This window comes from Diuraphis noxia, unplaced genomic scaffold, assembly GCF_037042655.1.
Source record: "Diuraphis noxia isolate RWA-SAM2 unplaced genomic scaffold, SU_Dnox_SAM2 contig0004, whole genome shotgun sequence".
NCBI classification, from domain to species: domain Eukaryota; kingdom Metazoa; phylum Arthropoda; class Insecta; order Hemiptera; family Aphididae; genus Diuraphis; species Diuraphis noxia.
Window position 1 is genome coordinate 52,166,649 of NW_028301714.1, and position 144,179 is coordinate 52,310,827.

At 29.6% G+C, this 144,179-nt stretch overlaps 4 protein-coding genes and 2 long non-coding RNA genes across 9 annotated transcripts; 3 read left to right on the forward strand and 3 right to left on the reverse strand.

The window, feature by feature from the left end:
- Positions 1–1,598: 1,598 nt before the first annotated feature.
- Positions 1,599–6,039, reverse strand: LOC107164960 (DALR anticodon-binding domain-containing protein 3). Of its 2 annotated transcripts, none has more exons than XM_015512998.2 (8): positions 5,585–6,039; positions 5,323–5,500; positions 5,065–5,241; positions 4,782–4,999; positions 4,527–4,693; positions 4,336–4,469; positions 3,788–3,955; positions 1,599–1,876 (listed from the first exon to the last, which is right to left on the reverse strand). In XM_015512998.2, the coding sequence occupies exons 2-8, from the start codon at positions 5,452–5,454 to the stop codon at positions 1,757–1,759; spliced, it is 1,116 nt and encodes a 371-aa protein (XP_015368484.2). In that variant the 5' UTR covers positions 5,455–5,500; positions 5,585–6,039; the 3' UTR covers positions 1,599–1,756. The 2 variants fall into 2 exon arrangements, with proteins under 2 accessions (XP_015368484.2, XP_015368483.2); XM_015512997.2 differs by having other exon boundaries at positions 5,589–6,019.
- A 1,936-nt stretch (positions 6,040–7,975) lies between these two features.
- On the forward strand, positions 7,976–13,699 carry LOC107164958 (vacuole membrane protein 1-like). The gene is made up of 9 exons (XM_015512995.2): positions 7,976–8,347; positions 8,684–8,779; positions 9,841–9,995; positions 10,830–10,920; positions 10,984–11,174; positions 11,246–11,477; positions 11,540–11,620; positions 11,682–11,954; positions 12,017–13,699. Exons 2-9 carry the CDS (start codon positions 8,684–8,686, stop codon positions 12,155–12,157), a joined length of 1,260 nt encoding a protein of 419 aa, XP_015368481.2. The 5' UTR covers positions 7,976–8,347; the 3' UTR covers positions 12,158–13,699.
- A 1,474-nt stretch (positions 13,700–15,173) lies between these two features.
- LOC149056182 (uncharacterized) lies at positions 15,174–16,507 on the reverse strand. Of its 2 annotated transcripts, none has more exons than XM_089225576.1 (3): positions 16,347–16,507; positions 16,053–16,155; positions 15,174–15,982 (listed from the first exon to the last, which is right to left on the reverse strand). In XM_089225576.1, exons 2-3 carry the CDS (start codon positions 16,141–16,143, stop codon positions 15,846–15,848), a joined length of 228 nt encoding a protein of 75 aa, XP_089081702.1. In that variant the 5' UTR covers positions 16,144–16,155; positions 16,347–16,507; the 3' UTR covers positions 15,174–15,845. The 2 variants fall into 2 exon arrangements, with proteins under 2 accessions (XP_089081702.1, XP_089081703.1); XM_089225577.1 differs by having other exon boundaries at positions 16,309–16,468.
- A 7,189-nt stretch (positions 16,508–23,696) lies between these two features.
- LOC107164964 (uncharacterized) lies at positions 23,697–33,287 on the forward strand. Its single transcript, XR_001506070.2, has 3 exons — positions 23,697–24,010; positions 24,547–24,746; positions 32,777–33,287. It is a non-coding gene; the product is annotated as an uncharacterized LOC107164964 (long non-coding RNA).
- Positions 30,055–97,095, reverse strand: msi (RNA-binding protein musashi). 2 transcript variants are annotated; one of them, XM_015513001.2, is made up of 5 exons: positions 96,394–97,095; positions 60,380–60,480; positions 59,981–60,216; positions 37,110–37,659; positions 30,055–37,032 (listed from the first exon to the last, which is right to left on the reverse strand). In XM_015513001.2, exons 3-5 carry the CDS (start codon positions 60,007–60,009, stop codon positions 36,208–36,210), a joined length of 1,404 nt encoding a protein of 467 aa, XP_015368487.1. In that variant the 5' UTR covers positions 60,010–60,216; positions 60,380–60,480; positions 96,394–97,095; the 3' UTR covers positions 30,055–36,207. The 2 variants fall into 2 exon arrangements, with proteins under 2 accessions (XP_015368487.1, XP_015368488.1); XM_015513002.2 differs by lacking the exon at positions 59,981–60,216 and having other exon boundaries at positions 96,394–97,094.
- LOC149056183 (uncharacterized) lies at positions 37,795–38,508 on the forward strand. Its single transcript, XR_016191296.1, has 2 exons — positions 37,795–37,917; positions 38,030–38,508. It is a non-coding gene; the product is annotated as an uncharacterized LOC149056183 (long non-coding RNA).
- Positions 97,096–144,179: the final 47,084 nt, after the last annotated feature.

The window sequence follows — 144,179 nt, forward strand, 5'->3', positions numbered from 1 at the left end:
TATCCTTGGTGCATTATAGAGGTCAAAAGTTAACATTTTCCAACAGTTTTCAAAAAAATCGAGTAAAACAAAAAAAAATTACAGAAAAACGGGAATTTTTACACGATACCAGTTTTCGACCAAATATATTTTTTTATATGGTTGTAATTCAAAAACTAATCACTGTAAATACTTGAAATTTTCACCAAATGTTTATGTTAGTGTTATCTATATACAGTTTAATTTTCAAAAGGGTTAATAGTACCTAACCTTTTTTTGAGATATTTATAGACCACTGAAATTTTCGATTTTTATAAGAATTTTTTTTTTTGAAGTGTCGGTAAAAAAATTTTAGATGACCAAAAAAACTTGAAAATTTAGTCAAGGTGCCTTATGAGTTGTTCTTATCGTAGCTAAAAAAAATTAAAAATTGTTACTCACAATTTTTTTTATAAGCGTTAATAGTTCAAATTTTTACGCGAAAATTTGCAAGTAATTTTGAAGTTGAAAAATCATAAATTTTTTTGTGTTTATAACTTAGGATTAAAAATACGACACTAAGTTTTCCGTAAGTTTTCCTTCAAGTAGCTATAGAGAAAACTCGAAGAATCATTATAGGAAAAATTTTAAGTGCGTTTGAATTTTAAATTTTTACGAAATAGCGAAACGATAACGATTTATCCTCAATCGATTTTAAACATTTGTTATTATTAAAAAAGTATAAGTCGTAGATACTTGAAAATTGTACCAGTTATTTAGATTGGCATTTTCTTTATATGATTTAATTTTCAAAATATTCTGACTTTTTTGAGGTACTAATAATAGACAACTGAAATTTTCAATTTTTCTGAAAATTGTTTTTTGAAGTGTCGATAAAATTTTTTTGGTCCTATCAAAATACTTTAAAATTTAATGCAAAGTTCTTCATAAGTTATTCGTATAGTGATTAAAAAATTATAAGAATACATAGGCACGACTTTTTTTTATTAGCATTTGAAGTTCTAATATTGACAAAAATTCGTCAAAACCATGAATATTTGCAAAAAATTATTTTGTAGTACAAAATTCATAAAATTGTTTGTATTTATATCTAAGGTTAAAATATTCAACATTAAGTTTTCCATAAGTTTTTCTTTAAATAGCTATAAAGGAAATTTGAAGCGTCATTATAGGAAAAATGTTTTGAGCGTTTGAGTTTTAAATTGTTATGAAATCGCGTAACGATAACGATTTATCCTCAAACCATGTAATTGTATATCTATGATAATATAGGGTACCTATTATGAATTATGATAACTACATGCAATGTTTTTAGAAAAATTGATTAACCATACTTTATGCAAAATGCGTCCTAATTGAAAAATAATATATTTGTTTCAAAATAGAATATATGACAATTTTAAATATAATATATCCTAGACTGACAAATCACTATTCAGAATCATTTTTCGTATGCAATGATACCTATCATTGCATTCAAATCTAACCTACCCTAGTCAGAGGTCCAGCCCACCACCTAATGTATAGCAGAGCGACATCCACTTACCCGCTTTTTTTTTTACCTTTCCAGAGTATTAATAAATTTGATAAGGTAAATAACTAAAAACAAACTAAACACATTTTGTAAAAGTGTCATATTAGTTTATAGGTATTTTTAACATAACAAGTCATCAATCCTCATAATATAATGTGACATAATTTAGTTTGGCAAAATAGAATTATTTCTTGACAATTAGTCAGCATTAGCTTCCATAACGCTGTTGTTGATAAGTACCATTCACATTTCGTGTACAGCTTCAATACCTAATAATTGGAAAACATTTTCATACACTTGTATTGATGATTTGACCAAATATAATCGAGCATGCATCAGCGGTAATAAACTTGAAATCGGGTCCTGAGAATATAATATATTCATAATATTAATATAATAATTTAGTTGTATAAAATAAAATTAATATGTGAGTATATAGCATTGATTTTTAACCAGTGTACCAAGGACTTGAACATATAATAAATATTTTACAATTGGCAGAAAAAATCCATAAAGTAATTAAAAATTTTAGTTTCACTGTCATACAATTTTGATTTTTAGTGGAATCAGAAGTTAATTTGTAGCAACTATTTAAATGACAAAATTCTAAAACAAAAACATAATTATGGAATTGATAATGCAAGTACAAGTACAAGCAATTTCAATAATGTGAATGAAATAAAAAAGGTCAGTAGAAAATAAAAATTGTGCAATGATCATTTAGATTTTGGGTTCACTTATGTTGACAAAAATTCTGTAGATTTCCCTTTGCATAATTTATGGGAAAAAACTTTCTAATAGGAATTAAAAAGTATATTCTTTTAATCATAGAAGTACTTTTATGTCATTACATTTATTTTATATTATGTTTTCAACTAGCTCTAGTTGTAATTTTTTATATAAGTATTTAATTATCAAATAATCATTCGTACATTTAATTGTGACTATAAAAAAAAAAGAAAAAATTATAAAAGATTAATACGAATAACACCTAGCACCTGATACATCATAATGAATCTCTCATCAGTATTTCTTACTTCATTATGAAATATGTATATTAAAGAGTTTTTATTCAATCAATGATTAGGATTAAAGAATTTTTTTTTTATCTAAATGAATAATACTAACATCGTTAATTTGCTTAATAATTATTAACTTAGTACTATTTAATTTACCGACTTATCTCTTTATGCAAGATACATTTACAGAATACAGACAATTATTGTTCTTAGTCTTTTTAAAATTTCAATTTACAATATTTTCATTGTTTCAATCAAATACTGATAATGTAATATTATATTTATAATAAACATAGAAATTATCATGCATAGTTTAAAGTAATTGGTTTATTCATTATTGATGCAATGCAAAGTAATGGATTAATAATAATTATAAAATAATCATGATAGTAACAATAAAAATTAATACTAGTACAGTAAAAATGTATTTAAAATTTAACATGAAAAAAAGTAAATGAAGATATTGGTAGGATAAACAAAAAATTATAAAATATTATTGATTGTTTAAATGTTAATACATTATATTTTCTAAATGTATGTTCGTTAAGAAAACAAGGTATCCTGTGCATATGTTGTCTCCATCTTACACATCTGACACATATAAAAAGCAAATCTAAATAATTCTAAATACAGTTTATTTATATAAAGCAATTTTATATGTTATCAAACTTGTATATCAGAATAAAAACTGTGTTCAGGCAGAGTATATTTTTCATATTTCATTTAACATTTTTTTAATAAGTATAAGTGCATAATAATTTCAAATTTATATAACTAATTTTTAAATAAAAATGTTTAAAAAAACTTTGCTCTAGCACAAATATGTAAATTTGTTCTAATATTAACTATAAATAAACTGTAGTAATAAACCGGTACATGGATTTGGTATGATACAAGTTTGTAAGACAGAGACAATACATGCATAGACAATATTTTCTTATTGCTTTAGCTTTATCATAAGTCCCCAGATTCTCATAGAATAAGTAGTGATTAAACATTAATGAATTCACTTTTAAGTCTTTTCTGTGCCAGTGCAAATATTGTTACATTTACATATAATTCAGTTTATTATTTTATTATTATTATCATCAATATCTAATATACTTATCTAAATAATTACTTTTGTGGTTTATGGCACAGTATATCATAATAAAGATTATAATATTGTTGTTCACTATACAACAATTATAGTTATGTTTAAAAAGCTAATATTAAAAAAAAAAACTTTTGCTGCATTTTAAAACAACACACTCACTGATAAAATATGATGCCTATGATAAAATAGGCTAACAGCAGATGACATTTCCATCAAAAACTTGCACAATCTATGGACATCCACACTTGCTGACAACAAATGTTTAACAGATTGTTGAATAACCAAAGGATACATTGATATATGGTTAAGGATTAAAATCCATTCTTCCTAAAGTATAAACAATATTATTCATTGTAATTTAATTTCCTAAAACTCCTGAATCAAAGGTAAAAACTAGAAAAAATGTAATGGGTATACCAAATGATAACAGGAGACCTTCATTTTGGTCTTCTACTACCCATAAAAATATGAATTAAAGATATTAAGAAATTAATTACATATTTTATCATTTTGTCCATTTTTATAGTTTAATAGGTTATGTTTATAGTTCATACATGACAAAATAAACATCTCATGGATGCATACATAGAAAAAACTAAAATAATATTTTTACAACTACAAAATTACAATCCAGATGAGCCAACTATGTGGCCAAAACAATCTAAGATATCCCCCCCCCCCAGGTGCCATCACTTAATATAACTTACTTTACTAGTCAACAATCCAAAGTTAACGGCACCAATGTCAGGTAAAGATTCATAGTAATTTTCAATAACCCCTTTTTCAAATGCTTTCCATACTTGACAAAGCCTTGAGTAATTGTACATTATAAAAATACCACCTAAAAAAATAATTTTAGTTGTACATTTCAAACACAAATAAATTTATTTAAACTGACTGTCTTTATTTGATGTATCATATTCTGTATTAATAACTTTACAATGGCGAACACTTAATAATTCATAGACAATTGATGCATGGCAAAGTTTAGATATGATATCAATTGGATATTCATCAGATTCAACACGATTAGCTGACATTTTAGTAATAGCATCTTTTTTTTGCCTGAAAACCAAAAATATAATACTTTATATTGAATAGATGTATTATGTATTATGTATTTAACTATTTAAATAATTAATTATAGGCTCACTGTTTATAATCTTCGACTGTCATATTACAAACAACATTACCACACAATACAAGATTACTGTTATATGGATTGTTTTTTTTTGACACCAATAAATTCAGTCCATTACTTCCTATCACATACCCATTTATTTTGGCTAAATTTTGAATTGTCTCTTTCAATAATGCAATGCGCAAGCATGTAACTGAATCATTCCACTCATCAGAACTGACCAAGACTATCTACATTCATACAAAATAAAAAAAACTAACTGATGTTTTTTAAATAATGTGATTATATACTTTACAGTGCCTTGGTGTTCATCATTACTACCATATTTACAACCAGATGTTAATGTCTCTTTCATCACTGTGGATGTCCATAAATCTTTTTTTAACCATATTGATGTATAATTTGAGGACCATGAGCAACGTTCAACAATTGTCAAATCTTCCACTAACTTTTCAATTAGGTTTTGTAAGTCCTAGAAAATATCAAACACATCAATTTTAAATACATCAAAATTTCAAACTCTTTGTGAATTAATATGTTTAATGACACTTACTTTAGTTGAATAGAAACGGATGTCTCCATTAATGTGGTGTTTTATCATAGGCAATTTAAAGTCGATTTCTAGCTCCATATGTGTACGAACAAACAATCTCAATGCTTTGTAGAAATTGTCCATAATGTACATGATTGTAATTAATACAATAGTTGGTTACCAGATGCAAATGATTCAACTACTCATATAACAAAAGTAATTTAAAATTCACGACATAAAAGTTATGTCCACCAAGTTAAAGTTGAGATAAAAATGTAACAACCTACTTTACTATTTTCCTAGCATAATATATGCCCACAATTGTAATAGCTGCTGAATGCTGGATCTGCATTAACAATTCTATATTCATAACAATTTTTTGCAAACGAGTAACAATATTTCAGATCACAAATTACATAAAATTATATTACACTGTTATGCGTATATATGCACAACGTAATTATATATTAATATACCAATTATTATATTTTATCATAAAGGGACATTTATTAAAACATTTAAAACTAATAAAATAAAAAAGTGATGAAAAAGTAGTTTTAGTTTTTACAATACTTTAAAAGTTTGAAATTGGCATATACATTACAGATGATAGCGATGAGAATGATAATGGTTACATACTTGACATTGATAATATATTATCTATTAGAATTTATGGCAAACGAAAAACTATCAGTACCAACACAACAAAAAAACAAATTGGCGCGAACACAATATCATAAAATGTTTAAAGAAGTGTATTATTATAAACAAAAATAATAAATGCAGTAAAATATTTAATACCTATATCTTGGGAATAAACTACTCTAAATAAAAATAGATGTAAATACTTATTAATATGAAGTGTACATAATCACTCGCAAAAATTTTTCCTGGGGGGGGGGGGGGGGGGGGGGCAATGTTAGGATTTGTGGATAAATATTATAATAATTTTACTAGGTGTTTTAAAATAATAACCTATTTTATTATACTCGTATACAATATATTATATTTTATTATATTACAACTTATTTTATACTTTAAATTTGTTGTATAGTATATAGTAATTTATCTTAAAACATTCAATTAAAAAAATATTTTGAATAAGCCAGGGGGGCAAATGCCCCAGCTTGCCCTCCCCTGCGGGCGCCTATGGAAGTGTATTATAACATAAATTTTTTTAATTATGTTACATAATTTATATAAAATATAAAGATAAATATTGTATTAAATTCTTCACTCAAACCAAATGTGTTACCCGGCGGATAGTATAGGCAAAATAGGTACGTGTATCAAATTTCTGGTGAAACAAAGACGGTGTTTTGATTGTTCGAGCTCCGCCGTATACTATTTTAAAATTGTGTTCACATTACGCTCGTTTCTCAATCTTTTTAGTGTCACGACCCCCGAAATAGGTATAAAAAAGGCGGGTAAGTCGTGGATGTCGCTCTGCTGTACAATAGGTTACTGTAATGGATGGAATTAAATTTGAATCCAATGATATTATATCATTGTATACGAAAAACGATTCTGAGCGAAGATGGTTTATCTGTCTAGGATATATTATAGATTATTAAAAATTTTCAAATCTTAGATTTAAAAAGAAAAATTTTTACGAATTTCTAGTTTGAAACAATTTGCGAATTTTCGTGATTTTCGTAATTTTTACATAATATGTTGTCAAAATTCAAACTTTGAATGCTTGTAAAAAAAATTGTGACCATGAATTAATTTTATTTTTCAACTGCTATTGTTAAAATGTGTTAGAAGCCTAGTATTAAATTTTCAAGCTTTTCTACCGAACAAATAAACTTTTATCGATATTTATAGAAAAAAAAAACTAAAAAAGTTGAAAAATTAAAATTTCAGTAAACAGCTCAAAACAAATCTAAATACTTTGAAAATTTTATCAAATATAGAAAATGCCTATATAAATATTCAGTCAAAATTTCAAGTATCTGTGGTCATTTGTTTTAGACTTTTAAAGTTACAACAAAATAAGGAAATCGCTAAAAGTGAAAATCCAATGTTGTAAAAATTTAAAGTTCAAACGCTACATTACGCTATTGGGAACAAATCAAAAAAAGTATATGTTTCTACGTCACCTAACTACTAGAGATTTCTGTGGCAATAAATATTTAATAAAATATATTTTTACGTCAACCGCGCCAATAGGGTAGAAGGAAAAACTTACGTAAATATTTATTCTTTCTGAGAAATACGTATACCCTACGAGTGTTTATCTAGTGCCTGCAGAGCAGTGCATCGCCGTCATAGGAAATGCATCGCGCGTCTTCATGTTGATTTTTTGTTTTTACTATGTAACAGTTAAGCTATCATAGTTTTATACTAGAAACTTTAAAAATTAAAATTAAAAAATTAAAAAATGTCAACGGTCAATAGACCGAACCGGTTAATTGGGCGGCTACGTTCATTAAAATCCCGCTCACCATATTAATATGACCGACCACCGACTTTAGCTGCTACTATAATCAGTTATAATATAAATATTTTATACACTTCAGTGCATTGGGAGTGTTGGGACACGCGGAGGTTCCACGGCGACGGCACTATCTATGTGGATCCACGTGGTTTATCACCGTTCAGCGTGTATCAACAGCGACTGATAAGTGATAACGGGCAGCCGACGGCGGCCCTACGTCACAGTGCGTCAATACCTATACTGCAGCTATAGCCTATCCCTATCTGCTCATAGGCTACAAAAGTTAGAAGTGACAATTTTTTTTTTTTTTAATTGTCAGCAACACTAGGGTGATTACTGATTAGTGATTAGCGTGTAGTGACTAAGTACGGTGACGCTGCTCGTTAGCTCTGTTCGCCGGTCCACAGTCGTTCCTCGAAAAAAAGGCGTTGGTCCTTCCGTTGTTCGATCGCCGGTTATTTGCGCGTTGCAACCGCAGCCCGTCAGTCGCCTACCGCCGCCCTGTCCACGATGTACGCCTAAAAAGACGAACGGTCGTGCCTTCTCTAGCGATCGATACACGTGATCCACCGTCGGGGACGCACAACGGATCCAGATCTGAGCAAGGTACGTCCACCTGAACGCCGTTTCCGGGAGGCACTGCCGAACACACAGTGGCCCCCCCTTCCCCCAATCAAGGCTTTCGATCCGGTCGCGAGTCTCCTACTTTTTCACCGTTTCCAACATACGTGTGTTTCCAACATACGTGTACCTACAGATATTCTCATAATATAATGTTTTTTATATTTTTTTATATGCATTTTTAATAATCATAATAATAATAAAAATAATGTATGTGTGGTGCACACTGATCAAAAACGACTAATTAGTACTAGTCAAGTTTTTTTTAAATTTTATTTTCGTTTTTTGTTTTATGTTTTGACACAATGTTCTTCACAATAGATGCCTTACAAAGACCGGAATGTTACGACAATGGTGTCTCGCAACCGTATATCGACTGATTCTAAGCCCAAATCTAGGCCGAAGAAAATCGACAAAGTAAGATGTTCCGATAACAACAATATTGTTGTGTATCTACACAATGTTTTTATTACTCTTCTACTATAGCTATTATAGTTTTATTACTTAACATATTACATAACAATTAACATATGTGAGTATCCTCAATCGCTATCTTGATTAAATATTTGCGCCAACACAATTGTTGCTTTAGTTTGTGCTACAAATAAATATTGTAAATCTATGTTGTTCGTGATAAGTTTCTGCATCCCTAGTGTTATCTCTATAACTATAACCCTATCTAAAAAAATTTTTGTTTTGTAAGACATAGGTAATCATGCTTTATAACTAGTTAGTAATTCGTTTTACCTTGACCAATTATGACACAAATGGTAGGTATGTATTCCAATTATGTGACAATAAACATTTTCCTTTGTATTTTATTATTACTCAATTAATTTCTATTATTACACTTATTCAATAATATTTCTATGTAGTCTATATTTTATTAAATGTCTAGATATTTATTTGTTTAGATAGTTTCATTATTTAGGGTTATTCCATTTATTACTAGTCAACTTCAATGTTGTACATTGATTATATATTATATTATATCAGCTGATAGTCAACTTTAAAATCAGTTTGTAGAATGCTAATCACATTGTTAAGAAATAACAATTTACAAAGTAAGACAAATCTATTTCACTTACATTTTTTAAAAATCTTGATTAAGTGTAAAAACAATAAAAAGTAACTAGAGCCTATCTCAAAAAATAATAAAAAATATCTACCTAGATACAAAAATGTAATTTAATTTAGTTTCAGATGTTTTATTTATCTATTTCTAGGTATGTCAAAAGATTTTGTGGTCTTGACTGGATTAAAAGAAATTATTAATTTAACTCGATTTTAAATCAATCATACTAAATAATACTTTTCTCGAGTCATAATAATTTTCAATATATTACTCTTTAATTGTTGTATTTAATTACAACAACATTGAATTGTTTATTTTTCTAATGCATGTAAAATCTATGTATTAATATGTTATTGACGTTGATCAGTTTTAATATACTGCTTACACCTAACATTTTTTTTAGGTATTACAAAACGGCCAGAATAATTCTAAATTCAAACAACTTAAAAAATCAGCAAAAATGGAAGTCCACTCACTTGTGGTATGGAAACATCCCATCTTAACCTTAGATTATTTCTGTAAAGAAGTAGTTTATTTATCCAAATCATTTATTAAAAAGTAAGTTACATTAAAAACTGTTTCATATTTATTTATTATAAAGAACTTTAAAAATATTTGTTTAAAATTCAACAAATTATCCATTGTGTTCACTTAAAGTAATTCAATTGCTATAAAACTACTTTTCAAGTTGCCACATAGAATGCAATAAATTGTTTTATTTTTTATTTGTTGTTTTTTATATACCTATTTGTCTTTGGTTTTACCAATTTATTATAAATATCCTACTATAATTTAGTATTTTCATAATTCTACATAATATAAGATCTTAAATTTATTTTCCAAACTTGGTAAATTAGTATTTATGTTTTCCATAAAATAAGTTTTTATTTTTTTATTTATTATTATTGTATTATTTGAACTGCTGTTAAAATAATTGATGGACCTTGGTACCATATTCAAACACATTCATCAATTAAATGTTCAAATTAAATATTATTTTGATCAAGAAAACAAATAAAATTAAAATATTAATAGACTATTAATAACATTTTTGTATGGTATTTTTTTTAAATTGTTACTGATTGTATTTATTCACGTATTTATTTTGTTATCCACAATATTTTATCTTAACAATGATTATTAACTATATTTTTATTGCTTTTCAAATTATATGCATTTAGTTGTACTTATAGTTTTTTAATTTAATTTTAATTTTTAATCAAATAACATTGTAATGTCAGATAATTTTTAAACACATTTTGTCATGCTATTTTATAATAACTTGTATGATTTTTAAATAGCATTTAATTATTTTAGTAACATATTACTGAAGGTCTTTTGTTTGAATAATATTTAATTGTAAAACTGATTATATTCATTTCTATTTTTCAGGTTAATTTGTTATAAGTTATATGTGCTTCTGGCATTTTTAGTAATTTCTACTCCAATTATTTTACTATATATAGAAGGTCCTCATTTACCAGTAAGTCATGCTGTTTTAGTTTAAATAAGTCAACATCAATTCATTTCATTATTGGATTTTTAGATATTAATATGGGCAAAATCAAAAGTTGTATGGTCTCTCTATTGGTTAGGTCTAGGAGTTTTATCATCTGTTGGTTTTGGTACTGGCCTTCATACATTCCTTCTCTATTTGGGCCCCCACATTACCTCTGTCACTTTGGCCGCCTATGAATGTGGAGGACTTAACTTCCCTGAGCCTCCATATCCAGAACAGTAAGTTCTACTTATTTAAATTTATTTTATATAGTTATACATAATTAGTTTTTAAATTAATACAATTTCAGAATTATTTGTCCTGATGAAGTTGACAGTGCTTGGATAGCCAGTTTATGGAACATCATGTTAAAAGTACGAGTGGAAGCCATGATGTGGGGAGCAGGAACTGCGCTTGGTGAATTGCCGCCATACTTTATGGCTCGTGCTGCTAGACTTTCTGGTAGACCACCAGATGAAGACAAGGAAGATTTAATAGAATTTGAAGAATTACTGAAAAAAGAAAAACATCCTGAAACAATGGTTACATTTGCATATCTTAGTTCATTATGTTAATTGTATGGTAATTCATATTTCTATTTCAGACTCTAGTGGACAAGTCAAAATTGTTTGTCGAGCGACTTGTAAAAAAAGTTGGCTTCTTTGGAATCTTAGCATGTGCATCTGTAAGTTAATAATTTGTTTTATACTATAAATACTAAAGTTTGATTAATGTAAACATTTTAGATTCCGAATCCATTATTCGATCTCGCTGGGATTACATGTGGACACTTTTTAATACCGTTCTGGACATTTTTCGGAGCTACTCTTTTGGGTAAAGCTGCCATTAAGATGAGCATACAAGTGTTATTTGTTGTTGTAGCTTTTAATGAAACACTTATTGCTAGTGTACTAGACATTGTTGGAAAAATCCCAGGAATTGGAAAAAAATTGCAGGCACCTATTACAACGTTTTTAGAAAATCAAAAACAAAGGTTACATGCCAAAAAAGACTCAAAGGTAATCAAATATTGATCTTTGTTATTATATTTTTAATTATTGACATTTATGTACTTATATAGGGTACAAATATTGCTGTGAAATTGTTTGATCTATTTGTGTTATCAATGGTTCTTTATTTCATTGTATCTATAATCAACTCTATGGCACAAAATTACTATAAGCGACACCATAAGACTTCAAAAAAGCGATTAAGCGACTGACATACGGTTGTCAACCGTTTGAAAAAATCTTATTGTAAGTCCAAACGGAATTAAATAATTACAACTCATTCATACATCCAATTTTTTTGGTATAAATTAAAAATTATTATTTCTTGGTACACAATAATAAGTCTTACATTATATATTTATTATAAATTAATAAATATGACAGGGTTTTGATTTATAACTATTATTATAAAAGTAAATAAAAAAAAAATATTTATAAAATTAATATTATTGTATTATTATGCTGCTCAATCAACTAAATGAAAATTGTTACTATTGTAAAACATACTATTTAAGATTTAAAAATGTATTGTCTCAAATGGCAATTTTGAGCAGCTTTTTATTTGTATTTTTTCATATTAAAAATAATAATTTGTGTTCCGTATGGTATATTTTATATTAAATATATTTTGCACAGCAAAATATAATGAATTGTAAAAATATTTTTAAAGTATATGTGTTATCCACAAGCGTTACCAATATTTAATTTTAGGTGTAATTATAAACCATGCGGGAAAAATTTTATTATACTGATTTTAAAATGTTAAATATTGTTTTTTCTCCAAATTAAATGTATGTTAAGCAATCTTAAACATTTTCCTAATAAAAATATCATTTAAAATAACCAGGCCTGTTATCAAAATACAACGTTGATTAGAATAATACACAGCCAATCAAAAATTCATTTTTAGTTTGATTTTGTAAAATATGTTAGTGGTAGTCGCTACACAACAGAGGATGCTTGTGTATATCCTTATAAAATGTTTGTGATAATAGTGAAAATTATAGTGTAAAGTTGCATTAAATTTAGTGGTAGAAGACTGTTCCCCTTCTGAAAATTTGTTCATTCCTGTTTTGAAAAAAAAATTATAATTACATGATGAATGATTTCAAGTATTATAATGATTTTTTTAATTTTTTAATTTGTCAATTGTTTTGTAGAAAGACAAATTACATATTTAAATATTAATTTGTGTTACGTGTATGCATGCCAGTGATTATGCATTTTTGACAACAAACCATTAAATATTCAAATTGTGTGTTTTAGTAATTTTATGTAGTTAAATACTATATTTGTTCTCATAATATACTTGTGTTTTCCAGATATTTTGTAAGACTTTATTACTTATTAGTTATTAGACTTTTCAAAGAATAATAGTGAAGTGTGTAGGGTAAGTCTTATGTAAACTGTGTTTAAATATTATATGGTTCAATGGATTTGTAGTACAATTGTCCTCAAATACATTATAGGAATGTATATGTATATCATGTAGAATTATTCAATTTTTTTTTTGTGACACAATACCTGTTTGTATGTTATGTCACAATGATTAATAACCAAATTTATGTTTACAAACATGGTAGTATGCATAAATTTGTATTGTGTACACCTTTATTTTGCACATGTGGATGTGTTGTGGACTTGTGGTTTTTAATACTAATTACATGTACACACATGTATATTTTATGTGTGCATTATTATTTGTTTATGTATTTTTTTTGTAATGAAACCCAATAAAATGTTATGTTGTTTTATTTCTTGTAGTTATCACTTTCTTTCCATACATTATTCATAAAAATAATATTTTATTAATGTTATAATAGAATAAATGTGTCTATATATTACAAAATATAAATGATAACAAATTATTGCTGTAATTGTTGTTATTGCTGATGCAATTATCATCCGCTCATTACACAATATATATATTATATATTTTTTTTACTGACATATGTATTAATTAATTAATATATCTTTTATATCCATAATTTGACTATTAGACTATTAATCGTCAACAGATTTTAATGATTTACAAATATAATGCTTACTTTATTCATGTTACCATTGCCTAAAAGTAAACTACATTTCTTATTCATACTTTTAGAATAGATGACCAACATATTTATGCTATTTACAGTTATTTGCATAACAGTGTTGTTTCTAAGTGCATTTAAATCATACAATGTATTTTCTATTGTTTTAGATGATTGTTTAATCAACGTTTGATTAATACATTGGTGTATATTTTTAATTTAATTTAATGTTTTATATAATAAAAGTGTACATGGGATTCTTTTCTTTTATTAAATACTTTTCATTAGACTACTAGCTTATACTTTATAGAATACATACTTGTTAAAAAAAATACTTGTACTACTATATGTCTATATCCCATAATAAAATATTAGCTAACTATTTATATTGAGGCACACTTTCACATTGTAATATTTAAGTTGAACTAAACTTAATATAATGTAGTATGTAATTTTAATTTCTTTATTTACATTATATTAATTTTAATTAAAAAATGATAAAATGTGTATTTTAAATATTGCAGATTATTTTTATTCTACCAATTTTTCATTGATAATATTATGGCTAATCGAAATTTTTTTGAAAATAGAATTCCAGGTGTTTAATATTTTTAAATATATTTTATCATGTACAGTATGTATCAGAATATGTTAAAATGGCATAATATGTTTCTGTTACACCATGTATATCTAACCTATTATAGACTATAGTAGATTAGAACAGTGATTTGGTGCTCAATTTTTTTTTCTGTGGTGTGCTTTTATGGATTAAATAATACAGCCACAGTTTTCTGTGAATACCCTGAAAAACAGGACAGAAAATACTCGTTAGTAACACATTTTTTAAACAATTTCTATGCATTTTTAATTAATTATTGTGAGCCGTTTACTGTAGTGCCTTTAAAAAGTGCTCGCAGTGTCTCTAGTGCACAGTTTAGGAACCACTGCTTTAGGGGAAAGAATAGCTGAAATTCACTATTTTGTTTTTACATTTTGTGTTTAAAAGCCTGACCTGAGGGATAAGTGCATTGCAATAAAGGTATGTAGTTATAAATACAGTTATATTTCTGATTTCATATAAGTGAATGTCTTGAATAGTAATAGGAATGATGTGTAATGATCTTATATAACTATTATATGTTTCCTAATGAATGGAAGTATTTTACTGAAGTATTATTGATTAAAAATAAAATAATACTGTATGGAATATATTTTTATTATACACACATTTCTATAACAAATAATAAACATAAATTTTATAAAATAAATTAGAAACATGGGGAATTCATAATTTTATCATAAATATATTAAAATATTTAACAAAGGTAAATAAAACTATTTCAATTATTTAAAACCAATATTATCATGGTAAATTGCTTACTTAAGTCTAAACAAAGACATTAAAAGTAAGGATGTATGATGATATATTTTACAGTTACGGCTTGTGTAATTCTATTATCTAATTATTAATTTTAAATGAGATGCTTATGCTGACTGTTGATTGTTGAACATTTATTACAGTTTTAACTAAAAACAAAATTTATAATATTTTATTTGTATTTAAGTTTTTATCAAATTATACTAAACCCAAACTTTAAATGCAATTATTCTATTATAGAAATTGTACTTACAAATACAATGACAAGGACAAGCGCATACTCATGACTCATGTACCTATGAAACAGATGAAATGTTATTTATGACAACTAAGGAATGAAAATTCACTATTCTCATAGTTTTTGGTAATGGATTATAAGATAGTATGGTATGTTTATAAGAATGACAAAAACCGTATGATTTACTAATAATATTATTTTATCCTAATATTAATAACGCAGCCATTGTCTTTGTCAATCATAATATTGATTTATTCTTCTTCGGTCTTATTATTTTGGAAAGACGCCAGTAACTGTTCAATTCGCGAATAAATGTCTCCGTTTTTGCGTTCCAAATGGTCAAGCACCAAGTTCAGATTGTCGATCTCTTCATGCAACTTGTAGACAACTAAGAGAACAAATAAACATATACTTAATTATTATTCTAATCAAATAATATTGCATAAGTTTTTACTGACCAGTATCACCTTCTTCATTTTCCCCTCGAGCCGAGTCCATGGATGGATCAGTGGTCTCTTCTTGGTCTATATCGTTAGCTTCGTCCGCCATATTTTCAGGAATCTTAAAAGACAAATTTACAGTATTAAACTATGACGAAATATTTTTATTGCATTAGGTGCCTATTATATTTGTTGTTAAACGAACGCAAATACACAACGCAATATCGAACATTACAAGGAAACTTAGCAAACAGAAAAATAATTAATTCCGTACCTACAACGTTTATTATAAAGTTTAATTATGCAGCTTACCAGGCGTTTGACAATGACACAAGAAAAATAAAATCCAATATTATTCTAAATTTCTAACTCTGACTACAATATTAAAGTCAAACTAGGCGTCTGCCGTCTTCAACTTACTGCGGCCTTGAGACTTGAAAACAATTATGTATTTGCTACTTGATAATAGTTTTACTGTTATCAGTATATTTCTGTTATCTCCGTGTACAGTGGATTTTTATGATAAAAATACGAAATAATCATGGCTAAATAGCTATTAGCGATTTTCTTTTAAAAATACTTTTTTTAAAACTTTTTTAATTTAATAAAAATAATTTGTGTACGTCGGTATTGATAGCATAACAAATTAGCTTTAAGCTAAATAAAAATTAAAAGTTGAAAGTTTCGAAGATACATCAGTAAATGAGTGGTAAGTTTTCAGTTCTGTTTACAAAAGTTGAAACTAAAAAGTTAAACCGTAGAGAGGTTTTTTTCATGACATGCCCGCGGCCGGTCTTCTTCAAGGGATACGATACGACTTATAGTTGGACATTTAATGTTTATAGTTCCTGGCACTTCATAGTCCATACCTTATAATTTATTATAAAAACTACTGCGACGTATAGATAATATCATAAAACAATAAATAATATAATATTCTAAAATTGACCCAACCTTCGTGATTGGCGCACATACGGGGGTGCCAGGGGGTGCTTAGCGCCCCTAAGTCTTATATTAGCACCCCCAAATTATTTTGAATTAAAAATTGTGTTTTAAGTGTAATATTGCATTTAGAATGAATTATTTCCAGTTTATATTTGTAATGCAATAATTTTTACTAAAAATGTTGTTTTCGTATACTGCAATGTCTATCGGAATTATGATTTATTGATATGAAAATAATGATATAAACTAAAATTATTTAGTTTGATAGTATAGAAATGTTCAGCTATCTATTCTTAGTTAGTAGTTTTTTAATATGGTGTTTTTGATTCAGTGACAACTTCACTGATATTAAATTATTTTATTTTATTATTATTTCCATTTTGCTGCATAAATACCAACAATTTATTAATTCAATGTCAAGGAATAAATGTAATATTTTATATTATTCACATTATATTACTTTTTTCAATATTTCCAGTACATTTAAATTGGGTAAAATAAAAAAAAAAGATGAAAGTAGTGAAAATGTAGACAACCCTAATTTCAACATTTGTTCATTTAATTATATTATAATAGTCGTTATAATAATCGGTTATAGGATATATTGAAAATCAGATTCATTAATTTGAGAATTTGATTGTAGTAATGTAGTAATTTTTTGAAATAGTAAGTGTAACCGTATAGCCGTAGAGGTGGTGTGTGGAGAGCAAAGTCTCCCACTAGTCACTTTGAGGTAAAAGATTTTAGCACTCCCAAGTTTAAGACTGAATGTGCGCCTATGTAATACACACGCACCAACCAATGTAATATTATTTTATATTTAAATCGTCATAGATAAAGATCATAAAAGTTTGTTGAATTACCTAATTAAATCAGGTGTAATTTAAGTTGATGAACACTTGTGATTGATAATACTTTTAATCTGACAATAATGATGTTAATCTATGTAATGATATATAGTAATACTTTTCACTCAAGTCTCCAAACCTTGTAAAAAAATCTCAAATTTACTTATTGTATTATTATGTTACAGATTGTAAATATATGTATATTATAAATAAAAAAAATACTTTAATATAATACCATATACCTATATATACGTCTATACCAGATAAATTGCGATAATAGTCAATAAACTTTATTTTCTATGGTTAAGTAAATAAGGAGTGTGCTGCGAGGTGTATAATATTAGATTCTATGGTGATAGATAATGAACATTTAGTTAATAATGCAATATAATTAATTGTGCGAACGTAAAGGCTTGAATGACTGAACATATATACATGTGTGAACGCACACGCTTGAATGGTAAAAATAATGTTGAAGTGCATATTATACTGGCGTGGACGATGTGTCTTGAGGCTTTTTACTGAGAGACTTCAGGACTCAGGTGTACGTGTCGATTTTGTCTGATATTTATATGGGTCGATTTTATGTAATCCCTTCCTCGTTGGTGTAAACGTAACGTTATAAGGTATCAAGATGCGTCAATGGCTTGTACGGCGCAACATAAGTACCTACGACTATTAACGCTAGAAGAGCATTTGTATCTTTTTATGAGCGTCCGATCGAACTTGGCGAGAATTAAGAGACGTTGGTATTTTTTATGTGTATAAGAAATTTAGAAATCCATGTACATTATGTATATGTATATTAAATCATCACATCTGCAGGCATCGTGTATGGTTCGCCATAGTTAATTACCATGTGTTTTATATTTAAGTTTATGGTCGAAATATTTTGCATTACAAATCTAGGAAAATAATTATAGGTTCGGAAGCATGTCGAATTTCGCAAGATGTGTAAATAATTGTTATAATAAATATTAATCATCGCGTTTATTTTCCGTTGATGATAGTATGATATAATCATGATATAGATATATTTAAAACATTAGTTACATAACGGTTAAATCCATTCTGATGTGAACTGAACATATTATATTACAAAAAAATACAAAAATATGTATTTTTTAAGTAAATATAATTTTAATGGGCAAATAATTATTATTGTAATACACGTCTTGTACCATAAATCATAAACATGGGATTTGTGGTGCTAGCCATAAAAATCAGATTGCTAAACGCCCATACAACCCCTTCGATTTTCATCAATGGGTAAAGAATGGATAAGGATTAACTTGCATGTAAAAAAACAGTTATTTGATCAATTTTGATTATTGAAGAAAATACATAAAAGTCAAAACTATACGATAATATAAAAAATAAATTCATTACTGTGGTGTAGCTAAATTGCCTGTTCAATACGCCGTGCGATCATAATTTTATTATTGTATGAATGTATGCTATTGTAAAGTGTTGTAAAAAATAAGTTGGTATGACATGTAGCATACTACTAACTAGTAACTATACTAACTCGAATTTTTATTTCAATCAAAACTATGTTTTTCTCAAGAAATTTCTTATCGACCATCGTCAAATACGAATGACGATAAAAAATATGCTGAAGATTAACGATAATTTGTTATTATTTTTCTTTTGTGTGAGGGGCTAACACAATTGGTAAAATTATCAAAAAATTACAAATAAATGGTGCACACGTTAGAGTGTAAAATTAAAGCCACGTTTAGGCGGAAAAATTTGTGTAAAATGTATAAAAACTATTAGGAAAATATAAAATTGAAAAAAATATATTGAATTATGTGTATGAAAAAAATTGAATAACGTTTTAGAGCAAAAAAAAAAATAATTAACGACGTAAAACTAAATAGAAAATAATACCTATTATCTCAACTACTAAGAACAAATAATAGTATGCTATACTAAAAAGTAAACTAATATTAAATGTATAATATAACAATATAATCAATTAATAAAAAAATATATTTAAATACATTTTATAAAAAATATTTAGCTTGAAATAAAACATTAATTAACTTATACAAACTAATATTACACATTGTAGCCAAAATGATATCCAAAATTATTATTCAATAACATAAAATATTACACCAGCCTAGAGTTATAACACGACAATCTTAATTTTTTAAAAAGCCAATTATTGAATTATCAACAATTAATGTTTAAAGTGTTTAGACACTTTACTATACTAATATATAAATTTAATATCATTTACAAGTACTTAACTCAGTTAACTCTACAGTTCTACTTATAATTTATCTAACAATATGTTTATTAGTTTACGTATATCTCAGATAAATTCCTTACCCGCCGGCTGACAACCCTTCGTTTGAAAAAAAAATATAAATATATAAAAATATGTTATATAAATATTTTTCAATTTTATAACGTAAACGTTCAGTTTCTCGTTTCTCATATTTTGTACAGTATTTTAATTATAATTATGTATTTCTATAGAAATACACATACTATAGTTTATTAATAGTATATCATTTGCATTTTTAATTTATCAAATTTATTGATAATAACACATTTCAGGAGTTTTAAATATTTGCTATTTGGTGGTTTTAGCTATTTTGCAGTGCTAGAATTTTTTGTTCTCTCTGACGTGTTATCATATTAATATTGTTGATTATTAAAGCGATAGGTAAGAACTATTTATAAAATTGTAATTGTTTATAATCAATTAGATCATAGAAACATATTTAAGAGACTTTAATAATATTAATTTAAAATAATTTACGATTCATGTTTAACTAATATAATGTCTATTAATATAACATAATTTTGGATTAATATTAATAGACATTATAATGATTAATCATTGCTATACAAAGTGAATATAAGTACAAAACGGTAATGTAATACCAATCGAACATAAGTTATAGTCTTACTGTTCATTTGAAGATATACTATTTATCATTGAAAGTTAACGTTTAGTATTTTTTTATTTTTTTTACTATTGTTTCTTAAAAGTAATTAGTTCAAAATTGTTTTTAACAAAGAAATATGTAATTTAAAAGAATAAAACATTTGAAAATTGAAAGACATTTACAGAGTAATGAACTAATGACTAATGAGTGATTATTAAGTGTACCCGGTTTATAAACACACAGTATACATGTGTGAATAGTTGCTAAAGTTTAATATAATTTCGTGGAAAATATCATTAGTCATTACTCATTACTTTATCAAAAAATAAAAAATAAATAAGTGGGTTAAAATTAATAAAAATGTAAATTTAATTTTCACATTAATCATTATTTAAAATAGTCTGACCAAGTAAGCAATAGTATTTTTAAATAAAAAATAAAACCTCTAAATTTATCATTCAACAAAATATACCACAATGAGTCGCAAAAATCAAATAAAAAAATAAATTATAACAAAAAGTTATGGCACACTTGTGCCACCGACCAAGCAATGTTGAACCTGCCAGTTTATTTAATTACCAAAAACTGTATATTCTACGCCTACTCACTAATTAATTACAATTTATTAAACTTTAAAACTTACTTAATGATTTGCTGATGATCATCTTTGTCAATAGACAATAGTATTTTAAAATGTTTTATATAATTGTTACACGTTATGACGTTATGTTCTCTTTACGCCACGCGCCGTCTCAGAAAAGTAAGCTATCATTGCAATTGTCTTGGGTCTTGGCGGATATTTTCCAGTTATCCCAATGGATCGTAAATTCGTAATATAGTTTAGTATGATCGTTAATTTTATTGATCGCATTTCAATGATTAATGATTCGAGTCACAGTCAAAGTTATTAATGGGCTCCTCTGAAGGATTGTTAAACAAAACAATTAGTTTTTACTTTTTTCCTCTTTATTGATTTTATAGTAAATATAATTACTATAACTATATTTATATATATTTATCACTATATATATATATATATATATTTATCACTATTGTTTTGACTAAATTTCATTAATCTGGGCCTGAATATGAATAAATGTGTTTGGTGCAATTATATTAGAATGATACCTAATAATATCATATACATATATAGTATATATAGCCACATAAATTGAATAACCCAGAAACGTCGGTCCATTGTCTATCGATCTAATTACACTTTAATGTGTACAGTATACATCGATATAACCAGGGGAATGGGGAGCTAAGCAGTAAGCCTTCCCTGTATAAAAATTCAGCTCCAGTATAAGGTTTTACCTTTTATCCTTTCCTTGGACTCGTAATTAGAATCCAAATACTTACGGAGAAAAAATATAACTAATAGTTAATAATTAATAATTAGATATATATACGATATATTATGTTGACATTGTCGACATACCATAAGTTTAAATTTAACGTTATTGGTTCTAATTTTCGGAGAAGAAATTTAATGTATCGATATATCACAATATAATTTATTAGGTAGATATTGGTTTACATTGGGCTAAAAATGGAATATTGGATACGAAATGACTTATTATTATTGTTTATCAATTCATAATTTTATATTTTACAAATATTTATTCAATTTTATTGTGTATTTGTGTCACGGACTAAAATTATCTTGGTCTATGATGATTTATGTTAATACTTGTTTTTCCGATAATTAATTATTATAAACAATGTATGTTTACGCGTGTATCCTTCAAGTTGATTCCCGAACATAATGGGTAATTAATATTTTATTTTTCATGTGTATGAGAAGAATTAAAAGTTAAAACATATATCGTCGTCATCAGCTTGACATCAGGTCGACGTTTTTGAAGACGAGGCACTAAACCCCAAAACTTCATTATCTCCATAGCTATTTTCGCAAAATTATTTCCATCGTTATATAATAGTTTTATTTTGGGTCACATAATATTGTATCTCACTATTTTTATAAATATACCGATATTGTGTCTTTGTATCTGCCTAATAATAGATAATAGGTAGATATTATTTCTTATCTCACGTATATTGTATATATTTATATAAAAACAATATTATACCTAATTGTTGAGCTGAAAGCTAATAAAAAAAAATAGTTATAATAGGTATAACTTATAACTACTTTATTAATATTATATTATTGCCTATAGATCATAATGTAGTGATTGTGCTTACAATTTTATTTATACTTCTATATTGGTAAAGTTAGGTTACCTAACCCGATCTAATAATATAATATTTGACGTTATATAGGTATATATAATATTATAAATGATATAATATTGCACACTCAGTATAATTTATATATAAAATATAATATATAAGTAGATGTAAGTTATTGAGTTTTATATACGCGTGCAGTACACAATACCCGTCGTGATGTATATACTGTAAGAGGGGTCTGAGCTTGCAGCAGTACTCCGCAGGGATTCCGTTGGCGAAATATCACCCGACGAAATCTCGCCCTCCCCTCACCACGTTGGAAAAATTAATTATGAATAATGGAAGGGACGGCCTCCGCCGCTGACGGAAAGTGCGCGCATACAGTCATAATATTTTCATTCACGCCGAGTGCCCGCGACGGAGGATAGAGACTCGGTAGTGGTGGCGACGGCCCTAGCGGAGGGGTGAGTACAGTCGGGATATAGTGGTGGTGACAGAGTTCGTGTGTACAAGGGTCGCGTGTGTCCGAAGGGTGTGGCCGCCCCATCTACCACGGCTAACCTCGCTCTCGCCGACGAATCGCTCGGTGGTGTGGTGCCGGGGAAATAAAATGGAAAAGTACCGCCGCCGCCACCGCCACCACTACCACCCACCGCTTTCCGCCGTCTTCCGCGCCACCGTTGCCATTTCCACCCCTTCAAGTTCGGCTATTGATTCCACCTGCAGCGGCGTTGCTGGGGCGGTGGCGGTGGAAAACGGTGTGCGAACAGTGCGTTGCAACGGTGCCGCTCGCACCCATCCGCCGTGCCCGTTCCGAAGGGCGCGAACGACGAATGACGGCGATGGCGACCGGGCACGACATCTCATCCGCGGTGAACCAACACACACAACGCGCGCACACGCACGGGCACACGAAAACGCAAGTCGGCCCCGCGAGTTTCGTTTTGCTGCAAACGTTTTCAGTGAGACTCGAACGACGGCCGCGGCTGCGGGGACGGCGAACTGCAGGGCGCAAACACGGAGCCGACGGCACACGACTCGGAAATTGTTGATGTCCACGCGAATATTCATCCGAGATCACGTACGTATATCTAAAAATAATGCATTAAAAATGTCTCGCATCATAGGTTAAAGTATATTTTCGGAGTTCTTATATTATATTATATACTGCGCCACTTATTGTACCGCACCCGAAACCGGCGTCGTGTATTTACCGACTATTATAATATACATATATAATATTATGTGTAGCAGTATAGTTGTGGATACGAATCAGAACTTTATACTATTTATACATCATAACGACAATTCCTTGGCCACGTATACTGTTGATGATGTCGAGCCGTCCTTTAAACGCGTCTCTATAAATACCTAATAGGTACCTAAAACTCGTGTATACTTATCTCGTAACTTTAAAATATCGGATAATCATATCTTGCAATTATCCCGATGATGTGTATAATAAATAATAATACTTTAATTAAGTATAATATGTACTCGTGTCTCGTAGATAGTTACAGCCATCGCCAGACAACAACGATGGCTATTAATTGCGGTTAAAAAAATAACTATACATTTGAGCGTATACATTATTCAGCGTGTGGAATTTAATTTCAGGTACTTCAAGCGCATCATTGGATATTTGGACAAACTTATTAGGACAATCTATAAGTACACGACGACACGGCGCCGACCGAACAAAAATTACAAGTGCAGGACACGGTATATATACTATATAGGTATATCAACTCGTCCGCGATTTCGACTGAAACAGAGTACACATACACCGTGTTCGCCGGATAAATCTGTGGTGGAAGGTAAAACGATTTATGAAAAAATAAGAAAACGATCTTTTACACTTTATAGCGTAAAAATTTTCTGATGGAAATAATATTCTGTTATACGATGTAAGGAGTATGTTCGGGAGGAGGGTTATTGTACCGGTGATCGCGAACTTTTCCAACGCACGTTCTTTTCCGGCCACCTGTTTTCTATAATAATATAATACAATTTCCCCGTTTTCCTTTTATATAATATTATATACATATATATGTAAGTATATATGATATATAGGTGTCTGTGTATATAAGTACGACGAATTAGCGTAATTGAAAAAACTGTGTTTTACCTATCTCTCTGCGGCCGATCGGGTCACACCCTTTTCGTCAAAATATATTTTATTATTTATTCTCTATTTCACACTCGTTAAACTCAAACGGGCGTCGGTCGAGTGGACGTGTTAAAAGCCATTTCACTGTTACACCGAAGTTCTTCGAAGGAGGTCATTGGAGATTAGGTTATACTTACCAATAGAGTGCTTTCCACTGGTGTCTGGTGGTTTTTTTTTAATTTCTAATTTATTTCGATGTCACAATTAAAGCATCAGAAAAATGTATAAACGTTTGTGTAGGAAATTGTTTTACAAGTAATTCACGCCTTTATTTTATATTTTTGTAATTAATTTACCGCACCCGACATACCCGATTATAGCTTATACTATTAACGCGGTGCATATAAAATAAGATAATATACAATAAGTTGGATGACGACTATTAATAATAAATGTCAGAGAGAACACAGCGGATAACTTTTATTTTCTCCATAAGGGTTTTGTTTTTGATCAATAAACCGGTGTTTCATTGCCTTCCCGAGCGTAGTTTTACACAAGAATAAACCTAAATTTTTTAAAATGTTGCACTTCTACTACTCACCCCATCTTGCAGGAATATCGTTGTCTCTTTGAAACTATTGATATGTGGTACCTAAACTATAACGAGTTTTGCCATGTTCAGGAATTTTAATGTTAACTTATTCTTCAGTAGTGTTGTTCTCTTAGGGTTTTTAACAATTAGTAGGTATACTGACTATAGGTACTACTCATATTTTTGGTAGAAATTTGTGTTGTTTTTAAAATTGAGTTATACCAATGCATATTATATACATTTATTTATATCAAAATAACCATAGACAAATCAAAAATATAAATTTAAGCGTTTTGAATAGTCGGTGGAAAGGCCATTTACATTTTACGAAATACTTAATGATGAATAACAAATAACAATGTGTACAATTACATTTAATTTTTTTTTCTGTTACCGCAAGAGTAGGTATATAGAGTTTCAAAACATATTTTTTGATACTTGATATATTTTTAGTTAGTTCACGATACCTATCGAAGACAACTAATTGATTTCTATTATATTTTTCGTTTGAGGTAAGATTATTTCTAACGATATGAGAATTTGCGTGATTTATTTTTATTTTTATTTAGAGCGACAGGTACAATGATAAAGTAGATAAATAATATTCAGCCCCACGGTTTAAAACTCGTAGGTAGATTACCGACTACCGATTGCTATTTTTATTGTTTTCTTAAATAAATTTTAACTTAGGATATAAGTTTATACCTTTACGAAACACGTTGTAACGTAAGGAACTGCTGACTTGACTTCTGCGGTTGCGTCGAGGAATTTCTTTAAATTTTTTTTTCCTGCGTACCTACGTACAAAGTGACAAGTCCAATAATGTGCGCCAAATTAACGATATAATATCAATAATAGTACCTCACTCCGCCTATTATATTCGAATGCTTCATTCGCGAACTATAAGGCTAACGACCCTGCAGCAGGATTTGAAGTGGAGTTTAACCGTTGTTCGCCGGACGATAAGTAAACCTATAGGGGTGCAATGTATAGCCGCAGTGACGGATGGAGAGGTAAAAGCGAGAATTTGACGACTTTAACGGTTGGTTCACTAGGCTGGCGTACGATTTTCACTGTCGGAACTGGCACACATACGCGTAATACACCGAAATACGTGTACATTTTTTTTTTGGAGGGGGGATGAAGTTGGTCTCTATCTTAGAAACATCTGGTCATATATTATATGTATGTATATTTACATTACATGTTCGTGTGGGTATTGGTGGCGTTACGCCGCCGGGAAATCCATTTGAACCGACGGAATAGGGACCGCGCGAAGAGAGTTACCGGCGAGGCGTTGTCGTGACGACCGTCGGAGACGCTTGCGCGCGCGCATTGTATGATAATACATATAACATATACTGTGCAGCCGAGTACAGCCCTAATCGCTGGCCACGCGCAGAGTGCACACCATCAACATATAACCTTATAAAATATAATGCACGACGTATCGGTGGTGTAGCCAAAGTTCGGTTTTCGTTGTGTGATCACACGTCCATCATACCTACTCAGGTAGGACGATTTGTATTTAAATATATTTACGTTTACAATATCACCTATTATATAGGTACTTGGTATTTTTAATGACACAGCATAACACTTTATTATTGATTTTATGACACTATATATTAATTATAATATAATATACAGTGCTTATGTAGTAGGAATTAATTTACATGAATTCACGAAAATATTATAACCTCATAAATAATATTACAATGTCTTAATAAATAATATATTATTAAAGGCAAGGCACCTGCTGGGTTTAGGACATTATTTTTATTTATGTTTCTTATACATATAGTAACGTACGTTTTAATTATTACGATTAGACTCCGCACTGTGTAATACGTAGCCTGTAGGTACCAGCTAAAAAGCCTGAAGTTACGTTCTATACTAAACTTCAATAAAATTAAATTTTTAGTAGTTCAATTTTATACAGTTGCCAAATTATTAAATTTAACCGGATTGGCAAATATAGGTATACTATTGAACACAATTTCCTAACCACGGCATTATAGTATATATACAGACAGACACACCGTTGTTATTATATGTTTTCGATATATGATATATCGTGGCTACGATAATATATATAACCTATTACCTACACAGTACATCCAAATTCGTTGGCTGATGTCCGTTTTTGTAGTTTAGGTCAATGCCACCGCTGTGGACGCAGCAGCAGGCACCAGTGGAGATCGCGTGCAACGGGGCTGTTCAAATTTGTATATTTATTTTTACCCTATTACTTTTCCCGTAGGCACTCAAAACCCGAGTCTTGGCTGTGTTTGTACGATGGATTCACGTATAGGACATAATATTATAATATATAGTGTAGTGCGGGCAGTAATTTTGGGAAAACCCGATTTACGGATATTAGCTGATATCAATAGCGATGCAACTTTTAACCTGATAGATTTGGCTAAACAGATGTATCCAATGTATATTATTATTACCTATATATTATAATGTGGAAGAATTTCAAAACGTCCAAATTCTGGTACAGGGGCCTTGCATAATATTTTAAGTCAGAGAAACTATATTAAAGACTGAATTGAAGGTAAATTAACTATATTTTTGCTCTACAACTATAAAAAGGTATAAGATTTTTTTATGCGATATTGATATCATTGGATACTTTAGGCACCTACGTTATTTCTTATATTACCTGCTTTTTATGTAGCCGTATAGACCGACAGACGCGTAGTTACCGACGTCAATTAAATTCCTGCATCATTTAAATATTATGTATCTACCTATAATTTATTTTCATTTACCAACTCATTCATCACACGACACACATAGTCATATAGACTATAGACATCTAAACAAACACGATTTAATTGAACTTTGCAACGTTGTACCTACACTGGCTACACTTGTGACTTGTACTATCTATATGTACATTTTAAAGTCTCGCTTTCAAGATACAGTCACTTATCTGTGAACAGAAATGGTAGGTACATTTGCGATTTGCCTTCGTTTAATATTTATAATTCAAATATAAATATATTATTCATTCTTTTTCTTGTACAATGACATTTTCAACGTTCAACGAATAGGTAACTCAATAGTCTCTAAAAATATATATTTAATTTTTCTGGATTCAATACATTTATTTCGTCGTTCCTTTATGAATTTTGTGATTTTGTAGGCATATTTCGAATCTCGGTCTGCAATTGATATAATTTTAAGCACCTTCAAAAATATGCTTATTTAGTTATTAATCGCCTTTAAAATGGAATTTTAAATGCTATACTCAAATTTTGTTTTATTTAATGTTGCTTACGAAGATAAACATTTTGTTTAAGACGATAAAGAAATCTACCCATAATAATTTTAACAATTTTACAGCAGAAAATAATTATTTCACGGAATTCCTGAAACGATACACGCGATACCACCCCCTACACTTGAGGTATCTAGTTTAAAGCAGTTCATGATGGTTGTATTTTATAGGTTAGCTATTTATAGGTTTATTATGAATTTTTTGGGAAAATCAATCATTATAGCTCAGCAGAGCAACTATGACTTAGATCGTTTAAGCTCAAATACAGTTTTGACATATTGCGTGTGACCATAATTTAAAGGTACCTAGTACCTACTATCTATATATACCACTGGGAAATGCCCATTGTTTCGCCTTTGAATTTAAATGATATTTTTAAAATTGGTTACAAACTTTTATTATAGATATAATGTAGTTTATTCGAAAAAAACAATAGTTTATAAATTTTAAACACCATCCAGCTTATGATTTAAATTTTAAACATTTATTATGTTCTTGATTCTACGAGTACCTACTACCTAGTATCTACTATAAAGAAAGTAGCTAATATTTTCATTTCATACATTTAAATTTGATCATGAATTCACCTACTAGTTTTATACCACGTGATCTACCCAACTGAACTCTTCATAATATTAGTAAAAAGTTACACTCGGTACAAACTATCAGAATAAGCGAAGCTGCCCGTGTTTATTCGCTATAATATTATATTTTATGATTTTTGACAAACGACGATTGCAGATTGATTAGGGTTGTGGTTTGTGTAAAATATAATTTGTATAGTTTGTCTGAACTCTATGCTGTTCTTACCAATCCTACCTACGACAGTAACATATTATTCACACCAAAGACGTCAAATGTTAGAAGTTAATCATTTAACTGACAGCATGATATTTTAGATCACTTGTTAAGTAGGCATACTAGGTAGAAGATTTTTCGTTAATGATATAATTGAGATTTCAGTTGACTCAAAATATTTCGTTTCATTTTTCCCTAAGTAGGTCTGAATAATAGTATAATAGACTTCGGGATTTTCAGCTTAATAAAATATACAACATAAAGCATTTCGTACTTTCACAGAGTCAATTATTAAAGTATAAAGTGAGTGAAACGCATTTAAATATCATAATATTTAGTATTTTAAAATGATCCGTTTATTTAAAAACATAACACATCGAAAGTAGTATAAGGACGGCTTTCTTCATATCTTTGGATTCAGTGGCGGCTATTATGCATACAAAATCCCTGAAAAATGTATAAAAAAAAAAATACACAAACAACAACATCAACGTACAATATAAAATATTTAGTTATCACAGTCAATAAAGTTAATAATGATGTAAATTAATGAACTGATCTCTCGTCGTTTGAAATCTTCTGGAATAATTAATATCATTCTATTAAACAATTTATTTTACATTATTTACACGAGTATGCCAACCCTTAATTCATTGATGTTGGTCTGCAGAGAAAAATAATTTCGGCGAATAATGTTTTCTTCAACTTACCATCCATATAGCTTACGCACTCATTGTTGAATATTATAAAAAATGTTTAGGTACACTGTATAGATCATCATAAAAACAAAATATATATTAGTTAAGCGATGATTATAATCATATTAAATAAAATATAATATTATGATATGAGTAAAAACGCTAACAGATGTTATAGTATTGTAGACAATGTATTATATAGGTACGTTGATTGAAGTGTTAACTAATAATCTAAAATAAGGTATGAAGTAGCACACAATATTATGATTGCAATAAAAAAACCACGTTTATGTATTTTTATGGGGTAAAAAATGTATTTTAAAGTAACTTTTTCGAACTAACAGAAAAAAAATAGTAATAATAATAATAATAATAATAATAAATACAAATTCTAATCACATCATCTACGCCTAAACTAACCACAAATACGAATATATATATATAAATATATATTTATTGATTCTAGGCGACTAACCAAACATGACTAGACCTAGCCTAAAAATTTGTTGTACAAAATTTACACAAGTTATATCGATTAAATACACGTCTAAATATATCTTGTTATATAAAAAATAACATATCGATTTACATTGTTAGACAGTCATGGTTTAGGTGCTACTCGTATACTCACTAATGATGTTTCGTATTAATTTTTATTACAAAGGAAGACTTACAAAGATGAATATTAAGTTTAAATAATATGTAACGACATCTGATATATTAATTAAATCCGTAAATAATTAGTAAAATATATATACTGATTAAAAATAAGACTAGATCAAAAAACGACTAGTACAAGGTTCAAATATCACAAATTTTACATATTTCAAAGATCGTATTAATAATAATAATAATAGTAGTAAAAAAATGTTATATATATATATATATGTATCATAATATGTATAATATATATATATATATAAGTACGTAAATATCTTACAATTCGTATTATTCCCGTGAACGATATATATATATATATATATATATATATATATATGCATATATTATATATATTATACGTATTATAAATATGCCTAATTATTAAAATCACTATAAAAAAATACACGATGAACGAGAAAAAAAAGTCTAAAATATTACTTCCGTCCATTACATTATATATAAATATATACATGTTATATATATTATATATATTAGGTACGTAAATATAATAAATTAATATGTTTAACTAAATGGGTTTTTGTACGCTATGCCACTAGTTTGGCGTTTAATACTAAGTGTTTATACATAAATATATATATATTTTTTTAGTATGAATATATAATATATAAAAAAAAAAATGTTACACCTAAATATTAATTAATTACACGCTAAACTATTTGAGCAATATATAATAATAATAATATAATATAACATCATTTCATCCATCATTTTTTTTCTCTGATAATATATAGGAGAAAGGACGTGAATTTTGATTTTTCCCCGTAATATATTACAATATACACGAGTGAAACTGAATAAAATTTATAATACTAAAGCGCACAGAGAATTATGTGAAAATAAAACTGGCGCAGAACTAAATGTACCTAATATACGAGTATAATGATAAATGTTAAAGTACAAGACCCGTTGTTAGACTATATGAACATAAATAGTTATTAATTTGGTGTTAGTATTATATATGTATAATAAATAATATGTCATGTCTACTTAGATACTACTTCCAACAACGGTGGAAACACATGCAATCGGCATCAACTACAATTTTTTAAGATCTACATACAGTAGTAGTATAAAATAGTATAATATTATATCAGGCCGGCTATGAAAAAAAAAATCTAAAATTTTTTAATCTTTTTTTTTTTTTTGATTAATAGTGCTCGTCACTTTTCACTTTTTTATATATATACAAGCGATGCACCGCTTCGCCAAAAGATTTGTTGGACAAATGTGAAGTTTCTCATCGGTTTCAAAGATGATCGTAATGCGTTATATTAATAACCTCTCGCCTTAAAGGTTACTACGGCGATACGCCGTCCGGTCCTGTCATCTGTAATAAAAAAAAAATGTATATACCATACTTACCTATATGGTTATAAGATGGTCGGCTGGTGTCGCGGTTGAAAGTTCTTGGTCGTAGTCGTCGTAGAACTAAACACAAAATCGTACACACACACACACACTCATAAACTGACCATTAATATAACAATCAGTCACTAATTTTTTCCGTTTGGGTTTTTGCCAAATTCGCAATAATACGCTTCTAATATAATGTTATGCGGAGCTGATATAAATATTATTATTGTCATACGAGTCTACACAAAGCGCCGGCTAATAATAATAATAAGTATTTTATGTATACTGCAAACACGTTGTTAATATTATTTTCTGTTCTACAGGTGAAACGGCCGCCGATGTCACGTCTTCGGACACCGCCAGTCGTGTGTTTCACTCGGAATAATAGTAATAATTGTACAAATAACAACGATTAGTAATGATAAAACATTACAAATCGTTATTATAATAATATTATTGCTAATGCTTCAAGTCGTGCGACAATAGGGCCGTATAAAATACAAGGCGACGAAACAACAGTACATAATTTTCTACGCCACACCTCAACCCGTTACCGCAAACTCAACAGTTAAAATATATAGTGAGTAAAAACAAAAACAAATTTTAAAAAAAATTCTATTATCGTACCAGCCGAAAACGTACTCGATATTATATATTGTATTATGAATGTATATTTTTTTTTTGTCGGTCACGTCGCGGCTTTATGACCGAGCGGTATACTGTCAAAATTAGCCAAAGGTATAAAAAAAGTGTATAAATTATTAAATGATTGATATTAATATGTATGAAAAAAAATTAAAATATTTCGTTCAACACGTTCTATCAAAACCAAAATGTCGTTTTCATTTTCATTTTTTTTTTTTTTTTTCATTTGCTAGTAGCATTTTACGTGATATAATACGGTGTAATAATATGCGATTGCACAGAATATTATACGTATTGTAGTATTATCGGTAATTAAAATAACAACAACAATAATAATACGGCTACGTATTAATAACGTATGGCAGTATGTACGTATAATGTATGGTCAGGGTTAATTTCAGCGGCACGTATAATAATTATACTATTTTAATTACGACGCAAGTATACATACTCAGCAGCCGTTTACGTATTATACGCATAAATATACATGTTAGGAATATATTATATTGTATTCTTCTAATGGGTTAGTAATATTTTTAACTACTTCAAACAACAACAACAACAATAATAACAACAGCAACAACAACGGTTAGGGTTAATAATGATAAATAATTTATCACTCTACAGTCTAAATAATAACATTATATAGTCAGTGTAAAGGCGACTTCTATAAATTATAATAATTGAATATATGTATATAATATATGGTGTAAAACACACATACTTGATTGATACCGGAATGAGGAGAGGGATGAGAGACAGGGAGAGAGATGAGTCTCACTCCTGTAGAACGCGGACGGACCATACGCGGCGATATCACCTACATATCACTCGCGCGGTCATACTCATGCAATATATTATTATTTTATTACTTATGTATAGTATAGTAAAACTGTATTAGTATATAGGTAATAGTATATATATAGATATTGGTATTATAACAACATTACGGTAGTGTGGTGTTAGGATGATAATAAGATTGTTTTCTTTTTTTCATACACGATTATTTCCTTTACTCGAATATGTATATATATATACATATAACAATGGATTAAATAATAATGATCTAAAAAAAAAAACAACTCAAAAATTAAATTTAAAACTTTTAAATTAAATAACCAAAAGCGGATCGGTCGGATTTTCTACTGACAAATACTACTTTTATTTATTTCCGTTTAATAATGTAAACAACACAGCATTTTTAAACATTTAACTACTAAAGTGCGTAAAGAACTAAATTGTTAATAAATAATAATAATAATAATAATAATAATAATGATAATAATTGTAAATAATAAAAGAAATGAAGGATCCACGTATATAGAGGTATCTAATACTACTGTTAATAATTATTTTTTACGATTTTTCATCTATACGTAGGACTACACACGAATATAAAGTAGAGAACATCTACACAGAAACTAAATAAATTGATAATAATAATAATTAAAAAAAAATGTCAAAAAGTGTACACTTAAATACTTCTTACAGCTAAATATTTATTTTTTTAATAATAAATAGTAGTTAATAATATTACTCTACAAAAAAAAGTACTAAACTAAAAATACTGTTAAAATACACACCAAGTCTAGATGACTTCGACATTAAAAAATATACACCTAGAATAGGTTTAAATGTACTAAAAAGTCTAGGTCTAGGATACGACACAAAACCGGAGTATGTAAAAGCATCGCTAACCCTCTTCGTATAATTGCTTTGTCTTCCTTTTTATTAACTCTCAAAATGTTACAAAAATAGAGGGCTTACAACTAGATTAAAACTATACTAAAAAAAGATTTAAAAAAAAAATATATATAAATAAACAAAGAGATCAATAACCTTTTAAGTATTATTGCTTTACATACATATAATAATGTTCTAATTAGTATTGTCCAGTCGAATCAGTGCTTTTCGTAACTTTTACTTGTTTAATTCTAACAAACTAAAAACTAAAACGCGCTGAAAAATTAAATTATTATATTCATAGTATTATACGTTATAACTTTTTAAATGTCTAACTAAATATTGAACTCGTGAGATTTTAGACAATAAAAATAAAATTAAAAAAAAAAAAACAATGTACGATTGATCACTAAGGCGGACAGCTAAAATTAAATTGTTGAACAACTCCAATGTCTTGTTTTCTACTGATTTAAGTATACAATAAGTAGTGAGAAAATAAACAAAAAAATATATACATATTATAAAAATTATTGTTTTTTTGTTATACATGTTCGTACTTTATGTTTTCTTTCTAAGTTAAACTACTGTACTATAGCGAGTTAGTAAATCTGATTTTAAAGAAGCGTTTGATATAAGAAGCGAAAGATTTATAATTATCATGTATATGCATGTATACACATATAAACAAAATTTAAATATACGTATACATGCATAAAGAGAGAGAAAGAGAGAGAGAGAGAGTGAGTGAGAGTGAATGAAATATATAGAGAAAAGAGAATATAATTTATGAAATGGTATTTAAAAAAAATTTTCATGATGTATGCTTGTGAGCTTTGGTCCTTAATGGAATGTATTTTCTCTACTGATCATTGGAATTTTTTTATTAAAGAGCAAAATAATACATTAACTAATTAATTAAATACACATTATTTAGACACTAACCACACTACTATGAGAAAGTTGAGAAATATTAAAAATTAATAATTATTATTGATAGTAATAATAATACATAAAAAAAAAAAATAATAAATTAATATTAATGATAACTGACTAGAAATCGTTAGTTTTAATCCTTTGAAAAATATAACTCACGACAATGAGGCAGTGGTATGGCACACGCGCGGATTGATCTCCGAAGATCTGGCTGTCAGCCTCGTCGAGTTCGAATAAAAAAAAAACAAAAAAGATAATGAAATGCGGTTGGGCATGGGAGGATATGAGGAGGGTTCAGATGGGGTATTATTGGGATTTTTTTGGTTAAATATTAAAAAAATAATTTCAATGATAGAATGTATCTGAGCAACAAGAGAATGTTTTTCGTTTTATTTTTTTGTTCGGTTTTCTCATTCACGCGAAAAAAAATTGACCTGACCAACACACAACATACAAACAGCACAGGACGCGCGCAATAAGGGTTAAAACGGGCCTAAACGTACATGCCGCCCATGCCATACATGGACGACCAGTCGATGCCTTGGAAGCCACTCATGTCGATGCCGGACAGGCTGTAGGCCGGATATGCGGCCTGCGTGGCCGCGGCAGCTGTGGGCACCGGTTGCGGGGCGGCGGCTGCTGGCTGCGGGGCCGCAGCTGCGGTCACCGGCACTGGATACGGGGCGTAACGGTAGCTGGCTAGTCCTGGGTACGTAGCGAACAACTTGTTGTAGTTGTGCGCGGCCACCGCGGCCGCGGCGGCTTGAGCCTGCGCTTGGGCCTGTGCCTGAGCTTGTTGCACGGCTGCCAGCTGGTGGCTAGCCTGCGACACCGGGGCAGCTGCCACACGGACGCCTAGCGGTCCACCGACCAACACGGGGCGCTTGCCCAATAACAGGCCTGCGGCGGCCGCGGCCGCTGGCTGCACCAGTTCCTTGGGTTGCGCCTTCTTGCATTCCACCTTCTTATTCTTGATCGTGTGGAAGTGGATCTCGCATATCGTGTCCACTATGTCATCATTCTCGAACGTGACGAACCCGAAGCCACGATGACGCTTGGTGTGCTGGTCCATCAGCATCACTGTCTCCTCCACCTTGCCAAATTGGCTGAAGTACGCTTTTACCTCGTCCGCGGTGGTGTCTTGGCTGACACCGCCAACGAATATTTTCTTGGTCTTACTGCCGGCCTTTGGGCGGTTCTTGGGTGTAGCGTGTTTCGGGTCGATCTTCTTGCCGTCCAACGTGTGTATGGGCACGGCTAACACCTTTTCCACGGTTTCTGCATCAGAAAACGTGATGAATCCAAAACCACGACTCCTCTGGGAAAATAAAAAACCAAAAAGACGTTACATTTTATTCGTTGGACATAAAAATAATCCGAAGCTAAAATTCTTACCTGCGTGATGGGATCTTTCATAATAAGCACGTTGGTCACATCACCAAACATACCGAAATACTGTTTGAGCTTGTCGGCTGATGTCTGCCAGCTGAGTCCACCGACGAAGAGTTTGGCCGACGTGCCCTCGGTACTGCTGTTTGGCGTTGACCGACCGCTGGGAGATGGTGCCGAAACCATTTGTTCGACTGCTACGGCGCCATTCTGTTTGCCACCGCCGATGATGGCCTGTTGTTGTAATTGCTGTTGTTGTTGCTGTTGTTGTTGCTGCTGTTGTGCGGCCACCACAGCCGCGACGTCTTGAGCCGATTGGTTGCCGTTTTGTAGAGGCGAACCCGACTTGTTGGCCGCCGACACCGCCGTCGGTTGAGGCTGAGCGATTTTCACCAGGCCCGGTAGCGGGCCGCGTACTGTCTGGTGGTGCGGGTGCAAAGCGAGTGGCACCGGTGTGGCGGTCATCGGCTGCGGCATGCCCATACCACTAGCGGCCAGCATGCCGCTAAAGTCAGCCGCGTGTTCGGCCAACGTAGCCATTTGATCCACTCCCAAACTGTATAGAAAAAAAAAAATGTGTTTATTATACAAAAATTGACGTTAGGGCGTTAAGCGCGATTTATATTATTTTCTTTTTACGTCTATAATTATTATTATTAATGATTTTTTTTTTTTTTTTGTATGTCTACAGGTGAATAATTGCAATCGTAATATTTATTATCATCGCAAGAAGTGCGGATAATAAACAGCAATTTTACGGCGACATACAATTATTACCAACAACAGCTACGTCACAACAACAATAACATAAATGGTAAGTCTACACAAACTTTGTTCTAATATGTAAATAATAATAATATTTATAGTAAAAAAACCAGCTAAAAATGATTTATAACAATATTATATCACTTATGCATTTTTCGCAGGGTTTAGAAGACTACAAATAGCATACGAATGTAGAGAGAAAACCATCGAAGAAATGCTTTTTACGACAACATTTAATGGATAACACTCCGATATTGTCCTGTCACAGCAGTAATGTCACATATCCAAAATGTACTGCTGTAGCGGGACATTTTCGGAGCTGTCGTCCACGTGAGCAACATCCATCTTTCAAAGATGCATATATAAACAACAAAGAACAACAATAATCGCAAAAACGAAATTCAGTGGAAGAAATAAGAATCATCATCACATTTAATAATACGAACGGGAGGAATTTTTTTTTCGCTGTTGATTTTTTTTCTACTGAAGTAGTCCTGAATACCAAACATATGGATCGCATTTAAACTATTAACATGTATATTATTTGTATCTATCACGTGTTGACGCATTTTTTTTTTTTGTTTTGTATTAAAATAAGGGTTTACTTTACTTAATATACAAACATATTTTCGTTAGTGAATTGATACGTTTAAGTTTATATAATAGGTACAATACAATATTTTTGGAAACACCAAGTTGCAATGTTTATTACTCGAACTTTCGTTAATTATATATTTAGGTCCCAACATTTTAAATATTAAATCGTCTATTATAATATGTATTTTTATAAATATTCAATGACGCATTTCATACTTCCCCTGATTAGTTATAAATGTTATGAATTTATTGTTGATAATGAATAATATTAATGGAGTTTTTTTTATAAGGTTTTGTGTAAAAAATAAAATTATCTTATATGACAATATGTTATATATCTAAAGTTTTTCTGTTTTAATTTAAATGGTGAGATGGCAAAAACTTACTAAATATATAAGGTTAACAGAAACTAAAAAAATAATTGTAAATATATACCAACCTATTTATTTTTTAGAATTTTAACTGCCTATTTTTGTGTACCTAGGTATTTTAATAAATATGTCTGTGTCAAGATTGTAGATATTGATAGGTTTTGTAGTAAAATATAATAATTATATAAGATTACGATTTCAAATTCATTATTGTTACATTAAAATTATTAAAACTCCAACTCGAATGTAACAAAAAAATCGTAACTTTTTCTTGTTAGTTACAATGATTTTATAGTTATCTAGTATAATTCCCCGTCTGATTCGTTCATTTATTTATTTATTTATTCGATCAAAATATTATTTTGTAAGAATTAGAAAGTATGTGTTTTCATAATAAAAGTTTTAATAAGTTATAATCTAAAGTATGTTAATATTATATTATTAAGTAGTATTGAGTTGATAAATTGTATTGATATTGAATGTAAGAACTATGTTGAGACTTTAAATATTAATAACACAAATACACATTACATAAAATTTAAATTATATTAAAGTTTGTCAATATATAATAAATAACCAAATAAATATTTAAACGATTGTAGGTACGATATAGTACTATTATAGTTAGTAGCTTATTATTTATGTAAAATATAGATGTATCTTTGAAAATATGTATCAAATGGAGTTGACATATGTATTACATTATTGATTGGATAATTAACTATGTTTCATAAAGATGTAGATATATACAATAGTGCATTTTACAAATTTAGGTACACGAAAATGTGACTTTAACTTAAATGTAACTTTAAAAAATTACTTAAATTATGGTAATATATTAAATTATATAATATATTTTAAATTTAGGCAAATTATTTGGAATCAAATGAACAATTATATATTTGAAACTTTTCAAGTCAATAATAATTATTACGGCTAATTTGTATTAGTATATAAATAGTATAAACGAGTATAAGTACCTAATGTTAGTTAATTTTTTTTCATTTGTTATTTTCATCTTCTTAATTTAGTAATTTCTTTGTACGAAGTTTTTTTTTATAATTATTTTATGCCATTAATTTATTTTATAGAATAGAAAAAAGTGTTAAATTAAAGTTAATATCTTTATGCTATCCGTGTATGATTCTTCGACAGCAAAATAATAGAAAATACAACTTTAAAAGTTTTTATTAATATTTATGTGGCATAGTGCATGATGGAACATTATATGACACGATATAGTACATAACACACACAATAATTCACTTTTAATATTATTGGCCAATTAAATGTTCCAATAAAATGTATATATTAAAACTGTAAACCTACAGAGAACAGTATAAATAAGTAATGAATTAGAGTATGTTGAATTACAATGTAGTGAAAATTTGTATCTCAACTTATTTACGGCCAGTAACAGTTAAGTGATAGTAATATAACACCATAACGATAACATAAATCTGTAATAGTACCATACACGTAGCAGTAAAGTGCTATTACAATTAAAAGTCATTAGTCGGCAAGTCAAATTAAGTACGAAGATTAAATTGAATGCAAACGATTAAAATGTAATTTAAACAAGGAATAATTATAGTATTATACCTAATAGTAAATTTGTCAATGTGACCGGACCCATTATAATGGGTAATAGGTATATCTTTATTTTTTGTACCATCTATGTAAAAAAATATACAGTTATTAATTAGTACAATTTTACGTAAATGAGATTATGTCTGTATTGTATTTATAACTATACGACGCGAGATTTTATTTTTAAATATCTTATACGATGCTAATACAACACGAGTCAAGTGGCTACACGATATCGTTTATTATATATTTCTTACACGTTTAAAAGCAGAACATAAATTGATAACATTTAGTTGTAAACACTAGACACTCTCATTCTGTAATTCTGTATACATTAATCATTTTGATGTTATATTTATTACCTAAATACCCCCCTCTTCTAACATCTGTCTATTCGGAACTTGGCCAAAGCGTCTATACACAACTTTACAACAAAGCAAAAACGTATTAATCATCAGTCAGTCAATGTTAAATTTGATAGACTCTAGTATAATAGTTGTATACCATTGTGCTTCACGAATTAATTATCACGATTACAATGATACAACTCGAGGGTTAAAAGAAAATCAATAACTCCATAATGACACGTCAGACCAAACTTTTAAAACATTTTTAAGTTTATCATCTTGATCGTATCTTATAAATTATAATAAAAACGTATTCCACAGTTATTTTATATAATAAATGTATCCATACATAAAACACAATATAAAATTATTTCTTATCTTTTTGTCACGTTCAGACGGTAGGCGCAGTATTTCAATTGACTTGGTCGTTACTCGCTACATAGAGCAACGAAAAGAAAAAAAATTATACACAGCCATATTTTTATAAAGGCTAAAAAAAATTTAATTTAATCGATGACAATGAAATAAAAATAACACTTTGACCGAGAAAAAGAAACGGAAATGGCAAACGCATTTTGACGTTGAAAAGGAAATATAGTTCAACATTATTAATACTCCAATACGTTCTAACAAACCCGAGACACAATCTAACGAGACCAAGATAAAAAAAATTGAACGTTTTATATTTTACACTTTTAAATCAATAAATGTTATTCTGTATGCAGAACTGATATTGTGTTTTGAGGAAGGAGTCGGATGCATTCCGTATTCAAGATGGAACATAGAAGAAAAAATTTAAACAGACTACAAGATATATATATATATACGAACTAGTTTCAGACTGGTCATTGTTTTTTTTTCAAATCAAAATACGACGATTGATCATATTTCTATATTGAGTTAAATGCATTGTTTCGGTTTTGTGTAGATGACAACAATATATTACGATTATTATTTCTTATTATGTGCTATATTTCCAAAAGTGATATAAACCTTGAAATATTTTAACTATACTTCTATAAAATATACCTTTATACAAATATTAATATCAATGTTTTAGTCGAGGTTATAGTTAAGTCAGAAAAGAAAAAAGAAATAATTATTTTTAATAATTTTATTAGAAAAAAAATTGTTTCTCACGAACAATCATCAATCCAACACAACAGTTTGAGTATTTTATTTTTATAAATTTACATTTAGTGAACGAATATAAATTATAATTACGAACAATATTCCACACGTTAGCGTTCATAATTAGAAATAAAATATTATGCTTGTACATTGTATGGACGTTGTATATAGCTTAGAATGAAATTTAAATGAAAATTGAATGCATTGTGAAAATAGAATTTTTAATATTCTAAAAGGGCAGTGTTAAAAATGTTTTAATTTTGTCATTGTTGTAAGATGAAGTAATATTTATAAAATGTTTTTGAACCCATCAAGTTTTATTTAATGTATATTATATAACTATATGAACAGAGGAAAAAACATCTATAAAAACTTATTAAAAACACATTTTATCACGATATGATAGAATTCAAAGCTACAACGAATGCTAAAGTGTATATTTCCCTACAAAAGTGTATAATGCAAGTTAAGAGTATATTTATGGAGTATCCTTTTCAAGCTAAATTGAAAAAGTAAAAAAGTTTTTAACCTTCAGATGCCAGAAATACTTAGACACACATATAAATATAACATAGTGTTAAGAATTAAGTGGCGCAGACTCAATTTCATGAATAATTTGTTTTTGACTAAAATATAGACTTTAGAAGAAATACTATCGGTGTAACTCTAATTAATACCTACTTATATAGAGTATTGCATACTTTACTAATAAACACGTAGATCATAATTTATATTCATTGATATTCAAGTCGCGTGATAAACTAATAACCAATATCCAATGTTTCGGCAGAAAAATCATTCCCAACTCTAACCTATGTCACAAATAGAACACCATCCATTTGTATTTCACACATTCGATCGATCTTCAACGATTTTGGAAACAGTTTAAATACGATGTTTGAGGTGTCTGCGTGTTAGTGATAACATTTTTGTTATTAAAAGCATTGTCTATAGATATATCTTACCATAGAGTACACAGGAATTTATAAATTTTATAGTCAAAGCTAAAAAATGGATAAAAACTCGGGATCTGTCATACAGAAAAGACGACTGACGGGTAAAAATATATTAAAATATTGATAAGACCTAAAGAGTCATTTGGCAGATTATCATACGGACAATACCCCCTAACAAGTAACAACGGGAATCAAACGGTATGAATAATTACTACACAAACAGTTCTTAAACCAAAGCGACCTACAGCGACGTAATAATATTATTAATTTAGGAAATCTGTCCAGAAGCAACTATAACTATATTATAGCGACGTCTTCATGTCATCTTCAGTATATTCAGTGGCACGCGCTCAGCCCACGCCACAATCACGTCTCCGAGTCGATTGGCGGCGTGCCCCGCCGATTCCCGCAGTGACGGTCGCAATCGAGTACACATTTCCTCCCCTGTCCGTCGTGGTTTGAAAGAATAGGGTGAATATTGTTGAGCGAATGGGGGTTGTAGGTGGAGCTAAACCCGATCAAATTTGCACATATTTTATTCGTCAGTTTGCCGCGTTTACCAATCACCATCATACATGATTAATATAGTAATACGTAAAAAGTAAAAAATGTACCTATATGTTCAGTGTAGGTAGGTACCTAATAGATATTACAAATAAAACAGCTGCGGAAAAAAATTGATTTTCTGTTTTTTGAAACACTTGCAGGCCGTGCTTTTATTTTATTAAAAACGTCGAGTGGGAGTTATACTATTATGTGTAAAATACGCGCGCCACTTCATCCTAGTATACATGCCAATAGGCGGTAGCGGTATGGACTCGAGTCCCGAGAAAGCGGGGATGGTGTGGAAAAAAACCGTTCGGGAAAAGTACTCTCTAGAACAATGGAGTATTGAGGAGATCCTACAACGTCGCCGTTGAAGAGAAGAGACGCGAATAAAACAAGGCACATTGAAAAATATTTGCTGACGTAGTCATGAACGCTTCAGGCCATCCTATCATCGCCCCCGGTAAAAATTCGTCGATGGCGATAGGAAAAATCTTCTGATCGCGCGTTCGTATAATAATAGGAATAATAATAATAAAAATATCTAAGTTGTAGACGACGCGACGTAATATTATCGCACGCGCCGAAAAAAGTTGTGGAGTGCGTGCGTCAGTGATAGTTTTAGAAACCGTCGAGAAAACAAAGAGTAAAACGAATGTTTTTAATTTCCAGAGGAGGTCCCCCGACGACCGGGTCGCAGCGAAGACGAGACATAATATTATTATTGTTGTTGCAGTTGTAAATAATAAATTGTGGCATGGGTATAAAAACGAAAACCCAGATAAGAAGAACCTACAATAACGCATTGTACATTATTATGATATTTTTTTTTACTTCATCCCTTCTTATAGTGCCTCCATCGTCAACACAACGCCACCATGGTCGTAAAATGAGACGAAACGGCCGTGTACAAAGTAACAAAAAGAAAAAAAAAGAACTTGGCTACCTAGTACCTACACTACTACCAGGTATAATAATATAATGCTATGTCATCACCGGAATAAAAATTAATACCGTGTAGTATAGGGCGACATTCACAATAAAAAATAAAAATATTATGTAGTTTGCCGTTTAAAATTGCCAACACGCACGGCTCACTAATCGTTCGAGTTATTTAACCAATTTACTATCGTGTGTTGTACTGAACAGCATTTCACAAGATAAAACTTCGAAAGTGTATAATATTGTAGGTATTATTAATAAATACCTGGTAATCGTTTTAACCCCTAACTAAATGTCGGCAGATTTGACCTTTTTAACGGTGTTACAACTGCGACCCAAAAGCACTGTAAAAACTAGTAAACGAAAAATTATTGTCTTGTTGATAAACGATAATAGATTATTGTTTGCAAGTTTATAACACGCATATTATTCACACGGCGCACGGCATCGAACGCGAGGCATAATGTATGCCAAAAATAATAATTTACACAGAGTGCCCGATGAAATCGCAAATTGTGAATTGTTCAAACAGCAGGTTGTTATTTTTAAATGTAATCTGATTTTTCGCACCTAAACTATATTATAAAGTATCGGGGCATAGGATAATCTGATGATATTTTATACACGATGTACCTAATTTACATTAATTGAAAACGTGCCGAGAACGACGCAACGACCGTGTTTGCAGACAAGACGAACCGGCAAATATTATAATAATATTCACGGATACCGCTTAGGCGAAGAAGAGCGGATGTTATTTTTTATATATGAGGAGCTAAACGTTATGATAAAATCCCGGTTTTACAACACGGAATTCGTAAAAAATGAAACGGTATCACCACCATCGTAATTACTAATTACTATGGTATGTACTTAAAGTGATTTACACCATTATAATAATATGATATGAAATGATTACATCGTAAATGAAATACTCACATTTTCTCGAACATCGTACGGCAAATAATCGTTCAAGTTTGTAAGGACAATGAAGGAGATTGGCGGACGTACGAAAAAATAATTTAACACGACGACGATCACGCTGAAGTAATGATTATCGAATGGAAACGACAAAAACTGTGAAACGTCAACTCGATGTTATTACACTCTATAAAAAATTATTGTTGTCGAACGATTGGTGCGCACTGTGCGCAGTGGCCAAATGGATACCGTGGTCGTGGTGGCGACGTCGGAGGGACAGACTGTTGAAGACAACTACGGACAGGCGATGGACCCCGACGTACGCGAACCGAACCTCTTTGGCGAAAGAAGCCGTTGTGGTTGTGGCGGGAAAAACCGAACGCGGTTAGACTGGGTTTGTTTCACACTGCTCCCGTCGACATGAATTCGTATTTACACTGTGCACAATATTATTATTTTATTGATAATGTATGATATATTTTTACTTTTTTAGTAACGATATCGGTGGCCTCGGCATCCCATCAAGTAAATTGCCTTTAAATCCTGTTTAGGTTTTTTTTTTTTTTTTAGATACGACATTCCCGGTAGGCGCGGTAAGAATTATTATTAAACCGAATGGAACGGCCAAAAAAATATCGCGGCATTGCGGTATAACGGTTTCGATTTATTTCAGAGGATTTCAACGAACTTCTACACATTATTATACTATGTTGCGGTAAATTATTGCGTTGTTTTTGGCTGCCGCAACGGAGGGATAGGTGGGAGGATTCGAACAGTATTGCTAGCGAGGGGATTACGACTGCTGGCGTGGATCTTATGCGGTATACACTCAATAATTATATTTGCGGCGTTTTAAATGTCTATGAAACGCATATTATTATGGCCGTTAAGAAAAACGTGAAGCGCGAACACGTTGCACCAACACATATACGGCAATCGTATTGCTCGCGTGTATTATTATCAAAACAAATAGAAGCGCTTAATTTAATTGCATATAATAATTTATAATAACATATTTTTGTTACTTAAACGGGACTTTTGTCTTTAATTTAAATAGATGTTTATTTTTATCGGGATTTGACTTAAACATAATATAATTTCAAATAATTTCTGGTAGATCTAAACGATAAGGACAACGGAAAAACTGCGCAGTGTTAATTTTTACGTTTTTGACAGACGAATTGTGTAAAAAGAAAACCAAAAAAATCACAAACGTCGTAATGTGAACTTTTTGTTTTTATACACTCGTGGTACGGAAAACGTTCAACAATAATAATGACAACAACAATGATAATAATTATATAACAATACATTATGCCCGTGACGCGTCGCGTCTGGCACGAAATCTATAGGGTCAAATATATAGCGTGCACATAGATACGACTTTAATCATTGTCTAGCATATTACCGACAGTGGCAGCAGTAGCAGTAATGCATTATACTATACATTATACATAAATATATAATATCATAGTAATAAAATTACAGTAAAGTACATATTAGAATAATATAAACTTATATAACATAAACATGCGTAGTTTCAAGTCAGGCGCAGCAAAATAGATGTTTACCAGCACATTTTCCGTTCTAAATGGCCCATGATGATGAATTGCCATCATTTCTACGTTAATAACCATCATTTACAAATAATAAATGATGAGTGATAATAATAAATTATTTTAATACTTGCGTTGCATAATAATCTAACCGAACTCTTAAAACTTATAAGGTCAATCATAATAAAAATCTATTAGGTAGGTAGATCGGTGTAAATGCATGTATTAAAAATGAATTATCATAATCTACAGGTCTGAAGGCTACTCGGCTGTTCTATGGAATGGTCGAACGCATCTTCTCACGCAAAGAAGAAGAGGAGCGAGTCCGCCAGGCTGTGGAGGTGCGGCGATAAGAAATGTTGTTGCAAAAATGTTGTTATAAAAATTGTTGTTGTTAAAATTGTTGTTGTAAAAATTGTTATTGTAAAAATTGTTGTTGTAAAAATTGTTGTTGTAAATATTGTTGATGTAAAAAGATTGTTGTAATATTAGCGAGTGGGGGATTGTCCCACCACTAATAATTGTCGTTGTTATTGTTATCAATAAACGATGGGAGTCAGAGGAGAAGTAATGCTAACGCGGTTCCTTCTCTGGCTCTTGATACAAAAGGAAAAAAAAAAAAAAAAAAAAAAAAGGTCTGAAGGCTACCGGTCTAAATCTGCCTTTTGGAATTTGGCTTGCACAAACCTCTGTTTCTATACGCTAATCTTAGGGATAAAATTGTTTAATGTTATATTATTATTATTATTATGTACTACAGCGGGAGCGTCCGTAGCGATGGACAGCCGTCGATGGCGCATTATTATTATATGCTTATAAACGGAAATTATCCATATAGAATATAGATAAAAATATTAAGTGAAAATGCGCGTAGAAATTTGTGTGCAAATAGAACATAGATAAATTCAAAGGTTTGAGCTAATAACGTATGTGTGTAATACTGTAATGTGTACACCTCACAAGTCACAAAGTAAACACGCACAGTCACGCCACGGGTTTCTTCTCGGTTGAACTCATCGCGGGCGTACAATAATGGGCTTAAAAGACGATTATGATATTATTATTACACTTCGTCTCTATAAACCAGCTCACCATATTAGCTTATCATATTATATACACGACCATATTATTATATGTTATATGGTCGAGGCACCTCGGCCGGCCGATCGATACACGATATAATATTAAGGGCGACGGTATTCAGAAAAAACTGCGTGTAGTGCGTGTAAAAAAAAATTAATATAATTTAATATATAAATCAAAAAATTAAATAAAAGAGATTACAGCGATTGATTGCGGTGCAACAGATGCACCGTGCAAAGATTTGCGTGAAACTTTCTCTCTATATTACTGCTTCTGAAGTATCGTCTGATACTATTATAATTATGCCTATACCTGCAGGACGATAAAATATTTAAATCGATCGATCGTTGTATAATATATAGATATAGGGCAAATAGTAAGAGTCGATGTTTTCCAAACCGAGAAATAACAACGAAATATAAACAACACCCTCGCAGAACTATTATAACTGTACGGTCGCAAACATTATAAACATTACATAAAGTTCTGTAAATTTAGTATACATTGAAACCTACACGTCGAATCTTTGCAGCATACATAATATATAGATATTCTAGTTTTTTTTTATAGTACCTATCGATTTACTACAATTGCATTTATGGTGGATACGAATAACTATTATAGCTTATAATACATTATCTACATATTATAATACTTATTACTTACATCATTATATTATTATTATATAATATTGCCAAATATTCCGTCGAAAATAAAGGAAGATGGCAGGTTATTTCATAAAATCTAATAATTTTCTATAGGGCAAAACGAAAGTTGTCGAAAAAATAAAAATAGCAAGTCTGTGACGTATACGAATTACGTATATATATATAAATATATATATTCATGAATGTATCAAATATTATATATATATATATATGCACAAAATATAATCCAACAGTGTCCAAATGTGGATTATGGGCAGTTTCCTCTGAGCTTAAAATACTCGAGAAGATTATGCTAAATTTGAATAGAAAAAATTTATGATTCGTATAATATATTTTTTGGTTATTTTGTGTTTGCATAACATAATATAGGTACAACATACTGCATAGTTTAATTGAAAACTGTATTTCATAAGTTTAGGCCGATAGTTTATTTAAGATTATCTTAATGTAATCCACATCACTATTTTTTTATATGAAATTCTGATCACGATTCACGATATTGTAGTACATTACACATTCTCGAGATAATCTATAAAAATAACGAGATTAAACAACGGCTATTTCCGATTTTAACGCATGGGTGAAATATAAAATTAGCAAATACTCTTTCCTACAACATTCTCCAAGTAAACAGAATGAATACCACGTGGATGAGGAAACAAAAATGCTGGAAATGAAGTAAAGGTTTTAAACCTTAATTTAACGTAACTCAACTGGAAAATCAATTACAAAATATCACACTTTAAAATTTAAATTTTTGCATTTACTATTGGTTTGTTACATTTATAAGGGCTTATATTGTCAAAGAATACTTCTATAAGCATAAGCGTGCGCACGGGGGAGGCAGGGGAGGCGGTTGCCTCCCCTGCGAGATTTTCCTCTACACCAAAATATAATATTATACCTACCAATTGGAGAAAATCGGGTGGGGGGATTGGAGTCTGGACCTCCTTAGCTAAAGTATTGCCTCCCCTGCCAAGAATACCTACGCACGCTTATGTCTATAGGTACTTATATAGATTTATTTATTTCTGTAAGTACTATATAAATGTAAATGTAAATGTTTAATAATATATTATAGGTAGTTTATTTTTAATATCAATATTATCGTTTAAAATAATTTGATATAATTTATGACCATAATTTTTGTACTCAACACATAAATTTTAAAAAGTAATAATACTTTAAGCAGAACTTTTAGTCTGTGTCGAGTAATAAATCATAATATTTTAATCTTTTATTTAATACCAAATATGAAATAACCTCATTTACCAAACGTGCAAAGGGTATAATGTTTTAATTTTTAAAAGATGTTTTATAATGGTTTGGATATAAAGTAATTATTACTTTTTTGAAATTTAATACAATATAGATTAACTTAACTGGCACGGTAAAATTAAAGACGTAAAACATATTTAATTTAATTATCGGAAAATAAACATATAATATAATCATTTCAAATGTTGGTGTACTTTACTGCACATTTAATTATTATTATAGTCCGATGTTCATAAAATACATATTTCATATTTATCAAGCTATATAGGTATTTTTAATTGAATTAACATTTCCCAAATAATTAGTTTAAAATTAGTTTCTGTAAACGTCCATATATATGCACAAACTATAAAAAAAATAATATTAAAAGGTATTTAAAGTATTTCAGACACTAAATTTTCATGAAAATACCAATATACATATTTTTTAAACTTTAATTTAAAATTAACAATCTGTTATTAAATTAGCAATTAGCAACTATGCGGCTTATATATTTATTTGTTTACATGAGACGCTTGAAAAAAGACTATGTATATAATTATTTTAATTCACATTTCAATTACAAAATACATACATTAAAGGTTGATGACACAATGCATTTAATAATATTCACAGTATTGGTGGAAGTTCGGCTTTTTAAAATATGAATGTAGTATACTTTATACAATGCACTTACTTCGAATAAAGACACTTATGATATGTTTATAATTTTTCATAAAATGCATTAATAAGCTAATAATTAAATATCATCTATAATATTATTATAATACTACCTAATCTTTGAAAATATTATAATATTTAAGTCATTTAATTCCAATTTTTTTTTTGTTTTAGTCACAAATCCATGTAAATAATACAGCTTGTGAAAAAATCAAACCAGGGCTCAGCTCCTCCAAATAAGTTTATCAAGCTTCGTATGGTATGACAGTAAGATTAAATTATTATTATTTATATCTATTGTTACATGTTATGATCAGTTTAAAAAAAAGATTATATTTATATGGGTATTTCAGGAGATCAATAATAATACATGTATTTTAAAATTAAACGTTTGTATAACAGTAAATATTTCTGAATATCTAGATGAACTTAAATTCCATGAATGTGATATTTTTAACACTTGATTTATCTAGAAGTTATTCTTAAGATTCTCATAAAATATTCTCATATTTTATATTTGTACACGACTTGTTCGAGTAAATTTATTCACTTATATTTACTTATTATAATTGATTTAGTTTGAGAGTTAAGTTTGTTTGTCAATATCGGTATAAAATATGGTGCGGACCGTTATAAGGGTAGAGTGACGAAGCACCAAACTGCGTTTAACCCTCATAAATTCAGTCACACACCGAGCTTACTGTCAACAGATCCACGCGTTATGTGTGGATTATTCTAAATGTATTTTACCTTAATATATATAATGTTAGGTTTATTTTTCCATTTATACTATTATAACTACCAAAATATGTATATACTACGTATTGATAACCCTAAATTATTCACGCCTGACTAATAAAAAATAACTCTGCGTGTGATAAGTAAATAATGTAGCCATGTAGGTGCTATATAGTTTAATAGTATATGGTCTGCAATCGGTTGTATTTTTTAGCATATGAAAATGATTATTTATTTTGTTTTTATCAAACAAAATCGATATACCTACGGCGCGACGAGATCACGGCTTCCTAGACTATACAGAACTTATATATAATATACAACGTACACAAGATGTTGTCAATCGTTGTATATTTGAGATTTAGATTTTAGACATATACACGCACAAATATATATAATATATTATATTATTAACGATGCAATACGTGACAAGTCCCGGAATTCACATGTACGTTGTACATAGTGTGTATACCCACGAGAGACCATCGAGCGGTTTTTATCACTTTACCCAGTAGTCAGTACCCATTGCAGGTATTCTTTCCGGTCTTGATGCGTCGCGCGTTGTCGTTGTGTAATGGTGTACCTATATCCTCTCACTCACTCTCTCTCTCTCTATATATATATATAATATGGGTTTGTGTATCCTCGCATTACGCTAGTATATATTATATAGATGTACAAGCTACTGCTCATATATCGTTGGAAATCTATCGCCAAAGTGGATTATCCGTCCCCGCTCTGACCCGCCATATATATCAACACTATATATATATATATATTATTTGGATTTGTACGGGAAACCCGTACGATGTCCGGAAAGGCTTCCGACGTCAAGGAAATCGTACAAAACAGTTGTTAAATAGATGCACGTGCGCGATCGTATATGCTACATAATATATATATATTAGGTATATATAATATATAATACGTGTAGAACGGAATACGGCTTCGGACTAAAAATGTGGGGTGACCTATCGTACGCGTCTATATATGGAAACGCGTTTTGGTGCATTGCAGGTACCCCATGTGTGTAACTATAACAGCGAGAATATATATTATATATAACGAGTATTGCCGGTCGCCTATATCATATAGAACTATAAGCGGGCACACTTTTTGGCTCCGATTTCTCGTTGCGGAAAAGGATTAATAAAAGCATTTTTATGTTATTACGCGCACACGCATAATATTATTCGTTGCATACTGGCGTTGGCGATAGATTAAAATGTATATATTAAATAATATATATATAAATATATGGCTGTATATGTATACCTTATTGTACCGATCGAGGGCAGGGGCATCCAACCGGAAAGTTTTCATTCTATATAATATGTAGGTACCTATATATACCATCAATATAGACGAGTCGAGACTTGACCCCACTACACCCCCTTGTGTCTCTTGTATTTTTTTTTTCGTCCCTGTTCATATAATAATAATATTCGCACGATGCATTGTGAGCGCATAAAATGCAACCGCAGCGATTTCGCGTCATTATATTCCGTCGGGACGTATACAGCCCGGTGAATTTGTCAAGAGATTATACGCACTCTCTGCAGCAGCCCCTCCCCCCACCCTTGCACTTTCCAAAGAATTTTCCACCTACCTGAGTATTCTATACCGTATAGCTACCACCTCCCCAAGTAACCCCCCCCCCCCCTCCCATTACCAAAGGAATCGCAGTGTAACACGATATTCTTACATAATAATAATATAATATATGGCAGTCGAGCGGCACGCACAAAATTTCGCGAGTATATATATTATTGAGTCAAGTGCCTGTATAGGAGATAATGAATACCAACCTGCAAGTTGCTCAGTTGAATGCCAAGGAGATTCTTCAGAAACATTATTATCGTATGAAACTATGAATTATATATATATATATATATAGGTAGGTAGGTGTAAGCACTCGAGCGGTAGATGGACCCTCATATTGGCAAGGGCAACCGTCTCAGAGCGCGATCTCGGCAAAGATTGAATACGACCGGTACACAAAATAGAAATGAACACGTAATCAGTTTTAGATGAAATATTATTGTTATAAATTATCATAAACTTACATACAAATAGTTTGCGAAGTTAAGCTCTAAATATGTCTCCTAGAATAAATTTAACTATCGTGTGGGTGGTGCTTACCGGTGGTGGTTGCAAATACAAAAATGCAATCGCTACTGCAGGTGTAGGTAAAGTTGAAATTATAAAATATAATGTTTTGCTTTTTTTGCTATTGTTTATTTAGAATATTTTAGATTCTGAACGGAGCAAAAAATGTATTGATTTTACCATGATGTATTTTTTTTTTTGTGTCTGTCATCACGAAAGTGCTTCGATTTTCGACTTCAGTACCTCGTTCGATCAGAAAGTGCGATGAATCTAGTTGGTACTTTAGGGGGTCAAAAGTAAAAAATTCCCAATATTTTTCTTAATAATTGGGATAAACAAACTAAAAATTAAGTAAAAAACGGGATTTTTTACGCGCTATCAATTTTCAACAAAATTTTGGTTTTTGATGTAACTTTAAAACAAATGACCATCATCAATACATGAAATTTTCACCGAATGTTTGTATAAGTATTTTCTATACACCATCAAATTTTCAAAAATTTCGACCAACTACTATAACTATTTATAGTCACATGCAATTTTCGATGATTATTAGTTTTAATTTAAATTATTAATATTGATAAAAATTTATTTGTTGAGTAGAAAAGCTTGAAATTTTAATACAAGATTCCTTACAAGTTTGTCAATCTTTATCACAAAAAAAAATGTCTACCGGAAATTCAAATTAAATTTTTATGAGCGTTTTTGAAATTAAAAATTTTTACAACATTGGATTTTCACTTGAATTCTCATTCAGTGATTTTCTTATTTTGGTGATGTAACTCTAAATCAAATGACCGCAGATACTTGAAATTTTAACTGAATGTTTACATAGACATTTTCAATATTTGATAAGATTTTCAAAATATTTTGATTAGTTTTGAGCTGGTAACTGACATTTTAATTTTTCAACTTTAAAAAAAAATAAAAATATCCACCGGAAAGTCAAATATTATTATTTAAAAATATTATTATAGTATTAATAATTTAATCTACTCTACAGCAGAACGATATCCTTTCCCGCTTTTTTTTTTTAAATTTAAGAAGTAATAAAAATAGGGGAAGCTCCATTGTATTTATTACTTGCTGACTGTTTTATAATTTTAATTGTCAATAATTCTAAACGGTAATAACCGTTATGTTCACGGCATCTGCATAGAATTGAATCAAACATTTTAGTTTTTAATGGTGGTAACATATGCTTTTATAGTTGTTCAATGTAATTTCAGTATTGTTTATGTTATCAGAATGACGGTGATAATGTTTCTGAACTTTTCTTTTTGTACAACAGTAAAACTTTATTGGCGAGTTAAAATCAGAATGTATATTATACTTGGCGCGCTTACAGAACGTGCTTTAGAGTAACTTGGAAAGTTTACTAAACGAAAATACTTAAGACTTGCATAAGCTGAATCGATTTAAAAAAATATATTTAAAAACTGACTTAACAGAATTACACTTTTGTTTATTTTGAACTGCCTATTAAAGTTTTAATATAAATGATTATTATTATTATGACGTATAATGTTAAAAATATAACTTATAATTCAATATAAATCACATATCATATACATTATCACTGTATTAAATGTTTACATAAATAAATGTATTGTTTATATTTTCAATGTTAATTAATTGAATAAATTATTTGTCTAAAAGCTTTTGTGCAAGGGCATATTATTATAGTTTATTGCATTAAAATGGTTAAACTTTTTTTTTTTTTTTTTTAATCAAACTATCGATTTAAAATTATTATTAGACACTAATAAACGGCGGCAAATAGCTCAAGGTACAAAATACTTGAATCAATGCGGAAGCTTTTCTGGGAATCGTTGAGAAAATAATTATCTATTACTATGCGACACGTGTCCACGTACGTATGAATAAACATTATATATATATATATACTATGAGTAATTACTTATTGTGCGTTCTAATAATTGCGCGAAGAAATCAATGTCGTGGCGACGGCGAGAACCTATTATAGATGTTGTTAAGAATAATTTTTAACCCAACCGATTACTATAAACAAACGCTTATAATATATCCGTTATAAATCGGCAATAATATGATAGATATACGTACCTAAAACGCATTACGCTACATGCTCCCTGCGAATCATAATTCAACATACCACGGTCGTGTGCCCAATTGCCTATAATATAATATACTCGGTTATTGCGACGTGCATCATAACACGAACAGAAAATATCGCTATTTACAACAAATATTGTAGGTAACTTTAAAATATATTATAATACATAAGACATTAAACACGATTTACGTTTCATTCGTCTGTATAAATATATACCTACTGTATATATTGTGAGTACCATGACGTTTTGCGGTACCGATTTTAACTAACAAACTACCTAGTTATAGGGTGATGACCGAGGAGTGTGGTAGGAAACGAGAGATGGTTACACTGAACGATATATATTATATATATATTATAGATATATATCTATATAAATCTATATATATTATTACGTATTATAATAAATTATGCACTTTATATATACTACCCCGTGCCCCCGTCACCATAAAAAGGGAAAGGATAGGCTATATATAGCAGACAGAGCCCACTATTATATAATATTTACGTGGTACACATAGGTATAATATAATATATTGAACGGAGTGGAACGACGTGTTATTTCCTGTCCGAAACAACAGCTACCGAACGCGCAAACGGCGGCGTATATAATATATATATATATATATATATATATATATATATATATATAATAAATATAATAAATATTAGACGTATACAGTCATCACACACAGTCACGGGAGTCGGAAAACATAACCGTGTATGTTGTTGACTTCCCATATACGGTTACCGATTTTTATGGACAGAGTCGGGTTTGGGGTTTGAAGACGGCAAACGCATGGAGGTGGCTATATTTTTCGACGACGTTTATCGAAAACCTTTATTACATAGTTATACCTATATATATATACGTCCGCGGTCTACGGCGTGCGTACCGGTCGTTTTGTAAAAATAGAACTCTTCTGTTTACGACGAAACCCGTGGCAATGGTGGGCTATTAAAAATAATAATAATAATAATAAAAACATTAAGCGGTGCTCGCTTATAAATATATATCATTGTATTCACGAATGACGACTATAGTCGTGAAGGCCGCAAGAGTGGAATATACCGTTGACGGGCAGTGATGTATAAAAGCCATCATCATCACGAGTGCATTGATCTCGATTTTACTTCAGTGTCCCGGAATAATAACACAAAAATATTGAAACATTACCTACATTATTGTGTATTATTTAAAAATTAAAAATTAGAATCATTAAATAGGGGTTTTATTTCGCACCGCTTGGGATTACCTAAGCAAGATACCTTGCAAGAATTAATCACCGAATTCAAGCATAATCATGTGAATGCATAAATCAATGAGCGGCGGGTGATTCCATACAAATTAAAAAAAAAAATATTCTTGTCTACGAGGGACAACGTATACCTATCATTCGAACATAACACAATGTGCAACTATTATTGATCCCATTCGATCTCGGTGGTTCGAAATACGTGCATTATGATACTACACGAGTATTATAATACGAGATTTGTTCAAAAACGGCTTTATTAAGCTGGACGCTATATTATCTACGCGGCGCGGAACCAAAATGACCCCCCTCCCGTCATTTGACTGTGTCCTCCGAGCAAGGATTAAACAGAGTTAACGTCATGCTCTCGCAATTTTGGTCGTTGAAATCAAAAAACACTCGATCCCCCCTCCGGGTGCTATAATAGCGATGGACGATGGTGCAGTGCATGCAGCGGTGGCGTATCCGTTTAATGCGCGGTAGCGAATGTATTGGGGCATTGGGCGGGTGTAATAAATCTACAGCGGGTTAAAAGTTGCAAATTGATTAACGGCCCACGGATGTACATTGTACACACGTTTATACATTAATTTATATTTACGTATATTGCCAGTCGTTTGTTGGAATACACGAACCACCACTTCCCCTCAACATCATCCCGACGAGGAATACGACGCGACATTATATTATTCTGAGCGGCGGCGTGACGCACACACTCAACTGTACCAGTTATTTTTATAATAATAACAATAATATTTAATACATGACGTACGGATGCAATATAGGTACATAATATATTATTAACCATAAACTCGGTGTATAGAGTGTTTTCAAAAAACGAATATTATACTATTTATAGATTTACTATTTAACAAAAGTGCGTACAAAAATAATGAATTATCATCACTATAATAATGTCAGTAAACATAAGTCAGAGTAAAATGTCTTTAAATATTTAATACTAAACCGTATTAGAGAATGTGAAAGCAAATAACTATGACAATAATATCTATTATGTACTATGTAGGATTGCATAAAGATTTCAAGCATAACTTTAATATTGCGATATAAAAACTATATTAACAATTAATATCACGTACTGGTGGAGAAAAATTTTACATTTTACTTTAGAGGATCCGGGGCTAGATTATTTTGAAAAAATTCAAAAATTGTCTTATTGAACATACAAGTACCTACACTACGTTTTCACGTCATGTATCTGATCAGTTCTTGTCGGAGAGACGGAGATTATTCCCTTAAACAGTTCAACTCCTATAATGATTGGCACAATCATAGGCACTATCGATATTGAAATATAATTAATCAAAAGAGTATACATTTATTTTACATAACAAACCACAATTATTGGATTGATCCCATTTTGTTTCATGATTTATTTTTTTGTTTTAATTAAAAATGTAACTAGAGAACGTTATGACTAAAAATATTTTGTAAAACTTGTCATTTTTTTTATTATTTATGACGAGTCATCATAATATCTGCCATGAATATATCTTTAACATAAATTATACGACACTACAACACCTTGATATTTAGAAATTTAGAGCACTCGACCAACATAGTTATAGCATTTATGTAGGTTTATGCGTTACATTATTTTATACCATTGTTATTTTTTCACATATATTGCAGTAAAATACAATATTATATATTTGTGTGCATCTTTAGTCTGTATCTTATCCAGGCTATTATAAAATGGTTTCAATTTCAGTTTATGGGTTTTTTTATTTATTTATTACATATCAACCATTCTTTTGCGTACGGTTTTTTTTAAAATTTGTTTATCTGAAGACTCTTTAGCTCGACCAAGATGAACATTAATTTACCGCTCCATTGAGCCATAACACCAAGAAAAAAACTGCCTTTATTCATAGAAAAACGCGGGATACGTTGATCAAACAGTAAAAATAATATGAAAGTGATTGCATTTTTATGTGGAATTATATGTAAAATAGGCCGATAAATAATTAATGGCGTCATATGCACTTGTGAAAAAAGGACTGGTATTTTGTATACGAGGCTCATATTTATTGGTAACACTTTATTTTAATGACTATAGCTAGTTCCATAATGTAAACGAGTCTGTACCTACTACCTATATGTATGAAAGCAAAGGCTCAATTTCGAGTGGTCTCTCTTTTGTCCCGCACAAAATAAAAACCTATATAGTTTTTAGACATAGTGACCTTTTAAGCTATACATTAAATATGTACAGAGAAAAATTACTTTTTCTAAAAGGCTGAATGTGTATATGTATTAAACGTTTTTGAATAATGCATAAGTCAAAAACGATACATATATAAACATAATATATATTCGACTTGGTGTTTGTAACGACAAGTTCAACAATCGACGACGTCATAATAAATCTTAGAGTGTCGAATAAAATATTACAATAAACGGTAATATACGAGTATCTATATAGGTTTTGTATTATTAACTATTATTTTCCTATAATAATAAATAATAGTAATGGATCAATATTAGAATATTTAACACGATTATTTTCCTACAAAATAAATAAATTTGACTTGATATAATAATATGATGCAGAAAACAAAAAATCCATCAGAGAAAAATATTGTTCACAATCAAATTTGATAACCATGCAAAAAAATACCATTTAGGACGATTATTAACCCAATCTAGAGACTTCAAATGTATATACATAAAAATTCAATCAAATAAAAACACGTTTTGTGTTATTTTTAATTCTAAACACACTAAAAACTATATATATTTAACACGGTAAGTAACAAAATAATAATAAAAGAATGAAGATATATATGTATATAAATAGTCTAAGCAGAAGAGAACAATATATACATTAATAAATGTGTTAATGCAAGAGAAAATTAGCGTCCGTAATTCGATAAATGTCAGTATTAATTATGATTATAACAATATATTGAAGCCATGTGCAAATTTCAGCTGTTTGATCGCTGCATTAGTGGATTAGTGAATTTTTTTTAATGATTCTATAATATTGATGTACTGCACAACAAATCTATATAAAATATTATGAATAAACTTTGATCAAGCCGTTTTTGTCAAGTTATTTTAAGAAGTATACAAAAAACAATATAATAAATCAAATAAAACAATTAAAATAAAAAGTTTTCAACGGACACTATCATAATACCAACCACAAACTTCTACTCATACGTCTACAGATCTACGAAGTTATTTTTTTTAGTTTTTTTTTTTTTTACAACAATAGACTCCTCTGACTACCCATATGACTTACTTAAGGCTGAAAAATAGAGGGTCTGTCATGAACAGGTATGAACACGGCCGAACGGACGCGAATTTCGGGTGTGTTCATGTAAGTAGGAGGAATAGTATTCCCGTCCTCCTTCGGGCTTCTGAGGTCGGAAAATTCTATCCAACCACATCAACGACACGAAAACGTTAAATCCGGCATTATAATAATTTGTGTTCAACTTTGAACACGGTTCGGTCAAGGACGCTCATAAGTATAGCCTAACAGAACCACGGTACATAATATGAGAATACATGTGTGTTGTGTATATTTTATATGCAAAATGTATGTATACAAGTTTCGTTGATTGTTAATTAATATAAAGTTATGTTAAAATTAATAAATCTTCCAAACGCTGTGTGCAAATTCGTTTTATTCTCTTACCTCGTTGACACTCGTAAAGGAGCCTGGGAATACAGTTTGGAAGTAGCGATAGCCAGTGTTAAACCTTTTCGGTAACTCTCGTTGAAGTGATCTCTTGGAATCTGCGGACACACATAAAAACAAACAAATTAATTAACGGACAAGTATACGGGTCGCGGTTCTTTTATTATTTATTATATTATGATGTGCATGTGGTACGCTAGGTATATTACGGTTTGCGACAAAAACGGGACGCAGCAAGAAAAAAAACTAGGAACTTGAGACGTATAATATATATATTATATATGTATATATAATGACCGGCAGGCTGAGCAAACAAAACCATTTATCTCGTGCGGACGACAACCCCGAAAGGGATTATATTCAATGTTTATACAAAGAGATTTTTTGTCGAGTTTTTACAGTAATGTCTAATCCCCGTGTTTGTTTTATGGTCGTTTATTCGGCCACGGGGCTATATAGTCCAGTAACCGACTAATCGAGTCTATTAGGATAGAAGGAGTCGATTATTGTCAAATATGATATATGTTATAATTATAATATTAATGTGATATTATTTATTATATCCATTAATAAACCAAACGATTAAATATGACTATAATTAATATGTACCTAATAGTAATGTTACCATTTGGCTATTAAATTGGTTAAATACATACTAATATATTGCCGGTCTGAAGATTCTACTTGCTTTTAAGAAATCGTTCCAAACATTAATTAATGCATAAATTATTCAAATTTGATACAATTATTGTTATTATAATATGTACAATCGCGCGTTGTAAATTATTATGATTATGTGTTTTAAATTAAATGGGAATAACGTTCATTTGGAATATATTATTATTTATTATTTAGGCTTCAGTTATCAAAATAATAAACTTGCATTTTTCAACGGTTGTTTTACATTGTTCAGTGGAAATAACAAAATCTGCGAAAAATGAATGAAAACTGTATAATTTAAACATACGAAATTAAGTATTCTTTTTCTTCTTATTATAATTATACATGTGATAGGAAATAATTTTGGATTGTAGTGACCTCAGTAACATATTATGCTGCATGGGACATAAAAAACGCAAAATGCTATAGGACAGAACAACGCGCCCTATTATAATACAGTTTCGAGTAGAATTTGTTTACAACCTTCTATAATCTGCAAACTAATTCCATTTCGGTTCAAGTACATTAATAACATTAATGATGTTTTTCCAGTCTAGTTGACTTAAAGAACATTAACGTGTACCTACGTTATATCTTAATATATTCCATTACTTTAAGTTGACTGAAAAGTTTGTTTACAAAAAATAAAATAATAATTTGGTTTTTATGTGAATGATGAAATTGTTATATAACTTCATATTATAATTTATAATCTAACTCACTCAATTTCAGAGTTCATTATGAACATCCAAGAAGTATAATATTACATCTATAGACATAATTACATTGTATTTTATAAAAAGAATGGGAACTTGAGATTATACATGGAAATGGATATTTCAAAGGCTTTATAAAAATAGTAAGATTTTTAATACAGAATATCTCAATCATTTTAAGTGTATAAATTTGTAGTGTATTAATTACAGTTACTATTATCAATTATAATAACTTTGATATAGGTAACTTGTATATTCCTGTCAATTTTATATTGTCTGTATTTGATCCGTAATTAGCAATTAATAATATTATACAACGCGCACCTAAATTAAATGTATATACATACCAGTTTATATAGTACAGTCATGTATACATTGTAAAGCTAAACTGTTATGATTTAAATGTTCAATCGTGTGATACAATAGAACAAGACTCTGGAGAATTTCACTGAGATAACAACACGAACAATTAAATGCAGCATACCAAATGATTTATACCGAGTGAGAAATTGACCATCGTAATGTATAACACTTTTATTTATGTATATAGTATCTACACCTATCCAGCAGAGATTGGAATTTAAATCACGCAAAGGTAAATTATTTATATGGACGTTAAATATAGATTATTGTTTAAATACTACCTGTACGTTTAATATGATATTAATAATGTATGCAAAGCGAAAAAGCGACATAGGAGACAAAGATACAATAATACGTTTGGGCACAATTTTAGGCGATAAATTATAAGTTATTTTATCGTCTGCATGACTTGTAGTTTTATGTTATAGATACGATTTATTTTCGAAGAAACAATATTGTATCATTTGAAAAATTATATACGATATAGATACGGTAGGTACATGTGGATTATGCTCCACGGACTTGTGAACAACTTTTTGGTAAATATATTAACAGAATATGCTCTATGGATAATAAATTTAATAAAATCAACTTTATGTAACTCGATTAGATTCAACTTTATTTATTAAACTACCTAACCAACTCCGGTGTTGTAAAATGTTAGTCGTATGAGTTTATATACGTTATGATATTATATTAAATAATAATGATATTATATGAAGTGTTATATTACGTGCAATGTATATATATATATATATATAATGTACTAAAAAGTTTGCCGCAGTGAAAAGCAACGTCGACACTGTGCTGTTATTATGGAAGTCGATAGAAAAACTTTTTCGGAAGGAGTTCTTCTCACCACCTCCGCGACTTAATACCGTTGCAATGGCGTCTTATTAAAACACGTTGCCGAAACGGTGACACGTGATTGGCGTCGGCACACGGTTGTCTGGCAAAAGCAACAAACGATGCGCGTGTACCGACATATACAGAGTCAACGGACATATGTTTACTTTTGGACTATGACTATTTTTTTAATTTTTTTTTTCTTCGCCATTTCTTCAGAAATTTATTTTTATTCACCGGCCGCGATAATGTGACTGAGGCGGCGTTCGTTTGCCATCCAAATAGACGCTATAGACGCACTACAAGCGCATCTATAAATAATGGGGACCATCACGACGTCACTCTGCGCTACACGTCCCGCAGGTTCATCCATCACATCACGCCGCTCACTCTTTGCTCCGGTCGACTTTTCCGTAAATTATCTTAATATATTGTTATGTACTTATACATTATAATATATCATATCAGAACACACATCAAGTGGTGCATAATTTATATTGAACAACTATAATAGCTGTAGGAGTATGATTTTTGTTGTGTCGATTATATATATATATAAAGGTACTGGCATAATACACATTAAGCAAATATATATATACCTTTATTGAATGTAGTACTCTTTAACCTCTTTGTTTCATTAAAATATATGTTATATGCTGCACATAAGTTGTGTTTTTGGCCCCGAAACACGACGGCGGTAAAACAACACGAAATATCGGCCAGCGAATAATGCGAATTGAAAGCATACGATATGTTAATGTTATAAAGTTATAATGATGTATTATATAATTATATTATGTTCTGGTATGTTGTTAGTTGCCACACAGCAGCGACTCGTGTTTGTAATTTTTGCAAGACGAAAACTTACCGATGATTTATATGCCTCACACGACGACGGCATTTTTATTGGCAAACGCGCTGCGGCTTCAGGAACGTTCGAGACGCGCAACGTTGTAAAGGGACACTTATCGTTACCCCCTCGCCAACCGTATCAGTATATCCTGTACCCCATTGGTGACGGTCGTGGTGACAAACGAGCCGAAATGAAGCTTTAACGCCGGTGGGACGAAATCGTTGGGAAATTTTCGTAAGTTTTTGACGTTTTCTAGGCCATTAATCGTGGCAGTGCGGTGGGGGGGGGGGCAAGAAGGAGATTGATCGGAAGTTGAGTATATTCGACAAGCGGATGCGACCGTCTCGCTGTCGTTGACACATGCAGCTTCTGTTTCACTATATATACATATAAAATGTGTATACGCAAGTACGAAACGTTCTGATGTAATTTGGACACACGTCACTGTCACACCTTTACGGCAGGGCAGCCGGTTAATTTTTCAACAACCCTCTTGTCCGTCGGCTGCCTGCGTGTGAGGTGGTTCGTCTTATCTATATAGGTACGCGCGTCCTACTGTGTAAGCCCACACGTTCGCTTAAAGTGACCGAATAGGAAAATTACCCCAGGGACTGCAGTCGTCTATTTAGTTGTTCCCATCAGGCACCGTGTGCCGCATAATTGGTCAGAAAACGAACGGGGACACGCTGCTGTGTTCGCTTTAGAATAATAATAATATTTAATGAGAGTGGTTTTAAAATGTACGATTAAAAAATATGCGTGGGCACTATAGGAGGTATCATACATACACAGAGTTTTTTGATTAAAACCGTGTGTTTTGCGTGCGTGACTTATAAACGTGTTATTAATTTGTTCGAGATAACGCGGATTTTTAACCGTCGCGTTTTATGAAGTTAATTTAAAAAAAAGTTCAGAGCATAATTTATTCCGTGATTGTAAAGTTGAAAAATTTCAGGAGAAAAAACACCACATTTTGGTAGGAACCTAATGTAGGATACAATATGTGACAAAAATAATCGTTTTACTTTTTTATCAAGCTGTAGGAAATAGCACAGAATTGAAATTTCAATGTTATGTCAAACTAAACGCAGGTACGTTCAATTTTCTATTCGACCGAAAAACAAGTAGGAATTGATTATCATTATGATACTCTCGCCGATTTTAATTAGGTACCTACATCAGAGGTTTTCTATATTATTATTATATCGCCTACAATAACTGACTATAGAGAGCTGTAGGAGCCAAATTAAAGTGCGAAGAATATTATACTTGCCGTTTAATAACGTCCTACACGCTGTAGTATTATACTTATATATAATATTCATAGACAACCATCTAATTATCGGGCAATTAAATAGAGATTTTGTAGGTATACAAAAGCAAAATAATTAGCGACATAATTTCACCACAAGTACTATAATATATTGTCTATTTGTCATGTTAACTTTGGCCGTCTTTTTAATAAAATTACGGTGTAAATAATCGTTATGATACGCATCATAGAAGCGATTGCATATTATGAAACAGTAAAAGTGTAACCATAATAATAATACAATATCAACTATATAAGCTATTACCTATATCGTCTATACGACTATACTTATACTCATATATTTAAATACTTTACAGGTACGCGTTTCCACCACAGCAATGCGGTATTATAAATTTATGTCTAGGTAATAACTAATAACTAATAACAATAAGCACGAGTTAATCGTTTTAGTGAATTGGAATACGCGCAGCAATCTCCTACACATTGATATACAGAGTGATTCATCAAATAAACTCATCAGTCTCCTTTTCCTTATATAATATTTTTATTCAAATTATAGTGTACGTAATTCTTAAATAAAGACCACATAATTGTATATATTTAAATTTATATATAATTTTGGTTATATTAAATTATTAAGTTTTCTTTTCCTAAAATGTTTGAACAAATAAATAACAAAATAACAAATACCTTTATAGAGCAATGCACTTTAGTGTTTGATTTGCTAATTTATTATAATTATCTCAATTCTTGAAGGCACAGAATAATGATTACTACACAATATGATAATATAATATATAATATTTCTAGTGGTTCGAAGGAAAACAAATGTTGATTGCAATCATTGCTAGACGTTTATTTTAATTAATACGTGTAACGAGGTAGGTACATTCATAAAAAATTACTATTTTTTTTAAATTCAAAAACGAAATTTATATAATATAGACTCTAGTTAAAAAGTAAAATCTAAGTAAAACTGTTAAATTTGTCAGTTTCCAAAAAAATACAATTTACATATTAAAATGAATCATTAGTTTCGTATGTTTTAAATATAGTGTACCATGCATACTATTTACAATATTATAATGTTTAGGATCTGCATTATAAGTTTAATAATTAATTCTGAAACTATTCGTTCGAATTTCTAATCATTCATCTATGGATGATTGATCAACATTTTTATAGCAATAAATTATCTGCCAACAATGTAGGTATTGAAAAAAACGGTAAATCTCTTTTGAAAATACATAGCTTATTGTGTCACCAAAGAACATTCCTAAAATGCCATTGTAAATTTAAAAATATATGGTCTTTAAGTGAACTCAAAAATTATAATAACTAGAATTCTAATAAATGAGAAATAAAAATAATTGACGTGGACTAGCATATTATGTTTGATGAAATACCTAGATGGTTGGTAACTCATCAACTCCAACACCGTTATGGGTTCTAAGCTAAAAAATGTACGCGGTGACACGATCGCTGTAAATCCGGCGACAACGATGACGGTTTTTTTTTGTCGTTTACACCATACGATTATGCTATTGTCGTGTTGCTATTATTCTATTATTGAACAAACCAAAGATTCCCGACCTAGGACTTGTAATAACGTACCCTGACTGGCCTGCCACGCGGTTAAAAGGCGCAGCTTAATCCTTGCGCTCGATGTCGGCACGATGGCGGTGGTGTAGGGTGGGTAAGTATATTATATAGGTAGGTATATAGTCTGTGGGCCGTCGGGGTCGGGGAGAGGGACCCAGACAAACACTCGTACAGTGATAAAGCGGTGGTGGCGTGACAGGCAGTGGTAAGGGTGAAAAGAGGTGCCCAATCAATACTCGAACCCCGCGGCACGCCGCCACTGCCCTCTCTGCCGACTTCCAGTGCGGCCGCCGCACGCCACTGCGCCGCTATATCCCACGCATCACGCGCGTACACAACAACCGACCCCGTGGCCGCCGCCACCGCCGGACGGTTGACGGTCAAAATAGTTTTGCCCGTCCCCTCCTCCCCACACCTTCACAACGACATCGAGTTCGTTATGATTATTATTATTATGCATATTTTAGTAAACGCGCCGCAGAGATTCCGCGAGCTCTGGTATTTCAGCTTTTACAAATTATAGTATAATAATTAATATAATATTCGTTACGCCACGCAATAAAACGTTATTATTATTTATTTTATATTATTTTACAAGACCTTTATTATTTGTCGTACAAATGATGACGAAAACGGGCATTTTCCGGTGATGGCGACTATTTACGCCGAAAGGACCGTCGGCGAAATTCGACGGCGGCATCCGTCGATCGATGACGCGTTGCCGAAAAGACGCGTTAAACTCGGCACGACTGCAAATCCGCACACACAGCGCGACACATAACAGGTATATAATATATTATATTTGCAGTGTACTATATATAGCACGTCGTGTGTTAGACAAAGTGTGTGCGGGGCGCTTACTACATCGTATAATATGAAGAATTATGGAATAGGTACAACCATTTTATATAATGTTGATTCTACATATTATGCGATATGAAACTATATAGGTAGGAACGCGCGTCGAACGGAGGCGCGTCAGTACAATATAATATAGGTAAACCGAAGCGAAACGTGCTTTCGGAGAACAATCATAATGGATTAGATGTGCCACTCGTACGCAAGAAAATGTAAGTATATAGGATTTATTTATAGTCCGCGATTTGTGTCAATAAACCTATATATAAACATAGGGTACCTATACACCGTCGTGCGTTTATGTGCAATATGTATGACGTATAATATACGTCTTGTATTAAATTAATACGGTCAAGCCCTAAATCGCCATGTCCGGCTATAATGATTTGAGTGGTCGACTTTTTCACCGCCAGAAATTCAAAGCACAACTACCGCTGTCTCCGGGCGCTCGTCGCTATTGAAACTTTCAGGGACACGTGATGTGTATTAACACGTGTGCTGCATTCGTATACACATCGAAACAGTGCGGAGATTTGATGTCGCGCTGAACCGGAACCGACGTCGACGCTGGAAGGACGAAGATGAGTTTTTCGCCGAGGTCAACGCCCGGTGCGCGTATATATAAGCAGTAATATTGTAACATTGTATGACGAACATCAGCGTCGGTGGTATAATAGATATGTGAAGTGCGAATTGTGTCCACCAATTTTATGTAAATCGTTCAGGTACATATTATTATAATATTGGTCAATTATTATAAACGTGTGGACTACTGTGTGATGGTCGTTATCAGCTGTTTTTTGTAAGACGGTGACATTGAACTACATTCATATAGTAACCATAACTGCACAGCACAACTTAGGTAGAAATAATGGATAATAATAGTTTTACTCAAATACCCTATGGAGCGATAAAAAATCGCTCTGAAAATAAAATAAATTTCGTGATAAATCACGTTTTCACCTGACGCAAGTGTATATGTTACCGTTGACGATGTCTCCATTAATTTACTTTGTATATACCTACATGAAAATGTATTGTAAACAGCCCATATTAGAATATCTAAATAAAGTTATAAGTTATAATTTATATAACTATACGAGTTTACCTACCGCGAAGGCTACAAGAAACCCATTGTCTTATTCATACATATATTATATATATTATAAATATCCACAACATATTATAAAGAGGTTTAGTATGTCCATTACACGTGTATTATTTTTATTGTTGTGTGTGCGCAGACCATCAAGTATTAAAGTGTAATATTTTAGTACATTAAAATCGTGAAAACCGCACGATTGTTTGAACGACACCACGACCAGTGACAGCGCTACAAACACCATAATATTATACGCGCCGAAATTCGTATTATTTTTCGGTGAAGTACATTTCATATATTTTTACGGTGTAGTCATTATTTCGCATTACAAAAATTACCTATTGAAATTTTCCATGATTCTCCTCGCGGGTTTTGTATATGTAACTCGAAATTTGGACGAACGAAATCATACATGAAGTATTTGCATTTGTATACTCACGACTCCACGAAGATTATTGAGCCAGACAGTTTTCCCCAAAAAAATTAACTTTAAATTTATTCGTATGTCAATTTATTTTTTATACATTGCTGTAAAATACGAATTTTCGGCGACGACTAAATAACGTTATGTAATATTATACGCAATAATTGTCGGCGTGGCATCAGATTTTGGACAGTATATAGCTAAATATACCACGACCGTATAACTCGATGTAAAATATATAACTGTTTCGATTTCCAACGTTGGATAACACCACCGATAATTATTTGAATGAGATATGTCTATAACAGTAATACTGTCCACAACCAGTTTCCGAAAACTCATAAATCATTTTCGGTTGTCTGAATATTTCAATGCAATAATAATGAGAAAAACAAAAGTAAAATATATTTTTCACAAAAGGATGGCAAACTTAATTCGATCGCAAAAATGTAAGAAGGGTCATTATTTTTTATTATTATACACTGCAGTAATTAGTTTAATGTACCTTCCTATAATGTGAGTTTTTTATAACAACTTGGGGACTAATCGTTTTTATACGCAAATACATCATTCATCACGTTTATAAGCGATTAATTTCAACAAATGTATATTACCTGATGTTTTTGAACTAAAAAGAACACGAGGGAAAGACGGCGCATTGCGTCTAATTCTTCAAAGTCCAACTCATTAAACAAACAACACTTCGTTGTAAAAATTACGGTGTAAAAAAGGCTTATGCTTATATTGTTTGATAAAAATAATACATATACAAGTAATTATAGCCCCATAATGCATTGTTATATTGTACACCCTGTCCTCTGTCCAACCCTGTAGGCTGAAGCAATCGTGCATGTCTGCAGGATACAGGACCTATATAGATATATTATTTTATAAAATTATAATACTGCAGTGTGTGAGAGTGTACATGTGCATTTTCATTATCGCCGAGTCTAGTATATACGCTGTCCTTAAATAATTCGTCACGTGTACTCCATACACAATATAATATAATATATCCTCGGGCGTCTATGTAAACTAGGCGAATGTGAACAACACACATCATGTCTACATCCGAAGTGTATATGATATATATATATAATATATATATATGTATATACCTATGGTTTTTCAAGGCAGATTACATGTAAACTCGTTTCACTAACCCGATTACGGTGGCGGCTGTAGAGTTTTTAATTGGAACCCGGCAGAGCGTGTACGCAAAAAATAAATAATAATAATCACGGGGTCCACTGTTTGCCAAAAAGACTGCTCTCCCTCCCTTTCCGCGAAAATCTCTTGGTAATTTTCCAGTTCCTCACCACCCCTCCCCAAAGTCAATTCGGAGATAAAAATAACGAGCGAAAAAACGAATATAGAGGTGGTCGTATGAGAACACACGGCGATTGTTGAAAAATTTATTTTTAAAATAATCGCGCATTAGTCTCTGTCGTCTATTCACTCGACAGCTGCTCTGGCTGTGGACCCAGTCTTTCGTCACAATAATGTGATATTTAACTCGATTTTTCAATTTCTATATGCACTTACGCGACAAATGCTCAGCAAATATTTTTTAGTTAGTAATTCAGGACATGTGCGTATATATACGAGCCGCAGGAATTAGGCGCCATAGTTATTTTAATACCGCAGTCATAATATGACAATGTAAAATACTCGCGAAAAAACCACATTACTTTTTTAAATGGTAAAATTAGGTCTCAACTAAATAAAACCACGACGAAAGTTTAAGTTATATAGATATAATCGTTTTCGCATAAAAAATCTTTTAACATTTTCTCATTATTATTTATGTTAAGAATAACAATATAAGTACAATTATTATTTTTGATAAACTTATTTACGTTAATTTAAAGTCAAATTCAAATTTCCATGACATATTCAATTTTAATATGAAAGGGTAGTTTTATACTTTTTTAAAATTAATTCAGTTTTAAATTTTCAAATCAAGTATTTCAATAATGTTGCAATCACTTACTCATTTATGAATACACTAGACAAAATTAGTCATTTATTGCGGAAAATATTCTTAACTTTTTTATTAATTTTACGACTATTATTAATCTTTCAACGTCTAAAAAAAAAATTGAACTAATATTTTCCGAAATATTGCCTATCTACAGAAGAATACTTAATAATATTAAATGGTTGAATTATTAATTGAGCGAACAATAGAATACGTATTGTGTCAATTGTACGTATAATGTCTACCTCTATACCTGCCTTATATAGTAACACCGACCGATCTGTATTTTGAACCAATTTTAAATTTGTATTTTTTCAACGCGATACTAAATATTCTAGCGAGAGTTCCTCCACGTGTGAGTATATATATATTATAGTATTTTAATATGAATTATGATAAGTTTACTTACTGCCACGGTGAAATGAGAAATGAATAAAGTGAAGGTATATACTATATAGTAAGTAATAGTGTGATGATCACGATATTAATAATAATAATAAGACAAGCGGTCCACTTGGGTATGTATTTAAAAACGAAAACCTTGTACATTTTCTACTGTAGCTTTATTTGCTCGCTTTCAGACTACCTCGAGAAACGTGATATACATTCCGTGTACCTACACGAATACTAATTACGCTAATTTTAAAATATCATATTTCAACAGGCGGCAGCGGATTCGACGTTTCTGTGTATACCTATATTATAAATTACAACTAGCTCATACTCACAAACATATACTGTGAAATGTTAATTTTACGAGCAGTTTTTATAAATATTTACCCCCATTAATGGGAAGGGGTTCCCCTTTTTATAAGTTAGGTTGTACGCACGTACACAATACATACCACACATGATACCTATGTCACTATAATATTACAGTACATAAGGACGTTGTAAATACGAGAGGAGCTCATAATCACGAATGACGTTTATCAAACAAAAATGATTAAAAATTATGGCGCATGATGGACCGAAAAGTTTTGTTTATCAGATGAGCAAAAGTTAAATTTGTTTAATATAGCGTCGTGTAAATATATATATAAATAAACATAACGATACTACAACGGAACGTTAGAAATAATTAAGTTTCTACAGATTAAAATTATATAAAAAATTGATACACACCAACGAAAACACTTCAGTATATTATGCATAAAATAAAATGTTACGGAAAATTGTGTTTAATATTTAATCAAAAAACAAGTGTAAACCCATAAAAAAATCTCATAGAATAATATATAGGTGTTATATGACGCTTGGGAAATTTAAAAGTTTTTACATAAAAAAGCGATTTCATGGTGACGACACAAAATAAAAAATAAAAATATATACGCAATAGTTAATTTTATATTTACGATATAATACTTTCACGTGCAATTAAATCATGCAGTAGGTACATAAGCATACCTATACAATATACATGATTACAGTCGTATGTGAGACGACCGCGACGACGTCGCATAATACGAATCTAAATGAAAAAAAAAAACCAATAATATAACATAATAGGTATACGAACGAATCGAGTCGAGTGAAATAAATAATCGTCGCAATGGTCGTATGCGCATAATACGCGGGGGCGGAGTTTCGATCTACAACGATATTATAATCATATGGTAAAATCGAAGTCCGCCTAGTAAGAAGACGACGATAATAATATAATCCAAAACATATCTATATAGTTGTCTCACAGTATGCACATAATATCGTATGGCTAATAATATTGTATTTTCTACAATTTCACCGTAACGATTCGATTAATTCGATCGATATTAAAACATAACTATATTATTTATTACACGTTTGAACGAGAGAGTGAATAAAAATATAGCACAAATATGCAAGCGTACACGCAGTCGTTTTTAATAAGCCGTGTTTTCCGTATAATATTATAATTTATAATATCGAAATTTCATCGGTGTAGTGTATACGATATATAGTCACGTTAACTACTTTTCAAAAACGAGCTGGAGGTGAGTGGTAGAACTGTAGCAATAAGTGTTTTCCTCCGGTTAGTGTGTTTCGAATGTGTAAAATAAGAAAATGCGTATTATAGGCATATGTGTTGTACACACTTTACAAGAGGTGGAATTATTATAATGATATGTATAGCTTATAAATATACACAATATGTACATTGTACATGGATTTTGATTTTATAAGGAACACTGCAGCAGACGTTTAAAACCATATAATTTAGCAATGCTAAAGCACAGCAATTCTCACAAAATTGCGTTCTCTCTGACTTGGGTCAAAAACGAGTTACGATGTCGTTTAGAAATATCAAATGAGAACGCCCAGAGGCAGATAAAATAGGTTTTTTAGTGCATTAGCGAAAATAATGGAGATTTAGTACTCTCCCCACCTCTAAACATAAAATCCTCATCAAATTTAGGCACATACGTCTACTTTGTTTATAGTGTTTGTCTGCTATTTAAAAATAAAATCAATAATGTTGAATTAAATATAAAAATTATTTTATTCTTTTGAAATGTGATATTGTATTTCTCTTAAATAAACACTTTTTATAATAGTTAGTGGATTGGGGTCTTCTTCGTGAATGCACCAAGTTATAATAATTTCTATTTAGATTTCGATGAATAGATTGGGGGAGGGGTCAAAGGATCCATGCCTTTTTTGTAAATATTATGGGATACATTAGTTACCCGATAAATTTTGGCCATGTTATTATGTCTATGTTGAAATCCCCCTTAGTTAATATTTCCAACATAACTTTCTGATTTGCTGAATAATTTGTAATAATGAGTGAAAACCTAAATACGTCTTTATAAACAGTCTCTGACAGTATCAACAATATTGATTATTCTAATTTCTAAAATGTTCAAAGTTAATCCCAATACCCTATTCTGAAACTACTAGTGTATAATTTATATCAATTATATATGTGTATATATTATGCAGTTTAACGCTCTGTTTCATTCCTTGAACGGCCCTGAGTTGGGTACTAATTCAATCGAATGCAATCATCATCACTGATTATTGTGTTATTATTAATTTATTATCATCGGAAGAAAACGAACGAGGTGAAAAATAGAAATAAGACATAACCAATATGCGTAATCAAACGCCAGGATAGAGAAGACGTCATCTACGTCGAACATCTACATCTACACGTCGAATACAATGTAGTTGAATGGTTCACGAAGTGAGTGTGTGTGTGTGTGTGTAAATGACGAGGGGATTATCGTAGGAGACCTTGAAAAGTAACGATTTTCGACGTTTTCGTACGACCCGCCACCGACGCCGTTTGTGCGGCGAACGGCTATCGTTTGTATATATCCACATGCCTATATATAGGATATAATAATAATAAGCAAGCTAGAGTGTGAGTCTACACACTCTGTAGTGTTCACGATGGTTGTAAGAATCGGTAAATTATAATTAATGTATTTATGAGAAAAGAGCGGCGTTGCGATTTTTACTTTGTTCGACCAAACAAATATTTGTCTATCGGACCGAGATCTGATGATCCGATAATTCATTAGGAACGTCCAATGGGGTTTTTCCACTTAAACATGTTTATTTTAGTATCAACTTCAGATATTATTTTATACTACAGTGGTCTGTTTAATACTAACGTGATATATATATATTTTTTAAATAATTTATTATCTATAGAAGATACTGCAGGGAAAGCATCACTAAAAGCTATTTTTCGGAGGGTTATACACGGCTATAGATGCTTACTATGCGTTTTTTTTTTTTTTGTTACGTATAAAAACCATTTTGCCAATCGATCAACATATAACATAATTGTATACAGAATCGTTGAGTATGTAACACAAAAACGTTAACTGAAAAAATGTGTTTACTCAGCATAAACTCTAATATATTATTCCGTATAAAAATTAAGAAGCCTTTTATGGCATATAATATCAAAAAAGTAAATCAACAAATTGGAAAAATATTGAGTTCAATGTTTTATGAGTACATTTGAAACAAATACAATATGAGATGATCGTATTATAAAGTGTTCTATAGACTATAACGAGTAAACTGAATATAATACTTTCAATGCTAAGAAATTGATTTCGATAGAAAACTATCTAATATAATAGTACCTAATGAAATAATAATAAGGTAGTTCGTTTGATTTGATAACTGATTAAGGCTACGTACCCGAAGTAGTAGTCGACAATCTTTATTCATGGTAAATGGAAATGTGTACAACCACATTGCCGCAGTGTATACAAATACACCCAAACACCATCATCCTATTAAATCGTTGAACAAACCAATTGGTACCTCTATCAACTATGGACCAGCTGGTGACTTAAGTATATTTACAAAAATGAAGTTGACTCAGTCTCCTAGCACGCAAGAAATGAACGTAGTTGAAGTTGTTGGTAACAAATCCTAAGGCTTACACGGACAATCTTTTCGGCCACTCGGAAATCTCGATATGTAATATTATATATCGGAAAAATACTCGTAAAACGTATTCTATCGTTTTGTCTTTTAAAAAACATTTATATCATTCCGGGTACTATTCGATCAATATTCTTGAACTGATATATTTATATATATTTTTATATATTTATGCGACTGATTAACATTCATAATCAATACTTAAAGAGAAAACAAAAATAACTAATGGGAAAAATTAAAAATATTAATATTATATTCTATTTATCATTACATCATGTTCTCAATAAATAATAATACAAACGCGACCAAACCTATTTCATGTAGTTCTTTGTCACAACGTTAATATTATACCTATGTTAGGTCAACAATCATTAATTTTAAACGTGCGTTAACACTTAACAGTTAAAACCAACATACATTTTTCATTTTACAAGCATAAATATTTTACATACGGATGAATTATGATTAATAATTCAATAGTAAGACACGTTCAGTTTACTATCGGACAAAACACGTTTTTAAGTAAAAATATTACAACCTGGGAATGTATTGTATTAGGTTAGATATACGTCGTTGTTTAGAACCGTCGTTTGAATTGGGGTTTATTTTTTACCCGTTATGAGAATTATTTATGAAGCGCCCATATTTGATTATAAACTAGGAAATTATATGTATTATTATATGGTCAATAAAATGATAACGCACTGCAATACAACAGAAGCGTAAAAAAGTAAATAAAATAATTTACAACTGTTTTGTGTATATGCCACTAGGTTAGGGGGGCGCTGGTACTGCATTTGAAACAAGACTATTGATTTTTCCAGCTCCGCCCGACCGCCCTTGGGAACCCTGCCGTCTAACAACAAACCCTCTTTTAGTCAAGGGACCCCGGCTTTCTTATTATTATTTTTATTGTTGTTATCACAGTTTTCAGTTGTTGTCATGATGATGTCTCATGTCTGTTTAATATAATTCGAAAGCTCAACAACGCGCACATGTTGTTTTAGGATGGATTCATATTATATTAATGTCTTGTAGAAACTTCAGGGTATTATTCATTTTTTACTTTCACCTCGTCAAAAGATGAATGGAAATTATATATAAACAAATATATATATATAGCTACGATGCGAACAAATAACACAAACAAATCGAATATTTGGTTTTTAGAAACAATAATATTGAATATATTATGTATTATAAAAATCGAAAATCGAAAATTTTCCAATTGGTTGAACGTGGCGTTTTTACGCTTGATATAGTAATGTGAAACAGGTTTAGGCCAGGCACATTTGCTACGGCTACATAATCATTGCTATAAATGGAAGGTTGGCGTACTCAGACGACGATGAGCGTCAAACGATATTTGAAAGGCTTTAGTTCCATAATTTTGAACAAAAAAGTGCATACATTTTGTATGATAACAAATTGTTGTACACATGATAACATTAAAAGAAAGATTTGAATTCAAAATTTATCTAGGTTTTATAACGATTTAATCGTGTCATGGTGTAATAATATTTGCACATAAAAAATACGCATTTTCTCTATTGATTTATTTTACTTATTATTGAGCGACTTTGTATAATAGGATATGGTTTATCTCTATTACGTTATGAGTCAACAAAAAATAATTGATTAAAAACGTTCTGGCGGTATTGTATACCTACATAAGAAATAAATATTGATCTTTAGCAGAATTCAAATATTACCTACATAAAAACTTGTATTTCTTTTTAAACAAAATATTTGAATATAGTGGAATAGTATAACATTCACAAATAGGTACTGCTATATTTTTATAATATTTGTAATTTTTCACTGTAATAAATTGTCGTTGATGGTCGATCTGAAATTACCATTCTACAATATATTGGAAAGTGACGACTTATTGCTTTATTATGTGTGTGTAGTGTATTTGTATAACATTACGTATAACGGTTTTAAAACCCGAAGTGTGAGAATGATTTGAAGAGCGGAGTTAATGGGAACATTAATGTCGATTACAAAGTTAACATTCTTAAGCGAAGTATATGTGACAATACGTTATTAAGAAAATGTAATTTGAATGACATTTCTACGTTATTATTTAAAAATAGACGTTAGTATTGGGCATATCTTGTTATGACATTTAATACGATGTCGTTAAGAGCATACACGTCCGTGAGTTTTTTTCTTATAGGCTCTGCAATCCGAGTAAAGCCGAAGAAGATCATTTTTCATACCCATCGTCTACTTCTACGGGCACCGATCCGATTACCGATCGGATCGACTGTTATATATCTCACGTGGAACAGGCCGAGGCGAGAAGGGGTGATAGAAATAAAATACACGCAGGTATAGGCTATTTTCGTTGGCAGGAAACTCGTGAGTTCTATATAAGAAAGTATAATAACAAAAAAAAAAACCCATAAGAAAAGTCTTGTAGAGGTGAATTGACAGGTGATGGGTGTGGCTCTCCCAGTTAAAGTAATTTTCTAAAGCACTTGTTCCTAACCCTCTCTAGTAGCACACCCGCACCCTGAAACCTTTCAGCCGTCTTTATTTAGACTTTAGAGAATGGAGACCCGTGTCACGAGCCCTAAAAAATGTACCGCCGCAGACGGCGAAAGAAAGTATAAAACACGTTTTGCGTTAACTCGTATCGTGAATGGCCGCACACTCGGTTAGTATAGTATCTATAATATTAGTACAAAATAGGAGAAAACCGTTGGTATTTAAAATGATGAATACGTGTGACAACTATATAGGTATGCATACTGCATAATACCCACTAGGTATGTAGTATACATCATGTAACAGGTATAATAATTGTACATTTTATATGTACATATATACATAAGAAATTGTGCTCAAGGTCGATGATATCGGACGACGATATGGCCATGATAATACTTAACATCGAGAAGTGTACAACTGGACCAAGTACATAAATTCACTCTTTTTACACTCGTATATGCGTAATTACTATGACAATTTGTTCTTCTTGTTTTTTGCATTACCGTCTCAGTTTGGTTAAAAACTTATAGCTAGCGTATTAGTATAAAACGGAATTTAGTTTTTGTGATATATCATATATGTATATCATTCAAGGGAGGTATTCGCAGTGTCCATATATGTACCTAAATATAATGGTGCCTAGAACCTATTAACATGACGTTTCTGTATATTTGCTGACTGAAGTTAAAACAATCATAATAGGTATTGACGGTATTGTATTGTATTCGCAGAGTCTTTTTAAAACTTCAAGTTAAAGAATATTGTAATTTTTTGACTGTCGTAAAATTTATACTATGCCATAATTTACTGGAAACCATGTTTCAAAAATAATCGCACTTTATACAAATTTAAATGGTTAAAACAATATACATATTATAATATATAGGTATAGTATAATGTGCACATAATTCACAGTCATGTTGAGAAATATTTGTGGCGAGTGGGTAGACTTTTACGGATTCAAATTTCTTTTTCACTCATCCCTGCAACAGCCGGCCGTATAGTAAAACGAATTATATTAAATCGAATTATAATTCATCCAATAAATGTATTTTTTGATAGCTCGTTAACTCGAGAATAATAATTCAGTAAACATATATTATATTTATAATATTTTCCGGCATCTATATGGATTATACTGTTATTTTTTACTGTCTTTCATTTATAACATAAATGTCTCGAAATCTCTTAGCTGTATCTAGGTGGCGCTTATACGTAATACATTTCGACAAAAATATTTTAACTTATTTTCACATTTTTGTTTACATATTATTTCATTAAATCATATGTTTTTGTTAGCGTTGTGCATTTTTTAAATTTTTTTGACCAATACTAAATTATCACCATATCAAACCCGAATATTTATAAAGCATGGGACAACAATTTTTCAGTGAGTTGTATGACGTACAATTTTACATCTAACAAATTGGTTTCTATCAACGTCTTGTACACCTGCACTGTTGTACCACCGCCAGCTTTCCGCTCAGAGACACCACTTTTGACGTACTTCCACTTTTGCAATCGAGCAAAAATACTTTTCCAAGAAACATTTAGAATAACATTATATGCAGCAGTCCTTCTCATTGGCCCGTCTAGTAATACAATTTTCGTGATGTCGGTCACAACAGTCGCCAAGAGTATTTGGGGGCTTATCACAATATTATTAAGATTGTGTATAACATAATGTAATGCAATATTATATTATAAATGTATTAACTATTAGGCATAATAGTTTATATAGCGAAATACAAAAATTGACAAATCATAATGCATATAATACGTATATAAATATAATATATTGTCCAAGGCTTTCGTGTACAATGCAATTCGTTCTGCGGTCGTGTTTCAGATCGACCGTACACTATATACGCACATCCACGCGTTATGCTATTATTATCATTATATTATATTATATAGGTAGTGGAAGTTGGTGGCCGAGCGGTATCGTTCTCCCTCTTTTCATAGTATATATAAATATGGTTTTTACTCTATATATGTATGTATGTTTCTCGTTTGCCTTTCACCCACAACACAACGACAAACCGTTTTCTAAGAGTTTTATGCTTACACTGGTGCGCCGCAGCATGAATCTATACTTGTATATTTTATATATACTTGGTATATTATTTTGGCTGTAAAATCTGTTTTTTTTTATTATTATTATTACTTCTATCACCACAGCCAACCCTCGTCGACGTTTTAGTTTTGCGATTTATTCATTAGGGCGTGCCTTTTAGAAAAAAAGCATACAATAAACGGGGACGCTGTTGTGTATAAAATATTAAAATGAAAAATAATAATGATAATAATTAATTAGGTAACCCGCACGCGAGAATGTATAACGTTGAAATCCCGAAGTGAAAGAAGAGAAAAAAAAATATTAATTAATATCGTCTGAGCGCCAAGTTTTTATTATTTATTTTCTGCTGGATTTTCAGTGCCCTGGTTGCCTAGGTTTTTTTTCCCCAACATTCAGCTATACACGCGTACATGTATATATTTTGCTTACTAAATATTATGAGGTTAAACTCGGTCCGAGACTCCGGGTATTCCGTTATCTTTGACGGCGGTGGCATTATTAATCGTCATATAATAATAATAATAATAATAATAATAATAATAATAATAATTGTATGCGATGATGGAAACGCGGGAGAGCCTTATCAGCACAGCGACGCGGAATCAGCAGTGATAAGACGCCCCGCAACTTTAGCTGTAGTGAGTAGTCCATTGTAGGGACGGCACGGATTAAATGATCCGGAACGTATTAATTCCGCGACGACGAGCTCGCCCTTTGCAGCAGCTCACACATCACCAATCTCAACCACCACCGTGGTAATAGTAATAATAAACGAAGTATATTGTGTCATCATTGTCTGATTTGTTCTATTTTAGTGGTATTCGTAAAATAGAGCTGTAGCCAGTGGTGGTTTTTAGGAAGGGAGGGATGAGTAAGTCCCCTTAGCCCGAGTAAACGTGTAAATATGTAGGTTAGGCAGTAAATCTAATTGGTTTATTTGGTTATCCAAACAAAAATTATTAAATAATATATTATATAGATATATAAATGTATTAAATTTGGTACATAACTACTTCTCAAGTACGTGGCTAAAGACATGCAAAATACTCCCCCGCTCTTTTAACTGTTTCATAACTGTCCATGGTTGAGGTAAGAGCTAAAATAAGTTAATAGTATATAATAGCAGTCAAACTTAGACCACAACATAGTAGTATATATTAGTGCTGTGGTTGGTCGGTGATCATCGGGAAAGAGGAAGAGCCCATAAGAGAAATTATTGTATGGTATAGAAGCAATTCAAACGGTAAACATATTATATAAATTTTCTTATCTCTCGTCACAAACACTCAGGCGTTATCTCCGCAGTAATCGTGGTTTCCTTCTTTTTCTGCTATTTATTTAATAGTACCTACCCAGTATATTATAGTGGTTTCTGGCCGTTGTCGTAATTAAAGTTCAGCGGCGACAGTCGATATCCGCACAAAAGATTAACTTTTTTTTGGAACGATTCCCGCAAACGACGCCATATAGTTTTTAATCGAATATAAAACTCGCCCGCGCGTTCTACTATTATTATTATCATTATCGTGCGGTAGAGAATCGAATCGAAATAATGAATCCACCGCGGGGAATGAATCTCGTCGATTTAGACATTCCATATTGTATTGGAGTATACACACTACACCGAAAGTCAACATAAGTATATAATATTGTATTGGGTATGCGTTTAAATAAACTGTCATCTCGATAAGTACTTGTTTACGTTTTACTGTTGATGGCTATAATTCAAACGCTCATAAATGACAGCAATCTAGCGGCATTTTCGTTAGACTATTATTTTGACGATTTTGAATATATTTGTGGGTGAATGGGATTTTCTGCTGTAGCAATGTATTAAATTAGTTCTGTTTTTGTTGTATGCAGAGCTGCTCTACTGCCGGTGTGCGAATATAAATAATGTGTTTTTAAATCACGAATCGATTACGAACAAACCGTAAAAACCCGCAAAACTCATCAACTGTTGAAAAAATAATCCAATAGTTCCGGTTCAATACGCTAACACATACAATTTGTGCAAAACGTTATCCATATTATAAATATATTATACAAATTTAAGAGTAGGACAATGTTACATGTATAATGGGACAGTGCCGATGAGAATCCATTAACCGATTTCCAAGCGAATCACTCGTGGAATACGTGGCACTTTGCAAGCACGATAAATTAACAATTGTTAATAACACAGTGTACGATTGTACTTGCATTGAAATTGCCCTCAATTTTATATACAAAACCCTTAAAGCGACGATATTATATTACATTTATGGAGTTTTCAGATTTACAGTATACTCGATCGGTCGATCGAACCTAAAAACCGCATCGGTTTAGGCATTTAATATAATCATGTAACAATGACTGTATGCTAAAATTAAATCCCATATTTGGCAAGTTCTTTTTAGTTATACTTGTATATAATAATAAAAATGAGAACATAAGCATTGAAATGTCAATTCATTGGTGTAAGGGTGTCCACTATAAATTAAATACACTTCCAATTGGTTATGTGTAATTCATCGAGTATATACTATATGCAGACAAATGTTTTGTTAAATACAACTTTATAAAGAAACATTAATAATAACATTATTATATTGTTATTTTCTTAACTAACATTAATTATAAAATTCTAATAAAATAATATACTTAATAAAGCTGTAAAAAATATGTAGGTTTAATAGAATCTGCTGCTAAACTACTTTGCAATATTTTATATTAATATATAAAATTATTTTATATTATTATTCAAGTTTGAACTAATCCTAATTAAGGATCGTTTAATATGAATACTTGTATGGATAAATCATAAATCATATACCTCTGTCTATAAGTCACTAATTGTCAAAGGTGTAGACCATAATTAAAAACAAAAATATTATCTAAGTGTATTTAAATACATTTTATTATATAACAGAACGGAACTTAATTACTTAATTTTATCACACATTATGACGTATATAATATAATCACATAACAATTTTAAGCAATGTAATAAATTTATTGTGCTTTTAAATATAGATAAAGATTTGATTCATTAACACGAAGAAACTAGTACAACGAAGAACGAAAAAAGATAAAGTTTAAGATATGAGTAAAAACGGTAAATTGTTATAATATATGTGCAGTGTGTGTATAATGTACTTACACATATAAATGTAACGATGTACAAAGATTTACTTAGAAAAAAAAGAAATGATACATTAAATAGAAATACTATTAACATAAATAGAACAGGAAATAGTTTCACACATTATAGGTAGTGTAAGCTTAATCAAAGTAGATTACGAAAGAAGAAAACTAAATACAATTTTCTATTATTTACTTACATTAATTGCCTGATTTAAGAAACAAAAAAATAATACATTATTTTTCTCACTTAAATTCTTGGCATTTGGCAATACTATTGAGTGAGGTTAGTAAAATAAATCTGCAGTATCAACAAAATATTATTTATAATAGATAGGTAATATTAAATAGGTACAGTATGTACAGTTATAGTATATATATGTATGACTATTTGGCTATACACAAGATAAAATTATATTATTATATTAGTTTGTATAATATTTTATATAGGAACCAGCTAAAATAAAATAATACAGTCAAAGTGAACGTTCAAAATTTTATCTGTTTTCGACAAATAAGCTAATATAAGATCAACATAAAAAAAATATATTGGCTACTTTCTAACGGATCGTTTTTTTTCTTATTCATATAGGTACCACCGATGCTACTACCGCCGCCGTGGTTCTCTCTGCCACGTGACTTCGAATGAGATTCAAAACAATGTACCTAATAGCTATTTCATTAAATAACGTGTTATTCATTTTTTTTTTTTATACTCTAAAAACCAATTCCAAAAACATATCACACAAGACACAAGCCAAAAGTCACGAAGACGGTTTGGTCGATGAAATGGAGCGCGAACGGGAAACGTTTTCAGCTGTAGTGAGCGTCACGCACTGTTTACGCAGTGGAACGGTCGGCGGCGGGCCGGTGGTACGTGGAGATGCTTATCGAGATAGATAAAAAAAAAAATAAGAGAAAAAAGGGGTTACGTGCGTTCTGTCTTTATGATTTCATTTTTATGTTTTTTGGAGCTCGGCCATCATAGGTTTCAGCCATCTGCAAATTGCAGCGTGCGTGGCGCGTACGACAACGACAATGTAGTAATGCATAATAACGATGCAAAATAAATAAACGATAAAAAAAAAAATCAAAAACCATTCCAATAAATCATATAACATAATAAAATGTTGGGATTCTTTTAGTCTAATGAAAATCGAGCGAAAAGAACGAAAATAAAAAATAAGGTATTTAGGTAACTTAGACTGAATTTTTTAAAATTAAATCATTGTATTGATACGTTTGACAACCTAAAATATTTACTGTTCACAGAATCCACCCTCAAGACCGTAGTAGACTAAATAGAGTGATTGGAATCAACGCGTTTAAAGGAATTAGTTCCAATTATTTCTTTCAATTTTCAGTAACTTAACGGGAACATAGTTCCTTTTTCGTGAGAAAGAACATATTAAAATCTTGTTAATTTTTGAGAGGAACATCAACGATTTTATTAGTTTCTTTTTTTGTTAATTTATTCTAAATATAAGGAATTTAATCAATTTTTAGGGCACAGTTTTTATACATTTTTTTTTTTTCAGAAATTTATCCAATATTGCAACGAGCTATATAATTATACCTATATAATATGACAATATACGAAATATTGACTCTATTTAAAAAATATCAAATTAGTCATGGTGGACTTTTCGGTCTTAAGTTGTATGAAATAAACAAATTAAACATTTAAAAAACAAAACAACTACCTAATTAAGTAATTTATTACTACCTACAGTTGTAATCAGATTAATACAATATAATACGATATTAAAATAGTTAAAGAACGATAAATGTTCTTTATTTAGGAACGAGGAAAAGAACCAATTCCTTTTTCAAGCCAGGAACGAGAAACTATTTAATCCATTTAATAACAAGATAAATGTAAACTAATTCCTGTTTTAAAAGAACTTTTCAAACACACCTAGTCAAAATGTAATATTCTTTGAAGTCTTAACCTTAGGCGTTCAGTGTTTAATATATTTAGAACTGACATTATGTGTTTTTCGCCTAATTATTTTTACCGGTTGCTGTTGGGTGTGATAAATACACTTATATAATGAAATATTATATTTTTCAACTTCTTTAAAGTAAATACAATCATAATGGTTTATAATCATAGAAACAATTCTGTAGAGTCTATAATTAATAAAATAATTAGGAAGTACGCATTTTGAAAAGTTTCAACTTAATTACCTAACGTATACGCTATCACTTTATTCAAAATCTGTATTTATTAATTGTTTATTTATTGAGTTACGAAGATATATTAGAATAGCATATTAATATAATCTTATGTTAAATCACCTATGTCTAAAATTGATTCTTTTTAACTATAAAATATATATTGTTCATCTAAAAATCTAACCTATCACGTTCTTACAAGTTTTATAATGCACGAATATTTCACTTAAATGTATTCTTTTCCTGATATTAGCATTAACCAATCAATGTTCAGCTGAAAAATGTAGACCGACAACAAAAGACAATTTCTGAGTAACATCTGGAACTCGTTTGGGAATAAAAAACGTCAAAAAATGCTTAAAACATTATAAACCAAACGTTTACGATCTATGTTTTTTCAGCGCCGTCATTATATGCTTGGATTTTTTTTCTCCAATGCACCTATAAACCACCTCTATCAAAACTAATAGTTTTTAAAACATACAGAGGTTATATGAGCTCGTTATTGACAAAAAACAAATAAACAACTTGAATCAAACTGATCAAATTCCTTTGCGCTACCCACCATAATACTCGTACGTATATTATAATATTATGACATCTTCAAAATTTTTTAGGATAACCAGGTAAACGGTACAAAGAGCATCCTCGTCGTAAAATTGTATTGTTGTAAGTACTTATTATATTATAATATTATTATCATATTTAAACTATTATGGAACCATTTTCCGCAAGCTAATGGCCAAATAATTGGATACTTATAGAAATTATGGAATTTACCATGGTTTGTAGTTTTTTTTTTCTAATGTATTATGCGCTATGTGATTGGATTGCATATCTGCATACAGTACTGGAATAAAACTACCTTTCAATCGACAAACATTATAAATTATAATATATATGGCATAGGTGCGTATGTTATTTTAAAAAATGATTGGATGTTTCTTGAAAATATTAAAGTGTAGCTCCAATGACGACGATGGTGATACAAATATACAATACTAAATGATTATAAACTAATAAATATAAATCACGCTATAGAGATGATAGATGAAATCAAGCTGGAAAATACTTAATTAACACAGATGTGTTTACACAAAAAACGTTATGATCGCTAAAAAGTGCGCATAATACACTTGCAATATTCGGTCGAACAATAATTAATTATCAAACGGGAAAAAATACGATTTGTAAGGGTGAAGGAAAATCGAATAGCTACACACATATAGGTTTTAATATACCCATAGAATATACACAACGATATAGGTATCAGTAAATATTTATTGGTCTCCGCTTTTGCGTCGGAAAAGAATAAATACGACGACGTATATGCAAACACTCACAAATATTGTAATATCCTTATTAAATAACTAGGTATCGAAGAGGTAGACATTAAGCAAATTAAATAATATATATATTATTTCAATAGAAATCGGCTGTGTTTTTGGCATACGCCATTAAACCATATTTTCATTCATAATTTTCGCATTTGAAGTTTGGACCCGTGATAAATATATTATTACATTATTATGGTTTTATTATTCAAGAGACGTACTAGTCGGGGACAGCTACACGCGGTTGGTGAAATCATTAAGAATTTATAGACCTAATACTTCATGCTGCAGAATATTCCAGGGGTTGGTAGATCTGCTAGCGTTATGCTAGGGACATCTGTTCGGGTTAGCGTGGAAAGGAGCCAGGTGGTGAGGAAACAAAAAAATTAGAAAGAGAAAAAAAGAGAGTGGTCGACAGAGAAACCGGCACGCGTCTCTTCCACGCCGTCTGCTAACCATCTGTCCCCTTGGCATATATTTTATGTTGTCCGGATAACGGACGAAAATGCATACACGGGATCACAAGCGAAGACACATATCACTCCGGAAATCGATTTTACCTACGCACGCAGGTACATACCATTCGGTTAAGACATAAATTATATGTAGCTATATTAAATGTAACCAAAAAGTAATCATATTTGCGCACCAAGTTCGAATTCATAATAAAATAAGATGAAGAATTTAGAATAATAACAATAATAAATTAGGTTGTTTTATTAATATTTTTTTCGTTATAACACGGAATACCATTTATACAATACAAATACATTAAAATTAAATGAAACCATAAAGAAATAAAAAAAAAAATTATTATGAAAGATATTTCAAATTAAATCAAATTATATTTTTTAATATTGTACCTATCTAGCGTTTATAACGAGTCAAATACTCAAATAATTTATCAAATTGAAAAGTGAGAAATAATTACTGGAAATTGAAGCGTATACCAAATACAATTTTAAATGCGATATTTTTTAGGAAATGTTTCAATATTATTATGCATTAGAAGCATCTGTTCAGTTTTAATATAGGTCACTGTATTCTGCTAACGCTTCACAAACATTGCATATTATTATTTTATATCGAAAGGTGAAGATTAATTATTTAAAGAAAAACTACACAACTAGAGATATATTTTATAGATTATTTACCAGCAAGGGTAAAAAAAAATGTTAACGCGGCATTTCCCGGGCAGGGTACACTGTTTGGGTTTATTATTAAATAAATATCGTTTACTTTACACAATTTTGAGATTTAACTAAAAAAATAATGAAATAAATAAAAACAAAAACATAACCAGGTAATTTGTATGAGTACTGATACTGATACTCTTTTAGTAAAATTGTTTTTCATATCTATATAGTAAACCTATTTTATATAATACAACACCTAATTAAACGCAGCTGTAGAATATCTTCTGGGAAGGTGGTGCTTGAAAGATGGATAATTTATACTGGGTCCATAATTTTGCGCCAAATTAAATCTTCTTTTAGTTGTCCTTGTTACGAAAAAATAGGAGAAGTCTGAGATGAAGAAGAAAGAGAAAAATATACATGTACCGTTTTCATTGGATAACACTAGTCGCTTTACTTGGCCTCGTTATTGTTCTCTTTCCCTACTACTCCCCTCACAACTATACCACAACGTCCACAAGATCGTGACGATTCAATAAGGTTAACCCGCTAGAAGTTTCAGTACCCAACAATGTGTTATTACATTATTCTTTCCACTTTTCCTATTTATTTTATATCTAAAAAGAATCAATGGAACGAACGTTAAATGTACGTCGAAAATAACTCGACCAGGCTATAATATATAAATACCAGAATACAACATTAAAGTGTCATCACTCGTCAGTCTTGTGAACCATGGTATTTCCGTATGATTTTATTTTAAATTAAGAACAGTACATCACTAAAAGTACAAACAAAAACAAAAGTTTTTTCATGAAGTATCGGAAATACATTAATTAATTTATCCACTTATCGTTTTTATGAATTAAATTACATGTTTTGTTACTTAAAAATATTATGAATTGAATTTTAGTGAGAAAAATATCAAGCAGATCTAGTAGTTAAAGAAAAAATACAATGTGCGAGTATCACAAACAAAATTAACTTAAAAATGGACACTGATTTTTTAAGAGTTATCACTATACTGAGGGGGAAATAAATTTAAATGAATTTTATATTTAACAATAATCGATATTAACTACAATATTAATTGTATAAACTTATTAACTCATCAATTACAAGCACAGTTATTAATATAGGTACTTACAAATTACAATACATAATGTATAAATTAATTAAGAATTATGCAAATTATGAAATTATGCAAATGTAAAACTTTCGATTTATAAATTCTATGCAGTACACAATACCATTATTTTTAAATAAAGTATACTTATATATTACCAACATTTTATGCGACGTATAACACCAAAAATATATAAATTTACAGTTGAGTTCCTTTATACTGAATATTTTTTCTGATATCCATAAATATTATGAAATTCACAACCAAAGCCGAACCGGAAATTTTCCTCCCAATCCATACCTATCCGAGTGAACTGAATTTAATGGACTCGGGCTTATAACTTTAAATTGAAAAGCTATTATTATATAAATTAAATTTTCAAATGTTTAGTTATTATAAAAGTATGTCTGTAATTTATTATTTATAAACAATTAACTTTCGAATAAAAATGTGTTAAATTTAATTAAATCGAAAGCCAAAAATAAAATAACCATGAATTATGGTTAGAGTATTAAAACAAAATAAATCTCAGGTTATTGTTTTTCAAAACAATAGGATGTTCCAAATTTTGGAAAAACTAGCCAATTTCTATTTTTAACAAAGGTCAGCCATTTGTCGCTCAACAAATTATTTTTCTTATACTGGTTCTATGTGCCCGATGGGAATGTGACTATTGGTTTCTACAACTGTAGTTATTTTAGCGTATTAAAAAAATATATATTTTGTCACACTATATGAACTTACTCATTGAATAGGTTCTTCAAAACGTTTTCCAAATGTGTACCTTTCATATTACTATTGAATAATATATATGTGATAAATATTAGATATTGAAACCGTACTGTTCAAAAGTAACATTCATTGTCTTCAATAAACATAAAAAAAATTGTCTTGATGTAAACAAAAATATTTGGTATTAAACCATCCTATAACTTAAAATATATTTTTTTAAATCAATACTATTGGGATTTTATAATATTATAGTTGCAATAACAATATTAAGATTGCAGAAATAATATTATACCAAAACTGTACTATTAAAACTAAGAAAACAGAATAAAATTTTCCATGTTATACCTTACCGCTGTGCCCTACATAAATCCGGGGCGAGTGCAAACGAATTATATTCTGACCATGCTGTTCCGCCGCAGTGCGGCGACATACAACTATACTCGCACAAGATGTTTTGTTTTTCGCACTGGTCGGATTTACGTAGGACACGGCATTATGGGTACGTAGGCTGGGAACACACGGGCGTTTTTTTACCACGTGACATTTTAACCGTAATTTTACGGCGCGTTTTGTTGAAATGTACCGCGTTCTTAATCCACCACGAATTCAGAATTCAGATTATAATATGCTAATAAAAAATATTTAACTAACGATTTTTTATAAAACATTAAACATTTAATATTTAAACAAATACGGATGAAAATAAAATAAGTACAGAACTACATACATATTGTTGCACAAGTGACAGATGTATCGTTTAAAAATAATAATAACTGTTTGGAACATACAGTATATAAAATACATTATACAGGTACCATTTTTTAATGAAGTCATAATATACTTTTCTCCTAACACATTTTCCCTGTATTTAAAATTTCAATAGAAATTACCTATATACGAACGTGAGTGTATTATATTTTTTACGCACAGACACTGCAATTCACTCACATTTCACGTACCTAGGAGTGAAAGTAAAAACATAAAATTAAAATAAAGTAGGTACCTATCCCTTTCGTTTCGTCTGCAGCGTTATGACGTTATGTTCAAACAACCACATTCTCGACGTCTATCATCAAAAGTAGTTCAGTACTGGTTTCATAGATTATGTACACGTCATAATAAACGCTAACATATTTTTTTGCAATGATGAAGCCTTTTTCATCGCAAGAGCAATGTACCCGTTACAGATACTTGATTTTCAATTTTTACGGAAAATAGCAACATGTACTTGTCTAAAATAATAATAATAATAATAATAATAATATTATCTCCAATAATGCACTACGTGATGAGTACTACCTACTGACGACTATTACTGCAGCAGCGTTTATTAAAGTGGCATTTGGCAGAACAGCTATCTGGCAATTTACCGAACCAGCGGCGAGGTGTAATTATTGGGTTGCCTATTTTGTAAGCCCATTAGCATAACGAAGTACTTATATATAAATATATATATATATATATATATATATATATAAATGGTATATTACATGTACTGTTCTCTGGCCCGATGACAAGATCATGTACCCTCACCCTTAAACATAAGCTACTCTATACTAGTTTAGGCGATGGTTTAATGTGTTACCATGCAAACTAAATAATAACTGCGAAAATTACCAGAAATAAATAAATGTACAAAAGGAGTCAGTGGATAATATATTATTATGTGTGTAACAACATTAGTTCCTACTGTGGTTTAGTCTGGTATGCATCCTGACCGAAAATCAAACAAATTAATTATTACACGCACAGATTTATATATTTTTATGAGTTTTAGTTTGAGACACACTGATAATAAATATTTATGTAAGCATCATAATATTATCTTAATGTCCTCTATATTTTACAATTATTTAGTAAATATAATATAAATATATTATATTAAATAAATTAAAAAGAACATTAAATAAATATTAAGTTGCAGGGAAATAATGAAATTAAACGTGAATCATTAAAGGTTTACTACCTAATATACCTAATATTTATTCGGTTGATTAAAAATATAAATGGAGTAGAATTCGAAAAATATGAATATTGTATGAATAGGAATTTATTATTTTTAAGGTCTTTCCAATTATGTATAGAGTTAAGAACAGGGTTCTTCAAACTTTTTTATCCAATGGCCATAAATAAAATATAAAAATCCTTAAGTGGGCCAAAAGTATATAAAACATATAATTTTTTATTTTATATTATGTGTATACTATAATGGTTTATATATAATAAATATTTAATAAAAATAGTTTTACTTAAACATACTCGGTTAGATGCATGTATAAAAACGATTTTAAAAATAACGTATATTTTTAGATAATTTACTATTTTTGGGGTGGGGGAAGTGGCGTAGTCAGGGAAGGGGGCACAGGGACCCTCCATGAGCCGTATCATTTAATATATAAAAAATAATCGTACATTTATTAATTTTGACTACCTATGTACCGGTTTGGAGTTAAAATTTAAAAAAATGTACCTAATATTTATTGTTTATCAAAAAACCCTGGATTGATAAGCGTGTCATTATCATTATTTGGAAAATTAAAAACACTGTTATTTGAATGTTATACAGGGTGATTCTTTTATCAAACAACACTCATTATTTAAAAAAGTATTGACTTTTTTCAATTTTTTTTTTTTTCAAAATTGTAGATTTACACTCTTCTTGAATTGTTTATTATTTTTATATTTTTCACCCTTATATTTATTATATACACCACCATCAACTTTTGATTTTCAAATGGTAACCTATACTTCAAATTTCATAATTTAATAAAGCTATTTTTTTAATTAATTATTACGTTAAAATTTTGAATTTAGCGCTAGTAGTTTATGAGTTATAGGTATTTAAAGTTTAGATTGGCAGAGTGGAGTGGTACGGGGTTACCCCGCAAAATGTTTGTCCACTACTCCGCTTGTCTAAACTTTAAATACTTATAACTCATAAACTACTAGTCCTAAATTCGATTTTTATGTATCAAAATTTTTAGAAAAATATTCTGCTTTGGAATATGAAATTAAAAAACTATGTTGCCATTCAAAAAAGTAAAAAACTTAAAAAATGATAAGGATAAAAAATATTTAAAAATATAATTTTTTAATAAAAGCGTTGGTTTTTTAACATCTTGAAACTATGTAAAACAATATTTTGAAAAAAGTCAATACTTTTATAAATAATGAGTGTTGTTTGATAAACGAATCACCCTGTATATCAGAGGTATTCAAACTGTGCGTCGCGGCTCCCAGGGGCGTCGCGAGAGTTTGCAAAGAGAGCCGCATAAAAGCACCGAAAACCAACATTATTATTTGCAATCATTATGGAAATGAAAACGACACACCTTACTATCCCACCATTTGAAGTTTAATTTCTAGTGCTAAAGTCACTGTTATTATCACCCATATAACATATTTCCCATATTGTATCCGTGATGTGTTGTTTCAATTTTTTCATAATAATTTGGGAGCCGTAAAAATATTGTGAACACCTAAAGGAGCCGCGTGTTGAAAAAGTTTGAATACCTCTGTTATATATTTAATTCCCCCCCCCCTTGTAGAAATCCTGGCTACGCCACTTGCAAAGGGGGGTGATGAAAATTTGTTCACCGGATGCTTCTGACACGCATACGTAGTTATAGGAGACTACTCTGTTCTTTTAATAAAGGAAATTTAAAAAATAATATTTCGAATGTATTAGGTATTGACCTCGGTATTGACCTTTTTACAAGTAACGTCGTAAAATACCAGATTTTCATAATTTTATTATTATTTATTACAGAATCTACAATATCTATATTTTTAACTAAATTACCTATAACTAATTTACACATTACTGCAATAATAATTTTAAAAAAATATACAACTATTATAACTTATTAGTCTTACGTAAAGTGGGTATATTTGTACCTACATTTATATAACTATATAATATTTTAGTAGTGTATGCATAGGTACGTAATTTATCAATAATGCTATCGTGCTATCGTGTATTAAAAATAAATTCGTTTTTTTTTTTTTTTTTGTAAACACATCTTAATAAAATAAACTATATTATGTTGAATTGATAGGCGTACTGAATAATGATGTCAATTAATATTTGGACATATCCTGTACTAAGATATCATGTAATCGCCATGGGATTTAAAATTTGAATACTAACAGAAGGTAAATAGGTAAAATTAAAAACTAGTACCTACCTACTTACACTGCAGTTTTAAGATTGCGAGTATCTGCATGTATTATGAATAATATACCGTATGCCTATTGAACCTCGTCTCGGCGAGTTACAACACGTTTAATCGCAACATTCGATTGCTTTCGTATATCTTATTCGACATAGTCGTCGTCTCGAATTAAATTGCAAGCACAAGTGTACTATAAGATATAAAAGTGTGACGATGGCTTTGACGGCGGCAACCATGGTGGTTCGCTTTTGTTCAACGACCTATTCAAATTACTTCGGGTTGTAAAAGTCAACGTCGGAATTTCCAAGTGGCTCCCTCTTCAGCCACAATATATAACCCCCACCGCACCTCATAAAATGACGAAGTTGTGTGTGGAAACGTGGGTGGTATATTATAATGTATAGGTACCTACGTATGTCGGTCGTCGCTGTGATGTAGAGGGAGCAAAAAGCCACCACGAGGATATTTTGAGAATGTTTTTTTCTCTTCTTCGTTCTTACCCCTCCCCTTCACACACCCATTTCCGAATACACACGCTTTAACCCCTGTTTTGCATTTTTATATTCACCACGCAGCTTACACGAAACGGTAAATCACAGTCAAATTATATTAAATATATATATATTATTCTAGAATTTACGTAACACACACGACGGCGATCTATACGCCCTCTGCTCTTCATCATCTGAAGTCGGAGAACTTCCCGAAAAATAATCTGCACGTTGTATAGCCCTCCCCACTACCCAAACGTTCAGTGTGTCGGTCACCTATTGTATACATACCTACCTACAGCAGCATACGTGCATTATTATGTCACACAGTTAGTATTACATTTTATCATAACACACGCCATATAGCCTAATATACAGAGTGGTAGCTAATAGTACCAAAACACTACTTTGTATACAGAGAGAGCCGAACGAATACGACCGGGTGAACTACTGTGAAGGACGACCGGTCGTCGTGTCTAACCGGCCGGCTGCTGCGTCCGACATCACACCACCACCACTACCACCCCCACCAAGGACTACCAACCACATCACCACCACCGGGCCGACGAGAACGCAGGGCCCATCGACGCATGTCGTTTTTATTTTATTAACGGACATATTATGGCAATTTCACAATAATATTTACAGCATGCGTTTCAATAGACGAACTGTATAAATTAATTTTATACGAGATTTTATATTAAATACATATTTTCAAGTCTCCTTCGCCGGATTTCGATAAGTTTCAACATGGACGACACGATGAAATTCATAGAAAACCCTAAACATATTCAGCATAAATTCTATGCTTATATTCCAACTAGAGACATAATGACAAGGGTACATGAAAAGTAATACCCGAAGATAGAAAAATCTTACAATGGTTAGAATGTGTTGCGCGTCGAGAAGACAAATATTTTATACAGACTGGGCTATACACATGGGCTCTAGTTTTAAAATATTACAAAATATTATTTATAATTATTGTGAAATACACGTACACGCTGCAGTATTAAATAGGAGTAAATTATTAATAACATTACTTCAAAACTCAAGAGTTTACCTGTAGGTAGTAGGTACCTATACATTTTTTAGTCTTAAATAAACAATAATAATATAATTAGTTATTATAATCAGCTGTATTATAAATTATCGAAAATTATAGTTATTATATATTACATATAACTAGTTACTGTGATGTATACAAATATAAAAATAAGAGATTAAACTGTTTCTTCGTATAAGATACAATAACATTGTTGAATTTCGATGGAAATTTATAGTCTGTGTATGTTGGTAGCGATTTTACGTGATTTTATAACCGATTGCTTTCGAAACACGACGTATAATATTATTATAGATATTTAGTATTTTGGCTGATTAATTCGCACACCATGTAAACAAAATATATAAAACATGTTGGAATACGTATTGTATTGCCGCCACTTTAGGGTGCAGTTTTACCTACCACGAGGGTCGACAACGAGAGGGTGAGGGTCGGTGAGAAAAAAAGAACCCCGTGGACTGTGCTTCGACAAAGACCGCATGAATATAATATTTTCGGCGTTTTATTGTTGTCCGACGTCATATGGATGTAGTACTCAGAATGCTATTGCCTTTGTTTCGTTTTATTTTTTGGATTTTCATCAAGTTATTGAACACAACGGACAGTTTCTCGTCGATTAAAGGTGGGGAGAAGTGCACAAATCCTCTAGAATTGTGTACAGGCGAATATACCTATCAAAATTCGCAACTCCCAAATACTAGACTACCACTGCAATAGCAATTCGCGCGCGTATCCGGTCGCCGTGACAACAAGCCGGTAGGAGGCCATCACACAGCCGGATGGCGTACATATCTACTAAATTGAATAAAACCCTTTACGACATTACGAAAACTCACGATGCAGTTATCGAAGTTTAGTACCTACTACCTGTGCAATGTGCAATGGTACGTGATCAATTCGTTGGAGTAAACAAATAATATTTTCATACGTTTCAACAACGACAATGTTTTTAATTATACAAACTTATTATGTATATATTATAGAATAGAGCTTATTATACTCACCCTAAAAAATCTTAAGACCGCGAAAACGGTTTCAGCAGCAAACGCAGACGACCTTGGTCATGAACGCGAGTCGGCTGATCGGGGGTGAAATATCTGAGATGAAGACGGCGGTAACGATATCGTAATATATTAGTATAATAATAATATTATCCCTCAACACTTGAAATCTGCTATAAGTAGATTTTTTTTTTTAATTTCAGCAAAATTTCTTTAATTTGTGGCCTATCGGATTTATAGCCGAAAACGAACGCGAGTACATGTATTATAAAACAATAATATACCGCGGTATAAACACAATATTATTATGGTGGGTATAACAATAACGTTGTGTTATTATGTTTGGTGGTTGTGCAGGCGGTGTACTAAAATGTAGTATAATGTGCGAACAAGAGCGAACGACCACCGAACGTATGCGGAGCACGTGAGACACTGAACGCTGAAGGGGTTTGTGCGACGACCGACGGGCCGCGAAACGTTCGTCTGTGTGCCCGTGTGTAGCGGTGCGCACGCGCGCTCTCTGTCTTTTGTATATAGCAGCTGCAGCAGCAGTCGTACGTCGCGACGGCGCGCGGCGAGAGAGAAGGACGATGGAGAGCGCGGTGAGCAAGAGCGAGCGAGAACGACGGAGTGACGCGCGTGGAGCGTGGTCCGTCGTGTGTACTGGTTTTTGTGAGTGCGTGCCGCCGTCGACCGTCGTTCGGTGGTGGTACGAAATGCACTGCGCCGCGTCGTTCGTTCTTGCCGACCACAGTGATTCGTCGTCGCCGCCGTCGAGTTCACATGTGGTACGGGCGCGCACCGGTGCGTGCGTGCGTGGCCGGCGTTCTATTCTTTTGTATTCGGCGGCGGTGGTGAGGCCGCTGCCGAAGGGCGAAGACGGCTGCAACGACGACAACGCGGGGTGGAGGGGTGGCAGGATCGGTTATGATGAGAGGGTAACGTCGGAGGCGGCGCGGCGGAGGCTCGCGAGAGACGCGTCCACGGCGCTTGTGCAACGGCGGCTGTGGCGATGCGATGTTTTCGTTTCGGCGTGCGAGTCTTATTTATTTATTTTTCTCCTCCCCATCCACTGCAAAACGTCCCATCGGCCGCTTGTGATTTTCGACCGCTCTGCACATTTTTGAGACTCCTTCGCCGTAGTTTCGCATCATAATACGATTCGTCGAACGGTGTCGTCGTCGTCGTAGTCAACGCGACTCGTACAGGTTACACTAGAATCCAATGATATTTTTGAGTTTGCAGTCTCTCGAATTGTCTCTTATGGTTATCATTTTTACTTAAATTGCATTCCGTGCATATTCAAGTTTATTTTTCAAACATTTTATTGGAAAAAATGATATTTTAAACAAAATGTATTCCATAGTGCTTCCAAATAAAAAGTTGCTCACTATATTATACTTCCGAAAATACATTTACCATTATCGAAATATCATACAATAAGACGTACCTAACTACTATAATAGTATTTTGTATATTATAATGTATTATACTATTATCTTGCAGTACCTATTTTACATACATATCACAATGCGCTTTCTCATACTGTAATAATGTAATTTTAAATAAAATAAATGAATACATCGACGCTACAATACATAATGTACAAATTGTACGTGTGCGTAGCTACAATAATACGTTAATCTCGAATACTATTTTTTTTATATCTATATTGATATAATTTTTATCTACCTACATCGATTATCGGATAATATTATAATACGTTAAAATATAATTATTTTTAATTTTCATTAATTGAAGGTTTTGATTGTAATTTGCATTATTTCAATAAATGTTTGTGTGGCAGCTCATACTAGACATTCTTAATAGCTATAGTAACGGACAACGGTCTTAATAAAACTATGGTTATAGTAGGAGAATTGCGCAGGACAATTTGAATTAAAATAAACTTACTAATCTAGATAATTTTAGATAATTCGTGTTCACTGATCGCAGGACTGTTGAATATTGTAAAGTCCATCGCGACTCACTACTATAATTTTTGCACATGCACGATTATCGTGATGATGATAAATACAATTATTGTACTTCAACCAATTTCTTATACACTTGTATTTAAATTTTAAATTTTAAAATTGTTATTTGTTAATGTCTAGTTACAACTCTCCTACTTAAATAGTTATGATGTACATGATATTATATTGGTAGTACCTACATTAATATTAGAAATTACTAAATTACACATATAGGCTATGGCTGTCTACACTTCTACAGTTACAGTATATTGTCGTAGTAATATATAATATGTACAAAGGTACCTACTTTTATATAATAGGTATACTAAATACATGTAGTTTAGCGGAAATCTGGACTTTAAACTTGTTAACTTTGACATTCTAACTTGAAAAATGTGATGCAAATAATTAAGGAGTTTGTAAGTTTTTAGAGTTGGAGGGGATTAAAAAGTTGCAAATTACGAATTCAAGGTTATACAAAAAATAACTAATATTTTACTATAACATGTGATACAATTTTCAAAGTCATAATGTTAGAGTGACCACAAAACTCTTCTCAACCTTTGAAACGAACTATTCAATAAAAGCGTTTAATGATAGAAGGATCCAATTTCGAGCGTATTATTTTATCGTTACTTTTCTAATTTATTTAGAATGACTAATATATATATATTTATATATAAGCGGGTAACTGGATCTCTGCTGTATAGTAGGTTACAAGTGCTTTACTGTAATGGATGATATTAAATTTGAATTCAATGATATAATATAATTTTATATGGAAAACGATTCTGAGTGGAGATGGTTTGTCAGTCTAGGATAATATGTTATATTATGTATATTAATTTTATTGTTTTTATTTCAAAAAAAAAAAAAAAAGAAAGGTACCTACCTATAAAAGAAATTCCAAATTAATCAAATCAGATTCATTATATACCCGATTCACTCAGTGATTCATAAGAAGGTATCATTAACTATAATATTAGAATATTAAGTATATACCTATACCTACTCTAGAAATTATTTGAGTACCCATGAATGATATTTTTAAATTACAACAATATGACTAATTGTTATTCTTGGTTATTTAATATGTAATTTTAATCCAAATTTGAACTTAAAATAACTATAAAAAGAAACTGTGTTTGTATAGTTTTTAGATTTTTTTTGCAGCAGAATTAACTACTTACGAGTACGTGGAACTTTGTTTTACATTTTTAATCCTTAGCTATACAATTTAAACGTTTTATAAATTATAAACAACTAAAGAATTTTCAATTGAATAAATTTTAACTTTAAATGCTTATAAAAAAAAAAAAAACGTGACTATGTATTTTATTTTTAATATTTTTCAAGATATTCAAACAATTTACAATTTTAAAATACTCATAACTCGCTTTCAAATTAAAATATAATAAATAGCTTATCAGAAGCCCTCGATAGTAATGTTACATTTCATTTTTATAAGAGGCCAATTCACTCTAAATTTTAAACTCATGGAGCTAAACGTGATCTGCTGAGCGTAAAATTTGGTATGTTACGCACTTGTAAGACTGAGACAACACATGCGGGTATAACGTCCTCTTAATAACTTGGTTATAATTAAAACATGTTTGAACCAGTCACGATAATTTTTATATTTTATATACACAATAATATCATTTTAAAAACATTTAGAATACTTTGTATGTTATTGCATAATTAAAAAGTATAAAGCATTTTACTACGAATAGTAAAAAAAAAACATTAAAATAATTAATAGCGAGAAATGTATTCATGCGATATTAGGCTGACAAACCATCTTCGCTAAGAATCACATTCCTACACAAAGGTATCATTGACTTCTAATTTAAAAGAATCATAACAGTGATCTACTCAATGACAAAGTACACTCAAATCCTACTATTCAGCAAAGCATCTCCTTTCCCTTCTTTTTTTTGAAAATTTTCAAGTGTATAAATCGAAATACCTACGAGATGTTTTTGATTCATAAAATTGTTTGTACTTTGAATAATATTCAATTGCTCAAAAAATACATGCTATATCTTGAAGTAGGTATACTTAAAAACACATAAAATCAGAATTTGAATAAATACATTATTAAAAAAAAAAAGATGGGGTGAGCTTCATTGGTGAATAACATCATCGTAATGAAGAAGACAGAGAAAGTATATTTATAGGTGTATATACTATATATATTATTATTATGTTGGATGCAGTCATTTTTAGATTTTATTATATGTTTCAAATATATACGTGCATATCGTAATAGTAAATTTAATTAAGGAGTAAAAGTAAAAGTTACGAATTTAACGTATTCACATAGCGTATAAAATAATATTCTATTATTTTTACAACTATTGATTAAAAATATATACTATCTGCAATTTAATTAGCTTTAAAACGCGACGACGTAAATTTGTACAAGAAAAAAAACTAAACCCAATAAGTTGGTTGATTAATGAAGAACTAACTAATAAATTCAATTAATGATTTGATTGCATTTTAAACTTAACTTTCATACTTATTTAGTAGGTATCAATTGCACTCTATTATAATAATTATGTTTCCTGTTATCGATTTAAAATAGTTATAATTTATTAGTTATTTTAATTAGATTGAATAAAAAAAACAATACACTATATATCATGCCATTAGTTAATTTCAATAACTGGAGATTTCGATGTCAAATTTAAAGCTATTTATAAGTATAATTTAATCTTAATTTGAATAATAAAAATATATAATGTATTGCTTTATATGCAAAATTTTTCTTTTAACGAAAACTGTTGTTTTAAATAATGCGATTTCTTTTTTAATTGTATTAATTAAATTTTTAGATCAATAAAAATCCATAGTTTGTTTTTTGTTAATTTAAAATCCGATTTAAAATTAATTTTATATTGAAAAAAAAAACTTAAGTATATTATTTTATATGCGAAAATATATTTATTGACATATACAATATATCTAAACGAGTTATAACTTATTTTGATTTTTTTTTTAAAGTACAGAAATCTATATAGGTAGGTAGTATAAATTATAAGTATAACATAGTATAATACTGTATTACACAATAGTATAACAGAAAATATGTAACAAATTAAATGTGCTATTGTACTGTTTACTGTGTAGCCGCGGTGTAGGTAAAGACAAAAATAAGTTTGTTATGGATTATTGAACAGTATTTATTCAATAAATAATTATTTTTTTTGTTTATTTGACGTATTAAAATGTAAGTATAATGTATTCAAAAAGTATTTTTGTTTAAAATTATTTGGAACAAAAATAATCATTCTTTCATAATTTTCTTAGCCATTATGAAGTTGAATTTCAAGAGGCGTGACTTTTTAAAGGAGCCTTGGAATAATATTTATAGTACATAGCGTTAACATTCAATTTGTTTCAATTTGACAACAATGATTTTTCGATTTAATATATCAACACAAAAAATATAATAACAAATAAAATTATAGTAAAAACTATTTTGAGCAAAGCAAAGTAGTATAATATTTTATTCTAATATGATAAAATAATATATATTCTATTAAAACTTTGAACTTTTTGACACTGGGCATGGAACTATACGAGTTGTTTTTATGTCGGTCGTTCAACTAGTCTAAGAGTTGAGTAGTAATTTGTTGTAATGATTATCAGATCATAAGAAATTATTTCCAGCAAAGTTTAATCACAACTTAGACTGCTAATATATCTTATTCATTTTCTAGTTGCTGTCGGTTGTTTTTATTTATGATTATAAAAACTATTTAGAAAAATCAATAAAGGACCTGTACAGAGTAGTAAGTTCGTGTTACCCAGACTCGATTTCTCATCTCTAGAGGGGGCTACATGAAACTTTTAGAGCACTCCAACTATTCGAAAATATTTCAAAGAAAAATTTAATACAATAATAAAAAGTAGCTATATATGTTTAAATCTATATAGGTAAGAATTCTTATTATTCTTGTAGGATTGGAAAACGTCATTTTGATTTCTGAATTAGGTATATGTTTCAATTCTAAACTGTCGTGAACAAAGTTTTTATAATGAACATTTCGATTTAAAAATATTTTAAGACCAACTAGACAGCTCATAAGCTAATTTCTTTGTTTCACTATTCAATAAATTATTGTGTTATAACGGTTGTCGTAAATTTTTAATAAGTATGTAATCGTTAATTATTTTTTAACAAGTGATATAAAAAGGCGTCATTTAGTATAGGTACTGACAAATTCATTAAATAAATAAAAGATAAAAAAAATACTTAACATTCTATAAAATAAATAAATAAAATTTCAAATCTTAAAAATTTTAAATTTAAAACCAAAAATCATACATTTTATTAATTATTATATAAAATAAATAATTTTGATTCATAAAATTGTTGAAAATAATACAATTCAACGAAGTTTAAGCATTAAAGCTAAAATGTTTATGACAACGTTGAATAAATAGTAAACATTTTTGATTTCAATTAAATAAAGTTGAATAAGTTTGCTTTTAGCTTAAGGTCTTATCCATTTTAGATAAATTGTATAAATGCCTCAAAAATGGTCAATATAAAACAGTATTTACAATATAAAATTGTATATTTTGTAAGCTTTATTATAAAATTAAAGTATAAAAAAAAGCCTAAATTATTATGTTCTATCGGCCATATAAACTAGGCTAGTATACAATATTATAATGTGTGATAATATTAAATATAGTATAATATAGATTACAATATTTTGATTAAAATAAAAATCTTCACTAAAATTGTACATAGAAAAATTAAAACGCTTGTGAATTTATTGTATTATAATAATAATAAATTATGCTCATATTATAGAGTAATTTTAAGTTAATTTTTAATAAATATTATAGAACACCCAAGTTTTATAGTCACATATTAATATTTTATGGTTCTCATTCAATGTTACTCACTTAGTGCTTAGCATTGATTTACTTTTTGAGATACTAAGTTATAACTGTACATTGTTTTAATTTTAAAATTATCATAGCTTACTTCTTCATTAAAATATCGATTAGAATTTTTGAGATACTTATAAATAATAATCTTACTTTTATATTTTATATTATTGATCAATTTATTGAAAGACCAAAATAGATTGTTGTGAACGTAGAAATCGCCATGTTGTATGTATTGTGACGAAGAAAACACAATACTAGAGGGTGTAGCATAGTCTTAACAATTATTTACTGATAATACGAGTATACCATGTTAAATATAACACTGCAATGTATATGTTTATATATTATATATACCTTGTATATTGTACTTAATTGGTATGATTTTTATGAACATAGACTTTTTAAAACACGTTTAAGATACATTCAATTTTATTTTATTTTTGCGATGTTTAGTAGTTTATTGATAGAGTTATGACAATGTCAGAACTAAAAAAGGTGAAGTTAGTGATCGATGTTTTGGGTAGAGCTATAAAATCTTGATTGTGTCATTTTATTTTTAGGTCATAACGGGATAAGATTTTTGAATGGGTGAAATTTTACTATCATCTTTGATATTCTCTGTTTTAATAATATATAAAAAAACACAAGCTACAAAATCTATTTTATTTCTTTAGAGTTTTTTGTTTTGATGTATCAGTTCATCGTTAGCGTTGGTATGGTCGGCACAAAAAATGATAATTAAAACACAACCCTACTGTATACATCCATATGCTGCTTGTATAATATATATAATAGCAAAAAATCAAACATGTCTCGAGCACGCATAATTAAATTATGAATAACTTAATTTTTTATGCTTGGAAATAATTTATAAGCTATTTAAAATTTAGTTTTTTGTTCAAAATCCTAATATATATAACAACGGATATTGATTTCATATGAAATATCCAATTAAAAATTAATTGCGTTTATAGGGTCTAAAAATTGGGGAAACTGGTCTATATTATATTGCCTTACATAGTACACACTATAGTATCGTTAAAAAAAGGCTGTTGTTTCAACAGAATTCATAATATTATGCATAGTATAATATTTATGTATAAATAAAAAATATTTGTACTTAATTTAATAACGAAAATTGTATTTTTAACCATAATAATTATGCTATAGAATATAGTAAAATATTTTATGATTAGTGACACTGCTTAACATGTTCAGGTAAACTATATTTTGCGTATGAACAAATAAAGCCTTATGATGCATGGCATATTGGCTTATAAAATATAAATCATTTTAAGGGCAAAAATCGTAATTAATATTAATTTTAATAGACAAAAGTCGATAAAACCGTGATATACACATATACTAATATATTATAAATTATAATATAGTATTATAATGCTTAATATATTTTATGTTCTGATTTCTGAGTGAAGCGATTGCTCTTTTGGTTCAATGCGAAGATACTACGTATGTGTGCTTTGTTAGGTTTATAATATTTATATACTGATTATCTAAATGGGTTTTTGATTAATATAAAATATATCCCTATAGTTCAATAAGTTCTATGAATTTGCAGCTATTCACGATAAAAAATTAAAAAAATACTAACAAAATAGACAACTTTTATATTCATACAGTAATTATCTGCGGCTGCAGGTAATGTTTCAAATTGTCCAATTGTTTTTCAAAGAGTTGAAAAAATTCATAAATTGTAAATGAAACCATTACTGTTAAACAGCTTTAGTGGTTCAAACAATTCTTGTATCCCCTTTCTCAAAATCTTAGACCGCATAATTCATTATATACAAGTTAAATTATTCATTTGGTGTTCTAGACATAAAATATAAACAATTGTTACTAATTTTATATAGTTAGAATATATATACGTTTCAGTAATTAATCAAACACCGAACTTTTGATCAAATGATGAGTAACGTTTAAGTTATGAATAACTTTTACCCGTCAAAAAAGTTTTTTCAAACACGAAAGGATTTTATAATGCATTTTATTACCGTAAATGTCCAAGTTATTTTTTTATTATTTAGAAATTCTGTCAGTATCCTAAAAATATCTGTATAAAGAGAACATAATGGGAAACTTTTGGTGATTCTTTCTCTTAATAAAAATATAGACTATAGATCACAAGTATAAAACCATCATGAATGTAAAACAAATGACAATAAACACTTAGGTATTTCTATTGCTCTTCTTAAAATCAAAAATAGTTGGTATACGAAAGAAAATTATATAATGTACTAAGATTAACTAAACTTTATCTCATTAAAACAAATTATTATTCAGTTTTCTAATATTATATAAATCATAGTTTGAAAAAGGTTTAATGGTTAAATATTATCGTGTATAATACTAATATAATATACCTATAATACCTATTTGGCTATACAGGGTGATTGATTTACCATAAAACACTTATTATTTCAAAAAGTATTGACTTTTTTCAAAATATTTTTTTACATGGTTTCAAGTTGTTAAAAAATCAACGTTTTTATTAAAAAATTATATTTTTAAATATTTTTATCCTTATCATTTTTTAAGTTTTTTACTTTTTTGAATGACAACATAAAGTTTTAATTTCATATTCCAAAGCAAAGTATTTTGATACATAAAAATCGAATTTGGGGTTAGTAGTTTATGAGGTATAAGTATTTAAAGTTTAGACAAGCGGAGTAGTGGACAAACATTTTGCGGGGTAACTCCGTACCACTCCACTCTGCCGATCTAAACTTTAAATACTTATAACTCATAAACCACTAGCCCCAAATTCGATTTTTATATATCAAAATACTTAGAAAAATATTCTGCTTTGGATTATGAAATTAAAACTCTATGTCGTCATTCAAAAAAGTAAAAAACTTAAAAAATGATAAGAATAAAAAATATTTAAAAATATAATTTTTTAATAAAAACTTTGGTTTTTTAACAACTTGAAACCATGTAAAAAAATATTTTGAAAAAAGTCAATTAAAAAAATCAATTGCTGTATCTAATATTCTAATATATTCCATAAATTAAATGACGCAATTAAAAATTTTAATTTATAATTGAAAATTCCATCTATTGCAGGACATACATTAAAATATTATCGTGATCGCTAGACTGTTCATTCACATACGTATAATATACTTATTATAGAATCTATATAATATTGCTTAAAACGCATACACAAAATATAAAATAAGCGGACGCTGAATTTCTGCCATTAAAACGATAAGTGTAAGTAATTTTATTTTTGCTCGATATACGAGTATTGTAGATACTTATTCAAGCTTCTAGAAGTATATTATATAAATTATATGTTTACATTAAATTATTGCTTATTATATAAAACTCAATGATGAAAGAGAACATTTTGAAATTGCCATTATGTATATTATATTAGTTTAATTTTTTTCGAACATTTTACCACTTTATTATCATGACGGTGACGTTATGAATTTCACTCCCATGATATAGTATGATATAATTATGCGTTATGTTTTAGCCTAGCGTATACAGTATAAACCATAATAATAATAGTAATAACAATAATATATTATATTCAAGTGACGGATCCGAATATAAACAATATCGCGTGTTTCGGAAACGTATATTGTGTCCAAACGCCCCGGATGAACACAATTTCCGAAATGCTCTCGCTCGCAAAGGCACCAGGAGGCTTGAGATAGCTATAGTACGAAAACGGTCTCACTATTTCCTGTCTTGGTATTTACGAATACAAAACCCTCAGCCTTTTAAAGTGCTGTAAAAACGTTAATGGGGGTGGCAAATGGGCCGCGTATGACTACTTTGGTTATATATATATATATATATATATAAGACTAGAATTGTCATGTTAATATTTGAAAAATTTGGTTACATAAGTTCATAAGTATAATAATAAAAAAATATTATGTTAAAAATAAAATGCAAATATTTTATTAATCGTAAGTCGACACTTTACATTTTTGTTATTTATTCAGAGATTTTTTGTAGTTGATAGCGCTCGCCGCTCGGCGGCTGATTAGTAGGTAATTACTAATTTATAAAGCAAGGAGCAGTTCAGAAGGATACCTCAATTAATTTAATTATTCACTGAAAGCGTTAGAAAAGAGATTGTCGAATGCTTCAATCGACTTGATTGTTTGTACAGTTATGCTTATAGTTTTTCCAGTGCTAGTGAAATTTGTCTGATATTGATACCAAATTTCATTACATTAGTTTGTGATCAGCCAAACAATCATTAATTCTTACTGTTTAATACTATTATACATTTATACGTAGATATATATGAAAACAAAGTAAAACTATGAAGTATGAAAAATAAAAATTATAGTTAGTTTTATTCAGAACCTTCAGTAAAGTGTTGTACCTATTAAGTATTATTAACACATTTGTCTAAGGTAGAAGTGTCCAACCTGTGAGAAGACTGATGTGACCCCATCATGTAAGTAGAAGTTGTTGTAGGCCCCATAAGCCACTAAGGTTAGCTAGCTCCATGAAAAAAATTTTAAGTAAAATTTATATTTATGTTGATATTTTTTACGCCTAGATTCTTTTATACAGAATGGCGCTATTATCATATCTTACTTGATCCAATATATTTTAGATTCCAAGTGGAGTGATGAATGCGTCGTTTTAACAATAATTTTATTTGTCTGATGATACTTTTTGGAAACGATAAATGCTTCAACCTTCCATATTGATAGTGTTTTCGATAGAAAGTTATATTTATTTTGTACATATTTTTCTAAATAAACGGGAAAAAATGTATTGAATTCAAATTTAAAACATACAGTACACCATATTTTTTCAATGCGGGGTACACTCACATTTAATATTATACAGCACAGTGGATTCGCTGTTTTTATGATAATTGTTGGATGTCATCTCGATATTGTCGTGATTAAATTGAAAAGATTTTATGACACGAGAATAAAACAATACCTTTTACGGGCGTCATTTTAATCTGCCGCCTCCGCTGAGATGACAATAAGATATCCAGGTTAATATTTTATAAAATTGGATAAAACCACACAGACTGATCGATTTTTGCTCTAACGTCCATTCTATTAATACATGTGTGCTGTGCGTATCTACCTATTGTTTTCCATACTCTCCCTCCATCTGTCACGCCTACATCTCGAATTGCCCGTCTCACGTGTTCTACACATGTTTTTACCGTTCCACGCTGTAGACTGACTGATTTGGGTGCACGCGTGATTTATATATATAACGTAGTCTTACCTCCACATCTCGCCTATTCGAGCTGTAATTTTTTTCTGTCTGCCTCGACTGTATTTCCTCATCAAACTTTTTTCCTCTCATTATATATTGGACCACATTTTTCAAGTCACTCCGAGGATATCGAATCGAGATCATCTATAACGAAATGTTTCTGAAATAACGTGCCAAGTATACAAGATGGTTCTTATAAAGCCAAACACATATTTTCTTGAAAAATTACCAACGCTTTTATAAAAATATTATTTTACATAATTTGAAGTAATTACAAAACAAAATGTTTACAAAGTTATATTTTAACAATTTATTTATTATTTAATTTAATTTTACTTCTAAAATATAATCATCATGAGCGTATTATATTACATTATGTATATTTATATCACACTTTAACGATTATTTGTATTTCGTGCTAATGTGCAAATGTGCAATATGACTTAATTATTTATCAGCCCATTAATAAAGTATATGCTTAATATTATATTATATAATAAAAAAATATTAATAAATCTTTATATTTTATGTGTAAACGATTTTCAATAATAAATATATAGAAACGCTAAAAAATGTTAAAAAGACTAAACAATGGACACGATTTTCTATTAATGATGACTAGAACATTATTGTGTAACAGTAATTAAGTCTTAAATCGAAATCTTTTTAATAAAACACACATCCTCGGCGAAGAGTATTATTCATACACAACTTCACATCTGCATGAGAGACTTTAAGATCCGGAATTTTCCTACCCTTTACATTGTCCTTGACCAATTGTCCTTTGGGTAGGCATTAAAGGAATTTAAAAGAGGATTCTAGCAGGGTAGTTCGTATTATATTTTACAAAAACACACTTTACATCAGTCTAACCCTTCGGAATATAAGGAAAATGTATTAATATATAAGAACTTGAGTAGTGAGTATTCATCTATTCATCTGTTACCAAATATACGACTAACCTATCAATTTGTCAACTCAAACAACTATCATAATATTTCACTATATTTGTCTATTGTAGTATCAATATTTTTTATTTTATTTTTTAAATTTTATTAGAGAATATACAGTCTATACACAAAGGCATGATAAGAATATTATATGTACTGCAATATTTAGAAAACATGAATAGGGTGAGTAAAGAAACCATCCAGTGATCGCACTTCCTTTTGTTTAAATATATTTGATATGTTTTTTTTTAAACATAATTAGTATCAAAATTATCTCAGTTTTAATAATAAGCGATTGAAAGCCTGATAACTGTTATTTTCAAAAAATTATTAATTTTTTTCCTACATTAGGTATAGCCAATTTTACACACAAATCCATATTTACCGTATAATTGTGTAATATTCTTTAATCTAATTGTATTTAATTGATGTAGATGTAGGGATCATATTAATTATCATTTTAATATCTAGTTTATAGTAAAAATGACCTTGATGTTTGAATCGTGTTTTGTAACAGGATGCGATGGTATATTATATATTACATCACTCATTATATTATAATAAAGAGCAAATTTATGTTTTGAGAATGGATTGGCGGCACGTGAACAGTACCTATTTATTGTACTTAAAAAAAAATTAAGATATTACTTAATTTATTACTTGCGATAACGTCTGATCTGTCGTTTTAAAATATTAATTAGGTACCTACTTACGTTTTATTCGTTTTATTCATTTTTTGATATTTTATTAAAAATATAATTAAATTGGTTCTAATTTATTTCAGTCTAATATGTTATCAAATATCAATATAATATAACTATGAATTATTATGCAAATTAATCACCAAAGCTGAACGATTAAGATAGGAAAACAAAAATTTAATGGTTTCCTATTATTATCATTATAGTGTTATACATTACAGTTGTACTTTTTGATAATATGTATAGACTAAAAAGTTATGCATGTGAGTATACAGTGTGATCACTAGAGATAGCAAATGGACGCATAAAAATTTAAAAATATCATGCGCTTCACATTAAAAAAAGTAAAGGATAAAATAATACTTTCATCAACTGATTTCAAAATTTTATTTTTTAGATTTGTTATAGTAAGTATAAATTGTAAGTTTTCTGTGTTATCATCGTTTAAGTGTTGTACAATATTTTTATTTTTTCGTTTATACAAAGATTAGATATAAATATATATTATTTTTCATCCTTCAAGTTTGAGATGCAATTAGAAATCGGCGATTTGTATACTCGGTGAATATTTGTATAATAATGTTGTAGTAATTATACGATAAATATTATATAATAGCATTTAAATTTAATATTATTGATGCAAATAGTTTATCGAATTCTAGCATTTTTTTATTACTTTCTAGTTTATAATAATTAATATTAAATAATAAAAAACTGGGTTGCAGTCAGTGGCCACTATAAATCCTGAAGGTATTATTTTTCATTATTTTAATTATAGTATATGTCACATAATTATATATTCGAATATTTCTAATGAATTAATCAAGGGCGCCCACAGAAATATAAACCCGGGAGGAGAAGTGGCAAAGCCAAAAGTCTCTGATAATACAGCACATACTATTTTTCAATTTTTTCTCTACTAGTGGTAATAAAAAAAAATAATAGAAACTAAATAGCCACAGAAGGCACAACACCCGTGGGCATGTACCTCCGCAAGCGGCCTTGGAGTTAGTTCATCAACAAGAATTTTATTTAAAAAATAAAATCCATTTATTGTAATGATATTAGAAATAGAATAGTCAGTTAAATATTGTATATAATCAATTATTTTTTAATAATATAATATTTTTTACACATAGTTAATTATGTGACCTAAACTATTTTTATTTCATAAAATATGACGTATGAGACCCATATATGAATGTAAGCCATTGATTTTAAATTCAAATACTGACATTATTTTATGCATACATGAGAAATTCTCAATAATACGGTCGCTGGGAAAGTGTTATTATTGTCACACGTTTAACTATAAACAGGCGTTAAACGACACTGTGTGACTAGGCGAAATCGAATGATTGTGGCCGTAAATCGGTGAAACCTGAAAGCGCAAATCGGCCTTTTTTTCGATAACTCAAATCAAATTTGGGCTTTTGTACCTTGATAGTGAAATAAAAAATCTACAATACATAAATTTGGACCTTGTTTAAAGAAAAAAATTTTCCAGATTAGAATACTCGATAACAGTTTACTTCAAATTTCAAATTTGATTTTGAGATACCTACTCATTATTATATTAGTTTAATATATTTATTTATTTATGTATGATATTTGTTTAACTAATTTAAAATAATATTCAAAATTATAATTTTTATTTTTTACTGATTTTTAAACTAATTTCAATATCATTGTAAATTCTTAATTAAATATTAATAATAACGACGATTTTAATAAAATAAATATTTTTATTAAATTAATTTGGGCTTATGGATTATTAAAAAGGTATTTTTTTTTTTGCCTTTTTGGTTCGCGTTTTGGTCATATTTTGCGATTATTGGCTACAGCCCCGTAAACGTTTCCATAAATCGCGTAAAAATACATATAGGTTACTGCGCGGAATCTTAAATCGTTGCTATGTTTCTTGGATGCTCATACTTAAGATCACAAGTGTACAACATTCTGATTAGTATATAGTGCCATTTCTACATGTATACGGTTCTATAATATAAGTTATAAACAAGTTATAAACTTGTAACTGAAATAAGTAAGTTACTCCGTTATTCGTAATATTATGTAATTATGTGATATTCATACACGATCAGTACTTTTACACTATCTTCATGATTAAATAGTTATTTCATTAAATACCGAAAATATAATATCTATTTGGGAGGTATCTATAATTTACCACGTTTCGTCTGATTATTTCATTTTTTTTTTTTTTTTTTTGTATTTAAAAAATATAATATATGCATTATAATAAGTGTAAGTTTAATTCTATAGTTATAATATTAAACAATTATTAAAAAATAAGATATCACGCCTAACTTGAATAGCATTATTGTAATTATAAATAAAAATAACTAATGAAAAATATGATTATAATGATCATATCTACTATATTGTAGTTATTTATCATGGTATTCCAGACATAAAGTACCTAGGAAATTCGGTGGGTCTATTGGCGTTGAAGATTTTGAATCGATAGTGAATAATCAGGTATATGTAAAAAATTGACCGGTTAGTACCACCATATGTATTAATGGATAAATCATAAATGATGTTACACAAACAACCATTAACAACTGACACTTTACATAGATAGATTTCATACATTTATAAATAATAACATAATATTATGGAAAACTGTCATAAATTTTTAAACTACAAAGTTTGTTTTGAAAGTTTGTCCTTTTAACTTCAAAAAAGAAACAAACTTAAATTAATTTTTGTAACATTAAATATTCTAAAAAGTACAACTGCTATTGCTATACTATTTAACTGATGCCTGATGCATATAATTACAATTGTCTTATTAAACCATATGGTTTTAAGTAGTTTCGTAAATGTTTCGTTAAATTTTTATCTTGTTTTACTAATAACTAATAAGTAATAACAGCTATATAGTACATATTGATGAATTAATATTTTATATTTCAACTTAGTCAAAACTATTGAGTACAATACGTGTTTGAACATACTTAAACATTAATTTTAACGGCACTCAGAATATTTCGTCACTGCATAGTTTGACTGTATATATATGTATATATTGTATATAGTGCATACTGTAGAATGTAGATAGTGTATAATATATATTCATCATATTATAATACTTACCTACTCAGGGTTTTATTTCCGCACTTTTAATCAGAACAGTTCGTGCAAAATATTAGTTACGCTAATGTTAGAATAGTTAGCAAACACTAATTAATGATTTCATGGTGGGAAATCAAATGTCAAGCAACATCATGTATCATTTGGGGATTTTGATTTGTATACTACCTATAATAATTATACCTGTATAATATAAATATATATATATGTGTGTGTGTGTATGTGTATAGGATATAGGTAGTTCATCATTCATTAACAGTGAGTTGACGGTTGCTTGAAAACTTGCAGTAGTTCATTTGTTAAAAAGCTTTTATTTCTGTCATAGCTTATCTATTTTCATTTTTAAATAACACTGAACATTCTCTATACTCAAGGATATAGATTACAATATGTATACAAGTACAGCTGTTTTGTATGAACCACTCAGCCCTGGAACTCGGGCTGTATGTTTATACAAATTAAAATGTTGTTCATTGTGTCATTCTAAAAATTATGATTTATAACGAATAAAAAATTACGGGATCTGTATAAATTTTTGTAGTAAAACATGTACATTTTTTATTTTTATTTGTTTGATAAAATATTTATAGACAAATTCAAAATGTTTTTTTTTTTTTACATTCGTTTCAATAAACTATTATTCAGTTTTATGTACTGCTTATTTTACACATGGTTTGATGAATTTTCACAAATCTCACATGTTGTAATTTTGTAATTTACAGTCGAAATCTTTCACTATAAATTCTAATCGAAAATTAAGTCAAATAAAACTTTTAAAACATTTTTACCTCCGCAAAAAAAGTTTCAAGAATTACAAAAAAAAAAAATAACAATTTCATAATAAATATATAAAACATGTCACAGTGTTTTCGCAGTTTTTGCAATTTATTCAAAAAATGTTGCGCTTTTTGCAATGCTGACAGACCTGAAGTACCATATGCACCTAATTTCAATCGATAAACGTGCTATATGAAACTTTTGAAGCACTTTTATTACTATACAAAGTGTTTCACGTAAAATAAACACATTATATTGTAATACCAAACATGGTACCCACATTGCCACTCAGTGTCTTAGAATATGCCAGTCAATTTGATTAAATGGTATAAGCATGTACAGTTATGTCTTTATGTTATTATTTCCATTCATTCCATTACTATATCCATCTAAGTTTGTTTTAGATAATAGAGATGTTGTCCATCTCCTCGTCGGCTTATAGGTATATTGTAATTTTAATATGAATATTTTTCAACTTTTTATTCAATTTCTAGCTAGGTATATTGCTATTTGAAGTAATTATCATAAGTAAATAAAGCATATATCATAAAGAAATATAATATAAAAAAAAAATTGTGAATATAATTTGTGAAATAGGTTTTTAATCATTATATTATCTGGGTTTTTTGTTGTATCTAATAATAAATTTTAATATTTCTACAACCGTTATATTATCATCTAAAGCTTAGGTTTCACTTTTTACTAAGGTTCAATTATTGGATACAACAAAAATCATGTCTAATATAAAATGGTACTGATCTTTTTTTTTACGGTTTCAATTTGAGATATACCCGTTCATTGTAAAACTTATTTGTTGAATCGTTGTTGTAAAAATATTTGGTCTTACATGAAATTTTCCATCAGCTATCATTGGTACTAGAAGGAAAAGGGACTCTAGGGATGATTTTATCAAACTGAAATTTTGAAGCGTACATGTGCACGCGATTCACTATTTACTACACTTTTTATATATAACGTTTATCTTCATCATTTCTCGTCCTTTCAACTCTTATTAATCACTATTGTTACTTTTAGATTTAAACAACTATGATAATATGCATTGTATATTAAATAATTATGAAAACCTAAGTGCAAGTTGTTTATACAGCACGCGCTCATTAGTCATTAGAATAATGAAAATTTTTTCATATTCTACTAAAATATAGATTGCAACAACTAATACATTTTAATGAGTTGATTTTGATTTTAAATTTAAATCAAATTATATTAGCAAGACAATTGAATAACTAACATTCAGTAAATTATGTATTGCATGACAACACTATATTCTCTATCAATAAACACACGTGTTAATAAACTCACTTAGAATTAGATAAAAATCATAATACAATATTACAATTTACAACAGTAATATATCCACTGACAGATGCACTGCGTGTCGTGTCATTGTGTACCAATTATTTCAATAAATCCCACTTTCCGTATTAATATGATAGGTATTATGTACAGTGTACATAATATTATTATGTACAAGGCTTTAAACCTATAATAGACGTAAAATCAATACTCTTCAATGTTTGTCGAGAACTATTATAAATTTATATGCGAAAAGTCAGAAACATAGGATTCATGAATTATTATCTAATAATAGTTAAAATTAATAATCTCGATAATGGGTTTTAGGGAAATATGTTTAATCTCATATTAGTCAGGTTTCAGATTGTAATTTTCTACCATACGTCCATACACTTTAGTACTTTTTGTATAGCTTTATACTTATACTATATTAAAGTGTTATTAAAAAAAATATTTGACAACCTCCAATCTCCATGAAGCACTTTGTCCTTATCCACACAAAACGAAAAAAATTTTGAAATATTTAAAAACTACCAATTTATATAATCTTATTTGATATTGTACAAATTCAAAAACATATTAACCTTTTTTAATATCATAGCCAATAATATATTTTGTGGCTTATCTAAAAAAAAAAAATTAAACATTAAATTATGTTATTTATGTATGTTGAATAAATTTTTATATATATATATATTTCATTAAATGTAAAGATTTATAACATTTTTATTTTTGTTGACCATTATAAATTGCATTAATGCATATTTAAGGCATAAGCGCTTGGAAGTATTTAATATAATATACAATTTATAACAATTAATTTAGTTATTAATTTATTGTATTAACAGTAGTTTAAATTTTTAAATATAAGATAGTACTACAATATATATATATATATTTATTAGTATAGGTAGATGTATGCATAAAACAAAATTTTTTTTAAAAGTGATATTATAGAGAATGGAAATAGTTTGGCTTCCAGTTGATCCATTATATACATATAAGATATAACATGTAACGTTATGGTATAATAAAATCATCCCATTATTTTGGACATAGAATGTCAACGAAGGTGGTATCTATTTGGTATTAGTATTCAGTATCTTAAAACGTAAAATACTTCGGTAAAAATAAATAAAACGGTATTTATATAAAAAAAACTCATGTTTCTAAAGTTCTAAACGAATTTGAATAGATTCAGTAGTCATAGAGTCAGTAGTCTAGAGTATGACAACTCTAGAAAATCGTTTAAACCTCATTTAAGCACCGCCATTGATATGCAATTTTGCCATTTTGAAAAATAATAATTGCATAATAGGTTTATTGTTATCCGTTATTAAACTTATGCAATTTTACAACTATACATAATATAGTTATATAACGTAATTATAATAGTTAATGATGACTGATATAATATGTATCTATATGTATATTTTAAATAAGATATTTAACACTCTGTATTTATAATAATTGAACTTTGATGAAATTAATTTTTTTTTTGTTTATCTTATATTGATGCTTAATTAAGCATCTACAACTATAGCTATTAACATTTTGTTGGGGGGTGTACAGTTATTGGGTGGTCACCCATCCGGAAACTAGCAAAGTCAGCTGATGCCTGACCTCACAACACGTTTGTGACTGAGGCCAACCACCAAACCACACCTGGCTCCTAAATATTAATTATTTAATTATTAAAACAAGAATGCTCAAGAAATACTGGATGCGAAACATAAATGTAATTATACAGGTATAGCGGCTTTCCAACTTATATTGAATATAGTTGAAAACATTTTCTTTTTACTATTTTTTGCCTAAAAGCTAAAGGTAAACTGGTAAAAAAAATAACATGGAAACTACGAGGACAGAAAAAAAATGCATATCGTTTACCTCCAACACTACTTCTTAACGCTTTATAGTCATAATTAATACTACAGATTTTTTTTTTTAAATTAAAATTTGTGATTACAATTAGTTTCAAAAATTATTTGATATACCTAGTAAGAGGTTGCTCACAAGAAAAATTATAATAATATATAAAAACAGTAACAATATACAATTAAATTATAAATCCTGTTTGATTAAAGAAAGATAATATATTTCATATGATGTTTTTTTTACGTAAGTTTGAGAATATATTATTAGTGTCGAAAAGGGATGTTGATGAATACTACGGATAACTTTTTATTTCTAATATCTTATCACACAACAGTGAATTTTTTTCTTAACAATTCCAATGGCGTCTTCAGTCATGAATCTGAGCAGTGTGGAAAATGGAAAGTTATCGTTACATCAGACGAAAGACTGAAGTATAGTAATAATTATTAATCGTTAATAAGAGCAACGCAGTTGACGTGTTTATTTTTCGAGAGCAAGTTACAGTCATCATTTGTCGCTGGAGGGTCATGTTCATAGTTTATATGTCTATGGTCATGTTGTACAATAATAATATTCGGAGGGGGGCACACACATCGACTACGGTGGATAAGATGCAATGATTATTCTAATAATAATGTATATAGGTAGTTGAATCGCTGGTTCCGAGTAAACAATTTGGGCACCCTTGCAAAATACACACTGGTATTTAGCGTTTTAGCGTACGATGACGATGGCGCTAGTGTCAATAATGGTTATATTCTCCGACCAGCTGTGTTTTTGCACTATACATCTTTCACAACATCCGACAGCGGCGATCTTCTAGGATCGTCCGATCTCCTGCAGTACCGAAGCTCATCACGTTATGTGTACATCGATACACGCGTGAGGTCATAATATAGTCGATGCAGTCTTCGTATAGTCTTCATCACGGTCTCCGCATAGTGTTATGCATGAATATTATGCACCAGCACACAAACGACAATATATATCATGTATAAAAATACTATACATATTACTCAACTTTTCGGAGCCGAAACAAGTACCACAGATCGCGTGCGTATATTATATAAAAATATATATTTATATTTATATGCGAACAAAGCGAGAGTAAACACATACGGTTGTAGATGGTGGGTTGGTGTGTTTGAGATGGACAAGGGGTGGGTAATCTGAAAGGGGATTTCGGTGCATCGATGGCTCTCCGAGCCCGTAGTCATGGAGACCGCGACACTCCCGCCGCCACCACGCCGCTGCTGATGCTGCTACCGCCGGTGCCGCCACCGCTGTTGCAGACGTGCCGCGTTATATTTATTTCCTCCCGTAACAAAAAAACATTATAAAAGGTCGTTAATTTCTCGCGCGAGGGTTCTTTTTCGCGTTTTATTTTATTTTAATCGCACACACACTCGTTTACATATATATATGTATATGTATATTTAGATTAGGCTATATTATTTAATTTACACACACACGTTTGTTATTTATGCACACAAAAAAATGTATTGTACATACGCATATAATAATAATTAATATTATTATTATTATAACTAGCGACACACTGCACGGTCGCCGTCGCGGCCCCGACACATGTCTCGTGATGGCCGCTCCGTCAGGGCACTGCAGTGTCGTATTTCCGTGTGACGCGGGTAGCCTTTAGGTTTTTAAGTTATACGTATAAACGTGCGACGGGATTTTTTTCGTTCCGAAAGATATGGTTATCATGGAAACCATGCTATGTGAGTGAATAACGTGGCGTGCATTTTGATGCGTGTATCCTTTATATATATATATAGGTTTATATTATTATCAGTATAAAAATATGTTATGCGCCACCTATCGCCTCTACTTGCACTTTTAAATTCGGAGATTTTGTAGGTACTTTATTCCGACGTATTGAACCACTTATTATATATAATAATAACAATATGTAGTATACGCACGTCCGTTCGGCCAAAATAGCGACAAACGTATATCAATATTATTATGTTATTATGCGCTCAAATGTCGATATTTTCGTATTTAGTTCAACTATATATCTACGATACAAACATTGTGCGTATTATTATTAGTTAATAGTTTTATTAGTTGTATGTATAATAGTCAATCGTACCAAATTAAATTAAATCACGATTTTTAATTACTGTATGCGTCTGTATTTACCTGCTGTACCAAAAAAAGCTAGAGAGAGACTTATTTTATATCATATTATAATCCAACGTTCTCATTTCAGAAAAAAAAAAAATATTCACAAAATACGCTAAGCACTGACATTAAAGCCGTACCTATATCATATAATCTTTCATAACTAGCGCTTTATTAAACGGATACATTCGTCCAGACATAGTGCAACTTTTGTAGAACGTAAGCCAAATGACACTATAGATATCATGTATTATACCTACGTATCACATATTATTGTATTTTACGATACGATTTTTAGATTTTTGAATATTCATATTTGATGTACCGTGTAAAATAAAGCCATATTATATAAATACAATTTTACGGATTTGAAATCGAGTCAAGTGTATTATAAACTTTAAGATTAAAGGATATTATGTAAAATAAAAAAATCAATGTTTACAATGTGTTACGTCATTCGTTTATTATTCAATGTGTGTACATTTATATTGTATACTATACATGTATGTATAACATAAATATTATAACATTGTATATTCGTGTTAATACTTTGTACAAAATATATAATCGATGTGATATTGTGATGTTAATATTGTTTACAGACGTCAAACGTATTATAATTTCCTAGCGCATTATATAAAGACTCAAACAGTAGTACACATAACATTAACATAGACGCATTTGTCTTCTCATAAATAAAAAAAAGATCGCCCGGTGATGGGGTTGACGGGTTTTAAAATATCTAAAGATGCAAACATATTATAATAATATAATGCGTGTTCTATATATATGTACATATTATTATACTGCGATATATACATGGTAGTGTACAATGAATTAGATTAATTTGTCAATGACGTTTACGACGCGTTACAACTTCGCAAACGTTAGTCTGTGAATGTTAAATATATATAATATGTATATTATTGTCCGACGACAGACCCGCTCGTTGACGAAGCGCATTACAGTCAACTAATAAAAGTTTATAGGTATTTTGTTGCGTTGAAAAACAAGCGAGCGGTGGTGGCGGCCAACACACAATTTCAAAGGAATTTTTAAACGGTTGTACAATTTACGTCAGCCTCCAGCATGTAACAGACTGTATATTAAATAATCTTAAAGAAATATACGACCGTTTTCAAATAAAAAAAAAAATAAAAAACTTTGCGGGGAAGATAGACGATGCGGTATCTAGCGGACAACAAGTGTGCCATTTTAATTTCGGCATCATAAAGTCAATTTTATTATAACCGTTTAAAAATTGTTTTTAATAAAAATTAATTGAATCACCAATTTAATAAATTTTGTTTTAATAAGTTACACGCACAATCAAATATGATTCTTTTATTACATAAATTGGAAAAATATTTTATATAAAATGATTTTTATTGTTACCACTAGGTTATTTATCAAACAATAATTATAATAGCCAGGTACTGATGTTGATAAATAATAACCAAATTTATTAAAATACAAATTACACAACATTATAATTAAATCTATAATAATTACTTACACAATACTATATTTTGTATGATGTTGATGACAAATTACGCAATTAGTATATTTTTATTTAAAATCAAGAATCACAGTAAATTAAAAATGGTTTCATGATTAAAAAAAGCGAAATAAAAATACTATGATATTTCATATTTTTGTAGCTCTTACCGAGTTTAAAAATTGTTTGCATATAATTAATCTTCACGTCATCGATTATGCGTTCATATTTTTATGTTGCTTTTCTATTTTTTTTAAATATAATTTTATTTTCAGTTTCATCAATTTTACTTAATAAATAGTTATTTTCGCAGTGTTTTTTGATCTATAATATAATGCTTGAATCCCATATACCACGTTATATAGTTCTTTTATCTAACATCATATTTTAACGTCATTAATTACTAAAAAAATATTTCATTATATTTGTAAGACTTAGTTATATGAATAATAGTATTATTATTATATTAATTAAAAACTTTCTTATGATTTAATTTACATTTGAAATTTCATAAATTATAGAATTTTTGTAATATCTAAAAAAAAAACGTTTAAAATCCAAATGTTTAAACATATATAGTAAATTATCTCAATCCATAATAGAATATGATAGTTTAATAACTTTGGGAAGGAGCTGCATAACATCAAATGTACAAGTTGTCACTAAAAATAATGTATCACAAATCAAGACATTTTTTAAGTAAACTATTATACATTAAATATAAAATATTAACAATTTATTTAATAATATATAATATATTATATTGTTATATTTTTTTTATTTTTTTTACAACCCGAAGGTTGGTTTACAACTCCAATTCTCCATTCTAACCGATTACTCGCTTTTTCTTTAAGTTCTTTTAAGGTTTTGACTTTTGCATCAAATTTAATTTGTCCTATATAAGAGTTCCGGGGACGTCCTGCAGTTTTCTTTCCTTCTATCATACCCTATCATACTATGTTATATAGGTACTAGTAATATTAAAAAATATGTACTATAAAAGTTATGTTTAACTATATAATAGGGTCATAATATCAAGAAAAAATGTAATACATTATACAACCAGTCGTTCATAAATATATAACACTAGAATTGAGAATCTAATATTTCTAAAAACAAACATCTCAAAATATTGTAACAGAATTTCAGAATTGGATTAACGGTAAATGAAAGGCTACCGATACATATAGCAACTTTTCATAAATTTTTAATAAAGAGATGGCTATTGAATAATAAAATAGGTTATCAATTTATGGTTTATTACTAAAGGACAAAGGTACTATAAATTATTATATAACAGGTATCTACGAATATTATTACAATTTCACTGCTTGATATTATACAAGTATTATTATACCTTAAACTGAGAATTGAATTTTGTGTTTTGTATATCTGTGTATCTACATAGATTTGTGATTTCCTAGCTTATATCTATCTCTCCAAAGTTAATTACAACTGCAATAGGTAATGTTAAATATATTAATATGCTAAAAAAAAAATTACCAAATTTTCTATTTAGTGTTTTTAGTAGTAGCCTTTAGGTTTGACACTTCTACAGATTGCTTTTTTTGTATCTCATATCTATAGCTGTTTTTAAGTATACAATAAAATGTATTCAAATTTTATGAAAAATAATTTGCGCGAATAAAATTTAAAGCTACCACTTAGAAATAGACTGGGGACAAACTCTCTAAAAAATAAAAACAATAAAAAGATTCGGTCACGTGATCGCATTACACTTTATAAAGTAATGCTATCCCTCAAAGTACAGATGCAATTCCGACTGTTAAGTTATAATGATTCACACGTAGGTACATGACTATAGATATTATCATCTATGTATATGCAATGGATTTTATGAATTATAACGTACAGTGGTGATTTTTTTTAGTGCGACATAATACATTAAGCGTTTTCAGGATAATTTAGTGAGAAGGTGTATACATACGCGTATATTGTAACAATATTATAGTAATATCATATTACTTCGACATGGTGGGTGTTAAACACAGGGCTCACCGGGAGGTCACTCGGCGATTATTCCGACCAGACGACCGTACGATGTATGATATAAATGTATAACAATAATATATAATGTCCAAAATCGCAGCGACACAGCCAAGGGACGTTATCGCCCCTACGCGTTCAATACGCTGATCCAGGCGCCACTCATTGCGAGGTCATCGTGTATTACATGGCGTCAATATGCAGCGTAGGCACATATAAGAACAAAGCAGTGTACTACAGTAAGTTGCAGCGGCTAAGAACAGCAGAGGTATACGGATTCATAATTTTATGCTACCTATTAAAATATCGCTAGCAAATTCACAGCATCCGCTAACAATAGGTACTAACTACTAATAATAAATAATAATGTACCTATGCATATATACGATGCACTATAATTGATTAAACCCATTATTAAATCATGTTGTAGCGGATGTCTAAATTGCATTGGTTACGGCAACTAATGAAAACGGTGGCAGGGAGGGGCAAAAGAAATATTTCCAAGTGAAAAAATTCTGAGCGTTTCGCGAAATCTGTTGAGTCGCGTTATAATATTGTTATATATGCCGCATTGTGGATGTCCACGACCAAACGGCAAATACAATGCCGAGCTAAAAATCAATAGACGCTTATTGTTTTCGGGGAACACAAAACACGTGTGCATTATTTCCAGGCATCAATGACTATATTATTATTATTTTATACAGGCGTATTCGGTATAATATAATATTAGAGGATTGTATGTGTAAGTGACAAAGGAGTAAGTACATTTTCTTCAACATATGAATGAGATTACAAAAACGAATTTGTTTTTCGTTGATGGAAGAAAAAACCATAATATTAAAATAACAATAACAAAATGTACGCTCCCAACTTATATGTATATAATTATTACAGACTATAGTTCGTACTTGTTAAATCTAAATAACATAATGCATTAATGCCCGAGTTGAGCACATGGCCTGAAAATGTCAAAAAATATAATTGTTACTGTAATTTGTATAACCATCTCTACGTCCGATCGTCTATTATTTGAATATAATGAAATAAAATAAAAATAATCTATATTTGATAAAAATATTCGACTGCCGATGATAATCGTAAATAAGCATATACATAATATAATCACGTACGTTGTTATTTGTATAATGATTTCGTGTGGTTGGTATGTATAATTACAACCATAAGTATAATATTATGATACATATAATATATGAATGGGGAACAGCAATCTATAGCGCCTATTGGATTTACAACGATGTGTACTTACTCTTATCCTTGTGACGCTTTCGTGCAGACGAACACGTGCTTCAATAATTTTTCATTCGCGTACATTAGGTACATACGACATATCAATATATTATTATTATGTAGATAGGTACACTAAACACGCTGACACTCTGCATAATATGTTTATGTATATAGGTAGTGTTTCCGAAGGACTGCAAGAGGATTTGACAATAATTTTACATTGAAATCACAATTAAATATGACATTATAATTTATAATCCTGTTACACCAAATTATATGTTAACTCATTTTATATGTATATATAATCATATAATATATTATATCATAAAATCATATGTAAATGGAAACTCGTTTTCAGACTTTTTATACTTTCGTGATCGGTATAAAATACACAAAATAGCTCTTACTTAACATAAAGCTGGAAAATTCAATTGTTTGGACGGTTATACTATGATATCAATTTTCGTGCATGAGTTCTGTTTTACATTTTAACTCCAGAAAGATCACGAAAATATTACAATCCAAATGCTGACATTGTTGCTACTGATGATATTATCACGGAATCACTAGAATTCACGCAGGATATTTTCGAATTCATCTTTCGTGCCATTAACCAGATGTAAACAAAACATAACCGTTTATTTCATACACTATTAACTCAATTCTGAATGGATCGAGTAGCTGTTTATTAGGTTAACGACTTTTTTTTTAGTAAACACTTTTAATGGAGGTTAATAAAATGCGTAAAATATATATTAATATTAATCACACACCTATTGTTTTGGATACGTTTGTTTATGTTTATATTAGTACATTACGTACGTTATACGAGTAGCTGAAAAGGCGAGTGGTATGATACACATTTTGCAAAGATTAGATTGATTATTTTTCAACATCTAATAGTTCAATTTCCATCGGTACACAATGAAATCGCGTTAACATTAATAAATATATTTGTAACATATTATACAGTATAATAAATTCATATATTACATGTATTACAGTGTTATAATTGTGTTTATAACCTAATGTTTGAAAGGTTTATAAAATAATGTAAAATTTATTTTTACCCACGCCCTACTTTATAATTCAGCAGGTGTCAGGTACCTTATTTTTTATTTTATCAAATCATACCATATAAATATCATGTTGAGAAGAACTTGGCATATTCGATTTGAAGATTCCTTCTTCTTGACTGACGTTCCATCGGTATTGAAAATGTGTTAAATTGTGTATTAATTTATTACGCTACAATATAATATAATATATTATATATAAATTTAATACACACATATTATCTATATCTGTGTGAACATACGCTACAAAGTATAATATAGCAGTAAGCTAATACCTTTAAATGGTCCGCTTATACATTATAGTACCCTAAAATCACGAGTCAAGTTACTTTTACGATCAAAGTCATTTGTGATTTATTTTCAATTTGTTTGTTATTTACTTTCCAAAGTTAAGACGAAATTATATTCAAATCGATGGTTAATGCATTTTCTGGTGATTCAATATACGATATTCTTGATATAATAGCATCATAAATTCTAATAAAAAATGTAAATGTTGTATCACGCCCCCACGTAGGACGTAGGTACCTATATACATAGGTAATGTAAATAAATATTTATGCATTTTACGACTTTTTTTAAACTCATTATGAACCTTAAATTTTTTTAAATCAATGTAAACGAGAAATTGGACTTAACTTCTTTATCAAGCCCATTTAAAAACAAAAATCGATTTTTTAGAGAGTATAAGATTTGTAATTTGTTTTAATTTTATGAAAACTTTAATCAAAATTTGAGATCGTTACCATTATAAATCACAAATGTGAATTGCGATGATATATTGGTCTATGTGTATATCTATATGTGTATAGTTATTTTAAGTTGTTATACATTGGATTATATACACCACACGTCTCATAAACAACGATTGTACATCAGATAATAACACTAATACTATGAGTAATATTATTTGAATTAATAGTTCGGTGTTTGTTTGCTTATTTAATTTATGACTTTTCGTTTATCTAAAATTCATTGAATAACTTTACCCCTTGTGTATTTTGCACGCAGTCCGCGCCAGTTTCATATAATATGCAATGTACGATATTTATTTATATTGTGCATAATACTTCACAAACTTCTATACAATCTTTGTATAATATTACATATGTCATATTATTTTTATAAAGTATTATTACAAGTATTAGTAAAGTAAAACTATTACTAGATTGTATGATTTTATCATGGAAATACGTGTAATCCGTTTGATACCACACATTTTGCTAACACGCCTTAAACTTAAATCAGTTGTTATCAATGACGTAATCAGAAATTTTCAATGGGGTTGGGAGATGTAATAACTTATAATACATAACAGTACTAAATAAGGTTCAAATATGAGGATTTATCGTCAATGGGGAGGGGGAAGGATGAGAGACAAAACCTCTAACCTCACCACACTGGGCTCATCACTGGCTGTTATAATGTTATACTTAGTTCTCTTATAAAATTAGTTTAGTAGTTAACGTATATCTCATGTTTTCTTGTTTAGTATAATAATTAATAAATTATAACTTATACAATATAGTAACGTATCGTCTGAATTCTTAACACAGTAGTTATAAGTTATCGGAATCGGAAGTCCAGTGTTATTAATTCTGACTATTCTGAGTAACTTTTTTTATTTTATAAGTATATTTTTCTCACTTTATTTCCTTTAACCGACGTTGATATATTTTACTCCATTCCAACACCCATATTCCCATATTTAATCTTTATATTATCTATAATATCTTTCATTTTGGTTCTAGATTAAAAAAATCTTTAATCATCATATTAACCATTGTTCACTAATTTGGTTGGACATTGGACACTTAACCATAATATTATATACAGGCTAATTCATCAAGCATGTTAGCTCTAGTTCAAATCGCACCAAAATATATACAAAATGTGGAATTTGCACCAACATTTTTGAAATGGGTTTTAGTTTGCACAAACTCAGATAGTAAAAAATAAATAAATTGTATTTTATATCAAGATTTAAATTGATTATTCTTTCGATACCTATGATACGTACTCGTTTTGGTAGTATAAGATTATAAAAAATATTTTTTTTAAATGAGAATCTAATAACACTTGTAGACTTAAAAATTCTAAAAATCATTATTTGAATAAACTCGTTATTAAAGAAAAAAGAATGCATGTAGAATTACGCTATATTTACTAATATATCACTCGTAGGTAGAGGTAAGTTAAGCCCTTCATTAATTTTTTCATACTATAATAATTTTATACATAGTATATTATTCTTTTTTTGGTTTATTATCTTATTTTTTTAAACATACGTATACATATAGTTTGGTTTTAAACCATAAAATATTTACATGGTATATAAAATAATTGTGTATAGACAATTAATAATTTATAAATATTAACACTATTCGGTATATCATTAAACAGCAGGCATAAAAAAATGGGAAATCAAACTTTTTTATGCAAAATATTTAGTCATGATAAAATTATTAGTAAACAACTATTAATTATGTAAATAATCCTAAACTCTAGAATTATTAAGCGTTTTGTGTCCCAATTTTACATTAATATATATAATTAAGTTGTTTCTAATAACAAAAAATAATAATATTTAAAACGATAAACATTATTATGTTTCTGTTAAACTAAAAAAACATGATAACATTTATAAATGAATAAAATGTTTTTACAAAACACCAATATAATATATATTATAACACTAGCTGAACCCGTGCACTTTGTAGCTCGTGAAAAATCTTACCTCTTACATGTCCCAAACTGTGTGTTAAATTCGTTTCCTGTGATTTTGCTAGCAGTATATAATACTTTTATACATATAGATAGATAACGGATAATATAAAGTAATAATCTTACAATGGTATTCAATTTAGTTTATCATTACGAATTGTATTCGTTTTATCGAGAACAGTCTGACAATATTCAAATATTCGATAGAATGATATTTGGGCCTACCACATTGAATTTACTATTTAGCTTATCTTCTGCCCATGGGCCTAATATATCCCTGTATCAAATATTCATCGCAATCGGTCCAGCCGTTTAGGAATGCATTAAGGACAAACAGACAGAAATCCATTTTAATATATATTTCTGAAGCTTGTATTGCCATTTTCTTTCGTGCCTGAGACGTACAACTTTTTTCCGATCGATCTTTTTTTGGGAACCATAACTGCTTAGAAATGGCGTTATCATAATCAAAATATAAAAAACACATATAAGAGGTAGAATTTTTTACGGACTACGAAGTGCACATTTAACGATAATTCAAAGATATATATTATATAATAATAATCAGCAACCATCACTAATAGCAATCATTTATAAATAAACAAAAATGTCAATTGTAAATCTCAAAATGTCTGTTTGAGCACCTCCAGGGGTTGCCCATCACTTTTTAACTTAGCCTATCATCTGCCCATAGATCTAATATATCTCTGTACCAAATTTCGTCGCAATCGTTCCAGCCGTTTTGGATTGCATAAAGGACAAACAGATAGACATAGGCGTAGAATGGTGGGGGCTAAGGGGGCTATAGCCCCCCCAGAATTCTACCAAGCCCCCCCAGAAATTTTTGTGTAATAGTTTACTGTCTTATACAGTTATACGTCCACATGTGAGAACTGAAAACATTTTCTATTATTTATTTTGATATCCTAAGAATACTTTATTTGATAATTCAAATTTTAAATTATTCATTTATTTATACATTACCTACAATATCATATCGACATTCGACATCAATAACAATAATAATAATATGATGTATGGTATATTATTTATTTATATTTTACTTAATAATGTGCTTCTTTAGTCCTTTTAATATTTTGTTCCTTTATATTTGTCTATAGTTATATTTGTAGAATATAATATTTTCTGTACCTGAATCATTATAGCCCTTATACAAAGTGATTCGCAAGCAGTTTCGCCAGCGTCGTTGATACCACAAAAAAAAAAGGCTATAGCCCCCCCCCCCCCAAAAAAAAAAAAATCATCACGCTACGCCTATGCAGATAGAGAGACAGAAATCAATTTATCTATATATAGAAGAAAAATTAAAATATGTTGCTTAAATAATGTGGTTAATGTATAGAAAGATAGATTACCGGCTTCATACATTCGTGTCTGTGAAACCATATTGAAATACCCATATAAAATTTCAACCCAATTGGTTCAGCCGTTTAGAAGTTATGTGAAAAAGATAAATACGGAAGGATAACTCATACTACCCGTTGTCCTATTACCCGTTTTCCCGTAGAAATGAAGCATTTTCTTGCGGTAAAAAGTAGCCTATGTTCATCAGTGATAATGTTGGCTTCTAAGTTCTAATGGTAAAACGATTTTTCAAATAGGTCCATTAGTTTCGGAGCTTATTCAATAGTTCAATACAAACAAACAAACAATCAAATCTTTTTTTTTTATAATATTAGTGTAGATCATACATGTATCGATAATCATTATATAATAAGAGTATTAGACGATGTATTCATATTTGTATACAATGAGAAAAGGAATGAAAAATATAAGTAATAAAAAAATTAGGGAGGCCATCCCTCGAATGTATGTCTTTCATAATTCCATCACTGCAGTATACTGTACATACACACTATATTATCACTTTTAAATCTTTATATATTCGTGTTTAAATATAGAAGTCAGGGAATATCATTAATTAATATTATTCATAATATTTGTATTATTATTATTTATTTTATATTATTAAGATTCATAATAATATATTATTATAATATAATACGTATAGTGTCTATTGTTAATTAAAACAACGAATCAAACTTTAAAATGTATTTCATACCGGTATCTACTTAATTTGGTAGTGATTGCTGCAGTTATAATAAATTTCCGGGGCGCCGTATTAACCGTGCCGGTTTGAAGCATTAATAATATTATTCTGGAAGTATATGGGTCTAGCAAATCCTTAATAATGCATGTGTGCTATGACATACACTATAAAATTTAGTGTTATGCATATAATTGACATAGCCGCATAGGTATAGCTAATGTCAAATGCATTGTAATAATACAAACGAATCGAATATTAATTCGGCTTTAAAACTCTTCCCTTTTGTTTTTATTCAGTTCTGGTCTAGTGGTCTGACGGGTATAATAGCTGTAGCCCGTAGGTAGGTATTATAATAAGTAATAACTACCGTGCATCGATTTCATTCGTGAGACGGATAAGAGTAAAAAATTTCATTTTTATCTTTCACAGCATTGCGTTACACAATGATATTTCATAATAAAACAGGATATTCGAATTTTTTCACATTTTTATTTATATTCATCAACCCTGGACCCCGGTGTGGATGAAATTTAAGGACATACGTTCCGATACCGGTTTTGGTAAGTTACAGCATAATATTATTTACTTATTTAATATGATGTGATGCAGGCGAGTTTTTTCGCAATGGCTGTCTCGATGTTCGAACAATATTCTATTTTTTACCGGCTGTATAATATGATATAACAAATGGTCCATAATATTATAGTCATGACTAGGGGAAAGAATATGGTTAGGTACAATGTGTGATTCTTTCTGCCCCAAGGGTAATGATACCAGCCAGAAAATATGTGAACTTGGGGGTGCAACAGGGAGGTGGGAAAATACGTTAAGCTGGCCTAAACCAGTTGCGAATAGGAAAAAACGACTTTATAATTCCATTTATTGGACTATGACGTCATTATACTTGTTATGAATATTGGACATACTATAAAAAATTATTACGACCGCGGACCTTTACAGCAAATATGATTACGTAAGAACGAATAAAATATCATATTTATATTATATAACCTATCGAAATCAAATATTAGTGGTTTTTAAAATAGGTACCTATAGCTACAATCTACCTAATAGGTTTAATATATATTTTTTCCCCGTTTTAATTTTCAAAATTGGTAACAAGTAACAAAACTACTTAACGAGTGAAGAAATTTTCTTAAATTGTCTAGATATAACTATGTAATAAGACATTTAAACCACAAAATATTATGTTAAGGTTGCTGTTTTTTGTATATTATACAGTCAAATTGTTTTTTTTAATCAACCCTCTATATGATGGAAATCTCCTAACAATGGAAAATTACAAAATTTCCGAATAATCTATATTTCGTATATTTTAGTCTTTCTATAACGGATACTCCTTTATGATGGAAAAATGAGTTGATTCCGTTACATACAGTGTGTAACAGAAAGACCTGAAAAAAAAATTTTCAAATTAAAGGTATGATAAAATTTTTTAATATTATATAATGATAAGTAAATAATTTAAGAAATAACTCATACTGGAAAATTCTCAAAAATCATGTTTAAAAAAAAGTTATTATGTTCCAAATTAATTTCAAACAAAAAAATATTAAATTTTTAAAAACAAACTACTTGATTTAGATAAATATTTTTACCATCAAAATTGTTCTTATAATCAGATTCACAAATAGGCTGTTTTGAATTTAACCAAACATTTTTTTACTAAATTTAAATTTTTATTTGCAGCACTAAAAATAAACATAACAAAAATGTACTATACATATAGCGTTAGGGTCACTTAATGAACAAAGAAAATAAATAAATAAAAAATGTTAATTTGAACAAAAGTTATTCCAAAAGCCATTTCTATCTATTACACCGTGCATATTATATTATTTCGTATAGTCCGCGAAAAGTAAATAAAATTAAAACCATGATAAAATAACAGGATGTTATGATATTTTAGATTCTGAACGAAGTGATGAATGTATTGATTTTACAATGATGTGTGTTTTTTTTTTTTTTTTTTTTGTGTCTGTGTACAGCATAACTAGTCGAAATAATGCTTCGATTTCAAACTTTGGGGGTGGTTTCCGATGTAAAATTGAAGATCCTTGGTGCATTATAGAGGTCAAAAGTAAACATTTTCCAACAGTTTTCAAAAAAATCGAGAAAAACAAAAAAAAATGACAGAAAAACGGGGATTTTTACGCAAAATCAGTTTTCGACCAAATCGATTTTTTTATATGGTTGTAATTCAAAAAATAATCACTTTAAATACTTGAAATTTTCACCAAATGTTTATGTTAGTGTTCTCTATATACAGTTTAATTTTCAAAAATTTTTGACTTTTTTTGAGTTATTTATAGACCACTGAAATTTACACTTTTTTTGAGAATTTTTTTTTGAAGTGTCGGTAAAAAAATGTTGGACGACCAAAAAAACTTGAAAATTTAATACAAGGTTCCTTATGAGTTTTTCTTATTGTAGCTAAAAAAAATTAAAAATCGTAAGTCACAATTTTTTTTAATAAGCTTTTATAGTTCAAAATTTTACGAAATCTGTCGAAAACGCGAAAATTTGCAAGTAATTTTGAAGTTGAAAAATCATAAAATTTTTTGCGTTTATAACTAAGGATTAAAAATACAACACTAAGTTCTCCATAAGTTTTCCTTCAAGTAGCTATAGAGAAAACTCGAAATATCATTATAGAAAAAATTTTAAGTGCGTTTGAATTTTAAATTTTTACGAAATAGCGTAACGATAACGATTTATCCTGAAACGATTTTAAATATTTGTTATTATTCAAAAAGTATAAGTCCTAGATACTTGAAAATTTTACCAGTTATTAGGATTGGTATTTTCTTTACATGATTAAATTTTCAAAATATTTTGACTTTTTTTGAGATATTTATAGACGACTGAAATTTTCAATTTGTCTGAAAATTTGTTTTTGAAGTGTCGATAAAATTTTTTTGGCCCTATCAAAATACTTGAAAATTTAATACAAAGTTCCTCATAAGTTATTCTTAAAGTGATTAAAAAATTATAAGAATACATAGGCACAATTTTTTTTATTAGCATTTGAAGTTCAAATATTGACTTAATACGTAAAAATTACGGCAATGTTCAAATTATCTTAGATAGAAATTCATAAAAGTTTTTCTTTTTAAATCTAAGATTTGTGAATTTAATACAAGGTTTCTATCATATTTTTACAATAGCAGTTGAAAAATAAAATAAATATATTGTCACAAATTTTTTTTATAAGATTTTACAGTTCAAATTTTGACTAAATACATAAAAATTACGGCAATGTTCAAATTATCTTAGATAGAAATTCATAAAAGTTTTTCTTTTTAATTCTAAGATTTGAGAATTTAATACAAGATTCCTTACAAATTTATCAATCTTTATCACAAAAAAAAAATGTCCACCGGAAATTCATATTAAATTTTTATTAGCATTTGAATTTCAAATATTGACAATAATTTGTCAAAACCATGAATATTTGCAAATTATTTTGTAGTTAAAAACACATAATATTGTTTGTATTCTTATCTAAGGTTATACAATTTAACACTAAGTTTTCCATAAATTTTGCTTAAAATATCTATAGAGAAAATTTGAAGCGTCATTATAGGAAAAATGTTTTGAGCGTTTGAGTTTTAAATTTTTATGAAATCGCGTAATGATAACGATTTATCCTCAAACCAGGTATATGTATATCTATGATAATATAAAGTATTATGAATTACGATAACTACATGCAATGTTTTTGGAAAAATTGATTAACCATGCCTTATTCAAAATGCGTCCTAATTGAAAAATAATTTATTTGTTTCAAAATAGAATATATGACAATATTTAAATATAATATATCCTAGACTGACAAATCATCTCCGTTCAGAATCGTTTTTCGTATACAATGATACCTATCATTGCATTCAAATTTAATCCCATCCATTACAGTACCTACTGTACAGCAGAGCGACATCCACGACTTACCCGCTTTTTTTTTTAAATTTTGATAGACTACGCACATGAATTACATTTCTTTTGATTGTTTGGTAAATTCTCACCAAAATATATTACTTTTAGATAGGTTATCATTAAAATATAGTAATTTACTGTAATTTACACTATTTTACCATCTAATTTTTTACGATTTAATAACCTAAACAAAAAAATATCATACAAAACTCAAAAACAGTGTAATAAACAAAAATTAAATATCAATGATAATGGTTATTCATGATACATAACTTAATGGCCTAGTGTTACCTACGTTACACGACTGCTGTAACTGTCCCATAAATTTCATCATACCATGTTATTTTATCATGATTTAAACAATATGTTTAATAATATTATAAACATCAATGAAATATTTTTTTCCTCAATATGTATTATATGATTATATATTTTTACCAACTGTTTAAATATAGAAAATTTTAAAATATTCATGTATATAATACGAGTAAAAAGTAGAAACTTTCAATATTTGTCAAAAGTTTTTCATCCATGCAATGGACTGTTCTTTTCTTTAAGGTTTTAACTTTTTTAAGTACTTGAGAAAGTTTTATTCAAGTCAGAAATTTTTTCATCAGGATTTCCAAAATATGTTTGAAGTGATAGTGAACGACGATTTTAGAATCACTTCCAAACTTACAGTGCAAGTTCTGCTGGAATTGAATACGTATCAACGTTACATTTAAAGTTTTTAGAAATCTTTTTAACACAGTTAAACGTATTCCGTTGTGTCTACATTGTGTATATATATATATCGCGTACTGTATCGTCTATATCAGTATATATATATATATAGGTCTGGTGTAGTTTGTAGAGTATTAGAATTTAGATGTTTATTAGAAAACATTTTTTTTTTTTTGTCATAACTTTGTCAAAACCTGCTAAGTACTGGCAATCTGCTTATGATTTTGCACACAAACGAAGTTTCTCTAAGAATTTAAAATGATAAGCAGGAATGCAGGATACAAATTGTATTTAAGTCACTACCATTATAAATACTTTAAACTTTGTACATTTTATATGATCAGTGGTTCTTCAAGTTATTTTAGAACAGAACATTATTATTAGTTACCTATGAAAAGTATTATTATTATTTTTATGGATTTAAACAAAGAACTTCAAATTGTTAATTTATACACTTTGGAAAACACTGCATTAGATCATAATCCATAGAAAATACTTGTATTATCTAATTTGAGTATTAAAAATTGCTCTTATTCTATAATTAAATAATTCGAATAACGACGAAGATTAATTATAAAATAGTTTGATAAATGTTAAATTTGTTAGTATTAAATTTAATCATTAAACAAGATTGTTGATTTTTTTCGAATTTGTTCAGTTCATTTTATTTTTGAACATTTTTTTTTAAATGACCATTAAAAGTTTGTTTTGTATAATTTTTTTAATATCATGTTGATTATTGCTTATATTCATTCGTTTTGAAATCATATACATTTTAGAATATTGTATATATGCTATTTATTGGTACTCTTCAATAGCTAAACCTATTTTATGTCGCGTAATTTCGTAAAAACATAACGTTACTATGTAAATGAATGCACAATTCCCTATTTTTAGTCCAAAAATGCATGCATTTCACTGTTTTTTTTTTCAGTGCATCGAATCTACAGCTTTGCTAACGTGTAAGTGTAATGCAATAAAATCGTATTAAAATATAATATAATCGTCGTTTCGAAGCGGGCAACTCGCCCGGATTAAAGAGCACGCGCTCGCCTTTTGACTCTTAAAGGTTAACGTGAGGTGTGGCGGCCAATCCAGCGTTATCAAAATTTGCGAGCTTGCCAAAATGTGTCACGGGGACCAAATCCAATCATGGGAGACTTTCAGCAGTGAAATATGTCCGGAACGCAATTATCGCGGTACCGTATCGAAATCGGCGGGGGAAAGAGACATTGTTATTGTGCGCGAGAGTACAGCTTAAATTGGGTCTGATAAAATTGAATATCCACGGGTATGCACATATATGTAAGCATATATTATATAGGGGCCAGGGGGTGACTCACCCCACTATTATTTATTTCATCTAATAATGAATTTATTCAAACTAAGATTTTCGGAATTTTTAAGTATAAACCTGCTATATTAATCTAGGTATACCTACCTAATTGAAAATATAGTTCTTTAGTTAACTAAAAAAACTATACCAGGAACATGAATTAGAACTAATTCATTATTAAAGAAATTAATGAGAGTGAGCATGCGAAGAGAATCACTCTGTATACTATGGCACCTACATACTTACATTATCGACGAGTGGTTTCGAAAATCTCTATACGATGACGGACGGGTATAAACGTTTATATATTTTTTTTTCCATTTCCCAAGCCACCTTATGATATTTTAGGGGGATTTTTAATATTTATACTGACAGGATCGGATCTATAATTCCTTGACGATAAATTATAACGTAACACGTTTATTTTATACTATACGTTTCAGACGGATGCATTATAAACATACTTAATATATATATATATACAGAATGTATAAGTTGTAACTGGATGATATGACATGTTTAAGATCAATTTCAGCGTGAAATTATTAAATTCTCTAGATTCACACTCTATATTACATCACGGAATGTTTTGCCAAACATGCTCAATCCCATGTTTTATATAATATAATATTATTTAATAATAATATAATTTTATTCAAATTTTAATTTTTTTGCTATTGTGACATAAACTTCCTATAAGAACCTTTCTTTTATATCGTAAATTATTTAGGTAATAGTGCTTTTGAAAATTTTTATATACCTGCCTAATTTGAAATTCGAATGAGTAATTTTTCAGTTACTAAATCATTTATAAGTAAGTACTAAAGATGATAGGCTTTAAAAATTATTTTAATATACATGTTAAGTATATTGAATCTAGTATAATATATTGTATTTGGACCATTTTAAAAAATTGTTAACGTTAAAAAATCAATATTAATTACTAACATTTTCGACCTGTTATAGTCCCCACAATATTTTCTAAATAAACTATCATGAATCTATAATTTTGATTGTTCTTTGTACAAAAAGTCATAAATAATTCAAAAAATATTCATTAGAATTTATATTTTGGTACGAAATATTCAGAAAAATTATCAGCTAAATAATTTACTGTTTCAAAGGGGGCTCTGAAATGAAAAACAAACTTTATATCACCACGGGACACTTTTTAAGTAGTTCAAGAGTTTAAAAATATGGTATTTAAGCGTGCTTAAAAATTCCAAAGATGTAATTTAGAATTACTGCATTATTTAAGAAAAAAAGTGGGTTAGCTATATTCAATAACTCACCCTGTAGTATCGTATATGGTGCAAAAAAATTATACTGTGTTCGAAGTGTCTAACTAAGATACCTTCTTGCAGTTGTTAATACGCTTAATACGGGTTTCTGTTAAACAATAAAACTGCTTTTTCCCTCTCTCGAAAATTCATCTATAATAAGAAATAATGGATCGAGGACTTTGTGAAGTACTTATCTATGTATAAAAAAAATATCATACTTAATAATATACGACTATCATGTATGTCCTACATAATATTATAGTTGTTGTATTCCGTGAAATACTCTAAGTGTATTAAACATTTTAATATACCGTTTGATACTACCCGGTAAAGTAACGCAATAAAATGTATTATTTAGATATTTTTACCAAATTATTCTTATAATTAAATCGTTTAAGTCTTATTATGTATGAATGTATAATTTTTTTTTTTATTATTTATAATAAGGCTTCAACAACAAGGTCATTAGCCTGCGGTGGGTTTACATTGTTATATGGTTGGGAATTACACGATTATGTGCTAGTAGTTCTTACAGTTTTAAATATTTACAATACAGTTTGTTAGAAATGAAATTTTTTACAGTGTTAGATTTTGGTGTCAACGCTAATGTATTTGAAGTATCTGTGTATTAAGTGAGTATTGTGTTCTGTTAGTGCTTCCTCCATTGAAGAAGGTTGGTTGAGGATGGATCTTGCGTTGACATACAGCGGGGGCTGCATCCGAGTTGGGTCCCAAATTTAAAATTGCTTCACTAGTTGGGTCCCGAATTATTTTAGGTACTACACTAGTTAGGTCCCGGATTTTTGTAGGTATACTATACTAGTTCGATCCCTGATTTTTATAGTTACTACACTAGTTGGGTCCTGAATTATTTTAGCTACAACATTAGTTATTGAATATTATTGTTGATAAGTACTACACTATACTAACATTTTCCTTCCCGTTTTAACAGACTTAGGACTGTCTATAATCTATTTAGACCACAGGCATGGTTGAAAATGTTTTTTACAGTTTTTTTTTTTGTTTTGTTTCTTTTCCATTAAAATATAAGTTATTAGAATTTTATAAAAAATAAATCACTTTTGTGTTGGTAAAAATATTAAAAATGTTAAGAACCAAGTATAAAAATGCATATTTTATAATATAAATATAGCCATAATGCCATATAGGTTTTTAACATTTTTAATATTTTTACCAACACAAAAGTGATTTTTTATAAAATTCTAATAACTTATATTTTAATGGAAAAGAAACAAAACTGGACTGCACAGAGAGAATGTTCTTTAATCTTTATGTTTTGAATGTATGATTGTGTTGTATTGTATAGTATAGTATTGTTTTTTTTTTTTAATTTAATATAAATCAATTTTATTTATAATATTATATACATATTATACCTTAGGTCCTAAAATTTAGGAATACCTAAGTATTAATTTTTTTTATTACCTCTATAAATACCTAATAGCATCTAACGAAGTGGTTAAAACTGAACATGTGTTTAATTGAATGTATAAGATCCTGAAGTAAGTCTTAAACTGTTTGCGTAATTTAAAATATCAATCACAAAATGTTTTTTCAGACCATTGGTATAATATTCATTATTCATATTTCCACGTCTTTCAGTTAGTTATAATACAAGTACCAATACAAATTTGGAAACAGATTTGCCAAAGCTAGTCAATTAATTTATAATTAATTAATTTGATAATTTAAATAAGGAACGAAATATAGTGTAGACATTAATGTAGTTTATTATGTATTATAATGAACGCTAAAAACAAGATAAGAAATTGGATTATAGAATCAACTTGATTATTGTTCACTTTATTTTTTAATAATTATTATATTACAAAGAGGTTTGTATGGTTATTTTCTTAAACAATATGTCGTATTCGAATTTTAAACACAACTCTAAATTTTTATTATGTGATACTAGATACACGTAATCGATTGATAACAGGTCGTATGAAGAGGTGATGCAAACACAAATTAATATATGTATATTGTAAATTATCATAGTAAGCGTCATAAATCTTCTAAACGATATTGATGATCTTCCTTCTTCCTTAAAGAAATGACTTTTTAGTAAAAAAAAAAAAAAAAACATTTTATTAGTACAGAAACAATGAGACTTGTGGTTATAAATATTCGATACCGATACAGATGGAGTGAATATTTTTGAAGCGGGCGTAGCGCTTTCAACTGCTCACAGCTATATAGGTATTTATAACCGGAAAAAACCCCTATCTATATAAGTTTTACCAAACCGAGTGATTGTCTGGAGTAAATTCGACCGTCACTTTTGGCAATGCGTTTAGGAGTATGGATCGTGCGTGGGTGTAATATGCAATATAGGTGTATATGATAACATGATTTGAGTAAATGACGAGGTCCCGTGGGAAACTGATCTAAAAAGCACAACACGTAACCGAAATATAATGCAATATAGCTAAGAACACATATAGTCATGTGATATTTGTGCGAATTCAGCCACCTTTGTTCGAGTTCGGATATCAAAACACTTAACAAACGAATAGTAGTAATGACCGGAATTATCGTTCACACTCCGTCCTAGTGTTTTTGAAATTATAATATTATTAGTTATTATTATTAAGCATAACAGGGGTGGCGTGGTACAGTTTCTATAATATTATTACAGACATTTTATTTCATAATATGATAATTTTATATTTCATTAATTGATAAACATATACCTATATAACTATATACTAATCTATATAAGAAGTTAGAAATTGAGACGAAGCTAAGGTTTGGTAAAACAACTCCTTAGCATTCACAATATGGGGAAGTCAGGTGATCTTAACATTCTAAAAGAAAGACGTATCAAATATCTGAAACTACCAACTCAACATGTACCACGATATATTATTCTTTTAAATCCGCTAATTTTCTAGTCTATCAATAAAAATAGGGCCCAACAATTTCTTAACCTAACAGTTGATGGACATTTCTGAGGCTGCTTGTAATATTACTCACCAAAACTAATATTACCTAGTGTACTAATAATAATTGGTAAACACTATTGATGATATTAATTGTTAAGGTATTATTTCACATAAACGACAGTCAATATTTTATTTTTGAACGTGGGAAAAAGGCCCTCCACTGGTACTCAATAATAATATAGTATAGATGCAGTAGGTGTAATGTGTATTGCTGCTATTTGATCGGGAAACTATTGTATGTTATATTTTTTATATATATTATACATATATATATGTGTATACATATATATATATATATATATACATTGTTATCATTGATCTGATAAATATATAAGAAAACTCTTGGTTTGTTTAAGCTACGGAGTTTTAGGGGCTACACACAGGGTCTACGTTAGGTAGGTGCCTATACCTAAGAGATTGGTTCGGTATTTTATGCGACAGACCCGAATTGGTTCTACTGGAAATTGTATAAAATATACAATTCAAAGAGTGATTTCGAGTAGAGTATACCATTGGAGAAATATATGCACATTTTACGTACAAAACTACACATGGTTAACAATAAATAAGTAACAATGATCTTAATTTTAAGTAGACGTATATCACGAAGTAAACGAATATAATAGGTGTTGATAAAATCAAATAATAATATTTTTATTTTTTTTTAGTCAATTTCGTTTGGTTAAAATAATTTAAACCTTTTAATAAATACATTATAAGAAGCTTTAAAAATTTTTAATTGTAATTCTGCCTGAGAATCAATCGAGATATTTGGTAGCAAAATTCAGAACTACCGTCCCAGGAATATTCATCGTATTTTCATGATTATTAATTTATTATAATTTTATTGTGAGTAATGTTATAGCAATAGATACGCTGTTAGTGGTGACAACTGACAATAATCAAATGGTTATCAGATATATATTGTTTCTAAACTCCTATTATTATACCTTAATGACATATAAATATATAATTGTCTACTAAACGTCTTTTTTTTTTTTAATTTATAATGTATCTACCTATATATACCCAGAAATGGATAAAATACTTAAAAATTAGTATCGTGGTACTAGATACTTATATTTTAAGTATTCAAATACTTGATATTCGATAGTCGATACTTTTGAATCAAAAAATCATGGATTATTTAGAAATTATATTTATACATTTAATTTAGTCTTTGCTTGTTAATAACATAATAGTAATTAATAGTAATAATATTCTACAACACATTAATTCATATTTACGAATATTTTTTTTTAGGTAATCAGCATAAATTACACTCAATAACTTAATTATTACTATTTTAGTCCCAAGGTATTAATGGTATTATTATAATACTACTATACTAATACTACCAACTAGGTATTGAATAATGGTTATTATGTTATGTTATTAGTTATTAATATTTAATTTTAAAATATGATAATAATAGTTAAAGTTATGAATTTACTTAATTTTGTATATAATTTGTTTCCTTTTAAACATAATAACTTTTCGGAGTAAAATCAAATAATTTGTCCTTGGTAGGATTATTTATCAATACTGCAGACAAAATCATACTTATGACAGGTGCTGAAGGGCACAAGCTGGTGTTGAATAGAGAATAAAAAGTGTTTTTACAATAGGATAATATTATTATTATGTATATTAAAAGATTTATTTTATCAAATACGATTAAATAATCTTTTACCGGCTATACCTCTATAGTAGGGTGATCATACGACCATTATGTTCCTAATCTGAGTACCTTAAGTACCTACATTGGCTATAATATTAGTCGTTAAAAATTAATGTTTTAAAGTATTGCTTTAATGTAACGTGCATCCTCCAATGACATTTGTTTATAAAATACTTGATAATTATATAAGAATTCTTATAACTATATCGGATATATTATAAGGTACAAGATACAATTGTATCGAACATACTGCCTATAGGCAATGAGACTGAGTTACCCGATGGTTATAACTTTATAAGCCTTTATATACTGATATACCTTTATATATGCGATTGAATTATGTATACCGTTATGTTACGAAAATACGGATTTCTCTGTGTTTTCCCAAAACCCTTTTAACATTTCCGATACAATTAATTTGCGGCGATGTGTACCTACGTATCGTTACAATCTTATGAAGTATGAACTATACATTGTTGACACGCAATCACTTGCCCATTTATTATGTAGGTATATACGCTTTTATTATTTGCGTTTTGTCTCGAGTCTGAATAATTCCACTTGGCACTTGTTTAATTTCACCCATGAAATACTGAACAATACAACTTAAAAACATTTGTTCGCAACATTTAATCTTCTTCTCCTCTACGATAATTTCTTCAGCCATATATGCATTCATATATCTCTGCAGAATTGTCTCTATTTTTAATGAACATTTCTCTTATATTCGTGTAAGCGTTATGATACGCATGTATATATAATGTGACCATACGTCCCGGTTTTCGAGTTAAGTGTCCCGCTGTCCCCAAAAAACCTAAAATTGTCTCGCTTTAAGAAAAGTCGACTAGTGATAGGTATTTATTGATCACATATCATAATTATGAATTTATACTGTACCTATACCGTATACAGTATACGTATATACCTATATATTTTATATATACTGTAAAACACTAAGACTAGTCTATAAATTGTTGGGAGTTTCTGTATTAAAAGCCATTCTTATAACAAAGAGTGTATAACATACAAAGATCATGTCAAGAGTTCCATTCATTCACAATATGAAAAACAAACAGACCACTTTAAAACAAATTTTTGGATATCCGACAAATATAGAAAACAAGCTGAATAATGTACTCTATATTATCTCATTATTATTATTAATATATTAGCTGCGTTTTTCTGTTGTTATTTTTATATAAACAATTATTTTTTTTTTCAATAAAAAAATTGTATTTTACGCAAAATTATATGGTTTTCTTCTTAAAAAGTACAGGTGACTCGCTTTGAAAAAAAAAATTATGTTCACGTTTTGTATATAAGATGTATATTCGTTACCACAAGTTCACACGCACCTAACTAGTCTCCCTCGTTTATCACACAGACACTGTACACGTTAGTAATATAAATATTTATAATTCATCGTGAATCTGTGCTTAGCATTATCTCTGTGGTCTTCATAATAGCTCTAGTATTATACGCTTGTTCAGTAAAATTACTTTTAACTTTTTTTTCGCACTCAAGTCCAAAACCTTTTTTATTTTTATTTTTTCACCATATTTTTATGTACATGGTTTTGTATATTATATATTATATTATGTATCGTGTCTATGTGTGTGTATTTTCTTTACTCTACATCATTATCTTGACAACTATTACTCAATCATATTTCTATGTATACCTGCCTACCATATATACCTTCATAAATATTGTGTTCTTTAGAAACTGCAACAGCACCTCGTCCTATTCATTCACTACATACTTACTTTCCGCGGTGTATTATACAACTTTCCACCATGTATGCCATACATTGTATGGAAACAGCCATTAGAAAATCGTGTATAGGCACAAGTATAATAATATAAGAACATTATTATTGAAAATCTGTTATAATGTGAATTTTTATGTATGTATAATATAAATAAGTATAATATCGAATAAGGTTGTATTATGTTTACTTTGTGCGGCATCTCGTAGCATTAAAATATCGCTTATCTCTAAATTTTTTTTTTGCTTCAGAATATTGGTAAAATGGTAAGTATATTACAATATTATGTTTTGTCTATTACATTTTTATTTAAGAGGACGCCACACCCGCATGTGTTGTCTCCGTCATACAAGTGCGTAGCATAGCAAATTTTACGCTCAGCAGATCACGTTTATCTCCGTTAATTTAAAATTTATGCTACGCACTTGTACGACGAAG

Excerpts from the sequence above, each read along its gene's own strand:
- msi (XM_015513001.2), bottom strand. The coding sequence starts at position 60,009 with ATGACAGACCCTCTATTTTTCAGCCTTAA. Across the intron at positions 37,660-59,980 it reads CCTCTATTTTTCAGCCTTAA|TTTGGGAGTGGATCAAATGG; the intron begins GTAAGTCATATG and ends TTTTCTATACAG. Across the intron at positions 37,033-37,109 it reads TGAAAGATCCCATCACGCAG|AGGAGTCGTGGTTTTGGATT; the intron begins GTAAGAATTTTA and ends TTATTTTCCCAG.
- LOC107164960 (XM_015512998.2), bottom strand. The coding sequence starts at position 5,454 with ATGTACATTATGGACAATTTCTACAAAGCATTGAGATTGTTTGTTCGT. Across the intron at positions 5,242-5,322 it reads TCCGTTTCTATTCAACTAAA|GACTTACAAAACCTAATTGA; the intron begins GTAAGTGTCATT and ends GATATTTTCTAG. Across the intron at positions 3,956-4,335 it reads TTGGATTGTTGACTAGTAAA|GAAGAATGGATTTTAATCCT; the intron begins GTAAGTTATATT and ends TTTATACTTTAG.
- LOC149056182 (XM_089225576.1), bottom strand. The coding sequence starts at position 16,143 with ATGGCGGACGAAGCTAACGATATAGACCAAGAAGAGACCACTGATCCA. Across the intron at positions 15,983-16,052 it reads AAATGAAGAAGGTGATACTG|TTGTCTACAAGTTGCATGAA; the intron begins GTCAGTAAAAAC and ends TTGTTCTCTTAG.
- LOC107164958 (XM_015512995.2), top strand. The coding sequence starts at position 8,684 with ATGCCTTACAAAGACCGGAATGTTACGACAATGGTGTCTCGCAACCGT. Across the intron at positions 8,780-9,840 it reads GGCCGAAGAAAATCGACAAA|GTATTACAAAACGGCCAGAA; the intron begins GTAAGATGTTCC and ends CATTTTTTTTAG. Across the intron at positions 11,955-12,016 it reads ATGCCAAAAAAGACTCAAAG|GGTACAAATATTGCTGTGAA; the intron begins GTAATCAAATAT and ends GTACTTATATAG.